General features: G+C 40.4%; 1 protein-coding gene and 1 long non-coding RNA gene across 5 annotated transcripts; both read right to left on the bottom strand.

Annotated features, from left to right (window-relative positions):
- Positions 1 to 23,643: 23,643 nt before the first annotated feature.
- Positions 23,644 to 75,376, bottom strand: LOC131227548 (probable RNA methyltransferase At5g51130). 3 transcript variants are annotated; one of them, XM_058223350.1, is made up of 10 exons: positions 75,194 to 75,324; positions 75,011 to 75,105; positions 74,735 to 74,849; positions 58,911 to 58,958; positions 49,272 to 49,545; positions 47,616 to 47,703; positions 47,083 to 47,148; positions 24,621 to 24,689; positions 23,920 to 24,001; positions 23,688 to 23,828 (listed from the first exon to the last, which is right to left on the bottom strand). In XM_058223350.1, exons 3-10 carry the CDS (start codon positions 74,811 to 74,813, stop codon positions 23,818 to 23,820), a joined length of 717 nt encoding a protein of 238 aa, XP_058079333.1. In that variant the 5' UTR covers positions 74,814 to 74,849; positions 75,011 to 75,105; positions 75,194 to 75,324; the 3' UTR covers positions 23,688 to 23,817. The 3 variants fall into 3 exon arrangements, with proteins under 3 accessions (XP_058079332.1, XP_058079333.1, XP_058079330.1); XM_058223347.1 differs by lacking the exon at positions 75,011 to 75,105 and having other exon boundaries at positions 75,194 to 75,376; XM_058223349.1 differs by lacking the exons at positions 23,920 to 24,001; positions 75,011 to 75,105 and having other exon boundaries at positions 23,644 to 23,828; positions 75,194 to 75,372.
- Positions 75,377 to 78,459: 3,083 nt separating this feature from the next.
- On the bottom strand, positions 78,460 to 101,196 carry LOC131227195 (uncharacterized). 2 transcript variants are annotated; one of them, XR_009162095.1, is made up of 4 exons: positions 100,907 to 101,196; positions 99,785 to 99,842; positions 98,578 to 98,723; positions 78,460 to 78,472 (listed from the first exon to the last, which is right to left on the bottom strand). It is a non-coding gene; the product is annotated as an uncharacterized LOC131227195 (long non-coding RNA). The 2 variants fall into 2 exon arrangements; XR_009162094.1 differs by lacking the exon at positions 78,460 to 78,472 and having other exon boundaries at positions 98,484 to 98,723.
- Positions 101,197 to 117,787: the final 16,591 nt, after the last annotated feature.

The raw sequence follows: 117,787 nt of genomic DNA, 5'->3' as shown, positions 1-117,787 counted from the left end.
ATAACAAATCATGAGAGTGATGTAGCATTTTTTTGAAGAATTCAAAAGGGTCAGCCTGACTCTACATACATCTATCATGAGGACTATTGGTCAGCTAAAGCATTTGGCCAACAACCCTAATGCCTAAAAAAATCACTAGAATTAAATGCTTCTATTCTAGCATTGAAACAAGAGTTCTAGAATGCAAAAATCCGAAGATAGAAGAAGAATCGGTTCTCTCTGAATTTGATTATCGAGAAATCCCAAATCCCTTCATCTCCATAAAAATGCTATAAAAAATAATTATAAAATCAACAGATTTTCAGCAAAAAAGGAGGGAAAAGTGAAGATCGAAGGGATCTGACTGTCTCCATCCTTCTTAAACATGCCAAATGCCTCCTTGAACTCAGAGATCTGATCATCCTCAAACTCACCCCTATCAGCATCGATGTTGGCGTGGACGGCAAACCGACTATCTTCAACGAAAGAGATCGAGACAGAGAGAGAGAGAAAGAGAGAGAGAGAGAGAGAGGAAATTGAGACCGAGAGCAAGAGAGAGGAAAAGTCAATTGAGGAGAAGACGATGGAGAGATAAAGGTATTTTGTGGAGAAGACGAGAGATTGGGATTTTTTTTTTAGGGAGATGGTTAGTTAGTGGGTTTTTTAGGGAGGAGACGAGAGAAAGAGGTGAGGCGATCTCGAGTTCCAGGACTTTTACAACATATTTGTGACCGTAGGTCATTCACGGAAAATATCCGTCAGCCACTTGTAAAAAAGCGCCGGTTATTCCAGCATTTCTTGTAGTGGCTAGGGGTGCACATGGGTCGGTTCGGTCCGGTTTTGGGGTGAAACTGAAACCGAACCGTTAGGAATGGTTCTGCAACTATTGAAACCGGACCCAGACCGTTAACACCCTAGAATCGGACCGGAACAGGACCGTGAAGAACAGTTCGGTCCCAGATCAGATCCACAGTTCTTGATAATAGCCATACAAATGTGGTTTGACATTTTCTAGGAAGATACGAGCTCTTTATCTTGCTGATCTTATGATGTGGAAGGGCCATATTATTTTACAATGCAAGTATATGGAATTTGGTCAACCACTACTTAATCAGCCTTGAAGACTACAGTTCTATATTGTATTAAACCTGTGCTAAAATACTGGCTGATGCATCGACTGATATGCTTATGTAATGGTGGGCCACTGATAGTTGTCCAAAGTATAATGAATCTAGATATTTTCTTTGACAAAATTTCCAAAATATCTTACCAGAGGAGACACATCATGACAAACAATCATTCCCTTGCACCATCAGTGCAGCATTTCAAAGTTTGCTTGGCCACATTTGTATGGCTATTATCGGATCCACGGTTCCTGTCACGGATCGGTTCTATGGTTCGGATATACGGTTCGGATCAATTGTTCGGTTCGGTTCTACAGGACCCTAAACCGAAACCGATCCGTAATTAATGGTTCAGAAAATTTGGGAACCGGAACCGGACAGTTAGCACCCTGGAACCGGACCAAACTGGACCGATCCAACGGTTCCGGTCCGGTTACACGGTTCCAACGGTTAAATGTGCACCCCTAGTTGGCGCTGGCTTTACAGATGAGAGCAGATTCCTTGCCTCGATAGGCACGGGATTTTTGGGAGCGGATTAGGTGAGACCCTGGACACAACCTATACGGTGCGGCGCTTACGGTGTGGTCTAACTTGATATACATATTTTGTATCCATACAGTCCATCCGATTTTTTAGATTATTCTAGGGCAGTATCAAAAAAATGAAGTAGATCTAATTATCAGGAGGACCACATCATTGGAAATAATATTGATTTACCATTAATGGGTCACAGATGTTTTTTTTATCAAGATGATATTTTCTTTTTCCCTTCATCCAAGCTCATGACATTATCAACTGATTGGATGGAAAATAAATACTATGGAAACATTAAGGTGCGCCCTAAAAAAATTTTAATGGTAGGCTTTCAATCACCACTGTTACTTATGGTATGGTCTAATTGATAATTGGATCTGCTTCATTTTTTGGGATAATATCCTAAAATTACCAGATGAAATGGATGGACAGTGTGGATTTATAATACATACATCAAGTGGGGGCCATGGTTAGGGTTGCACCGTCTTGGGGAGGCCTGGGGTCGTACTTAATCTGTTTCCCAGAATTTTTTGAGCGCAACGAGCAATCTGAGGGACGGATTGGAAGGGATTACGAGGGATAGATCGGTAAAATCCCGGGAGTACGAAGGCACATGTGTTTAGGCAGGTATATATCCAACAAACGTGCTGGATTTTGGTGGGATTTGGCTGCAAAGGGAAGGATTGTGAAATCCCTTTTGGAGATGATGCCTGGGACACTGCCTACATCAAGCCCATCCCACGGCTCTCCTTCTATCCAGTCGTACAATTTACGGGATGGAAGCTTTCAGCTCGACATAGGTGCTTAAGTTGGCAGGAGTGGAAATGTTGGCGCGAACAGGTATGTCTACAAATAGGATTGTTTGGAACGATGGTGGTTGTCTTCGTCCCTGTCACGGTCAATTTTAGGTGAGCAACGACATTTGATTCAAACCCATTTCGGCCGAGGTACATCTTCCTCTTTGATGATTGAAGCAACATAGATTGATACTTTGATTTCATCGAATCGAAATATTATGTTGATTTCTGGTGCGATGCTTTCCTAAAATCATAATTTTGTTGGTCCTACTTTGAATTTGAGATAGAAATTGGGGGTTTTGCTTCCTACATGTTCTGATTCATTGTTCTTTTGATTATCATGTCGAATGGATTTTTTTCCTGCACGAATTTTAGGGGTTTGTTGTCTATAATTGTGCATGGTACTTGAGATGGTTTCCATGACTTCATATAAATTTTCTTAAAATTTGAGGGTTTGCTGTAGATGAAGTGTATGGTACTTAAGATGATTTTCATGACTTTATATAATTTTTCTGATAATTTATGTGTTTGTGGTTGAGAATTTTTGCATGGGACCCTAATCTACATTATCTGGATTCTATCATTTATGTCTGAAATATTAGGGGTTTTTAATCTACATGTGTAGAAAAACAGAGATCTACCTTTGTGCATGAGAATCAAACTATTGTTCAAGTTCCTTTCATCATGTGATCTCACTGTGGCCAGACATACAGAGATTGTTTCATCCCCTTCAAATTCATGACTCAATGTATGTGATTGGTGATGCCTTATTTGTAAAATGGGTCTGGCCATTATAATCCAATTTAAATTGTTTCATTGTATTTTTTTTTTCTTTTCTTTTTCAAACCATAGAAGTGACTTAGTTATTGTTACACTTCCTATGTGCTGAGTAAAACAAGTATTAGATCCATGTCTCAAGTTGGTAGAACATATATTAGATAGTGCTTTTTTATTTCTTTTTATTTTTTTTGTGGCCCATATGTAATTTACATCAGTAAGTCACCATTATTTCTTATGGTATGGTCCACTTAAGATCTTCATGTTCATTCTTTAAGTATGAAGTATTGGTGATGTATTTGGACTGGTTGCATTTCCTATGATTTTAGTTACTCTGAAACTGTTACATTTCCTGTATTTTGAGTTTCATGGACACTGAACTGTTATAGAGTATGTTATGTTAATGGAGACCCTAATTTACTTCATGGATTTTCATGATATCTATAAATTGTGTTCAGTCTATTATGTAAACTAACCTTTGCAAATGGTTCATTTCCAAGTCCATGTCTTTCATTCTTCCTGGGACAAAAACTAGTTGGCTTGGAATGACATTGCCTTCATGAAAGCTACAAGAAACGCATGCCAGTAATGGCATTGCCCTCATGTAAGGCAAATCAACAAGTTATGGCCTCCTTGATGTATATTCTTTATCTATGAGGTATTGGTGATGTATTTTGCTGTAAAGTATGTCCATGCCATTTTAAAACAAATGTCTCTTCTCACATACATTCGTCAAGTGATTTCATTATAGCTAGACATACAGAGATTGTTTCATCTCCTTCATATTCATGACTCAATGTATGTGATTTGTGATGTCTTTTTTGTAAAATGGGTCTGGCCATCATAATCCAATTTGAATTGTAATTTGCGCCTTTTTTTTCTAAAACCATAGAAGTGACTCTGTTACTGTTATACTTCCTATGTGCTGGGCAAAACAAGTATTACATCCATGTCTCAGGTGGGCAGAACATATATTAGATACTGTTTTTTTTTTTTTTTGTGGCCCATATGTAATTTACATCAGAAAGTCAACATTGTTTCTTATGGTATGGTCCACTTAAGATGTCGATGAGTTTTAGTCCACTTAAGATCTTCATGTACATTCTTTAAGTATGAGTTATTGGTGATGTATTTGGACTGGTTGTGTTTCCTATGATTTTGGTGACTCTGAAACTATTACATTTCCTGTATTTTAAGTTTCATGGACACTGGATTGTTATAGAGTATGTTATGTTAATGGAGATCCTAATCTACTTCATGGATTTTCATGATATGTGTAAATTGTGCTCAGTCTATACTGTAAACTAGCCCTTGTAAATGGTTACATTTCCAACTCCATGTCTTTCATTCTTCCTGGGACATGAACTGGTTGGCGTGGAATGGCATTGCCCTCATGAAAGCTACAAGAAACCCATGCTGGTAATGGCATTGCCCTCATGAAAGCTACAAGAAACCCATGCTGGTAATGGCATTGCCTTTGTGATTTGTGATGCCTTTTTTGTAAAATAGGTCTAGCTATCATAATGCTAGATTGGAAGGTTTCATTGTGTTTTTTTTTTTAAGTAATTTCTTTTTTAGAAGTGACTCTTTTACTGCTACACTTCTTATGTGCTGGGCTAGACAAATATTAGCTCCATGTCTATGATGGGCAGAACATATATTAGATACTGAATTGTTTTTGCAAGCCATATTAGATACTAAATTGTTCTTGAATCTGAAACTGTTACATTTCCTATATTTTGAGTATCATGTTCACTTCTCACAGAAGCCTTTACATTTTAATTAACGAGAATTTTTTGCTTTTTTCTACCTGTATGAATAAAGAATTTTTAATTTTATAGGATCTCATATTTGATTTTAGGCTTACACTTCTTCATGCAAACCACCTGATTGTGTTATATGACCTTATATGGCACCAAATTAAAAGACAGAAATTTGAGAGTTTTAGCTGCATACAAGGAAACCAGTGTAACTTCTTTTATCTACATTATGGTCCTAAGCTCTCATTGTTATCCTAAGTAATCATTGCTTTAGCTGCATTTGGAAAGTGTAACTTCTTTTAAATATCCTTCCTTGTTGCCTACTTGGTAATTGTATAATCTTTTGTTGTTGGGTGGGCATTTGCATTTGGAATAGACTTGTTTGCCCTGGCTTTACAGGTCGGGACTTCTCTACATATCACCCTCTTCCTTTGATTACCTGCATATGGAAAGTGTAGCATGGGTATACTTTTGTTGTCCATTTGCAGGTGAGTGATCATATGGACTTGCTGTTGATGGATAGTGGATTGCAAGTTCTTCTGTTGAACAATCATGGACATCATATTACATACAGACCATTGGCTATACTTTTTTTGTCCATTTGCAGGTGAGTGATCATATGGTTGAGATTGTTTAAAGGGAGTTTGTTTTTTCTACATGAAGCATCCACATCCGATGAATGCTCTAGGTCAGTTTTTCAAGATTGAACGGGACCTGAGCTATTTTTAGCAAGGTCCAACTGGCAGGACCTGTTCTAGCGGGGTCCAATGATTTTACTTGGTGCCTTATACATGTGCAAAAGACATTTATCTTCATATAATTTTTTTATTACTTCTCTTTGCTGCTGTTTACATATCATCTGTGAATCGGTTTCATTCCTAATAAACTTACGTCATTCCTCAAGTTCAGGTTCCTGGGTTTATTACTTTGGTTCTCAGGAATTTATTCCACATAGGCCATTTTCAGCGGAATTTTGGGTGTGTAGATTGTTACTACATTTCTACTAATATTTGAATTCTTATTTTTTTCCATTCAAAACTATCACTTTCCCAAACAACCGTAATTCAATATATGTTTTAGTGAAAGGTCTGGATATATGTTGCATATATACCATTTTCATTTATTAAAAGTATTTGGGGCTCTGATGTTTATATACTTATTGGAATTAAACTCTGACGTAGCTATATATAAATCACACCTTTAAATTATTTTTATCAGATAATCCCCATGGTAAGATATTCAAATTGGGAACTAGATTAAGCTATCGATTTAGGATTTATATTAAAAACACAATCGTACATACACATGTAGGTGCAAGTTGGTGATGGATAATGATGAGGACAAAGAGATGGAACGGGCTGTTGTCATTCAAGTGATGACAGCTTGTGTAGTAGCTATTGGGGAATACTATCGCATATACATGTTCAAACAACCTGCTCGACAAAGAAATGATGAGCGGGCGAGGTTCATCAACTCTATCATTTAGGCAACAGACGGGGATTATGTAACTCAACTTAGGATGACTCGAGATACTTTTTTCGAATTATGTACTAAACTACGCATGAAGACACATCTACGTGATACTCGTAATGTGAGTCTAGAAGAATAGTTAGATATTTTTCTCCACACTGTGGGTCATAATGTTCGCAATCGGGTAACAGGACATAAATTTATTTGATTAGGTGAAACCGTTAGCTGCCACTTTCATCGTATATTAGATGTCATTGTATCATTGTATCCTGACTTCGTTAAACGGTCAGGATCAGAAACACCCTTTGAGATCCAAACAAATATGAATTGGGCTTCATACATTTAAGTATCATTTTGATTTATAGTCATTGTATATCTACATTTTTATTCACAAACCCCTATTAACAAGTCCATCCCTAAATGAAATTTGATGAAATACATCTAGGATTGTATTAGTGCAATTGACGGGACACACATACCTGCTCATGTCCAAGCAGCGGATCATGCAAGCTTCCACAATCGGAAAGGGTTCCTTTCTCAAAATATACTTGCGGCATGTTCATTTGATATGAGTTTTATATATGTATCGGCTGGTTAGGAAGGTTCTACTTTGGATGTGAGGGTGCTACACAACGCTTTGACCCGATCAGATGATCTCTTACTTGTCCCAAATGGTACTGGTTATTTGTTCGAAGATTACCCATCTAATTAATACTTAAGAAATCTTCAATTGTCCACTTAATTGAACATTCATTCAAATGTGTAGAAAAATATTATGTTGTCGACTCTGGATACGCTCATTAACCCAGTTTTATGGCTCCATACCGAGGCGTTCGATACCACTTATAAGAGTATCAAACTGGGATAACGCCTACAAATATAAAGGAGATGTTTAATTACCAACATGCACAATTGCGCAATGTAATTGAGTGTTGTTTTAGTGTTATGAAAGGCATATTTTCCATATTGAAGACGGTCATGCAGTATGAATTACACACATAAGTGAAAATTATGATAGCCTGTTGTGTGTTACACAATTTCATACGAATCGGACATGAGTCTCGTCAGGACCTACGAGAAGCTGACATATCTTTTGTTGAAGGGAAAAGTAACCCAACACCACATGAGGTATCAACGAATGATAAGAGGCAATGGTTGCTGCGAGTTACTCAGTGAGAGAATGATGCTTAGATTCGAGTGTGCGATGATATTGCAACTCGAATATGGGCAGATGCGCATCAGAACAGTAGGAGTAAATAGTAGAATTATTTTTAGTTCTTTTTTGCAATCTTCCATATGAACTAGACACTATTTAATTGCTCGTGATATTAAGTATTTGTCAATGGAATTATGGTCTTCCAAAAGTTTGAAATATAATTCTAAATAAGTATGTTCAATTTATGATCAATCTTGCTTTTGTCATGTGGTTCTCATGAAATTGGTTGACATTAGCTAAATTTCATCTATACTTAACACGTGATGCATGCGTAGGTGGAATGACAGACTTCTGGTCCAAGGATACATCGACACCAACGCAACCACGGTTAAAACACCAGTGGTACCAACTCGATGTTCTCTAAATGGGAAGACAGTGAAATCCCTCGTCGAGCCTCTGTCTCAAGCACTTAAAATCAAATGGACTAGAGCTATGGATCAAGTTCTTTTCTACATGTTGCTCGAACAGGTTGCACTGGGACGTAAAGCTGATAATTGTTTCAAGTGGGAAGCCTACCAAGCAGTTGCTGAAGTGGTGACGAAGCATACAGACATACCTGTCAACTGGCAGAACGTACAAAACCGGCTGAGGTATTGCAAAAGAGAATATAATGATGTGAAGGACATACTGGCGACCAGTGGATTTGGATGGGATAATGAACGAATAGTGGTTACGGCCCCTGATGAAGTCTGAGAGGAATACCTTAGGGTAAGATTTGCAAAAGTATAGTTTACAGAACAATTTCACCCATTATTAATGATTTAACAACCCTTAAAATAATATCTACTTTTTGCTTACTTACAACTGTCTTTTATGGCTACAGTCTCACCCACGCGCTGAAAGACTCATAAAAAAAATCGATAGAACGGATGACCTTACGGTTATCATCGGATCTGATCAAGCCACGGGACGTTATGTGCAAAGAAGTAGGAGTATTCTCGTATCATCCTCTCAGATTCAACGAGATCTCAATGAGGCCCGGAGAGACTTCGAAGATGATCTTGACGATACCATTGACCTCTCAGAGGATAACGTAGCAGATTCGACAGGGACCAATCAATTTTCATCGGACACTCCTTCAATGGAAAATCACATATCCCGTGGCACTCCTATCGAACTTTCGATTCTGATGGTAGCCGAGGTGGGACCGGATCAAAGAAACGTATGCAGTCTCCTCGTTCCTGTGATGTACTCAGCATCTCTCTTAAGGCTATTGCAAAGGTTATGCGTGATTTTGGCCTAAGCAAAGAGGTGAATTGTACTAGCAAAGTACTTGATGTTTTGGAAGAGGTGCAAGGGTTGGCTAACTTAGAGTTTATCAAAGTTGGTCAGCTGTTGAGTAGGGACGAGAAGCTAACATCGTTCTTTGTCAGTCTTCAACCTGAGCACCACGTCGAGTGGTTGAAGAAAACAGTCCGCGATAACTTTGGTGATGCATATGTTGGGTCCGTCTGACAGGGACTGGTCCCTAATTCTATTGATCTGTTTCTTTGTGGTGTAATAACTTTTTTACACTGATGGTGGTTTTTTATTGATATATTCGGTATATAGTATTTACCAAAGTGAATGATGTGGCAATGATTACTTTTTGTTATTTAATATCTTTCATAGATGTAATCACATGCTTGATGTATGCACATTAAGATAGATAGGACCATGCACTTCGTTTGAAGAAAGGGTATGTACTCACAACTTTTTTAATACATTACATTTCATTGTATTTTTTTCTCAGTTTGACAATACTGCATATTTTTTAAACGCGATCCTATTGAAATACATGAATCTCATGCCAATAATGGACATGTCATTACAGATGGCAAAAGAAAAGTATTACATTGTACTAGTGGGGCATCGGTCGAGCATCTATCTGTCATAGGACAATGCTAGATTGGAGGTCGAGGGATACAGCGAAGGAAGACATCAAGCTTTCAAGAATTGGAAGGAAGCTGCTGCATGTTGGGACAGTTACTTCGGTAATACCAATGCACAGTCGGGACTTGGACGAGGATCTCATGTGGGATATGTTGCCACATATTCTGACGAGGTTGACATCCATCATTCATCAACTTTGTCTATCCAACAGACGACTGATGATCCTGCCCCGTCATTTGGAGAGAGTTTCTGTGCACTTCTAATTGTCATCCTGGTTCTTTTCTTTACGTTATTTATTATTTTCAAATTTTAGGTATTAGTGGTTGTGTACCTGATTGAAGATTACATATTTTGAACTGTCATTGTATAGTGGTTGATTTGATCACATGGGTAACAGTTGGCGTGGTCACCTATATATCTAGGACTGCTTCACCTTGTCGATAATTTTATCTCCAACCACCGTCATTTAGTGTGTCCACTGGATATGTGGACCTGCTACACGTGAAAGTGTTTTTAATAGGGGCCCGAATCATTTGGTGTGGTCCACTGGATATTTGGACAACACCCATTTTTTGCCTAACTTCTCATAAATGAACTGGGCAGTTACATTGGACGGTCCAAATTAGGCGATCTTCACGTGGTGCGCCACTTCATTAATGGACCTGTTACACGTGCATATGATTATAATGCCCCATAATGAGAATGGTGTGGTCCACTGGATATCTAGACCACATTCTTTTTTAAGTAAGATGACAAGTCTTCCTTGCATCAGTTGTATTGGACGGCTTGGATGACACTGTTTCAGTTTGTGCGGTCCATTGCAGCCCTTTTTCATTCGCAAGACTGTGTATAGTGTACCGTGCATATGGATGGAGTTATATCTAATAGAATATCAATCCTAGGATTTTGAAACTATTATCCAAACAGGCAGTAAGTTTTTGCCCAATGGATTCATACCATTCTATGCCACATCCAAACAACCTCACTTCCATAATCACGGGATATGCCAAACTAACCAAACAAACCCAGTGAACTTGTCCAGGGATATAGCAATACCATGGATCTTAAACCAATCCACTGAAATCACCATCATTACCTTAAAATTGATCCCATCCCTCCTAATCCCGTTTAATCTAGCCGGCCAAACAGGCCCTAAGGGGCCACCTTAACTATTAATTGTTAGGGATGTACACGAGTCAAGCTAGCTCGACAAACTCGCTTTTTCTTCTTCTTCTTCTTTTTTTTCTTTTTTTTGCTGGTTAGTACACACCCATGTCAGTATACACACTCCATGTTAGCCACCCCCGCTAGGGATCGATACCAAGACCTCAAGTGTTAAAGCTTGACAAACTCGCTTGACTCGACTCAAGTCAGCTCGAATTGACTCGGCTTAAATGGCCGATTCGGGTCGAGTCAAGCTATTTTTGTGAAGCTTGAGTTGAGTTCGAGCATGGGGCATTTTAACTCTACTCGACTCGAAGCTCAAACTCGAGCTTGACTCGACTCGATTAATAAATATAAATTTTTTAATATTATGTGTGTGTGTGTATTAAATATATTAACTATATTTAATATACATTCTTAAGTTTAAGTTTTAAAACTAAAAAAAAACCCTAGATATACTCGACCGGCCTTACATTTCCCCTTTTGCTTTCCCTTTCTTCTCTCTCTCTACTACCCTACCCCACCCAGCCGCTGCCCGCACGCCCGCTCGGCCAGCAATCCATGACTCTCCACCGGACCTCTAGGCTTCCAGCACGATGCCCACACACCCGCATGGCCAGCACTCCACCAGACATCTCTTTCTCTCACTCTCCTAGTCTCTCCGAGCGAACCTGTGCCCAATCCCTACTCGACCCGATCTCTCTCTCCCAATCTCTCCAAGGTAGGTATTTATCTTTTTTTTATTATTTATTTAACTTGTAGATTTATATAAATGTAGATTTATTGTAGATTGGGGGTTAGGTTGGGTCGGGTTAGGGTTTGGGACGGGTTAGGGGGGCTGGGTTGGGGTTTGGGACGAGTTGGGGTGGCTGGGTTGGGGTTTGGGACGTGTTGGGGTGGTTAGGTTAGGTCGAGTTAGGTGCGGGGTCGGGTTGAGGGGGCTAGGTTGGGTCGGGTTGGAGTTTGGGATGGGTTGGGGGGGCTAGGTTGGATCGGGTTGGGTGCTGGGTCGGGTTGGGGTGGCTGGGTTAGGTCGGGTTGGGTACTGGGTCAGCTTGTGTTTTGGATGGTCTATAAAGAATTAAAGATTTATTATGGAATAAAGCTCCATGCAACAATTTGAACCATCTTTTTGTTGGGGCCACATCATGGGTAACTTATGGTTTTGGATGGATGGACAGTCCACATTTTGATTGATTGCACTATCTATTTATGTTTAAGAAACTAGGGACTATTATGCACTCTAACTTATAGTGCTCTGGGAACTCTAGTCATTTCCTTAAAGAAGCCTTAGAGAATTGGAAGCTAAATATGTTTTGTTTCTAAATGTGTGCAGTAATGTCTTCAGATGATCCATCCACCGATATTTGGGATTATGGATCCCAAGTGTACTCCCTAACTTCTGGAAGAATGAAAATCCAATGTAAATTGTGTGGGGCCAGATTTGTTAACAAAACAAATCGGCTTATACTACACTTATCAGATCGGGGGGGGGGGGGGGGAAGCATTAGAGGAGATACGATTTTTATACCAGGCTCTTGTAGACTCCAACAAGAAACCTTTTACCCCTTCCCCCACATCGAATACAACTATCCATATGATATACAATAACAAACCCGTTCTAATCAACGAAGATTCTGAAATAGAGAGGGTTAGGGAAGAGGAAGAGGAGAATGAAGCTAAATTAAGAAGACCCGAAGAAGAGCAATTACAATTAGCCTTGAAGTTAAGCAAGGAAGACGCAGATGCATCAAGATATCAACGATGTGCCCCTCGACAACATGACACAAAAGCGGGACCGAGGTCGACAAGCAAGAAACCATCAAAGTTTATTTCCGAACTTGCCTCATTCTACAAGAACTTGGGTATTCCGTATAGATCAACTCATAAAAATAGTTTGAAAAAATTAACTAAATCTATACAAGAGCATGGTGAAACAATCTCCTCACCTTCTGATTCAGAGGAGGTTAATGATAATATTGGAGAGGATACTACCACCAGCCCGAGCTTGGATGATGAAAATTATGGATCTAATCTAGAGTAGGATATGGATCTGATCTAGAGTAGGATAAGGAGAATATTAAAAATTAACTTTGATGTATTAAGTTTTTTAGTTGTAATCTTGTAAACTTGTAGTTGTAGTTGTACTTGTATGGACTCAACTTTCTTACTAAAATGTTGTAACTTAACTTGTCTACCATAATATGCATTATCTTCTTATTTGTTCTTTAAAAAAAATTTCCTATAGACTTGTAATTGTATGGATAAACTGTTTCTTATATATTTTGATAATTGTTCTTTAAATATTGATGCTTATGATTATTTGTCATCTGATATTGTTAATTAATATTTAGGCCACCTAGTGGTTTAGCAATATACCCCCTGTTTAGAAATTTATATTGAACAAGTACAATCATTCCATTGAAAATACTTGTTCTTTATGGATTCATAAATTGTCCCATTTTGGACAGTTCGGTACCATACTATGTACTTAGGTTGTCATCATTCAATTTACATGTAGTTGAAATTTCGGTAGTCTTTCCCTATATTTTCTCCGGATATGTGATTTTTTACCAGTTAGTTTTCACTACATGTGTAATAGATTACATGTGGGTGTGGCAACTAATTAGTATTGAATTTTACATATATTTAGAGAATATAGGGAGGTGCTGCCGAAATTTCGGCTCGTATGCAAATTGTATTGGGACAGTATGTGGTATGTTACCGAATGAGATAGAGATAATTAGCACCTCTAGATAGAGACAAGTAAGAATAAGATATTTAGAGACAATTAGTAAACAAAATTTGAAACAATTATGAACAATTTATATTTATGTATATGTATGTATCCTGGTAGATTTATTTATTAGGGGACTATTTGAAACACTTGTGTCTTACAATTTATGAAGGGGCTCTATATTGTTTATATTATATATTTATATATACGTATAAATGTGATTGACTAATTACTTCAACCTATAAAAGCCTTGATCTTACCCTACCCTTGTTATATCTTTTGATTTTTAGATGACTATTGAAGAAAATCCAAGTGTTCCTGGCCCTGGTGCGTCAATCACATCTCATTTTGTTGTGGATGAAGAAAAATTAGAAAACAAGGTTGAAACGGCTTCAGGTTTTGTAAAAGGGAAAAAAAGATCGGCGATATAGGAATCTTTTAATGAGATCACGTAACCAGATGGTATAGTCAAGATTAGGTGCAAGTTTTATAAAACTCTTTACAGTAAGCATTTTAGTTCTTCTACAACTCACTATCAGATGCATCTTGATAAATGTGTGAAGAGACGAAAAACTTTGAAGGTAGAGCCCAGCAACTGCTTTCGTTTACCATTTCTAAAAATGACGACTCTTAAGTTGCACTCTCAACATATAAGTATGATCCGGATAAACTGAAAGAGTGGCTTGCGAGGTTGGTGATAGTCAATGAGAAGTCATTTAGCATGGTAGAAAGAAAAGTTTTTATGGAATTTTACAAATTTCTAAATCCTAGATGTGAGAAGGTTTCTCGTATTACTATAAAAAGAGAGTGCATGAAGATGTATGCTGTTAAGAAAGCTAACTTAAAAGCTCTCCTGGCATCCGTATCCAGAATATGTTTAACTTCAGATATGTGGACGGCCTTAAATCAAAGAAAGGGATATATGTTATTGACCTCATACTTCGTTGATGCGGATTAGAAGCTAAAAAAGAGGATTTTAAACTTCCACCACGTTCCTCCTCCCCATACCGGTGTGGTACTTATTGTCCAACTGCATTTACAACTGTCTTGTTGAGTGGGGCTTTGAAAAGAAAATTTCTTCAATTACTTTAGATAATGTCTTATCCAATGATACTTTGGTTTCTTTCTTACGTACTCAATTTAAGGTTGCTGAAAATTTATTCTTCGAAGGTAAAATATTGCAAGTTAGATGTTATGCTCACATATTCAACTTAATTGTGTAAAAAGGGCTGAAAGCAATTGATTCAATGATTGCTAACATTCAAGATAGCGTTAAATATATAAGAAGGTCACTTTCAAGACTGAGTACATAGAATGATATAATTTAACATTTGGATTTAAAATCTAAACAGCAGTTGAAGTTGGATGTCTGTACTCGCTGGAATTCCACTTATGAAATGTTGAATACGACTTTAGAATTTAAAGTTGCATTCCCTGAACTTGCGGCGCACGATAAAATGTACGCATACATGCCAAGTGATGAAGACTGGAAGAAAGCTGAAGATGTTCATCAGTTTCTCAAAATTTTTTACGATTGCACGAAAATTTTTTTCAGGAAATAAGTATCCCACGGCAAATCAATTTCTTCTTGAAATTATTTTCATTATGGACGTGTTAAAAAAGTGTGTCGCTGATGGTACGAAATTTTTTAAAAGCGACGGCTGTAGGAATGCAGTTGAAATTTGATAAGTATCGGGCTGAATGCCACTTGTTATTGGCCATTACAGTTGTCTTGGATCCACGATACAAGATAGCAATAGTTAGATTTGTTTTTGAATCACTTTATCACAATTATGAAAGAGTTTCAGTGGAGACAGTCATTATTAATTCTGCAACTGATGAGCTGTTCACTTCATATGTTGATAATTCGGCCGAAACATCAAGTGTAATAGGTACTTCTCAAACTGCGGGTAGTTCTTCTACTGCGGGCAAGTGATTTCATGACTTTATATCTTTTTTGGACGAAGAAGAAATGGAGACGTAAAAAACTGAATCCGAAGTGGAGAAGTATCTAAAGGAGCTGGTCATAAGGCAACAAGAAGATTCCGATGTTTTGCAGTGGTAGAAGTCTCGAGCTCGTGAATACCCTGGACTATCGATGATGGCATGAGACATTTTATCAATTCCAATTTCGACCGAAGCATTAGAATCAGCTTTTAGCACTGGGAGTAGGGTAGTTAGCAAGTGTCGAAACTTACTCGCCTCGAATACAGTTGAAGCACTGATATGTACGCAAGATTGGTTACATCCAGTTTGGAGCGGTAGCTATTTTACTGTTGAAGAGTATGAAAAGGACAATAGAATTAAAGACGTGGACCAGAATGCTTGAAGGAAGGTAAGCTTTAAAATTTTTCATTAACAGTTTTATAATTTTTGATATATTTTAACTCTTTGGAATTGATGTTGATTGTTAAGGACAAAATGTGGTTTTGTGGTATGATACTGATAGTATCTAGAGATTTATGTCTTAGTAATGTGGCATATGAGACATTTTAGACTTAACATGATTGACATTTAATTTGTATTTTTTAGCCAAAAATATAATAAGTTAACATATGAACAAGCACAAGCTCGACTCGAGGTAAACTTGACTTGACTTGAGCCACTAGCTCGACTCGAACTCGACTCGACAGCTTTGGTAAACAAGCCAAGCTTCAATGTTGAGCTCGATTAGCATGGACGAGTCGAGCCGAGCTTGGCCCACCTCGACTTGACTCAGCTCAATGCACAACCCTATTAATTGTATATCTACACCGTTCATATGCTATTCTAGCTTATTTTAGCCCATAGTCCCAAAACTGAAGTACATAGAAATTTCATATGGACCACACCACAGGAAACATAGGTCAATGAATGCTCACCATTAAAAGGTTCCTAGCATCTACGTAAAGTTTATTTAACATTCAACCTGATGATAGGTTCACACGGACATGTATAAAAGGAAAAAACAAATATCAATTTGATACAAAACTTTTGTAGCATAAAAAGGTTTTTTAATAGCCAATAACCATGGTCTCCTGTGGTCTTATCCATCTAGATTTTTTTTTTCTACCCAAGTTATTGGATCATGGGCTAAAATAAGCTGAAAAACATATTAATGGCGTGGATATACAATTCATACATCAAGGTGGATCCTACATCGGGGTCTCACCCACATTGCTGGTTCTGAGGTAACAACCAAGTCGCTCTTAGATTTTTTCGACTTCCAATGCATTTTGAATACGGATGGGCCAATGTCTAAGAATCACAATGTTTAGACAGTTTCAGCACTTTATTTGGTGACGCACAAAATTAACACTATTAATTAAATAAACACTATAAAATATCATAAATTAGCTGTAATGTCCCGAAATTTGAGTAGATAGTGTGCACCCTCGAACCCAAGTTTCGGTTTGTAACTCGTACACAAAGTGCGCTAGCTTCATCTGTTAATCAATTTAATCAGATGTGAGAATTATGTTTATTCTCAGTTTTACCCAAGTTCGTCGAATTCCAATCACGCATACATTACACTTAGCATCAATCAATCATGCATATATAAATCTTCATAACCATTCAAAAAAAATAAATCTTAAACACCATTCATTTGTTATAATATTTTAATATAAATATGTTTATTACAGGCTCACAATATCTCAAATAAATCTAAATAGTTGCTTAAAATCTCATAATCAATACCAATATGCATTACACGCTAATTAAACTATCTTAACAAATAAATCAGATATTTGTTAATGGTCTAATGCTGTCAATTCATCTCCAGATAAATATGGCCAAGTTTCACATGGGTCATGTTCAGATTTAGTTATTCCTTCCAGTTCATACGCCACATCATTAGCTAATAACTCATCTGTATGATTTTTTCATCAATAAAAAGGAAAATTAGACAGGCTTAGTGAAATAACTCAGCATGTTTCATAAACATAGTAATTAAAATAATACAAAGTACTAAATGCAAAAATGTATGCACATAATGTATAAATGCACCATATGGGTTGATCGTCCATTTGCTTAGGTTGGATATTGTCAACTCGCATTCACCCGTTGGATAGGCTTCCACCTTTCGGTAGGCATGGGCATAGCTTGCATCTGATAACGCTCTATCAGGATTGACATTTCTTCCATGTAGGGCCCTTAAGATCAATCACATATTATGTGAATGCAATGAATGGTATATAAATTTATCATTTTCATAGTTATTCATATGCACTTGTTTAAATCAAAATGTAAGTATGTGGTTTCATATCATATTTACAGAATTTAAATATGAAAATATAAATTAACATGTAATAGAGTTTCATACATATCAACATTAGTCAAAATAATACTTAAATCTAGTAAATACATCACTCAAACCACACATAAATAAATCAAGTCATCAACTAATCTCATTTTAATTTTTATGAACATGAGACATGTTGGATTACTTATCTGAGTCTAGTAGTGAAAAATTCACAAGATGATCCGATGGATTTGAATTTAGAAATCATAACAATCACACAACCATATTATTGTTTAATCCAATTACATCACATAGTGGGTCTTACTTTTGATTCAACACCCTAAGTGGTTAACCACATCTTCAACAATCACTTAATTAAAGTTTACGTGCATGATATATTCATTTGATTTGATTATCAAAGCTTAGATTTTGTCCAGAGTCAATCGATATGGTCGATCAATTAACATTGATCTAGAATGCCGCAATCAATCGAACTTCGAATCAACGTAATTCAATTTAAGTCGTATACATCGCTAAACAAAATTCGACACATTCAATCAATTGATTGATCGATGATACGTAGATAAGCCCAAAATTTTGGAAATTTTATGGTCAATTTAACCACAATGGACATATCCACCCTCATTTTTAACCCTCATTGGTTAATAATCAGAGAGGCTTATAGATTATTAATCTGAATCATTTGTATGCTTATTTACATTTAGATTTTGAAATTGAATAGCAAATGATTAATCGGGGTGGCTCACCGAATGATTGGATTATCCATCTTTTTGAGATCTTCTTATATTTTGTCTCTACACATTAGATGAATGGTGTGGATTTAACCATACATATACCAATAGCCCTATCTCGACCTTCTATACCAAGTAATATTAACATTTGCGTAAAAAATCTGAGCTTTTCTTATTAAATACCTTCGTATCTAACAGCACAATAATCGTATAGTCGGTCTGGCCCATTCATTGCGTTGTCTAAATAATTAAATTCTAAATTTATCAAAATTGTTAATAAATAATTTATCTTTAAAATATAAATCTATTATTATTCTTAAAGACCAATTCCTTGTCCTGAAACTAGACTATTTGCATAAATAATTGATCATCTCCATTCAAGTGCATATGATGGCCGAAGGATTAATCCAAACCATTCATTGTACTCGTTTGGCCACATATTACATTAATATTATTAAAATTGTAAAAGTACCCACGTGAAATTACTTTCCCATTAACCATCTCTTTCTCGCTTGCAGCGTATGGTGCCCTTTGTTAATATTTGAATTAGAATAGAATTTTCTTCCGATACCCACCTTCTTTAAAATAAAAGGATTGTTGAAATTTTGAGAGATACAAAGAGAGAATTAAAGAAATAAAATAAATATGAATTAGGAACAGATAGAAATGAGGTTACGATTAGATTTGAATAAGATAGAGAAATGTGATCTGAAATCTCAAATTAAATATAAAAAAATTAAAGAGTTTATTTTTTTGTTAGCTTGCTAGTACACCCACCCACTGTCAGTTCACACTTCACTATTAAAGAGTTACAACAGCAACTGTTATTATTAATTAATAAAAGGCCCATTTATTAGATGGTTGGCATATTATAATCACATAAAATTTTGGTTGACGTCAATCAACACTTGATTCCACATAATTTATGGTTCAGATCATCGTACACATGTGCCGCCACGTGTGTGTTTTTATCTGAAACTCGAACTGAGGGTATGATCAGAATACTCGGGTTGCAACTGCATTTAAGTGATGCCCATCGTTCAGTGATCCAGATTATCTATATGTTCCACCACAGATGGACCATGCCATCAGAACATCCTTGATCATAGCCTTTTGAATCTGTGTCCTGAAAATAGATGGCGAAGCATAGAAATACTCCAATGGTCCAGATTCAATGGTGGGATCTTCGGACTTGAAGATATCCTGGGAAAAGTCCACTCACGGTCTCGATCAATGAATCAAAAACCCAGGTGCGTATCCTCCGGTCTAGAAAAATACACAACGGTTCGCGTCCGCTGTCCGTAGCAGGTCAAGTCCAAACTTATAACCCTTCTTCCATGAGATTGCATCTGAACCGTCCATTTTAGCCAAAAGTCCGCCTCGAGAAAATCTGTGGAAGCGTACTGTAGGGGACGCGGATTGCGTACTACCCCGGCCCGTTCCTAGCTCCGAACGGGCAGTTCTGTGGGCGGGCCCACCGTGATGTATCTGTACATCCAAGCCGTGGAATAAACATTCCGGTGGAATACATTATGTTTTTATTGGTGAGGATTCAACAATGACCGACTGTTTCGTGTGCTGTGGTCCAACTAAGATTTGAGTCAGCTTCATTTTTTGGATCATGCCCTAAAATGAGCTGTAAAAATGGTTGGAGGGTGTGGATTTAAGGCACATTCATCACCGTCAGCCCCACAGGTGTCCCACCTATGCGCAGCGTCCACAATGGTTGGACGATATCAACCATCACCAACAGAGACAAATCTGGAGATCTGACGGCTAGGACGTTCTGTAATAACGGGGCCTACCGCTGGGATCCAGCTCTGTATATTATTCTGGGGGATGCGGCGATCCACCGAGGTTGGTGGAACCCTGTTTGTGGGGCCTACCTTGATGCATATGACTTACATCCACACCGTCCATCCGTTTAGAAAGCTCATTTCAGGGCATAGTCCCAAAAATGAAGCAGATCCAAATCTCAGGCAGAATACACCACATATCATAGTGGTAATTAACCATTAAAAACTTTTTTAGGCTACAAAAGTTTCTGGGTCAAGCTGATATTCGTATAGTCCCTTCATCCATGTCTACGTTACCTTATGAATAGATTGGACGGCAAATAAAATTCGAGTGGCCCCAAGAAGTTTTTAATGGTAAGTATTCAATCACCGTGGTTTCCTATGGTGTGGTCAAGGCACATACATCACGGTGGACTCCACAGTCAGTGATCTACCTCGTCCGTCCATAGCTATGAACGGAAAAGGGCCATGAGGTGACACCTTGATGTATGAGCTTTATACACACGGTCCATCTACTTTTCCATATTATCTTAGGCTATAATCCTAATAATCGGCAGATCCAATGTGCAAGTGGACCAGACAGTAGGAAGCACCACTAATAATGACGGCCACCGTTGAAAACTTCCTAGGGCCCACCGAGATGGTTAATTTCCATCCAACTTGTTCACCATAAGGTCACATAGGCCCTTCATCTGGATGAAGGGAAGAAACGAATATCAACATGATCCAAAAACTTCTGTGGGGCCCAAAAGGTTTTCAATGGGCGATGCTTAATCCCCAAAAAGTGGTCCGCTTGGGCCTTCGAAGTACCTCATTTTTGGACTTGTACCATAAGAATGATACGTGTAAAAAAAAAAATTCTAATACTCTTGGCAAAGTGAGAAGATGATGCGCAGGCACAGGCACGTAGAAATTGCCCACATGACGCACAAATAGCGGTGTACATCGAGCCGATCCAAGCCGAGCTGGCCTCAGCTTGGCTCGGCTCAGTCACAGGCACACTCAGCTCGGCTCGGTGACTGAACCAACATCTTCAGCTTGAGATCGGCTCGGTCAGCAATCAGACCAGTTGGAGCTTCGAGCTTTTCTTTTCTTTCTTTTTTTTTTTTCCCCATTTTGCGACGCAGTCAAACCCTTACTAAGCTTCTTTCAGATGAAACTTGCAATTCCAGCGCACGCATTCTCAAAGCCATAAAAGAAGAAGACATTTTCTAAAGAGAATAAATGCAAAACTTCATTTCCCAATAAATCAATCGATGCTTTCTGTTTTTAAAAAAATATGGGGCTTGAGGAACTAATCGAGTCTTGATGACGATGGAAAAAAGGCTCTATAAAACCCATTTCAAATACTACCGAAACCAGAGAAACCCGAATAAAGCTCCATTGAGAGAGATTTCTTCTCTTTTGCAGAATTCAGATCTCACTGTGATTTCATGGTGTCTCCGCATCTCCCTTGTTAGAACAGAAGGGATTGCCCTGCCGTTCTGAAATGGAGATGCTTCGAACGGCACACATATGATGGATATACCAAGTCGAGCCAAGTATCAATCCAAGCCGAGTCGAGTCGAGCTGGGGTCAGCTCGAACTCATTTTCAAGCTGTAAAAAATGAGTGCGAGCTACGTACAAATAATCAAATTAAACCGTCCAAATTACGGTACCCAGTGCAGATGTACCGTGAACCGAAACTTAAGCTTATTTAATTATCTGAGTACTGGATTGGAGGACATTCGAATGGTAAAAAGATGAAAATTATCCAAGGGTCCCATTTCCACGAATAAGAAGAGGTTACCCACGTAAATCCCTTCCGCCTGCATCCGGATTTGCAGAAATATCAACAAAATCTGACGCCTTTGCAAGGAAAATTGAATCCCAGCTCTCCAATCACTGATTTTGAATATGGTAACTAGGGTGAGTGAAATGTCTGACAGCACCTCCCCTCAACAGGAGAGGATTTAAAAAATGGCCTCATGGAAAATTGGGTTGATCTAGTCTTTCATTAAAAAAAAGGGATAGTTGCAACTTCCATCAAACAATTTATTAGCAGTCTAATAATAGATCACATCACAATAAAGTGATAGATGAATCTTCCACCAAACAATTTATTAGCAGAATAATAGATCACATCAAAAACATTCATTTCCTTAAGGATTGATGCTTACCTTCTTAAGGGATGGCTAGTCCAGGTTATTTGATTATAGAAAAGCACCACCATGTTGGGATTGTACTTGCAACCCCATTACCACAACTGTAGATATAATTATTTTGATAACATGCCTCAACAACTGATTGTTAATGATGGCTCTGATAACCGGTTTCTCTAGAATAGACTAATGAAATTATTATTTCACTGAACAATGCAGAGAAGGATTTTGGCATTGACCACAACCTCAACCAACTCTTTAAATAGCTGAAGGAAGGCAAAAGGCAAGCAATTGAGGTAAATTCAGCCCTCAGACGAACAAGGACACTGAGTAGAGGCTAACAAGCAATGTTATTTCATAACAGTTCGTTGCTTCAAAATAATCAGAAATTCTGTTTAGCAGGTCCCTTTCTCTCTGGGCAAAGATACTCCAGTGGGCAAACTAACTGCATTCAACACATGGAGAGTCCATCTATTACGACCATCCATCAGACTAACCACTGTTCATGGCCCACCGAGCTGAAATCACAATGATCAGATGCACATGACCGTTTAACTGATGGGTTGCAACATGGATACTCCAAATAAGTAAAATCATTTTAAGCCTTATCCCAACAAATTGATGTTGGCTATATAAATCCTTTTAGGCCATATGACTTTGTCAATGGCCATAACTTCAGCTCACTACACCTGGGTTCCAATGCAGTGCATACCTCACAGGGACAGCCCTAGCACGGGTTTGGAATTTCATCTTATGTGAATGCATGTTCGAAGTTATGGCATAAGTTGGACGCCAGCTGCCAACCTGACACAACCCTCCTTCACCCAGGCTGGGAGCACCAATGAGCACATAAAACTCCCAAAGGCCAAAAAAAAAAAAAAAAAGGTCGAATCAGCACATCTTGGATTGCTTATGACTCAAAGAATCACTTTGATCAGGACATCGTAACCATGTGATCAGTGTGCTGTGAAAAATGGATGATGATAACAAAAGGGCCACTGATTATGGTATTGAACATCATCCTATTAGTGTGATTTTCACAGGTCCTTACTCTTACTCCAATGGTAGACTCTCAGGAGTTTCAAAACCTGGTTGAGGGTTCGAGTACTACCCATAGGTGGTGAAATCCCACCATGGCGTGAGTGTGTGGTGGTGTGTGTGCGTGTGAAAAAAAAAATCCAGACCAATTTTTTTCCATTTCTATGGGTCGAATACAACTCATTTGCAACTTGACGCAGGCTAGCTGGATAGATGAATCTTTTCTTCTTCTTTTTTTACATGAATGTATTCACAAATATTTCTACTTTGTGTATTTCTCTTGTTAGTATCCACTTACACAAGCAGAAGTAGAAAATAAAGACGTGCAGTTGTAAATAGAAACTCTCTTTGAGCATTATCATTTGTGGAAGACGAAAATGGGCCGATCAAATCCCACAACACTTCCCGGTGTATTGTTGGTAATGGTCTCTACCGTCCTAAACCCAATCTGCAAATATCACGCCCACATTTACAATCCAAAGAAAAGGAAAATGAGTAATGATCTCATGGTAATGGTAGGTGACCACATGGTAATTTACCATGCTGGTGACTCATGTAGGGCCCACCATAGTACGTATGGCATCCAATCAGTCCAACAGATATATCCCGCATGAAGAACGCCTGGTGCAAAAGTCGGACATATCCAATCATCGGGTGGGCCACACCATGGGAAAAAATGGAGAACCACCAAAACACCTCCAAATTCATGGAGGGACCCACCATGGTGTATGGAATTCAACAGTCCAATAGGGTCCCCACCATGAAAATGGGACACCCCAGAAAATCAAACCAATCCAACATCATCAGGTGGGCCATTGTGTGTTTTCCATTGTTTTTATGGTGGAGCTAACCTGATGATTGGATTGACCTAATTTATAATGAGTCCCATGGCAAAGTACCATTCAATTGCCGACGTGTAATTATTTCTCAAGAAAAACCTGAAGCCGGTGAGGAGAATCAACTAGGGGCCTGTTCAGTAGACACCTAAAAATGAGTTCATCTCATTTTTGTTAATCGTAATTATGTATTAGATATCATCTTTTTTTAGGGAAAGGATTGAATATAATCTTAATAAGCAAAAAATCATTACCTCTAATACATAGTGAGTTCACGTCAACAGTAATTAAGTTTAGAGATCAAGGTCTCTAATACATAATGATGGACTCATTTTTAGGCATCCAAACAGGACATAAATGTTCCTTCAAATTTCACCACTTGAAAAGAGGTAAAGCTGTATTACCTTATCCAATAGTAATTCCTGAAACATCTCTGGCTTGAACAATATACAATTGAAGTTATATTTCGCTGTCTGCAAATAACCAAACAGTGATGCTTAAGTCAAAACTATTATCCAATGGAGGTGGGACAAATTATGGAGGCTCAACATAAAAGAGAAGGAATGGCATATAAAGAAGGCTGGGAATGGACATCGTCAGAGGATATAAATCTACTATTAAGCCAAGCTAATTTACCATTTTACCCCGTGTCAAAGGCAATGTCCTCAACTAGCAGCTCACCTATGGCCAGTGGAAAAAGGCTTAACTGACATGTTTTTTAACAACCTGGCCTATCCATTGTTTGGAAGTTTTCTATTGCCTATCTACGTCGATGTTTGGATCAGTGTTTTAAATGGCGGTAGCATGTTGCGTAGCGTTCAGCCCTCTGTAGCGTGTAGCGTAAATAGCATAGCGTATAGTGTGAACCACACAATAATTCTATTTTTAATTTAAAAATAAGAAAAAACATGATAAATAGTAAGGGGAAAAAAAAAAGCCTAAAAGATTATTCATTTTTGAAGTATAAGCATATTCAAAAAAGTTATTAATTATCACTTATCAAAAGCCTATTCAGATATATAAAGTTATAAACCAAATCAAATAATTATCAAATTAACAACTTTCTAAGCAAACTGCTTTAATTAATAGTCTAATTGAAACTACAAGTCACAACTCACAGGTATGAAAAAGAAATAAAAATCCCATAGGTTAAAAGTATCAAGCACAATATAGATGTCACCAATAAAAAGAGGGGTTTTCAAAAACCCTTTCTCTTTCAAGTTTAGTTTTAAAGGATTTTAATGTGTAAGTTTCGCACCAACTTTAACAAATGATCACCACCATTTTAAGTGAAAGTAAAACAAAAAGTTCTGATTTTACCTTTATATAAGTTTTTCATGTTGTGAGTTTTATACCATTTTTAACAAACAAAGATTAAAAAAAAAAAAACAAATAACAAATAAATAAATTTAGTGTGCACTACGTATTTGTAGCGTACAATATGTCCCTTGTAGTATACGCTTATAGGGGATTTATGCTATTTAGCTACGCTACATAGCGTATGCTACGAACACTATTTGAAACACAGGTTTGGATACAAGGAATCCACAGGAAAACAATCAGTTTTCCCATGATGTGATGTTCTCTGCTACTTGTTTTGCAAGGAAAACCATCGATTCCACAAACTAATCATTAGCCTCATCCACAATTGTAGTTCTCTGGCACAAGATACGAGGCGGCAAAGGTCTAATAAGCTAGGATTTCCACTTGCTATTTAAACCGCACCTTTTTTTAAGAACCCGTTGAGCTATGGTGTTAGAAAAGAGAATCATCACAATTATCCATGTCCATAGTATGGATTCTTCGTATTCAAACAGGCCCTACAATAGAATCATAAGAATTCTTCGTATTCAAACAGGCCCTACAATAGAATCGTAATTCTTACGGAGGACCTTTGTCATCATCATCACCATAGCCTTATCCCATGGTTTGGGATATCGGCCTACAAAGCCTTCTTTCTAAGGTCCTTATCCTTGGTTAGGGGATAAGCCTTCATATCCCTACCAGCAATTCATTACGAAATGTAGCATTCCTTGCAATGACAGCATTCGAAATACATTGTGGAAGCAGTTTGCACTTATCTGATCAGAATCTTTTGACCACACAATAAAACCTACTTCGACCATACGTGACCAATGAGAAGATCATATGTTCAAGTACCGGAGTTGGTATTTGACACACTCAACTTCTAATTGGATTCGAGTTCATGGACCTAAGTCAATCTTATTATTAATTCGGCCAGAAATCTAGATCCAAATACAATCAAATTGGGTCAGATACTTAGGGCATCTATCAATTTGGGTGCCCATTGACAGTTGTATGCACACCAAGGTGTTCCGTATCCATTACGATACGGCCCTAAAGGCCGATATGTATAGGTAACGGCGATGACCATTACTCGATACAGGGGTGAAACGGGGTAGTTGATTTTTTTGGACCATATCGGCCGTTACGGGAGATGTAATGACTGTTACAGGGCATAACGACTATTACCCCTGTAATGGTAAAAAAAATGACAACTTTTTTCTATTTAAATCCATGTCTCTTCTTTTTTCATCTTTTTCATTTCAAAAACTTACCTAAATTATTCTATAGCAGATTTCAACTACTCTTATTATAGTTTTTAGGATTAAAACAGTAGATTGAAGCGATTTGGGCGAATAGAAACTTCAAGAGCCATTCTTTCAAAAAATCGAAAAAGGTCGTATTTATGTCTTTTTTTTATTAAAAAAAATTCTAGCTCTAATGCTTAGTTGTGATGGATAAATATTAGAGACACATAACCATGTTCATAAATTCACCAAATAAGTAAGATATAAAACTCTCACCAACAAGTGGACCGTTACGCTATTTAAAAAAATGAATACATATTTGGAATATTTAAATTTCTAAATTTTTAAAATATTTTCTCAGAATTTTTTGGGTTAAAAAAATTCAACCGTTACGGGGGTCATAATAGTCGTTACACCCCCGTATTGGCCATTACAGCCAATACTCGTATCAGTAACAGTGGTGACCATTACGACCACTGTTACCGATACCGAATACCTTGCTGCACACCCTTTATGAAGGATTCACTCCTTTATCTATTTTTGCAATACATTTGTAGAAAGGTGTACTACTATATTGCAAAAAGGTACAAGGAGTATCTATGAAAATGGGCAGGTGTAAATAACAATTCCAGATTTTTCTACATGGTTTATACAAATGCATGTAAATTATATGTCACAGGAAATTCTATAACAGTTTCTTTCATTGACAACACAATTGTTATAAGATCAAGCAATCGTATGGTTACAATGTTTATACGCACTCCTATAAATGTGTTCACTTGTATTGCATAAGTTCCTAAAACTCAGTTGAGTGGAGCAAAAGCAGATGGTTCTAGTATAAATGTGTGAGGAACAGTTTCCAAAAGGTTGAGAGAAGGGAGTGCCCAAGAATGTTTGTATATGGAAATAATAGAATCAGTAGTAGCAAGATGAGGCCCCAAAATAGGAGTGAGAGTCAAGTTAATTAAAGAACACCTGAGGCAGCTTCACCAGAAGAATCTAGCTAAAAAAGCGAATACGCATTTACAAATTGTGCCAGATTACTAATATTGGCCCAAACACTGTGGTAACCATGGCATGGAATATCAACAACACTTCTTCGAAGATTCCAATAAACTGATCACATCTTTTGCTAATAATTGTCACGCCCAGACTCGGTAACCAGACTCACAAGGGACCCGATAGCCGGTTCTGGCCGCAACAGCCTCCGTAGTATCCCATTCTCGGCTCCCGAGGTAGGTTCCGATCCTGGGATCCCATAAGGAGAATTTCCATAACCGTTTAACCATTTCCAATACGAGCATACCCAAGATTACAGCAAGTAAATTTCAGAAATAACAAAAGGACACATTACAAAATCCACTATAAATTTGAACTTTTACAAGTACATCGCTGAAAAAAAAATACATCTGATAACGAAGGAAGTAGGAAGAAGATCTGCAACACTGGGGGTCCTCGGCACAACTCTAATCCAAGTTCAGCTGCTACGACGCCGACCTAGGATCCCCTGGACGCATCAATCATGCATAAGCTTATAGAAGCTTAGAGGGTGGTGGAAATGTATAACAATTGTGCTCAGAAGAAGATGGAGAATACAGGAGAGAGTCATAATCAATACCAATACCACTAGCCTTACCAAGGCTGTCATGAACGCAAGGAGCTATACCAAGGCAGTACAATCATGCAGGAAGCCATACCAAGGCTATATAACACAATGAGTATCGTAATGCAATGAGTACTAGGCGCCATGCCAAGGTGATGCAATATAAGGTTTATACAGCTAATGCAAATGCAATGCGAAGTAATGCCGGTGCTCATATCCAACCAGCATATCAAGTACATTTCCATCATAAGGAAATCACCGGGGTCCAGTACACTGCTGAATGACTGCCGCTCTACAGACCCGCACAGTCAAACGAGCGTAAGAGACCTCACTACCCGCCTGTGGACAACCAATCACCAGCAAAGCCTGACGATAGCGGACCCATTCATGAGTTGGTCAGACTCAACCTACCTATTGTCCTCTTTCTCTCAGGCGAGTAAGGTCACACCCCAATCTAACCGACTACACGACAGTGAGAGTCGCGGCCTCAAGGTATAATTCCTCGTGCGCTCATGTTTCCACCCGGTCACAGCGCTGGAGCAGATCCTTGGTACCATAGAAGTTTTGGAAATTTCACCCATAAGCATCCTATGCACCCTATATGCTCAAGTAACATTTCTAGTGTCCAAACATGGCCATCCACGATGTATCTGTGAAGGCTACAGCCCTGATGAAGCAAGGGCGATAATGTTCATATGTTATGCAATGTCAGATGCATGAATCACACAATCAACCATGCATCAACTCCAAGCATCCAACGTGCTCAAGAGGGGATACTACGTCCCTCGGGGAAGGTATCATGCAATGCCCAATGACACAATCATAACCACACACACAGTGTCATTCAAGCATACAATGATGCACATGGGCCATGAAGATGAATCTAGACGCGTTATGCGGCGATATACAATGTGGTACATTCCTCCTATCCAAGAAGGGACCAAGACTAAGTATTTAGACAATATCCATAAGGAACCAACCTCCCATGGAGGCCCATTTACCAGGGGCAGTCCACTAGACTAAGCATATAAGCTACAGGATTAAATAACGCAGAAAGGGCCCTAACAAGAGTCTAAGATGGGCATTCAATCACACTTAGATACTACCGGGCCTAGGGGGGTCCATAATGGGGACGTTTAACCACCATTCCCCAAAAGGCATATCAACCATGAACTATATGAATAGAAGGCCCAGGGCCCACAATTAAGATAAAAATAGGTGGTCACATACATATATCCCTCATAATTGGCCATGAGAAAAGGATATAATACGCCATTTAACAACATGGGCCCCAAGAGGGAAATTAAGGCCCAAGGCTTAATTTTTTAATGGCCACAAAATCCATGCATTAAGTTGAACTTAGTAGACGGCCCGCGTACACAAAGTTCGGCCCAAAAACAAGTTTAAGTTGGATGAAATGAGCCCCACTACATCAGCCCAATAACTAGCAATTTATGCGGGCAACCAAGGGCCCAATACCATCCTTACTCCAGCCCACAAGTCCATCAAAATGGTGGAAGTTAGCCCAATATATGGTTGGGCCAAGCTGGGACGTCCCAACCCACACTAGGCCTACTGGATGTTCCAAAAATCTGAACTAAGATGGGGTCCTCATGTGATCACTAAAGGTAACCCAAAAGGATGCACTGATTAAGCCCAAAGATTATAAGAAAATATAAGCATGCAACACGTACACAAGTTCTTAATATGGTGGCCCCGACAGCCAAATAAAGTCTTAACCATAAAGAAATACATTTAAGGCCCTTTGATAAACTTTTGGTCCGATTGACTTCCTGGACGTGCTAAAGTCCAGGAATTAATCAACTATGTGGAAACAATCTCATGAAAGCCAACAATATTCACAGGGAGCCCCAGCAGATAGAGGGTGTGTATATATCATGAAAAGATCAAGTGGGCCTGCTACTGGACTGAAAGTCTAGCAGTAATCCAAGGCAAAGAGTGCCTCCAATATCGGGCGATCCAAGGCTTGGATGGCCTGGACCAAACATGTGTTAAGGTAGGCTCCACATACATTCATATTGTTGCCTCAAATAAATGTCTTATGGTCTATGGTGGGCCTTAAACCACCCATAGAGAAACCCATAGCCCTACCTTAGGATCACCCAGGAGGACATCCAACCTTAACTGATTCCCAAGAGGTAGCCCGTCTCTAACCAAATACAAATCAAGGCCCAAGGCCTAACCCAATCATGGGCCTAGTGGGTAAACATACAAAGCCCATCTCATAAGCAATATGGTGGGCCCATAGGCAAGGTTTGGGCCCAACCATGAAGACCATAAAGCGACGTATTGTGGTGGGCCTAATGGGCAGCCCGATAATCCAACCATATGGGTTATTTTTATATTTAAAACAAGTAAGTTGGGCCTCACATCTAAGCCCAAGTATGGGTTTATTTTAATGGGCAAGCAAGGGCTCCACTACTTGAGTATTTTTGCCCATAAAACCCATCACAATAGTGTATTAAATATAGGCCTAAAGGTCAGGGGCCTACCAAGAAAGTTTCAAGTCAATAGGCCTAAGAAAACCCAACAAATAACTATGAAGACTAGTCCGATAAGATCCCAATTGGAATGGGCCTTAAATATGCACTAATTAAGCCCAAAATCTAATTAAAAATAAGGCAAGATATGTGTAATAATATCCCCAAATTTGGTGGACCATGCCGCCCCAAAACATTCATTTATGGGCAACAACTTTGGGCCTATTACCAAGGAAGCTACGGATCTCAGACGCGTTCGTGGGCTAGCCCCACTAACTCACTGCATCAACCTTCGAGTGTTTCTCCTGTATTGCAGCACCGCTGACCCGGTTGACGCGGAAGGGCGTTGACTTCGTCTGGAGTGATGCCTGCGAGGAGGCATTTACAAAGTTAAAAGACCGCCTCACGTCCGCTCTTGTTCTCACTCTTCCTGATGGGAGTGAGGGTTTTGTTGTTTTCACTGATGCCTCTGGAGTTGTCTTGGGTGTTGTACTAATGCAACATGGGAAGTCAGTGGCGTATACCTCGCGCCAGCTCAAGGTCCATGAGCTGAACTACCCCACCCATGATTTGGAGCTTGCAGCGGTCGTCTTTCCACTGAAGGTGTGGAGGCATTATCTATATGAGGTCAGGTTCGAGCTCTTCTCAGATCATAAGAGCTTGAAGTATCTATTTTTGCAGTCCAAGTTGAACCTACGTCAGAGGCGATGGATGGAGCTATTAAAGGACTATGATTTCGACCTTCCGTACGACCCGAGCAAGGCAAACATGGTGGCAGGTGCGCTTAGCCGTCAACCACGAGGCCTGGTGGCACAGATAATGGTGCGTGAGTGACAGATGCTCAAGGATGTTTCAGAGTTTGACTTTGAGTTCGGTCTGCAGTCTTCCATTGTTCAGCTTTCGAGCTTGTCGATTCAACCCTCTTTGGTGGCTAGGGTGATCAAGGCTCAGCAGACGGACGAGTCACTTTAAAAGCACCGAGTAGAGGCCGCATCCGTGGAGTAGTCAGACTAGCATATTGGTTTCGATGGTGGATTACACTTCAGAGGCCAATTGTGTGTCCCGGATGTGCCAGAGTTGCATCCTGATTTGACGATTCAACCCTCTTTGGTGGCTAGGGTGATCAAGGCTCAGCAGACGAACGAGTCACTTTAAAAGCAACGAGTAGAGGCCGCATCCGTGGAGTAGTCAGACTAGCATATTAGTTTCAATGGTGGATTACACTTCAGAGGCCAATTGTGTGTCCCAGATGTGCCAGAGTTGCATCCTGATTTGATGACCAAGGCACACCGATCGAGACTTATTATTCACCCAGGCTCCACGAAGATGTATCGTGATATGAGGTGGCAGTATTTTTGGCAGGGGATAAAGCGCCAGATTGCTAGTTTTGTGGCCGAGTGTGACACATGCCAGCGTGTCAAGGCCAATCACCAGAGACCCCCTAGTCCCTTACAGCCGTTGAGCGTTCTAGTGTGGAAGTGGGAGCATGTATCGACAGATTTCATCATTGGTTTGCCAATGACTCAGCGCGGTCACAATACCATTTGGGTTATCGTCGATCGTCTGACGAAGTCGGCTCATTTCATTCCGGTGCATGCTTCCTGGTCGATGGACCGGCTTGCAAAGGTGTTCATTGAGGAGATAGTGAGACTGCACGGCATCCCAGTTTCGATCGTTTCAGACCGAGACTCCAGATTCACGTCTCAGTTTTGGAGGAGTTTCCAGCAGGCGATGGGGGTCACTTTGCGTCTCAGCACCGCTTATCATCTGCAGACGGATGGGCAGACCAAAAGGGTCAACCAGATCCTTGAGGACATGCTCAGAGCTTGCGTGATTGACTTTGCGGGCAGTTGGGATGAGCATTTGCGCCTCGTCGAGTTCGCATACAACAACAGCTATCAGGCGACTATCGGCATGGCTCCTTTTGAGGCACTTTATGGTAAACCGTACAGATCTCCTAATTATTGGACCGAGGTTGGAGAGCGCCGTCTATTAGGTCCCGAGCTTGTGCAGCAGACGTCGAAGGCTATTGATGTTATCAGGCAGAAGATGCACACAGCTCGGAGCCGGCAAAAGAGTTTTGCTGATCGTCGGCGTCGACTCCTCGAGTTTCCAGTCGGGGACATGGTATATCTCAAGGTCTCACCTATGAAAGACGTGGTTCCCTTTGGTGTGAAGGGCAAGCTCGCCCCGAGATTTATTGGACCTTTTGAGATTACCAAGCGCATGAGCGCTATGGCCTATAGGCTTGCCTTACCTTCTGAGTTGTCCGCGATCCACGATATATTCCATATTTCTATGTTGCGAAAATGTGGGTCGGACACTATCCCTATGATTGATTGGCAGCAACTTGAGGTCCGTAGGGATGCTTCCTACATTGAGCAACTGATTCGTATTCTAGATCGGAAGGAGCAGGTCTTCAGGACCAAGATCATTCCCTTGGTGAAGGTACAATGGGGTCATCATTCGGAGGCTTAGGCGTCCTAGGAGCGCGAGGCCGAGATTAGAAAGCGTTATCCCCATTTGTTCGATGAGTGATTGCTTGCATTGCTTGTATTGCCTTCTCTTGTAATTGATGATTGATATATAGATATGATGATGTTTATGCATTTTCGTTGTTCTGGTTTTGTCAATTTCGAGGACAATTTTTTTGTTGATGGGGAGGATTGTAAGACCCAACCCGACTTTCTGCATGTGCCTGTGTGTGTGAGTATGCATTTCATTTCTTGTAGTCCCGCGGTCCTACTGGTCGAATTTCGACGACCAGCAACCCTTGGATTGTGTTAGCGGTCATTCTTGAGTCCAGTCATGTAGACCCAACTCAGATCGACCCGAGACCTATGTCATCTTGTTCGCATCGTCGCTGCAGTTCTAACGACGTGTCTTGTGCGTCCATCCGACTTATGGATCAAAAGTTATAAGCATTACATAGTATGGCCCTTGATCATGTGGCCCACTTTTGTGCAAATGCATGTGGACCACCTCCATGGCACAATTCCCCATGCACACCACACACACACTACACAATTCTATGGAATAACACCACCCACTCAACTCACTACCCAAGCCTAGTCTAAAACCTACAACATAGTAATCTCCTCCCATAGGCATCATTACTTTCTTACAAACTCATGATGGCTTTTCTCTCTCTCCTTATCTTTCCTTCCCTCTCATTTTTTCCCATAGCTAACAACTCCTCCATCTCCAACGTCCATTTTTTTCTCTCTTCTCCAGCCCCCTAACCCCCATCATACTCCCAATCCCTCCATTAAAACTAGATCTCCACCATTGAAATCCATTCCTTGCTCCAAGAGCTTCATGGAGTAGAAGTTTAGTAGTGAGATCGCAAGTGGGTAATTATGATCTTGCTGATTTGATTTTCTACCTTTAAATCTTCTTATTTCTTGTGTGGATCATATGGGACCCACCAATCCATGGTGGGGATCCCATTTGACCCTATGGATGTGGCCCTTTGGCCCATCCTACATGCATATCATGATACATGATGGGGTCATTCTCCATGGACCCCATCATGATGTATTGTATCATCCACTTCATTTCAAGGGCATCTAGACCCTAGAAGTCATGTTGGGATGGCATCCCAACCACCCATTCTAGTCATAGATCATGCATGCATTAGTTTAATGTTGCATGTTCAATTAACATAGTTGTATGGTTAAGATTGATTCTTCGGAGGGCCTATTAGTGGCGTAGCCCTACCCCATGGCTGGATTGCCTTTTTCTTCTTCTCTTTTCTCTGATGTGTGGATGATGATGTGTGTGTGGCCCACTTGGTGGGCCTAGGATGTCCCAAAAAAATCCAGCAAGGTGGGACGCCCCTACCACCCAACTCCATGATCCTTAGACACCTTAATCAGTGCATGCAAGTGTCCTAGTCTTACTCCATGATCTGGACATGTGGGGCCCACTAAGGAAGGCCACACACCCATTTTATTGCTGAGATTATTGAGATATAGGCTGATATGTCCAGCCATGTATTGCTGTCCAAAAATCTGGACTGTTGCATGGACTGTCATGTTCAATGTTTGGCATGGATTTTGGATCATGATTTCCACTATTTTCTTTATGATTATGGGGTGTAATGAGAAGGTGTGGACCCCACCTTGAGGTGTGGTGGGTCACACCTCAGATGGCCCATGAAATGGTACCCAAAAAGGGAGGCCCATAGGGGTGGGCGGTCCACCTTGTTGGGCTGTCCAGCCCACATGTATGGAGGGAAAACACAAACTTCAGCTTGGTTTCTCTGAGGGGTGGGCCACTTTTGTGGACCCCACCTTACTGTATTTTATGAAAAAAATACTAAACATCCATTTTCCCCCTCCTAGATGAAGTTTGGGCCCACCTTATTGGATAAACAATGCATGGACAACAACATTTCACCCTGGACAGATTGTAATTCTGAATTTAATTAAAATACTTATGAGTATCCAAAAATCATGAAAATTTACAGGGAGGTGGTCCACCCATGGTAGGACCCACCTACCAAATTTTAGGGTCAATGGACCCCTGTGCACACGGTGGCAAGGGCTGGACCGGCCCGCCACATTGGGACGTCCAGATTAACCAGATTTTCTGGATAGTCTGTTTTATTTAAATTAATTAAAATACTTCTGACGGTCCAAAAATCGTAAAATTTTGCAGAGGTGTGGCCCACCCATGGAAGGACCATCTTACAAATTTTCAGGGCCATCGGGCCCTTACACCGACCGTGGTGCGGCCCAACAGGCTGGGGCGTCCAGCCTTGGCTGACCTTCCAGGCCACTTTGTGGGCCCACCTTAATGTATTTTATATCCCACCATTCATCCATATGGGGTCCACAGGGGCAGTGATCATCCTCCCTCTGTAATTTTTTATTTTTGGGGCCCATTGGATGAGTTTTTGGACCAAATACCCAGTCCCGTAGGACTGCCCACCATGGGACGCTCAGCCCGTTGGGCTGCTGCTGGACGTCCAGTCCAGTAGCATGGCCCATCTGATTTGTGTGTTCAATCTACTCCCTTCATCTGGTGGACCCCCCTGTGACATGTATGGGTCACCGGGAATTAAAATAAACATATAAATTAATTAATTTCTGAAATTCCAACCCACCCGGAATTTGGCATTACTGGAAATTCAGAAATTAATTAATTTATATGTTTATTTTAATTCCCGGTGACCCATACATGTTACAGGGGGGGTCCACCAGATGAAGGGAGTAGATTGAACACAAATCAAATGGGCCGTGCTGCTGGACTGGACGTCCAGCAGCAGCCCAATGGGCTGGGCGTCCCATGGTGGGCAGTCCTACGGGCCTGGGTATTTGGTCCAAAAAACTCATCCAATGGGACCCAAAAATAGAAATTACAGAGGGATGATGATCACTGCCCCTATGGATGAATGGTGGAATATAAAATACATTAAAGTGGGCCCACAAAGTGGCCTGGACGGCCAGCCAAGGCTGGACGCCCCAGCTTGTGCATCCCAACCTGGTGGGCCACTTCATGCCGCACCATGGTTGGTTCAGGGGCCCGATGGCCCTAGAAATTTACAGGATGGTCCTTCCATGGGTGGGCCACACCTCCAAAAAATTTCATAATTTTTAGACAGTCTTTAATTAATTTAAATAAAACAGACTATCCAGAAAATGTGGTTAATCTGGGCGTCCCAATGTGGTGGGATGGTCAAGCCCTTTCCACGGTGTGCACAGGGGTTCGTTGACCCTAAAATTTGGTAGGTGGGTCCTACCATGGGTGGACCACCTCCCTGTAAATTTTCATGATTTTTGGATACTTAGAAATATTTTAATGAAATTCGGAATTACAATCTGTCCAAGGTGAAATGTTGTTGTCCATGCATTGTTTATCCAATAAGGTGGGCCCAAACTTCATCCAGGAGGGGGAAAATGGATGTTTAGTATTTTTTCATAAAATACAGTAAGGTGGGGTCCACAAAAGTGGCTCACCCCTTAGAGAAACCAAGCTGAAGTTTGTGTTTTTCCCTCCATACATGTGGGCTGGACTGCCCACCTCTATGGGCCTCCCTTTTTGGGTACCATTTCATAAGCCATCTAAGGTGTGACCCACCACACCTCAAGGTGGGGTCCACACATTCTCATTACACCTCATAATCATAAAGAAAATAGTGGAAATCATTATCCAAAATCCATGCCAAACATTGAACATGACAGTCCATGCAACAGTCCAGATTTTTGGACAGCAATACATGGCTGGACATATCAGCCTATATCTCAATAATCTCATCAATAAAATGGGTGTGGCCTTCCTTAGTGGGCCCCACATATGTCCAAATCATGGACTAAGACTAGGACACTTGCATGCACTGATTAAGGTGTCCAAGGATCATGGAGTTGGGTTGTAGGGGCGTCCCACCTTGCTGGATTTTTTTGGGATATCCTAGGCCCACCAAGTGGGCCACACACACATCATCATCCACACATCAGAAAAAAGAGAAGAAGAAAGAGGCAATCCGGCCATAGGGTAGGGCCCTGCCACTAATGGGCCCTCCCAAGAATCAATCTCAACCATACAACTATGTTAATTGAACATGCAACATTAAACTAATGCATGCATGATCTATGACTAGAATGGATTGTTGGGATGTCATCCCAACATGACTTCTAGGGTCTAGAGGCCCTTGAAATGAAGTGGATGATACAATACATCATGATGGGGTCCATGGAGAATGGCCACATCATATATCATGATATGCATGTAGGATGGCCACATCCATAGGGTCAAATGGGATCCCCACCATGGATTGGTGGGTCCCATATGATCCACACAAGAAAAAATAAAAAGATTTAAAGGTAGAAAATCAAATCAGCAAGATCATAGTTACCCACTTGCGATCTCACTCCCAAACTTCTACTCCATGAAGCTCTTGGAGCAAGAAATGGATTTCAATGGTGGAGATCTAGTTCTAATGGAGGGATTGGGAGTATGATGGGGGTTAGGGGGCTAGAGAAGAGAAAAAAGAAATGGACATTGGAGAGGGAGGAGTTGCTAGCTATGGGAAGAAAATAAGAGGGAAGGAAAGATAAGGAGAGAGAGAAAAGTCATCATGAGTTTGTAAGAAAGTAATGATGCCTATGGCAGGAGATTACTATGTTGTAAGTTTTACACTAGGCTTGGATAGTGAGTTGAGTGGGTGGTGTTATTCCATAGAATTGTGTAGTGTGTGTGGTGTGCATGGGGAATTGTGTCATGGAGGTGGTCCACATGCATTTGCACACATGATCAACGGTCATACTATGTAATGTTCATAACTTTTGATCCATAAGTCGGATGGAAGCACAAGACACGTTGGAACCGCAGCGACGATGCGAACAAAATGACATAGGTCTCGGGTCGATCCAAGTTGGGTCTACGTGACCAAACTCAAGGATGACCGTAAACATAATCCGAGAGTTGCAGGTCGTCGAAATTCGACCAGTAGGACCGCGGGACTACAAGAAATGAAATGCATACTCACACACACACAGGCACATGCAGAAACTCGGGTCGGGTCTTACAATAATGCCACAGATTGGTAGTGGTCAAGGTATTAAAAAACGGTTAGGTAATGGCCATTATGTAACGATAACGGTCTGGTTCTTTATGTGTTATGGGGTCGTAATGGCCCATTCCAAAAATACGGGACCGTAACCGTCCCATAACAGCTGTAATGGTTCATTGTCATAGTTGTAATGGCCCATTCCAAAAAATAAACCAATCTATTGTCCACAATCCAACATTTTGCTCAAAGCCTCAACCACCACCACAAAGAGGATAGGGGATAGGGGATCACCCTACCTCAGCCCCCTCGACCTTTGGAAGAAGCCTTTAGGTAACCCATTCACTAAAACTGAAAACCTGGAGGATCTTGTGCACTCCTTCATCCACCCTCTCCATTTATTTCCACAACCAATACTTCCTATCATGTAAACTAAAAAAATCCAATCAACATGATCATATGCCCTTTCAAGATCCAACTTGTATGTCATACACCCCAATTTCTGCTTATATCTAGCATCTAGGCACTCATGGGCAATGAGCACACTATCAATAATCTGTCTTCCTTTTATGAAAGCCCCTTGATTTTGTGAAATGATCCATTGAAGCACCCCTTTAAATCTGTGGCTAACACCTTGGCAAGAATTTTATAAATACTTCCAATTAGACTGATGGGCCCATAGCCTTTGAGGTTTTTCGTGCCCAAGATCTTTGGAATAAGAGCTATAAAAGATGCCCCTAGGACTTTGGACAACCTTCCCTTGGAGTAGAATTCACCCATAAAATCCAAAACATCCCTCTTAACTATATCCCGAAAGTTTTGGAAGAAAGATAAAGGGAACCCGTCTGGACCCAGCGCTTTCTCACCACCCAATTCATCCACAACTTTCTTGACTTCTACTTCAGAAAAAGGCTTCTCAAGAGAAACCTCCATCTCATGGGACAGATTTGAATTGTAAGTTATCCAAAGAAGATCTAATCCAGCCTTTGTCTACAAGCAAGTTTTCATAAAAACCGACGATCACATTACAAATTTCTTCTTTTTCATCAAACCTTTTGACCCCCATTATTTTTGTTTTTCTCTTGCAGTAAATTTATTTATTCAACCCTATATTACTAAAATCGACTAAATCCTGCTTATATTTGTGTTCAATTTGGCCATGTTTGTATAATTTTTCATCTTTTTTAATTTTTACTGATTTTTATATATCTTTTACCAATTTTCACTTTTTTTTTATAAAAAAATTTTAGTGTCGATTGTTCAAATACTTGTAAGTTTAGATCTACACATGCATGCACTAATTCAGCATTTTCCATTTCTTTTACCTCTCTCTCTTTGTTTTTTTAAAATGTAATTTCAGGTCATCTTTTAATGAATAGTGCTAGATTTATTTTTTTTTATTTTTTTTTCTTCAAATTTCTTAAGGGGAATGATGTCAAATGCTTAGGTATATGCATTAGTCGGATAAATCCCACAGATTGCATGAATTTCAGCCCATTTTAGAGGCATACAAGTAGTCCTTAACTAACCCGATACCATCCCAAATAAATGTACTTTTTTTCCTCAAATTTTTTAACAGAAATAGTGTCAAATGGCTAGGGATAGTGAGATGAATTCTACAGATTTCATGAATTTTGAGTTGTTTTAGGGGCATTTGATTTATTCTAAGCTCAACACTAGTCATTTGAATTTAATTTTAATTTTTTCCGTAAATTTGTTGAGAGAGAAATAGTGTCAAATGGTTAGGGACATGCATTAGTGGATGAGTTCCACAAGTAGCATGAATTTTAGACCATTTGAGGCATTCTAGTGGTCCTAAATCAACCCGGCACTATTCATATGAATTTATTATTTTTTTTTTCTCAAATATCTTTAGGGAAATAGTGCTAAATGGTTTAAGGATATGTATTAGTGGGATGAATTCCATAAACTACGTCAAGATTTCAAGCCATTCTGGGGGCATTCAAGTGATCCTAAATCAGATATACTATGGTTATCTATGCTAAAATGGTTATATAATTACCTCATCATTAAATTCATGCTCATATAATCTTATTTATGTTAAATCATTGATATTAGATATTTAAAAAATTAAATATAGAAATTTTGAAGTCAGATTGAGCCCTTAGGTCAACAAAATCATCAGGCAACTCAAGACAGCATTCTTACCAAAGAATGATCATTACACCTTCATAAAGATGTTCAAAACTAGAAAAGAATATATATTTGGAACCCTCTCATATTTTGGAATTTTTCAATATTTTTTCAGATTTTTTTATTTAAAAAAAAACGACCATTATAGCTCGCAATGTAGCGGCCGAACGGCCAACCATTACCATTATTGAATACCATGGTAGTGGTGGATCAATAGTATACTAAAGGCATGGCAGTTATTCTGAAGGGTGTTCTATGTACAACTACAAGATGGCTTTCATATACTTCCGGTAAATAACAATCAACCGCCTCAGTGATTCTTGAAGACAACATTTATTTTTTTACTTTTGTGAAACTATAAATAATCTAATATGCATACGTAACCTTCGAATGTTTTATGCATCAGTATGATGGTTTTATTCATTTCTTCGGTTTTGGGGAATAAAAGGATCAAGAAAATTCTCTAACAGCACGATTTTTGGCATATGTTTGAGTATAACTATTCGAAAAGCAGATATGGATATTCTGAATATTATGTTGGAGAAATGCACAAGTTCTCTCAGAGCACTGTTATAGAGCTCCTAATTGCCTTAGGACACTTAGAAAGTCCAATCCATTAATCTGGACTGTTCATCAGCTCCAACACGCATTTCATGGGCTTCCAAGGAAATATCGCACTCATGTGACAAGTATTAAATATTTGATGAATGGCCTTAAACATGGACAGTCAAGATCATTTACACAAATAGGTCCGATCAACAATTTGATCCACCATTTGTTAGGGACCATGACGTATTGCCCATGTTTCTAAAGAATCACTTTTGTGAGACAATCGTAACCATCCCATCCATGTGGCTTGGAAAAGCTTATAGAAACTAAGGTGTTGTTTGGTAAACTGAAACATAAGGTTTGAAAATTAATTTAGCTGCTGAAAGCTTAAACTACTGAATTTACGTACTTATTAAGTATTGAAAAATCCATTTGGTAATTTGTCTGAAAAAAGTTCTGATATCTGAAAATAAGTATTTTTTTTTTTTTCACAAAAACCTGTTTGGTAAAAACAACCCACAAATGTCTGAAAATTGGCAATTTGTCATATTTGCCCCTATCTCAATTTCTATCTTTTGGAAAATATGAAACAAAACATGCTATTGGCTTGCCACCGAATTTGGCACACCTATGCCCCCATCCACATACATATCTAAAACATGATCTCTCAATTAATTGACTATGTGCTATACTCTTCTTGATAGAATAATGGTAACCCTTGGATGATATTAAGCATCAGGTACTATTGAATTAAATAAACATATGAAAGTGTTGAATGCAAAGTTCTTAGGCATATTGGTGGATGTCCCATCAGAACAATGCTTCTCATCATTAGATCATGGGTCCCACTTGTACAAATGACACTGTTATCTCGGCCCAATATTATACTGTAACCTCTTAATGCATGTAGGCCACCATAGGAAACAATGGTCATTGACTGTTAAAAACTTTTTGTGCACCACAAAAGTTTTGGATCATGCTAAATGTTTAGTGGCATGAACCTAAGAAGGCAGATTGAAGGCTCAAATGGACCACACCACAGGAAGTAGTGGAGATTGAATTCCTACGGTTGAAAACTTCCTGAGGCCTACCGTGATGTTTATTTGCCATCCAACTTATCCATATGGTCACATAGACGTGTATGAAGGGGAAAAAAAATATCAGCTTGATCCAAAACTTTAGAGCCCCCAAGAAGTTTTCAATGGTAAGCTTTCAATCACCACCAGTGTTCGCAATATCGATACTATCGGCCGATATTATCGATATCGCAGTCCAACGATACGAAACTCGTCGGAAGAAACTAAGAAATTTTTTATTGTGCATAAATGTTCCGAAAAATTCGGAAAAAATTTTTTTAAAAAAAATAGGGAAACTTTCAACGGGGTGGATTTCCGTACCTGTAGAAGAGATTTCCCTGATTGGAAGCTGCATGTGGTGGGCCATTCAAATCGAAGCTCGCCATTCGTAGGTTAGGGTAAAGAAAATCTCCGATTCCCTTTTTATTCTTTCTTCGAATAGATTTTTACTTGAAAATGGAAGTGATTTTGGAAGAAAATCTGAAAAAAAAAAAAAAATCAGAGAAATCTGGAGATTTGGGGAGAGAATTCCAGGGTTTTAGGGTTCCTGAAGGCCGGAACCCTCTCTACAATAAAAAATGGCTTCCAAGCCCTTTTTTATTGGGCTAAATGCGCGCGCATGAAGTATCTGTGTTGGGATGATAGGTGGGGCCCACCGTGTTGTTTGTGAGAAATCCACCATGTCCATCTGTTCTGCGAGCTCGTTTTAAGACATGTGACCAAAAATGAGGTTGATCAAAAGCTCAGGCGGGCCGCACGAGAGGAAACAATAGGGATTTGGTGACTACCGTTGAAACATTTTTATGGCCACAACAGTTTCATATCAGGATAATTTTTTCATTTTTTCACTTCATCCCAATGGGAATGACCTTATAAACGGTTTGGATGGCATATAAACATCAAGGTGGAGCCCATGAAAGTTTCAACAGTAGGAAACTCTTTCCCCAGTTTCCCTCTCGCATGGCCCACTTGATTTTTGGATCCACCTCATTTTCGGTCGAATATCCTAAAATGAGCTTGTAGAATGGATGGACGGGGTGGATTTCTGAAAAACTTCACAATGGCCCCATCTAGTATCCCAGAGGAGGAACTTCTTGCAAAAGCCTTTCGCAGGAAGACGCATCCTCACCTACGCATCTATGCACGTGCACACCTTTGCACACATGTCATGGGCCTCCAATATGAACAGTCCATGTGATGCGGCATCTCATGAAACTCACAAGAACCAATTTTCACCTTGATATAAAACTCTAGTGAGCCATAGCAAAGAAAGAAGCAAATCAAGGGAGTAAATTGTTTTCTTTTTCCATGGCCAACCAAAGTTTTTGATCAAAGTAAAAGTTGGGACAGAAGGGTTTCATGGGGTGCTGAATCACGTGGACCGTTCAGATTTTGGAATAATATCACGTATGATGAATTATCAAAAAGTTCTCATGATTACTCGTGCGCAACTGAGCATTTGGGTTGGCAGGAAATCCACGTCCGGCACAGATTGGGAGCCGGAGACAGATGGCGGTCCTGTCAGGGGCTCTATGTGGCCCACCATGATATATGTGTTTTATCTACACCGTCCATCCATTTTTATAGGTCATTTTAGGGCATGATCCCAAAATGTAGCCAGATATGAGGCTCAAATGGACCACAACAAAGAAAACAATGGTTTCAATGGTGGTGTCATTATTCCCACTATTTTGCCATGATGTGGTCCACTTGATCTCTAGATCTGCCCCATTTTTTGGCTCATGCTTTAAAATTATCCAAAAAAATGAATGGACGGCATGGATACAATGGATGGAGCCCACACAATCTGCCTCTTTTTTTGAGCTAAGACCAATAAAAAAGTAAAGACGTGCTGGTGAGATCCGGACTCACCCAAGACGGTGCAGCCTTTAATGCGGGCCACCTTAATGCATACATTCTCTATCCCTGTCATTCATCCGTTTTTTCCAATCATTTTAGTGTATTATCAAAAAAAAAAAAAAAAAAAAATGAAGTACATCCAATTATCAAGTGAACCATACTAAAGGAAAAAGTTGAGTGGTGATTGACTATTAATGGGCTACAAAAGTTTTGGATCGATCATATATTTGTTTTTTCCTTTCATCCAGGCTTATGTGAACTTATCAACATATTGGATGGTAAATAATACTACAAAAACATTAAGGTGAGCCGTACGAAGGTTTTAATGATAGGGACTTTAATCAATACTCTTTCTTATGGCATAGTCCACTAGATAATTGGATCTGCTTCATTTTTGGGATGGTACCGTAAATTAAGGTGGCAAAATAGATGGACGGTGTGGATATACATGTCTTAATACATTTATAAATGTTATGCATTATATTTGAATATAATTGTCTTAGTTCAATCAGGCAACGCAAACTTGAGATCCTATACAAAGGAAACATATTGTGTGCACTTGTTTTTAAGATGTTATGATTTAAAAGTGTGTATTAATATCTTTTTTAAGAATACCTGAAGTTTCATTGAAAAATTGAATCATTTTTCCAATGTTTCTCCATGTTTCCCAAAAACCGCAATAAATTATGCGATACAAACGATATATCCCGTGCGATAACCGATATGTATTTGTATCCCAAGGGTGCGATACATTGCACGATACCAATATTTCGAACACTGATCACCACCACTTCTTGGTGTGATCCACTTGAGCCTTCAATCTGCCTCATTTTTTCACTCATGCCGTAAAATTATTTGTCAAAATGGATGGACGTCGTGGATAAAACATATACATCATGGTGGGCCCCACAGATCCCTTGACAAATACCATCCGTCTTTAGCTAACCAATCCACGGATTGCCTATGACTCTGTCACATAGATATTCTGGTGCTCGGGGCTGTGTGGAGCCCACAGAGATGTACATGACAAATCGACTTTGTCCATCTAATTTGCAAGTCCACAATAGGACAGGAGTTTAAAATTCAGGAAGATCCAAAACTTGTGTGAGCCATACCACACAAAACAATGGGGATTGAATGCCTAGGGTGACAACACTATGATATTTGATCTATATTGTTTTTGGGTTTGTATCCTATAATGATCTAAAAACATGGATGGAAGGTGTGGATCTAAGTAATACATCAACGTGGGGCCCACGTAAATTTCATACTTCAAGAAATTTTGTCGCTTGTTGCGTGGTGTAGGGGAGTGGATTAAGTGAGACCCCGGCCTCACCCAAGACAGTGCAACCCGTACTGTGGGGCTCACCTTGATGTGTGTATTCTGTATCTACTCCATCCATCTGTTTTTTGATATCACTTTATAGCATGATACCAAAAATTAAGAAGATCCAATTATCAAGTGGACCATACTCCAAGAAACAATGGTGATTGAGCACCCTACCATTAAAAACTCTGAAGGCTCACCATACTCCAACAAACAATGGTGATTGAACACCCTACCCTTAAAAACTCTTAGGGCTCACCTTAATGTTTCAGTAGTTTTTATTGGTCATCCAATCTGTTGATAAGTTCACATAAGCCTGGATGAAGAGTAAAGACAAATATAAGCTTGATCCAAAACTTATGTGGCCCATTAATGGTCAATCGCCACAGTTTCCCATGGTATGGTCCACCTAATAGTTGGATCTGCTTCAACTTTTGGATAATGCCCTAAAGTGATCTAGAAAATATGATGGACAGAGTGGATACAGAATACACATGTCAAGTTGAGCACCACAGTAAGGGCCACACTATCATGGGTGATGCCGGGGTCTCACCTAATCCGCTCCCATGGTGCAGCACATTCTAGGTCGAGAGAAGAAAATCGGAAGTATTGACATGTGGAACTTCCGTGGGACCCATCATGACGTATGTATCAGATCCACATTGTCCATCCATTTTTTTCATAAAATGGAATGAGACAAAAAACGAGGAAGATCCAAGGCTCGAATGGGCCACACTACAGAAATACTAAGAATTAGACGCCTACTATTGAAAACTTCTTGGGGCCACAGATGGCTCCGATCAAGTTGATGTGTGTTTTCCCTTCATCTAGGTCCGTGTGACCTTATGAAGAGATTAGATGAAAATAAACCTCACAGTGGACCCTAGGAAGGTTTCAATGGTAGTCATTCAATCCCCACTGCTTTATATGGTGTGGTCCAATTGAGCTTTGGATGTGCCTTATTTTTTGGGATCATGCCCTATAATGATCTGTAAAAATTGATGGACGGTGTGGATCTAAAACATAAATCATTGTGGGGCCCAAAGTTCCACACGTTAAAAGTCATGTGTAGCACGTAAATGATTTGGGAGAGAGAAATCTGGTGTATCTAGTTAGCTTGAGTCATCGGCCATGACATGGACCAATGAGAAGTGACCCCACTCTATCTTAAGGGTAATATTGTCATTTTTAAAAGTTGACAGGGATATTTTGGTCAAAATTCAACAAAAAAATAAATAAATTAGGGAAATGACTTACCGCATTCCGCAAGTTTCTAAGCCAACTTGTGGTGGCTGAAAAAAAATTCCTTAAATTATAAGTGATTTTTCCAATTAAGCACCAAATGTCTTTTGGTTACCAAATGGTTTGAATTACCAAAATCACTGAAAATAGCATTTTTCAGTGATAAGTTACGAAATTAAGTTTTACCAAATGCACCCTAAGGCCAAATCAAGTATGGAGTAAGATCTGAACAGATGCAACTAGAAGCAGTATAACTCAAAGCACCGGAGCATTTCTCATTGTGTTGTTCTATGAATAAAAGATGATGTTTCTTTTCATTTTCTGACAGGAAGCAATCATGGTCTCCAACAGTGCAGTTCATGATATGGAACATTAACCAAGATTTTGCAGCTATAATTCACCTCAGCTGAAAAATCCAATTAGAAGGGAAAAAGAAGAAGAAGAAGAAGAAGAAGAACAACAACAACAACAACAAGAAATAGTTCATACCTCGGATACCAGGCGGTTATTTTTATATGACTTCCAAGGTTGAGGTTCCAATATAAGAATGCCTCCCTAGTCATTCAAAAAATAATGTTTTAACATGCTTCATTTTAAACCATAGAAAAGAGAAAGTAATCCATACAGGTGGGTTGAACTTGACTGGGCTGGCCCAAGCGCTCACAAGTCCAGCACATTGGATTATGCCAGGGCATAGGTAGAACCTGGGCCTGAGTTTTAGGCAAGACAACTAATTGGGGAACACTTGGGCTTGCATCTGCCTAAAGGCCCAACAAGGCTAGCTTGACCAGATTTATTTAACATTAGTGGGCTGAGCTTTTGGCTCGTGGACCTGACCCAAGCCCAATTACTTAGCTCACAGGCTCAGCCGGCCAGGGCATGGACTCAAATTCTCGCTTCATGATCTGGACCTGGACATGCTTTTGGCCTGGCCCATCCTGTTACAGAAACACCTCAACAGTATCCCATTTTCATAATGAATACAACCATGAGATCCCATTTTCATAAACTCTAGGAAGTACCGGTCGAAGAAGTCTCCAAATCTTCACAAATAAAGTAATCAATCCATCATCGCCCCAGTTCAGATGGATCCACTTTGTTACGCTCAAACTGCAAAAAAGAGGAAATCCATTTTAGCAACCTGGCACACAAGTAAAGGCAAGAATAAGGCATCAATAAGAACAGCTCCTGTATTTAATTTCCATTTTAACTAATTGAACCTACATAATCATTTGGACCATCCTCTAGACCTTCCAAAAAAAAAATTTGTAATGTGGGGCTAACCTTTTTGTTATCCGCATCATCTATATGGCCAGCCATCTTGGATGGGAATACCCAATGTCTTACCCACCCAACGATCTTACCTATCCAATTGGGCCCCTTTAAAATGTGATCCATTATTTCTAATCGTCCAATTTAATCACATGGCTAGAATCACCTAATAGGCAAGACATTGACATGTGATGACCTAATCCTAGATGTATGTATAATCAGGTTAAAGAATGTTCAAATAAATATACAAATCAACTAACCATTTCCAATCAAAGGGATAAGGTAAATCTCAACACAAATATGAGGTCATTCTGTCAGGATCATGCCCCTTACATAAAATTGCGTAAACAGTAAAAAAGGGAGGACCTTGGGATATGAGGATATCCCAAATCTAGTATAAGTCAGCCCACGGTCAAGTTTGAATCTGATTCCACTGACTAACCATCCCTCTTTTCCGTTCAAACTAGAATGGGGATATCCGGAGAAGAACGAAAGGGGTGAAGAATGAAGAGTTCGAAATGAAGAAAGTACAAGTCCTTTTGTCGTCAAAAGAAAAGGAGAATGATTCATAGCTTTTCTTGCACCTCGAAAATCTAGAAAGAATGAAATCTTAAATCGGGGTGGAATCCTCAACACCCAAGAGCTAATCCTGAAATCATAATCTCTTGAATAAAGAGGAAGAAAAGATACGAATTTCTATTCATTCAATAATAATGAAAATGGGGTTTCTCACAAAGTATATATAAGTTATAGAAAAAATAAAAGTGCACTAAAGCCCCTGAAAACAACCAAAATAACAAAAAGACGCAAAAAATAAAGAAAGTGTAATAAAGCCCCTGAAACAAGAAAAAAAGAACAAAAACGCCTAAAACTAAAACACCCGTGTGGTAGGGTGTGAAATCCGACCCATGGATGGTCAAGGTGCGGCCATGCCGCTCCTGCACTCGTAGCGCGTCAGAAAATAAGTCCTATGGACTCAATGTCCATCCACATCAACTCCTCCGCTCTGGTACTCTGTCGGCAATGCCTCCTTCTTTGGTACACTCTAAAGGGTACACCACTGATGTCCGCATCACATTGGAGCATGACTCTACTCATGATAGGGCCCACCAGATCAGCAACTTAGGTTACTGAAAGGTGGGCCCTATCTATATCATGGTCAGGTTGAACAAAAAACGCCATTTCTAAGAACAAGCTGAGAGAATACCTCAACAAAGAAATACCAAGAATAGTTCAAAAGGCAAGCGAGGAATTGAAAACCTTGGAAAATCATTGTCGAGTTGAACAAATAACACCATTTCTAAGAACAAACTGAGAAAATACCTCTCAACAAAGAAATACTCAGAATAACAGTTCAAAAGGCAAGCAACGAATTCAAAACCTAGGATCTAAGCCAACAAACTTACCAAAGAATTGTGTTATACTTCTCCCAGCACGCATTCATGCTCTTGATGATATTCTCCGTTTGAAATGAAACTCTTTCAAGTAGAGTGTGCTCCTTCAACGGACTAGGTTCTTTTGGAAGATCCACTGCTACCTCACCTAAAGATGCACAAGTATTTTGGTCCAAGCCATTTACTCTCTCCAAAAGATCTGGTGTGCTGGCATTGACAGATTTGCCACTGGCATTTTCCATTCTAGCTATCCTTCTAAGGTTCCAATTCGCATTCTCAACTAAACCTGCAAAACGAAATATAACCATCTCAGGCATTTTTAGCCGCAAAACAGAGAATTGCTGGCACTGAATTAGAAATAAATGTCTTTAGCGGAAACCACCTTTCTTTCATCTCAATAAACAGAAGACTCAATGCCCAAAACACATTGCCTGGCAGACCAACCTGCTAGAACTGTAAGCTCATGTTAATTTTATGCCACAGATTGCTTAAAGCATATGAGGTCTGAACAACACAAGCCATCTTCTTGGACTCAACAGTTATGAATAGTATGAATAAATGTTTAAGAAGTAGGTTTGGTCTCATAGCTTTTCCATGGATCTGGACAATTCTACTCAAGCAAGCTGAATGGGTTGATGAATTTAATGTAGAGGTCAACCAAAATAATATGAAAAATATGTAACAAATCAGTTAAAAATGAAATTGTAGGAGCCTATAGGCTAAAAAAAGTTATATTAGTAGGCATGGAAATTGACAAGCCTAATTTTAGGCCCATATTTTAAACTGATTGGCTGTACCTATTCAAAATTTGGGTTTCCTCGACCAAGGCTCTGCCCATTGCCAGACCTGCATATAAGGTTCAGACCAACACAGATCTTGTTCGAAGTGAACTTTGTAGGTTTGACTTGACAAGAGCCATGTAGAGAAGAGTAGAGGAGAAAGGATGTGGATAACTGAGGAGAACATAATGCAAAGAGAAAATGATGCTTTCTAGAGTTCATGTGAAGAGAGAATAGGATTGAAAATCTCTGAACAAAAATGAACAAAATGGCACAAAAAGATTGGAAAAGGAACCTGGAACCTCAGCTAACTGTAACAATACAAGAAGTTTCGGCCTTTCAGCTCAACTGAAACAAATGATAACTGCAAGTTTTAGGATATTAGCATTCAGTTGACTCCATGAGTTGGAGATCTTTCAGTTTGTGAACACTGATATGCAAATCTTGAAGAATTGTTAAGGTAAAAGACGAAAACAATTTCTTCAGTTCAAAAAGTTACAGTTGATTATGTTTTAGTGAACAACTGTAGCAAAGATACATTTATAGACCAAAACATTAAAGAAAACTGTTATGGCTATTCTCTGCCAGTGTATTAGGTGCATTGATCCTTCATATCTACACAGTATGATTATCTACCAACAAATTCCTCAATGTAAGTATGAGCACAATTCATAAGGCCCTCACTAGCTAATCAAAAGAAGACACATCAACTGCATGATGTATGTAATGTATCACTAGAAGTGTAATTGGGATAAGGCTTAGATGATGATGATGAGTGTTGGAACCCTGCTCCAACTATGAACTGCATCCATATTTACTGCACAGAGAGAGAGAGAGAGAGAGAGAGAGAGAGAGAGAGAGAGAGAGAGAGAGTTTTTGAAATCCATTGAGATTATGGAGACTGGCAATCCAGGAATTTTTTTTTAAGGGTATGATCCAGGGTTTTTTATGCATGGAAAGTTATGGTAGAGTGGGTAGAAAACAAAATGAATAGGCACCACAATTCATGAACAAGAAGCACAAAACAAGAATGAACATTTTCAAACAGATTCCTTTCATCTCATCATCGCAACCCTGCCTCGGCTATTTGAGGTCGTCTTCTTTTCTCATGATTGCTTGGCAAAAGTTTTACAACGGCTACCTCCTTGACATCAACCCTTATCCTTTAGCCAGGCATGGGACTGGATGGAGCATCACTATAAGGCGGAGTCAATATGCAAAATAATTCTTTTTAGTTGTTTAAAGTAATCATTTAATGGTGCTTATCATTACCCTTAATATTGACCCAAGCAGAAAGACATTTCAACATCATGAACCATAAGTTAAAACTAGTAAAACCCCTGAAGATAAGAGCAGCTTCCCACGTGTGTGATAAGATTTGTGCTGCTAGCGTCTGCGTATTGTGTTTGTGAGCCTGCTGGCCTGGTCTGTTTTGATGTTCTAGTGTTGCTCTCAATTCCCAGTTTTCGAGGTTTTGTTTAATCCCCATAAGGTAGTTCTCCCCTCCAAACTGCGAGTCTCAAAGACTTGGCAGAATCCTACACCCTCACTTCCATCCCATCCAATTATGCCTACTCTTCACCCGAAGCCATCCATCTCACCGATCCCGTTCTCTCACAAGAAATCCCCACCATCGATCTCTCTTTGCTAACGAAAGGAACTCCAGATCAACGGTCCCAGATCGTCCGAGATCTTGGTCAAGCATGCAGGGAGTGGGGCTTCTTCATGGTAAAAATTAAATGCAAGTAGATGAAAACGTTGCCTTTTTTCATCCTATTTTTTTAATATATATATTTTTTAAAGGTGATAAATCATGGGGTGGAGGAGAGCCTGAGGGCGCGGATGCTCGACTCGTGTTAGGCTTTCTTTGATTTATCAGAATCAGAGAAGAGGGAGTATGCAGGGAAACATGTGTTGGATCCCATACGGTGCGGGACGAGCTTCAATCCAACAGTGGATACGGTGTTGTACTGGAGGGATTATCTTATGGTGTTTGTGCATCCCGCCTTTCATTCGCCCGACAAGCCGGCTGGTTTCAGGTGCGTTACGATACGTCAGACGAAATATCGGGACGTGGTCTCATCATCAAAACTGAAATAGCTGGGCTTCTTTGGAATTGAGGAATGAGAAGCTTTGGTCATGGTTCATCACCATTTACCATCGTAGTGCACACCTCGCCCTATCCGGTGTGCCACATCGACTGTCTGGCGTGCCACCTCGCCCTGTCCGGCATGCTCGAACTCGGCCTAGCCAAGCACGAGCTGCTGTTCCGAGCTCGAAGGCCGAGCCAAGCCGAGCACGAGTTGGGACTCGAGCAGTCTGAGTCGAGCACGAGCTGGGCAAAGCTCGACTCGGCTCGACTATTGTACACCTCTAGTAGCCAGTGTTCGAGTTGTCGGTATCGCTACAAGTTTCGCTGACTGGAGATAAAGATATAATATTATTATCGCCAATAACCGGAAATGCGAAGAAAAATGGCGAATAATGGGGAAAATGATGGAATTTTTCAGTAAAACTTCAGGGCATGCCTAAATACACATATTTGCATATTTAGGAATAAAAGAATTACAAAACAATGCATTAAACAATAAGTTTTCATTTAATCGGGCCTAAAAAGCATGGGACGTCGTAAGAAATCACTCCAATTGTAATCAAAATGAGTTCATATAATACAAATGCAGCTAGCATATAATACTTAAGACATGTAAAAGTTAATGAACTAAAAAAGTATACCTTTCTTGGGACATGGAATCTATATATTGGTATACTTGGTGATTGATGGCTTACATATGGCACTTGTCTGACATATTAACACATCCATCCAGTTTTCCAGATCATTTTATGGTATAAGCCCAAAAAATAGATAGATCGAAATCTCAAGTGGACCACATCACAGGAAACAATGTTGATTGAATGCACACCATTAAAAACTTCTCAAGGGCCACAAGTTTTGTATCAAACTAGTTTGTATAACCTAATCAACAGGTTGGATGTCAAATAAACATTACACTGAACCATGGGAGGTTTTTAATGGTGGACATTCAATCGCTACCATTTCTTGTGGGGTGGTCCACCTGAGATTTATCTATGCCTCATGTTTTGTATCAAGATCTAAAATGATATGAAAAAATGGATGGACAGCGTGGATCAAATAAATACATCATGATTAGGCCCACAAAGCACCAACCACTAGCCATGTAGCTAGTGGCAACGTCACTAGCCAAATCACGTCCTGGTGGTGTAAGGACTTTGTGGTACCCACCGCATGGCATGTGTTTTATCATGTTGTGAATCAACCCCATTCATCCATTTTAGCATATCATTTTATTACATGGTCCCAAAAATGTAGTTCCAAATCTCAAGTGGACCACACCAAAGGAAACAGTAGTGATTAAATCCTACCATTAAAAACTTCTTGGGTGTCACAAAAAGTTTTCGATCAAGCTAATAATTGTGTTTTCGATTCATCCAAGTCTGTGTGGCCTAATCAAGAGGTTGGATGGCAAAAAACATTACAATGGCCTTTAGGAGATTTTTAATGGTGGGTGTTTAATCACCACTGCTTCCTTTGGTGTGGTCCACTTGAGATGCGGATCTGCCACATTTTTGGGCTCATGCCCTAAAATTATCTGGCAAAATAAATGAATGGCATTGATAAAATATATCACATCATAATGACCCCACATAGCATCGAGCCACCCACCCTTAAGACCCAAAGAAGTTGGAAGTGGAAAGTGGATTGCGCTAAATTAGTACGCTGAGTGGACCGAGTCAACTCTATGGGGCCCATTGATTTATATACTTTTATCCACTCCATCCATCCACTTTACCATATAATTATAGGGCTTGATTCCAAAGATGAAGCATATCCAATGATCAAGTGGACCACACTGCAGTAAATAGTGTGAATTTGAATGTCTATCGTTGAAAATTTCTTAGGGGCCATAGAAGTTTTGGATCCGTGTAATTTTTGTTTTTTACCTTCATTGATGACTATGAGATCTTATGGACAACTTGGATGACAAATAAACATCATTGTGGGCCCTAGCAAGTTTTCAACGATAGGAATCATTGTCCCCACTGCTTTCTATGGTATGGTCCACCCAAGCTTTGGATCTGTCTAATTTTTGAGTACATGACCTCAAATGATCTCGCCAAATGGATGGACCGTGCGGATATAACACATACATCATGGTGGGGTCCACAGAACTTGGTGACATCCAAGCCACCGAGGTTGGCACGCCCACACATAGCACCTAATCCGCTTTCACTCCCTATAAAGGGACACGGATTGCATCCTACCCCCGCCCGGACGGATTACCATCCAGGCAAGGATCTGTGGGGCCCACCATGATGTAAGTGTTTTATCCATGTCGTTCATCATTTTTCTCAGATCATTTTAACGTATGAGCCAAAAACTGAGGCAAGTATAGGGCTTAAGTGGACCACAAACTAGGGATTGAACGTCCACCATTAAAAACTTCTTGGAAGCTGGAGAAGTTTTAGATCAAGCTGATATTTGTTTTTTCACTTCATCAACGTCTACATGACCTTATGAATAGGTTGGATGGTAAAAAAGCATCACGATGGCCCTTAGGAAGGTTTCAACGGTGGGTGTCATTATCACTGTATCTTCCTTTGGTGCGGTCCATTGGAGCTGTGGACCTGCTTCATTTTTATGATTAGATCTTAAAACGATCTTAGAAAAGCGATGAACGGTGTGGATAAAATACTTACATCATGGTGGGCCCCACAGAGCCCTGCCCGGACGGATTACTGTCTGAAAGGGGGTAGGACGCAATTCACATCCCTGTAAAAGGGGGACGCGGATTGCGTACTGAGTAACTCAACACGCTAAGTGTACTGAGTAAAGTCTGTGGGGTCCACCATGATTTACATATTTTATCCACTTCGTCCATCCTATTTAACAGATAAATTTAGGGCTCTAACCCAAAAACTAAGTACATCTAAATCTCAAGTGGACCTCACCACGGGAAAGTGTGAATTGAAATTCTACCGTCCAAAATTTCTTGGGGCCACGGAACTTTTGGATCAATCTTTTATTTGTGTTTTCCCTTCATCCATGTCTGTGTGATCTTATGAACAGGTTGGATGACAAATAAACATCACTGTGGGCCTTAACAAGGTTTCAACAATGGAAGTCATTATTCCCACCGTTTCTTGTGGTGTGGTCCACTTGAGTTTTGGGAATTCTTCAATTTTTGGCTCAACCACTGAAATGAGCTGGAAAAACGTATGGACGGTGTGGATAACCCACACACATTCACATTAGGCCCAACTGAGTTTACTCAGCACGATAAAAGCGTACTGAGTAACTTAGTACGCAATCCGATTCAATAAAAGGGTTTCAAAACCCGAAACCCCTCACTAGAAAAAGCCGATAGAAGAGGTTCTAGAAGGGAACCTTAAAATCTCGAAAAATCTCTCAAAATTTCTTAAGATTTCGCATATTCTTCGCCGAGATTTGCCCATTACTTCCGATCAACGATCCTATTCTACAGGTACATACTTCCAAAAGTTTCTTTTTTCCCGATTTTTTTTGGTATTTACATGGCCCCCGATATTATCGTCCCTTTTATTGTCGAAAAGGAGTTGTCGGCTACAGCTATCCCTTGACAAGGCCGCGATTTTTGGTCAACAACTGTATTTTACATTAAAAATCGATAAAATCGCCGAATATTCGCTGATATTAGGAAGAGAAACGAAAAAAGTGAGTTTCGGTGTCGCAACTCCAGCAACACCAATAATATTGGCGATATTATCAATTTTTCGCCGATAATATGAACACTGGGCGTAGCTAATGCCTCACACTTCAGAGGGGTGAATGCTATGCTACACGCTATTCGTTATTTAAAACACTGGCCATAGCCTAAAAATCAGGCTGGTACATATGGACCACAAATGCACATTGAAGCATTGTTCAATTCTCTAATGAGTGGATAGCATGATCTTTGGGCTAGGGCATGGCATGTCTAGTGAGCATCTTAGCTTGCACATGTGATGCATGACCGATGCATAAACCAAATAACATGTGAGATCAAGTAGTAGAATTAAGACAATTAATAATAAAATACAAGCATTGCCATAATCATCACGAATCCCATGAAAACCAAAAGAACATCATGCATAATTCTAGCCTAAGTTACCAACATCATCATACAAAATCATTAAATAAAAAGAAACTAAGATCTAATGAATGTAGGGATATCCAATTAGCATAGGGTATAGTCTATTTCAAAGTAGAAAACCTAATATAATATAGGATAAAAATTAAGGTTTGGGTAATTTGGGAAAGTAGGAAAGAGTTTTTAAGGTTTAGGTTTCAGGAATGGAAGAAAAGGGTTTTGATATAAGGATGATGGAAAACCAAAAGAAGCAAGGCATGGCTGTACAGCCAACCCGAAGGATCCACATGTGTGGCCGTACGGTCACATGTGTGGCGTGCGATGGATGAGTTTAGGTCGGTTAGGTTTGTGATGCAGGACATGGAAAATTAAATATGATATACGAGATCTCAGGCTTTAGATCATACTAATTGAAAACAATCCATAGTAATTCCACATCCTACACAAAAGCTCAAACATTCAAGTAAAGGGGAATCTGCACGGGTCGAGGCCTACACAGGTTAGGGCTAGATCTGTTAAAATTATAAATCAAACGATGCTCAAAGATAAGTAGTAATCATCCACACATGCACAGCAATCAGTCCCTAATCTAAGGGATTCACCAATTTCAATTCAAGGAACCCTAGGGGTGAGAAAATGGGCAAATAATTAAAGGATAATGCAATCTAGGGTTAGGATTTATGAAAAACTGGTATGAGAGGGTAAAATAAGAAAAGAAGAAAGCCTGAACCGGAAGACAGTTCCCGCGCGCAGACAGCAACAATGGCCCAGACGCATGTGCATGTGATCACGGCCGCACATGTGTGGGGCCCACTATTCAGAAAAAGGCCACCTTGGCCCTAGTCGGCCAGGGATGGACTCCAAAACTCCCAAATCTCAGCTCAATCCGATGCACAATTTGTGCGTGGTGATCCACCGAAGTTTCAGCCCTCCTGCAGGGCCAGATTCTGAAAATCTGCTGTACAGAGAAAAACGGCTGCAACTATTGATGGATTTGCAGATGGAATGCTTGTAAGAGGAGAAATATGGATGGAAGAAGGTGGGGGCAAATCAGGATAGATGTGGCTCCGCACCACGATAGTTAGCCCTTCGAAGAAGGGAGGGCTTCGCACCCAATTAAGTTTTCATAACTCGGAAAGGAATAAGAAAACGCAACAATTTTTATTCATCTTCATTGAATCAAAAGAACTACAAGGGGTGCTTATTTATAATAAAACCCTATACCCCAAAACTCGCGCCATGTGGGCAACCTATTACTTGGCGATGAAGTAAACTAAAATAAAAACCAATCAAAGAAATGTAAAGCATTTATGATGTTCTAAATAATATAAATAAGCAAAACCTAAAGTATGAACTTAATCCGACTAGTGGGCCATGATAATAAGATCCCATGATCAGCTTTACTTGACTATCGGGCCCACTCTCTTGAACCAAAACTTCGTCTTCTAACCAGGAGGCCCTCGTTGGACGTCGTCATCAAGCCAAATCGACAGTGGGGCCCTCCTTTTCCTTGCATACATGCGTAGGGGGCGGCGTACGTCCGCGTGATGTCCTCATCAGTTTGGGATTGTAAATAGCCAAAGGAAAGATGGGTTTAGGAGAATATGAGGGCTTATGATGGAAAAATCGAAGAACTTGAAGAAAATACCTGGATGGAGGGGAAATGATATGGTGTAGGGAGACCTCGCGCCTTCGTTGAGACCTCGCGCCTTCATTGATGAAGATTAACCTCACACCAATCTCCCTTCCAAATCGCATGAAAGTATCTTCAAATCGCATAAAGATGGAAAAAGAAAGCAAGAACTTTTTCTCTTTTTCTATCACAAAATCCAATAAGGAGTGTCACACGCTCACCCTATTTTATAACTCCAAGAAAGTTCAAAAATTATAATATACACCATATTTTGTGAATTTTAACAAAAATAGCCCTAGTCTAACTAAAAACACTCATAATGGTGTCCAAACATAACATAAACAAAACTAAATCATATAAGCTAATAAAATCTAAGAAAAACTAGCGTGGACAATCCACGATCAATGGCCCAATAATGTAATCCAACGGCTCGATCATCACGTCCCTCCGATCCAACGGTCTGGATCACTCCATAAAGCAGCCCATGTGCATCTTCCCAATGTGGGGTCTTGTAGATGCTCGCACATGCATATGAGGTCTTCAACACGATCACGGATACTTCCCTAGCCACAGGGAAATCGGTGTAGCCCGCCTTCTCCTCTGATATGTATGTAAGGTTTTACGTGAAGTGATGTTCTCATCAACATGCATGCCACCTCAGCTAGTTGAACCACAAGTCCAATGAAAATTCACTCACACAAGTCCATTAGAAGGCTCTGAACACTAAGTGGAAACTTCTTGATTCCAAGATACCTCAAATGTCATGTACAACTTTATAAGTGTTCTTGACTATTCTAAAATGTTTATCCACTTAAAATTTTCCTATATTAACATCATATGCACCATACAAGTTTTGGCAAGGGACTGGTTATCATTCTCAAGTATGTGCTTAGAACATGAGAAACACTCCTCCCATGAGCAATATGAAATAGCAACCAAATCTGGCATCACTAGTATTCTCACCTTAAAAGGATTGAATTATCATATCTAACTTCAAACCAAATTAAACCAGTGAAAAAAAAAATGAAAATGAAATTGTCTAGTATATATAAGAAAGTCACCAACAAAAGAGGGTTAAATTTCAGAAACTTACTAGCATCAATATCTACTCCGAGAATGCTTCGACAAGAGAACTTTTTTGCTACAAATAAGAAAAAACAATAACATAATATGTAAGTAGAATGTATTGGTAAGAAGATCCAAAGTAACAGATCGAAACAAAAAGATTTTCCAAACCTAAATCCACAGAGACTATTCGAGTAAACCATATTTTATTAGTAGCATCAAGCCATAGAGGGAAGACGTTAATCCATAGAAACGTAAAAGATGGGGTTGAATAAGATCAAGAATGTATTCACAAAGCAAACATTTAGGGCCCGTTTGGCCACCTGCATTAAGTGGGATTCGATGGGATTGCATTCGTCGTCCCATCTAATCCACCATACAGTCATGTTTGGAGACAAATTTTCAAACCGGGATAATGTTCTTTGGGTCTCTGATGGGGACATCACGCGCACACGCGCACTCACGCCGCCACCCCTACGCACGTACGTACGCAGAAGGAGGACCCCACCATCGATCTGGCTCGATGACGACGTCCAGGGAGGGCCTCCTAGCTAGAAGACAAGTTTTGGTTCAGAAAAGTGGCCCGATAGTCAAGAAAAGCCCACCATGGGATCTCATGATCGTGGCCCACTCGTCGGATTGGTTTTATATTTTAGGTTTTGCTTATTGTTGTTATTTAGAACATCATGAACGCTTTAGATTTCCTCGTTTGGTTTTTATTTTAGTTTACTTCATCGCCAAGTAATAGGTGTCGCACATGGTGCGAGTTTTTGGGTATAGGGTTCTCCCTATAAATAGGTACCCCTTGTAGTTCTTTTCATTCATTGAAGTTAATAAAAAATTCCTGCTTTATTTTTCTGCTCTCTTCGTGAGTTGTGAAAGAATTCAAAAGTGGGTGCGAAGCCCTCCCTTTTCGAAGGGCTAACTACCGTGGTGCGAAGCCACATCGATCCCCATTCACCCCCATCTTCCACCATCTTTTTTTTCCATCTTCCCCCACCATCCGTACTTCGAATTTGTCCTTTTGTTGCATTAGATTTCTTCATTGAAGCAGGTTTCCAGATTTCGGCCCGCAGGCGAGCTGAAACTTCGGCGGAGCACCACGCACAAACCGTACATCGGATCGATCTGAAATTTGGAGGTTTCGGAGTCCATCCCTGGCCGACCAGGGTCAAGGTGGCCTTTTTCTGAATAGTGGGCCCCACACACGTGCGGTCGGGATCACGCGCACGTCCGTTTTGGCCATTGTTGCTGTCCACACGCGGGATCATCTTTTGGCTCAGGTTTTTATCCTCTTTTATCCTCTCATAGCCGTTTTTCATGAATCATAACCCTAGATTACATGATCCCTAATTGATTTGCCCCTTTCTATCACCTTAAGGTTCCTTGAATTGAAATTAGGGAATCCCTTGGATTAGAGACTGATTTTTTTATGCATGAGTAGTTGATTTTATTTCCCTTTGACATCGTTTGGTTTCTAATTTTTATTGGTCCAGTCCTAGCCTGTGTCGACTTGGACCCGCATAGATTCCCCTTTAATTGAATGTTTGGATTTTCATGTGAGATGTGGAATTTGCGTGATTGTTTCTGAATTGGTGTGATCTAAGCCTGAAATCTTGCATATCATATTTAATTTTCCATGTCCTGCATCAAATTTGGTATCAAAGCCTAGGGTTCTTATAGGGGAATTCACCACATATTTAGGGTTTAGTTTGTTTGAGTCCTTCATGCATTCAGTCCATCATATATAGCTGAATTTTAGTAACAGTGTGTAGTCTCCTTCATATAGAGTTTCGTAGGGTCATTTAGTTTTTAGACGCATATAGTTGTCATAGCAGGTCCTTAGGTTGAGCAAGTCAGTGTATGCCCACACGTACGGGTCGCGGTTTCGGTTTGCACCCTACACTAAACATGGAACAATTGCAAGAGTCACTAAACAAGATATCTCAGACGTTGGAGTCTATGATTAAGCGCTTGGAAATGGACCAATGCTGTGAACAGCTTGATGTACGCATTACCCGACTAAAGACCATCGCTAGGACAAACCCCACCATTGGGGTAGATGTCCAATCTCAAGCAGGTGGCCTGGAGGATACACCAATGAATGGAGTTGGTCAAGGAATCAATTATGGGTGTACACCCAGACACCCACCCCATGAGAGATATAAAGACCACTATTTTGAGGGGTACAACATGTGTGGCCTTGTGGCTGGAGAGAGTGCACCGGCGGCTAGTGTAGAGTTACCCACTGAGGCCATTCCGGTAATGGATGAGTTACGTGATATCTTTCCTGATGATCTACCGGATGAGTCCCCTAGGAAGGATATAGAGCACACCAGAATATGGGACATCGTAATACCTACAACCGAGTTCACGTTGAATAAGTTTGTCGATAGGTCCACAGGTCTAAGTCCTTGTGAAGTCGTTACTGATTATAAACCTAGGAAACTTATTGATCTTGTCCCTATGTCACTGTCCCATAGGCCGTCAGAGTCTGCAGAGTCTTTTGCGCATCACATTCATTCATGGCATCAAGAAATCAGGCAGAAGATCATGACTAATAATGAACATTGCACATTTTATACAGACCAGCATAAATGTTTCAAAGGATTCAATATTGGGGACTCTGTGATGGTCTGCATCAGGCCCGAGCGGTATCCTTCGAGGGCCGTTCGTAAGTTACACGCGTGTAGCGCTGGACCCGTCAAAACTATAAAACGAAACGGTCTCAATGTGTATGAGATAGATCTTTCACCTTTCATGGGAATTAGTTTCACATCCGATGTGGAGGATTTAGTTACTTTTCAGAGAACCACTGATACTTTGTCCGGCCCTTCGCCCACCCATCCTGATTCCTCATATTTATCCCTTGAACCATGGCCCCTTCCCAACCCATTTTCCCAACCTCTACCTCCCATATCTACTTTTCCTAACTTTTTTTCTCAGCCTCTACCTCCCATACCTACCCTTCTCGACCCATTTTTCCAGCCTCTACATCCCATACCTACCCGTCCCAACCCATTTTCCCAGCCTCTACCTCCCATATCTATCCTTCCCAACCCATTTTTTCAGCCTCTACGTCCCATACCTACCCGTCCCAACCCATGTTCCCAGCCTCTACCTCCCATACTTACCCATCCCGACCCATCTTCCCCGCCTCTACCTCTCATACCTATCATTCCCGACTCATTTTCCCAGCCTCTATCTCCCATACCTAACCTTCACACACCCAAAAAGGAAATAGAGGATATCCAGGACCATCAGATAGTTTCAACGTCGGACGGCGGGTTTCAGAAGTACGTGGTTAAATGGAAGTCACGCCCAGCTTCAGACAGCACTGAGGAGGAGCTTCAGAGACTTGATCCTGACATCCTGAAGCGGTTCAGGAGTTTTATTTCGCCAGTGGCGAAATCTTTGCAGCCGGGGAGAATTGATGGGGACATCACGCGCACACGCGCACTCACGCCGCCCCCCCTACGCACGTACGTACGTAGAAGGAGGACCCCACCATCGATCTGGCTCGATGACGACGTCCAGGGAGGGCCTCCTAGCTAGAAGTCAAGTTTTGGTTCAGAAAAGTGGCCCGATAGTCAAGAAAAGCCCACCATGGGATCTCATGATCGTGGCCCACTCGTCGGATTGGTTTTATATTTTAGGTTTTGCTTATTGTTATTATTTAGAACATCGTGAACGCTTTAGATTTCCTTGTTTGGTTTTTATTTTAGTTTACTTCATCGCCAAGTAATAGGTGTCGCACATGGTGCGAGTTTTTGGGTATAGGGTTCTCCCTATAAATAGGCACCCCTTGTAGTTCTTTTCATTCATTGAAGTTAATAAAAAATTCCTGCTTTATTTTTCTGCTCTCTTCGTGAGTTGTGGAAGAATTCAAAAGTGGGTGCGAAGCCCTCCCTTTTCGAAGGGCTAACTACCGTGGTGCGAAGCCACATCGATCCCCATTCACCCCCATCTTCCACCATCTTTTTTTTCCATCTTCCCCCACCATCCGTACTTCGAATTTGTCCTTTTGTTGCATTAGATTTCTTCATTGAAGCAGGTTTCCAGATTTCGGCCCGCAGGCGAGTTAAAACTTCGGCGGAGCACTACGCACAAACCGTACATCGGATCGAGCTGAAATTTGGAGGTTTTGGAGTCCATCCCTGGCCGACCAGGGTCAAGGTGGCCTTTTTCTGAATAGTGGGCCCCACACACGTGCGGTCGGGATCACGCGCACGTCCGTCTGGGCCATTGTTGCTGTCCACACGCGGGATCATCTTTTGGCTCAGGTTTTTATCTTCTTTTATCCTCTCATAGCCGTTTTTCATGAATCATAACCCTAGATTACATGATCCCTAATTGATTTGCCCCTTTCTATCACCTTAAGGTTCCTTGAATTGAAATTAGGGAATCCCTTGAATTAGAGACTGATTTTTTTATGCATGAGTAGTTGATTTTATTTCCCTTTGACATCGTTTGGTTTCTAATTTTTATTGGTCCAGTCCTAGCCTGTGTCGACTTGGACCCGCATAGATTCCCCTTTAATTGAATGTTTGGATTTTCATGTGAGATGTGGAATTTGCGTGATTGTTTCTGAATTGGTGTGATCTAAGCCTGAAATCTTGCATATCATATTTAATTTTCCATGTCCTGCATCAGTCTCCCGCCCATACCGCGGGTCAAGGGGAAGGATTTGGCAATCCTTCATGGATTGAGAGAGTCCTGCAATTATTCATCCAAAGGCATGGGTGGTTTGCATCCTACGGTGGTGAGTGAAAAGGCCCGGCTCCGTGGGTCCTACCATGATGATAATGGTGGAATCCATGCCGTCCAAAATGATGTTCGGGTCATTTCAGGGCATCTACCGGAAAAAGAAGTCGAGTAGGAAATGGAATGGACCACTATCGGGAATGAACTGCTGCATCCTCTAGTGTGGTCCAATGGATCTGTGACTTGCCTCATTTTTTGGGATCATACCGTAAAAAAACAAACTGGAAATGGATGAACGGCGTGGATATTTTTTATTTAATCACAAGGGGCCGCACCAACATGAATCTACGTCCGATATTATCTTCTCACATGAATTCGACGTAACCCGCTTCCACTTCCCCAACTAAGTGACATCCACATGAATCAAGCGACTTGGGTATGACGCTTGACTGTGGGCACCCTGTGCTGTATGTGATTACATCTACTCTGTCCATACATTTTAAAAGAAGTTTAGATCGTTAGCCTAAAACTGAAACATTTCCCAAGCTCAAATGGACCACACCACCGGAAACAGTGTGAATTGAACATCTACCATTGAAAATTTCTTGGGGACCACAGAAGTTTTGTATCAATCTGATATTTGTGTTTTCACTTAATCCATGTCTTTGTGATATTATGAACAGGTTTGATGAAAAATAAACATAATTGTAGGCCATAGAAAGGTTTCAACGGTGGAAATCATTATTCTCATATCTTCCTATGGTATGGTCCACTTGAGATTTATATATACCTCATTTTTTGTCTCAAACACTAAAATGATCTGAAAAAAAGGATGGACGGAGTGGATAAGACAATACACTCACAATGGGCCCAACTGAGTGTACTCAGTACGATAAGAGTGTACTGAGTAACTCAGTACGCAATCCGATTTCATGTGGGTTTCCTGTGAAAGCCTTTCGCAGGATCATCGTGCGAAGGAGAGCTAGCTGGCGCCCACTGTGATGTTTATGGGAAATCCACCACGTTCATCAGTTTTTGAATAATATGTTATGACATGGAACCATTATGGGCCACACGACAGATGATTGAATGTCCACCATTGAGACATACGTGGGGCCACACAAGATTTGAAACATGATAACTTATAAGTTTTCACCAATATGTGTATAGAATTTACTTTGTGAATGGTATAGATGGTATATAAAAAACATGGTGGACCTAGGAAGGTTTCAACGGTAGGAATTTACCTACACACGTTTATCTGATGCACGGCTCACATGAGTTTTGGATTTAGATCATTTTCGAGCACATCACCTAAAATGATATTGCAAACCTGTTGGGCGTGGTGGATTTCCTATATTCATCATGGTGGGTCCCACTAAACTTCACGTCACATGAAGTTCATGCGAAAGTGGTTCGTGGGAAATCCGCATCCATATCCGAAGGAGATTCAAAACCATTCAGTAGGACAGCTGAATACAAAAAGAACTGTTTCTCTCTTCTCATGGACAGAGAGGAGCAGAGCTACCTTCGGGTTCCAGATGCCCTATAGGACGCACGGCTCGATACGTCTTACAACCATACCGTCAATGGGAGTTGATGTTGACGATACAGCTCGCTCCCTCCATTGTCGTCAAGTATGGAAGGAGTTAGACGTGTATAAAGGGGCCTTGGGCATGGAGGCAAACGTGCATTTTGGGCCCATACCAGGCTAAGGTATATGTTGTACCAGGCTAAGGTATGTGTTGTATGTCTTTCGTAATGGTTTTCTCTTTCCTTCCTCCCGCCACAGTATCTCTCCCACCCAACGGTAATGGCGAGATGGTATCTGTAAACCACAGTGGGCGTTCACGTGTTTGGACTTCATTTGGGGAAGACTCAATCGAATGTGCACAAACCAAGTTCCATTTTCAATGTCTTGCCAATGATCCTAACCGCGTGCAGGGTCATATGTAATCCACGGTGGCCAACCATCCACTTGATTATTCAACAAATGGATGGTATGGATGAACAAAATCAGTTATATGTTTTGTAATACTCCATCCCTACTGTTTCCCACCACGTAAGAAAATATTTTCATTTATATTTTCAGTTTGGAATACACTTTGAAGATCCTTCTTGTTGTCATCAGAATTACGAGTATGTTGTGATCACCCCTTATCGGATTGCTTTTTTCCATATTTGTGATTACTATTTTTCCATATCACTTCATTCTATATGGATCTATTTTATGATTGTATTATCATATAGGGTGTGTGTACATGAGTGTCTTATTAAAATATTGGAGATTAAATCTCATATATGGGTGTGTATATGGACACGTAATAAGGATTAAATCTCATACATGCAGCCGGCCCTTTGGTCAGGGTGGGACCTTCCTGGGCATGCTTTAGCCATGTGTGTTTACCCGAATATGCGTTTCTAGTTGTTTCTGAAATGGTGTCCTATCCACTGTGCATGTTGCATGCATGTTTGTCAATCCAGACGGTCCAATTATTAGACCAAAATGCAGAAAGAGTAAATAAATGGACGGCTTGGAAGATCTTGACCTTCAAATGTCAGTTTTTGAATTTGGAGTGTTCTGAATCGTTATGTTAACGATCCAAGTTGTGTCATAAAATGCATGATGTGGGCATTACTTCTGGATGATTGTCCATCAAAAGTAGGCCCCATGACCTTTTTAATGGGTTGGATTTGAGGTAGATGGACCCAGCATGTATGGTGGGTGAGTAACCAACTCGTTGAACTAACCTAAAACGCAGAGAGAGTGTCGAACCGAAAATAAAATTGGAAATAAAGTGGAAGAAGGGTGTTAGATATTATACATGGGACAGTCAATCGTGGATCAGGACCGTCCATTCATTCTATGCCACTATTTTCAACCTACCTGTCCATTACATGAGTGGAAATGAGTCGTTCTGTCCATGGATTATAACAAGATGATAAACACCCAAAGCAGCAAAATCATCCTAACAGTGAATTTTTACTATTTAGCCTTCCAACTGTGGTGTGGAATGAATGAACAGTCCAGATTGACGATGGATAGTTTCACGCGTTGCATTCCCTCTAGACGTTGTTATGAAAAGATGCAATTGCTTGTGTGTAAAATATGAATAATCATATGCAGTCGACAGAGCATGTGTTCGAATACATGAAATCCGAGGAATGATCAAATATCTGTCATCCATGGATTTTGAAGGGCTATTGATGGCTTCACCCACATAATGAATGGACACATTGCTTTTCAACCCATGAGTGTGTGATCAGCTCAGACCTCTCACAGAATGGCAACTTTTAAACTTTTACAAAGGCTATTTACCATTGTAAAAAGGCAATGCCACGTCTCTTATTAGGTTAATAAGAATCCTTTTTAAACCTTGGTTAGTACAAAAGTTATTTTGCATTAGTGGTTTTTCGATTTAGCAGCGTTTGTTACAAGTGGGCCCTACTGTAACATGAATCACATGATTCCAAGGCTCTCAACAGTAGATGTGGGTTTTCAATTCTCACAACCTTGGCCCATGTTTCTGTAATCCGGACCATTAGTCTGTTGCCTTCCACAATGTCTCAATCTGTGGCCCACAAACATAAGCTTAAAAATTGAGATACAGCAGCAGTCAACATTCATCAAAAGAAAATCTAAGATTGGATGGCTAGGATCTTCCAATCTGAGTGGGAGATTTAGTTCAGGGACCATCCATGTTGGGATGTAACAGGACAATGGTTTCGAATATTAAAGAGTGGGCCCCACTTGTGAGAAGTGAAAATCTGGTTGAGTTGAGTGTGTCATTCGCCATGTGGGACTCACGTGCGGAGATAGTTAAATGATTGGAACCGTCCAATCTTCTCGATGCTAGCTTTAATAATCTACGCTGCAATAATCAATGATCATGACCTTTGATCTGTGGAGCTAGAATGTGGACCGTTGAAAGTGCTCTTTTCAATACTTTTTTAGATCCATCTAAACATAGGGATGATAAGAATCACCCTATCAGTATAAGTTTCTCATCAGACCATCTCGGCACATAGGCCCCAGTGGCTCAAAACGTGCAGGAGAGTTGCGGCACATGCAAAACGAACTCAACCCGCCCACACGCTGCAAGGGGAGTTATTTGATACTCTCGCAGAGCACGACCCTTAATAGTCAGTCACTCAGAGAATGCAGACGTGGCCTCCATCAATACAAATTAAAAAGACTAACTCGTGGAACTCACCGTTGCTGCTGAGTCACAGTCCGTCACAGTCCCAAAACAGCGTGAGGATTGGACCATGAGTTAGCGTTCTTCCTATTGTGCCCAACCAGCCTTGTCATGAATATAATGTTAGAAGTTAAAATAATTATGAATGTTCTTGCATGATGGATTTTAATGGTGTGATCTTTTTCCACCATCACACCACTTGAATGATAGTTTTACACACATGAAAGTGATAAATAAGTTATGGAATTTAATGGTGTAATCCTTTACATGTACATTGAAGGCCAACCGTCAGTCAATTTGGGTGGACCATTATCCTTGAGGCGTAGGTGATAAACAAGTAATGGATGACTTGGATGAAGTAGAAGTGGCTGCATGCATATTTATTCTTGCCGCGGGAGCATGTGTCTCTACAATTGGTGAATACTCTCGTACGTACATGTTTAGACAACCATCTAGACAAGGCAACGAAGAACGATCTAGATTCATCAACTCCATTGTGCGTACTAATGACACAGACTGTCTAACTCAACTTAGGATGAGTCGAAGAAGTTTTTTCCGCCTTGCTCAACAGTTACGAGGTAAGACACATTTATGTGATAGTAGGAATGTATGCCTTGAGGAGCAACTAATACTCTTCCTGCACACTATTGGACAGTGTACGTAATCGGGTGTTAGGACACTGATTCATATGTTCTGGTGAAACGGTGAGTCGCCACTTCCATCGTGTACTTGATGCAATCCTCTCCCTCTACCCCGATTACGTTAACCAAGCTGGACCAGAAACACCTCATGAGATAGCTTCGAATCCCAATTGGGCAACATACTTTCAGGTAACACTTGTACTTTTGAATTTTCAAAACAATAATGCCTACTTAAACTTTAACACCTTAATAATGACAATGTTAATCTCTATTTAGGACTGCGTTGGTGCAATCGATGGAACCCACATTCTTACCCATGTACCAGCCCTTGACACTACGAGCTTCCGGAACAGGAAAGGGTTTCTATCCCAAAATGTACTCGCGGCTTGCTCATTTAAAATGCAAATTTTATATGTTCTGGCTGGTTGGGAAGGTTCGGCTTCAAATGCTAGGGTTCTTCATAATGCCCTCACCCGTATAGATGATCCGTCAATGGTCCCACACGGTAACATTCACGAATGAAAACCAATAACTATCTCTGTGTAAATTTTACTTCTAAGCCTGCACCTAAGCACGTTCATCCAATGATAATTGTAGGAAAATATTATGTTGTTGACGCTAGATATGCACATTCGCCGGGTTTTATGGCTCCTTATCATGGTGCTTGTTATCATCTACAAGAGTATCGAACCGGAAAAGCTCCTGCGAACAAAGAGTTATTTAACTATCGTCACGCACAACTCCGGAATGCAATTAAACACTGTTTTGGTGTTGTAAAAGCTCGTTTTCCTATATTGAAGACGGTTGTTCCGTATTCGTACAAAACGCAAGTTAAAATTGTAGTGGCGTGCTTTGTGTTACATAATTTCATACGTTTGGAGGACGAGTCTACTGAAAGCCTTCCTGCTGCTGGGATATCTGAAGGAGATTTAGAAACTAACCCGACGCCGAATGAGGTTTCATTGAACGATGAGAGACAATGGTTGGTTCAAGTAACCCAGCAGCAAAAAGATGCATGGATTACCGTGCGCGACGAAATTGCCGATCGGATGTAGGCGGACTCCCAAACCACCAGTAGGAATTTATAAGACCTTTTCAAAATGTTATTAATAACGGTTAATGATAAGAATATGTAGTATAGCTTTAGAATCTCCTTTGTTAGAATATGAACTTTTTGTGGTTTTTCTGGAATGTATAACATCCGCATGCACATTTTCACGGCGCAATGTTCTAATTGCTAAGTATTTTGCCATAGTTAGTAATGACAATATTAACTATATCTTATTTTCATAGGTGAGATGGCTGAGTCGTGGAGATCTCCTCAGAAGACACCTTCACCATCCCCTGCTAGAGATTCACCTAGACCAACTCGTTGCTCACCATTGAGTAGGACTCAAAAGTCCTTAGTTGAGCCTTTAAGTAGAGCAGCGAAAGTGAAATGGACGTCTGAAATGGATGAAGTGTTATTCTCTACTTTACGTGAGCAAATTGCACTTGGTCGTAAGTCTGATAATGGGTTCAAAAAGTCAACGTATGAAGTTGCAGCAACTGAAATTACAAAACACACAAATTTGAGTGTCACATGGACGAATGTCTAAGATCGGATGAGGTATCACAAGCGTGAATACAGTGATGTGAAAGAAATGCTTTCTGTAAGCGGGTTTGGATGGGACTGCGAGCAAATGGTTATGACGGCCCCAGACGATGTTTGGAAAGGATGGCTAAGGGTAACATCTCAGTCACCACACATTGCATTATTTGAATTCTACATATTATGATATTATATAATAGTCATTTGTTTCCTGATCCTTAATCCATTTTTTCCGTAGTCTCATCCACGTGCAAATCGACTGCGGAGCAAGATGATAAATCGCTTGGATGATTTAGCTGTCATCGTCAAGGATAATCAAGCCACTGGAAGATATGTGAAAGGAAGTAGGAATTTGGGTGCCTCGTCATCTTGAGTACAACAGGATTTAAACGAGGCTTAGTCGGACACTAATGACATGATGAATGATAATGTTGATCTATCTTCGAATAATTTGGGTGATTCCGGACCGTATTTACGCTACTCAACTGACAGTCACCATTTTACTACTAACTGATCATTTCACAATAGTCCAACCCCACCTTTATCTTCTGAGACTACTCGTAGCGGTAGCTCTTCTAAGAAAAAGATGCGACCCGTTCGTCCCTATGAGGTACTCGGTACATCTATAGATAATGTTGCCAATGCAATGCGTGAATTTGGCATTCGCATGGGTGACGGTAAGGAAGCCAATTGAATGGCTAGAGTGTTAAGTGTCTTAGAAGAGGTAGAATGACTGACACAAACCGACCTATTCAATGTCAGTGAATTACTCTCCAGGGATGAGCAGCTTGCTGCCATGTTCGTTAACCTACGAGGACGAGATCGCTATGATTGGCTGAAAAAAGCCCATCTGACGGAAATAATTCACCTTAAGTTCACACACCACTCATCTTAGGATTGAGACACTACATTCTCTATGTTGGTCAAGACAATTTGCATTTTCAAGTTTAGTTTCTGTGTGTTTGAGTAATGGACTTATCTAGAATTTGCTTAAATGATACGTTGGATATTTGGATATGGTATTAGCATAAGTGGACATGTAATATTTTAAATTATCGTTGTGGTGAATATGATGTTTAGACCTTTTGGACTCGTATGATTTTCTATATCATTTTACTGATTTTTTTTTTTTTTTTACTATCTACTTACTTAAACTAATTGAATGCCCTTTGGTATGATATATGCCTATATCCTTGTATTAGAAATATTGTATGTTTTAATTGTTAATACAGATGCCGAAGGAAAAGTATTACGTTGTATATGTTGGTCGTCGACCTAGCATATATACTTCGTGGGAGGAAGTACGGCTGTAGGTCGAAGGACTTCGCGGCAATAATCATCGCTTATTTACACATTTGGAGGATGCAACGGAGGAATGGGGGATTTTCTTGAGGTCCCATACATCAATTAGATTAGGCCAGAGATGAACGATGGAGACGTCTCCCCTTACTGACATAGATTCCTGTGTAAATATTCGGACTCCGAACTCAGACATCTCAACCCAACCTCAACGTCGGACGTCAACAACGGTTACACAAGGTACATCTACGGAAAACTTGAATATAACATTCGGGACGCCAACAACGGTTTCAAAGGGTACATCCACAGATGACTTAAATCCGACCGTTGGGACGACCTTTGTTTTCTTTTTCGTTTCGATCATAGTTCTTATTTTTGCATTGTATATTGTGATCAAACTGTAGGAACTTCATTGACACTGTCTGCATGGACATTGTTATGTTACTTATGTATTGCAACTTTTAAATTGGACAGCAGTAGTCTCTCTTATGTTATATGTTTGTGTCCAAGTTAAGTATGTCTGCAATCCATGATCTATCATGTGATGGGACACAATTTTTCTTCAATTATCCCACATGCATTGGGTGTTAATATAAAGTAATTGTCGAGGTGAGGCGATAGTATACCACATACGAACAATAAGCGTGGGTCGTGTACAATCCCATCCAATCCCGAGTTTATTTGCAAACATGTATAGGGAGAAATGGGATGTTAACTTTTGCAATCCCGAGTCCACTTCCAAACATGAGTTTAGCAATCCCGAGGGTATTTGCAAAATGACTTTTGCAATCCCATGGTATCTTTCCCAAACATGACTTTACTCCAATCCCGCAGGATAAAAGTTACTCCCATATCTTCCAAACATGGCATTAAAAAGCATGGGATACACCCAATCCAGAGACAATACCTTACACATGCATTAATTGCTACTTTTTCAATTCCATCCACTTTAATCCCACCTAATGCAGGTGGCCAAACGGGCCCTTAATTCTTATGAATAAAAAAGCCAAATCATTAACTTTCAACCCCAACTCCAACGACACAAGCCTAAGTAGAGGAGATCTCGCTAACATTCAAATTGAACCTGAAGATCTCCCCTCCGAATTTTCGTGGAGCCTTAGAGATTTTAAAAATCACATGAGACCAACAGAAAAATGTTCTTATAAAATAGATTGATTGTAGAGATTAAAGTGTCAGTTGTGACTGATCTAAAGAAAAAGGGCACCATATAATTGCGACAGAAATCATACTTGTTAAATTTAACCCTTCCATTTCATCAAATCTTAAAAAATAAATAAATAAATAATCCTAGAAAATATGACTGAATGTTATAAAGTGCCAAAAAAGTGACCAAAACAAGAGATGCAGGAGCCTCCACCTGCGAGTGGCCAGCCTCAGTCGAGTGGATTTGGGTCACACGGGGCCACCAACCTTCCCAAGACAGACCACAACACTATTTGATAAAGACTGAAGTCGAGGCTGGCCATTAAGTATGGCAAGGTAGCATCACTTGGAACTGAATGAATAATACAACAGTGCCTGGGCTGGTAGGATGCATTGTCAAGGACCTATAACAATTGATGGATTTTTTTTTACGACTGAAGGGGCACTCCCAGACTCTAGTCACTAGGAAAAGGCTGATTCATAGGATTTGACTGTACAGGGATATTGGCGGCCATTTATGGCTCAGACATCGGTCCAGCAGCGCATTTATGAACTGACGATCCAGCAAGAGAAGTTCGAAAAATTCAAGTGGTGGAGAACTAATGAGAGAAACACGGAAAGTGATGCATGGACCGACGACCCACCATTAGGTGATGTTGGACTATAAATACAGAGATCCCCCTTCTTAGAAGAGAGGCAAGGCAAAGGCCACAGAGGAATTTTTTATCCTCTTGAACCTTCTCTAGAGGAGGTTTGATTTTTTACTGAGAGCCCCTAGAGGAATCTTTGGGAACCTCAAAGGGAGTCCGGTTTCAGGGCCCCTAAGAAGGATCTGACACCCGGACATACATGATGTCTATCAGACCTCTCCGACTTGAAGGCATTGCTAGCCATTTATATCCTTGTGATTATGCTTGTAATAGGAAATTTTGGCCAAAGCTCCGCCCTTGTGGCCTCTATGAATTTTAGCTTGGACAGCAGTATTTGCGTCCATTATAAAATCATGAGTGTTTTCAGTCCATCTGTGTTGGGCATGTGAATCCTTAATTGCATTAGTGACATTAATGATAGGTCACTGAGGACCATCGGACAAATCCATTTGGGCATGGGCACCATGCCTAACCCCCTGACCATCAAAGCAGAGCATTTGCAACCGGTAATGATTTTCTTATCATGGAGATTTCTCTGGCATGGTCCATTCATAGCGAGGCCCAACAGATCAATGGTCTGGATAAATATGCATATTCTTGTGAGGAAGATCATAAAATTCCTCTTAGATGTGCGTCTAAAGTAGTTTCTTTAATGTGAGCAGTTCCCTACTCCCTAGTGAGGAATTTTAATTTTTATTTTGGCGAATGACATTTTTCTCCCATGCCCATTCTTCATGCTTGCCAAGCAATTATGATTCTCACTTGGTGGTTTACCTAGCGGTTTACCACATGATTGTGCTTCGTGCCCCTACCAACTGACCATCCATGAGGAACATGACCTACTTGGCTCGCTCACCATTTGGGGACTGCATGTAATAGTTGGATTGGGGGTTAATGCCAAATGGGACTATGTTAGCATGTGAGTGGTATCAGCGTCAGTCTTTGCCATCACGGGTTCTGAGAGACAGATTAAAAGAGGAAGGTTGATGTCACATGGTAGAACTTATGCCAATCTGCCATTTAAAAACCAACCCCAAATTGCTAGGAGAAAGGCTCATCATCATCACCATTAATGTGATTATGGGATTTCATTCTCAATTTCAAAGTTATCATCAGTAATACTCACAAAGTAGCACAAAACTTTATATCACTCTAAATTTTAATCTTCAAACTACCCATCCGAACAAAAAACTAGAATAGAAAGAAATGTCTTCTGACAAAGTTTTTTGCAACAACAAAAAACTTGGAGCAAGACTTTATCACGCATTTACCACACCGAATTAATTGTGCCAGCTCATCCACAGTACACATGGCATATATGTACATCAATCCAGAGTGTCCAAACCGTGGGCCCCAATTATCCATGGACTGCGGCCCAACTCCGCGCTGACTGGACAATCCCAATGCTCTGATCTCACAGGTTGAATTTGGACTCTCAACCATTTTCTTTACAGCCATCCATTTTATGACCATTAATCGGACAATTAGGACTGATCAATGTGTCATTTTGAAGTCTGGAATGGTGCACACACATACCTCATATCTAACAAAGACATTGTATCAATTTGGGCGGGAAAAAAACTCAAAAATGACATAAAAATTACCAATGGCGATGGTAATAAGGCCTTGATTGCAGCCGATATCCAAGCAATCTTTGTCTTCAAACCATTCCTTGTTTAACATAGCGAGTCGTGGATCTTCGCTCTTGTCATGCCCAATCTGAATATGACAAATAAATAAATCAATAAAATTTAAATTTAAAAACAATTACAGAAACAGGAAAAAAAACATAAATAATGTTACAAAAAAGCACTAAATTCCCAAAACGAAAACACTCCAAAGCTGCAGTAGTTAATAAAAAGAGAATCTCGGAGTACGACTCGGAAATTGAAACGATTTCCAAGTTTCACTTGCTCGAGTCGACTCAGAACCCACCCAAGCCGACTCCCTCTACAGGAAGGCTGAAATCTTGAATCTGATTTCCTCGAAAATGAAAAGAGAAGGTAAGAGGAGAGAGAGAGAGAGAGAGAGAGAGAGAGAGAGAGAGAGGGTAGAGTTATTACACGGTAGCCATAGTAGCTTTTGTAATTTCCATAGATGAAGACGTCTTTCCTTTTTCTTTTCCTTGCATTCTGATTATTCTTCAGATTCTTCTCCTTCTCCTTCTCTTCTTCCGCCATTTGAGGCTTCTTACTGTTAAAGCGGCAAAAGAGTGAATAAGAGAGAGAGAGAGAGAGAGAGAGAGAGAGAGAGAGAGAGAGAGAGAGAGAGAGGTATTTCATAGTACAGAAGACAAAGGGTTTCACGGCATTTTTATACCCGCCAAATGCCGACTTGAAGTGGATCGGAATCGTCTACGACACATGTTTTACGTGCCGCAGACAACGCCCAAGCTGTTTGGGGCATTATGTTGTATGTGTGACATCCTGTCCGTTCATGGGGTGACGTCATTTAAAGTAAATCTTAAAAATCAACCCGATAAGAGACTAAGATTCGGTCGACAATTAGGAACAATTTAAAAGTCTAAACACTTCATGGGGTGTGGAACGCCTGAGTTTTGGATCAAGCCTGACTATTGTATTTTTTTCAAACATCCCGATGATTTGCATATGATGAATGAGCTTGATGAGGCCCAACACACAAGACCTATGGTTGGCTTACATACCCATGGAGTGGATTAGGTGGCGCCTATAAGAAGTTTTTAATGTGGGTCATTCAATCACCACTGTTTCTTTTGGTATGATCCACTAGAGATTTGGATCTATTTCATTTTTGGTCTCATGCCCAAAAATGATCCCGCTAAATGGATGCATGGTTTGGATAGAATACATGCATCAAAGTGGGCTCCACAGTAAGGGTTGCACAATCTTCGGTCAGACCGGGGCCACACCTAATCGGCTCCCCTCACCAAGACTCACATAGAGACATGGTCTTTGTGAGGCCCACCATGATGTATGCATTTTACTCACACCGACCATTCATTTTGACAGATCATTTTAGGTGTTGAGGCCAAAAAGAGTCAGATCAAAAGCTCAAGTAGACCACACTATAAGAATCAGTGACTCAAGTGGACCACATCATACCAATCAATGGGTGACGATGAAACCCACTGTTGAAACCTTCGTAAGGCCGTGGTGTTTATTTGCCATCCAACTTGTTGACAAGGTATTGCAGACCTGGATGGAGGGAAAAAAAAAATATCAGCTTGATCTAAAAAGTTGTGACCTCTAAGAAGTTTTTAATGGTAAGCGTACAATCCCTACTGTTTCCTTAGTTCACTTGTGCCTTCAATTTATCTTCTTTTGAGCTCATCGCTTAAAGGATGTACACCTTGGATATAATACATACATCACGGTGGGCACAGAGAACCCCTACCAGGACCATCCACCATGGCAACTAGAATCCTTGGTTTCACCACCCCACTTTCTGACATGGTCCGATGGCTATAGTCGTTTACATTTTCTTTAATTTCATAAAAATATTCTCTATAGTGGCCCATTTGTCGTAGATTTCACAATGGGAACAGTATGGATCATCAAACACTTAGCATGTGGGCCCGTGAAAGCAGCGACACAGGCTAAATTCTTCGTCACGACAAAGGCAAAACAAACAGGAGAGATTCAACAAGGGAATCGCATGCGCACGTGCTAGCGAATCAGGACTTAGATAGTTGGGTCATTCCTTCGACGGGCACACACGTGCACTTTAGACATAGGCCTGTTATTTTCAACCATCGTTTCTTTTTATAGAAGCAAGCATGTCAACCGCCAACACTAGGGCCAACAAGGTGCCTTAGAGAATACAAGCACTAACCCCAAGGTCTGGCTCTTGTGACCCCATAGACCAACGAGGTCAATCCACTCCTACAACAGTAGCAAAAGGCCAACCGGCCCAACCAGGCCCTAAGAGGTCGGAGCTTGGACCTCTAAACTAGGCTAGAGGGCCAAACCCGGGCTTAAAATCTAAGCCCAGTGTTCGGGCCATGCTAACCATAAAGTGGGCCATCATTATATAACAAGAATGAATGGTTTAAAGACAAATGTGAGCTATTCTCTTTCACAGTGCATATTCGTTGGTTACATTTTTTATTGGTCTAGTTCAAATGGTTCATCATTTAAATTACTTTCTATTAGATCTGTATAGCAAAATTGACGGATCATCCATGCATCAATAATGGAGATTTGCTTTAATCTTAAAGCGTACCTGATTGGGAAGACATTCTCGATTCCTCGACGTAGCCGACGGGAATCCTGGTCTTCCACACCTCACACCTTTAGGAAAACCTTCAATGGGACTAGGGTTTTCTCTCTTATGTTAGTGATGGGACCAAAACATCTATTTATAAGAAAGAGGGCTAGAAGCTTACCCATCACACTTCTAGCCTCTACGATCTCCTCACATCTTATGTTTTCATATCTGGCTTAATGACCGAGTATAAGGATTGCAGTTCAAGCGTCCCGCCCCAAACATATATACAATGACCACAACTGAAGTGGGGCCTACTGAATCGCTCAATCTGAATAATCTAACGGTCAGATCTAAACCGATGATCATGTGTGGCCCACCTGATAGGAGTCTTGCACTTTTCTCATCACTCTAGGCTATATAGCCAAGGCTTAGAGGACTAGGGTTGGGCTATGGTATGGTTGTCTTGGCCCATCAACACCCCTAAACTCCTGCCCAATTAATTATTGACCATAGACACTCCGAACCGACTTAATGAGAGGAGTATAATTCTAAACTAACTACTAACGAGCAGGCTCAATATTAGAGTTTTGAAAATATTATAGAAAATTTTAAATCTTCAAAGGTCCATATGGTTGGTGGATTAAACATTGCCAATATATATTTAGATATTATTAAGTTTTTAAAGAGAATTAAAATCAGATATTTAAGTTTAAATGTGACATTTGATCACCATCATTGAAACATTTATAGTAGAAACTTATGTCCAAAATCTATATTAAATGAGGAAAAGATGAAAGTCAACATGCTAGATCCTAAAGCGGAGCTAAGGTAGCTGATAGAGACATCCACAAAGGACCCCACATGTATAGACATGCAAATGTAAGGAAGAAGGAGAGAAGATTCTTTCTTCTCTCTCTTCTTAGTTTTGCGCTCTCTCTTTGAATGGCGATGTCGTAAGAGATTTAGGCGTTCGAGGCACTCTCTTTTTTTGTATCATTTCCCTTTAAGATAGAATTTTATTTATAAATAAGAGTAAAGGTTCTAAGGAAATACTAATATAATGCTCCATCATGTTATAGACTTTAGTATAATTTACTACATATAAAGTCTATAACCATGTTTAACCATGTATTTAAATTAACTCCATTCCTACACTAAATATGGTCATCTATCTTCAATCTAATTTTATTTTTTTAACACGCACACACACTCACGCTAGTGGAATTTCACCACCTATGGGCACTCAAACCCTTGACCAGGAGTTGAAACTCTTGGGAGTCTACCACCCGGGCAAGAGTAAGGACCCCTATCTTCAATCTAATTTTTACACAAATCGGTGATTAATCACAAGATTAAACCATCGAAATTACCATCAAGTGTGATGAAAATATTCAACAATTAAAATAAAACATCAATGGTTAAAAAACATTCGTAAAACCATTGAAAACCTTTAAGATATTGGTACCAATAAAATTATTTGATAGATGGTCTAATCTACCAGATCTTAAACATAACAATGTCCTTAAGAAACCAATAGATCCATATTACATCATATAGACACCAACTATGTCCTAATGCATGAACGTTGCACTTGTTCCTGTGCCTGGTAGATTCTCTGGAGTTTCAATAGAAGGTCACGGGTTTGTGCATCCCTTGTGGTCCGAATGCAGTGAGTATGTGAGTGTGTAGGGGCGAGCGTGAGTGTTTGTGTTTAATAATAATAATATAGTAGCACCCACATATAAATCACTGCAATTAGTTCCATGAAGTTGGCCAAAGCATATTGCAAACGGAACTTAAACTCTTTATACATTTTTAGTTTTAAAATTTAGTAAAATTAAGGGCCGTTTGGCCTCTCTACTAGTAATAGCTTAGTTATTCTAAAAAAAAATAAGTTAAACTATTCAGTAAAGCTCTAAGTTTATCATTTATTTTTTTTAAGAAACTAGTAAAACAATTCTTAAAAAATAAATAATGCATAGGTCACTTTTTCTTTAAGAGCTTACTCAGTTGAGCAGTAGGCATTGTTTTCTAATTTTTAGACAAATTTATCATTAAACTTTTTTAAGTAATTCCCATCTTGCCATCTTTTCATCTCTTCACAATCTCTTTAAGGTAAGCCCACATGAAGAATGAACCATATTAAAGGTGGGGTTCCATATGATGAATAGTCCACATCAAGGTAAGTCCACATAATGCATCCTTACAACAAGGTGGGCCCCACATGATGGATGATCCACGATAAATGGTCCACATCAAAGGTGGGACCCACATAATGGATGGTGGACAATGAAGGTGGGACCACATGATGGAAGGTTGACATCAAAGGTAGGCCCACATGATGAACAACCATAATGAAGGTTGGGCCCCACATAATGGATGGTCAACAGCCAAGGTTGGACCCACATGATGGATGTTAACATCAAAGGTGGATCCCACATGATGGATGGCCTACATCAAAATGTGGCCCCGCATGGACTATCCACATCAAGTAGGCCCTACATGATGGACGGTCCATAGCAAAGGTGGGATCCATGTGATGGATGATGGACACCAAAGGTGGGCCCACATGATGAAAGACTTATATTAAAGGTGCCCCCACATGATGAATAGTCCCCATCAAGGTGGACCCACAAAATGTAGGGTTCACATCAAAGGTGGGCCCCACTTGATGGATGACGCACATCAAAGTGTGGCCCAATATGATGGACCATCCACGCTAAGTGGGCCCCACTTGATGGACAGTCTGCATCAAAGGTGGGACCCATATGATGGATGATGGACATCAAAGGTGGGCCTGTGTGATGGACGTTTGACATTAAAGGTGGGCTCACATGATGATTGACTTGTATTGATGGTGGGGCCCACATGATGGATAGTGGACATCAAAAGTGGCCCCACATGATGGACAACCCACTTCGAAGGGGAGGGCCCACACAACGGATACACTAAATATGGATTCCATGTGATGGGTAGTGGACATTAATGGGCCCTGCATAAAGGGCAATTAGCATTGATGGTGGTCCCCACATTATGAATGACCTACATCAAGGTGGGCCCACATAATGGAGGGCCCCAATCAAAGGTCAACCCCTAACGATAAATGGTCCACATCGAAGATGGGCCTTGCATGATGGATGGCCTACTTTAAAGGCTTGGCTCACAAGATGGGCAATCCACACCAAAGGTGGGTACAATATGATAGATGATTCACATCCAATGTTTGATATAATGGACAGTCCAAATTGTAAGAACTCTATAAGGTGGGCCTTATTGATCAACGGTCTGGATTGTCCTAAGGGTTGGATAATGTGGTCGGGTGCACCAGCGGGCCCCACTAAGTTGTGATACATCCAGAAATTCGTGTAAGGGGTGGAGTGCTACAACTGTGATAAGCACACAGTGTTTTCGAGGAACTAGGATTACAAATTCGTGTGGAGCCTTGAGGAGAGGAGTTTTGATGGGTTTCAAACTCCTCATGGAGGATCAAACTAACTATCATGGATTCCAAATTCCCAATTTCAGATATCAGAAATTTTGATTTTCACAATTAGGGATTTTAATCCCCAATTACAACATATCAGGAAAATTAGGGATTTCAATCCCAGAGATCTGGGGATTTTCGAATCCCTAAATCCAGCAATTACGGATCTTGAATTACGATCCCCAAATCAGAGATATTAGGGTCTTTCGATCCCTAAAACCAGCAATGAGGAATTTCAGATGTCTAAAGAGGGGAAATGCATACCTTAATAACTGTCGGCATCAATGGCTAATAGCAGCGAAATCGCTGCCCATCTTCATCTTCCCAATCAGCACCGCCAACCACCTTTAATGGTGGCATCCAACCCATCGCTGCTATCACTACCTCTCTTCTTCCCCAATCAGATTTGTGCGACGGCTGGTCATTCGCTGCGTTGGTGGCGCCACTGTCGGAACTGTGGAAGGAAGAGGCGTTGTGACTGGGATTCTCGGACAATGTTTTTGGAATAGAGGTGGCTAAGTTTTCGGGTAACAACTTCTGGGACCTATGCTTGGCAGACACGGGATTTCAGTTCCCTTTAGCAGGAAACGGATTGGCTACTCCCCGTTAGCAGCCCGGTGGCTGATGGTCGGTGCTCTGTGGACCCCACCATGATGTATGTGTTTCATCCCTTCCGTTCATCCATTTTTACAGATCATTTTAAGTCTTGATCCGAAAAATGAGAATGATATTAATCTCAAGTGGACCACACCACAGGAAAACAATAGTGATTGGATATCCACCATTAAAATCCTCCTAAGGCCCACTGTAACGTTTATTTGACATCCAATTGTTTATTAGGTCATCCGGACCCAGATGAAGGGAAAAAACAAAGATCAGCTTGATCCAAAAAGTTTTTTATGGTCGGCGTTCATGGAGCACTGTTTCCAGTAACACGGTCCACTTGAGATTGGGATATATCTCATTTTGGATCTCATACTATAAAATGATCTAGAAAAATATATGGACGGCATGAATGAAACACATACATCGTGGTGGGCCCAAAGAGCACCGACCACCAGCCACTGGCTGGTGGCAGGGGGAGTAGCAAATCCGTGGTTGGTGGTCAGTGCTCTGTGGGCCCACTATGATTTATGTGTTTCATCCATTCCATTCATCCATTTTTACATATCATTTTATGGCTTGATCCCAAAAATGAGAGGGATATGAATCTCAGATGGGCCACACCACGTGAAATCAATAGTGATTTAATATCCACCATTAAAATCCTCCTAAGGCCCGTGTTTATTTGACATCCAATCTGTTGATTAGGTCATACAGGCCCAGATGAAGAGAAAAATCGAGATCATCTTGATCCAAAACTTTTATCACCCCAAAAAGTTTTTAATGGTCAAAATTCATTCAACACTGTTTCTTGTAATGTGGTCCACTTGAGCTTGGTATATACCTCATTTTTGTTCTCATACCATAAAATGATCTATAAAAATAAATGAACAGCATGAATGAAACACATACATCATGGTGGGGCCCACATAGCACTGACCACCAGCCAATTGTTGTTGTCAGGGGAAGTAGCCAATCTGTTTCCGTGTTTTGGGAGGGGGATTTCCTGCTAAATCCTTTGGGAGGAAGTTCCTGCGCTAGAATGCTAAGTAGGGTCAACCGTGATGTTTGTGATAAATCCATCTCGTCCATTCATTTTCCGAAAATCATTTTAGCACATTCGGCTGAAATTGACATGGATTCGAAACTCAATTAGGTGGCACGAGAGGAAACAGTTGTGATTCATTCACCATCGTTGAAATATTTTTAAGGCCACAAAAGTTTCTTATCATGCTAATGTTTTCGTATTTTCAATTCATCCAAGTGGGAATGACCTTATAAACTGTTTGGATGGCATATAAAAATCAATGTTGAGCCCAGAAAGGTTTCAACGATAGAAAAATATTTCCCAAGTTTTCCCTCTCTTATGGCCCACTTGAGCTTTGAATCCACATCATTTTCGGTCGAATGTCCTAAAATGATCTCAGAAAATGGATGGATGGGATGGATTTATAACAAACATCATAGTGGACCCCACTTAGCATCCCAGCGCGAGAACTTCCTGCTAAAGGCTTTATCCAGAAATCCACGTCCCTGTTTTGGGATGCTAATGGGTACAGGGACGCGGATTCCCACAAAAGCCTTTCGCTGCTGAAGGATGCAGGGTGGGGCCCACTGCGATGTATTTGAGATATCCACCTGTTTATCTTCTTTGAGAGCTCATTTAGGACCGACGACCAAAAATTATGTGTATCAAAAACTTAAACTGGTCACACGAGAGGAAACAGTGGGTTTTCAGTGTGAATCATTGAAACATTCTTTAGGCCATAAATTTTTTGCGTCAAGAATTTTTATTTATTTATTTTTTTGGGGTATTTTCACTTCATCCCAGTGGTAATGACCTTATAAAGGGTTTGGATGGCATATAAACATCAAGGTGGAGCCCAGGAAGGTTTCAACAGTAGAAATTTCTTTTCCTAATTTCTCCTCATGTGACACACTTGGTGTTGGATCCACCTTAATTTTTGTCTCATTTCCTAATATGAACTCTCAAAACGGATGTTTGAACTAGTCAACAGTTTGGATGGAACTTCATCCGGTCTGTTTGAACCAATCAACGGCCTGACAGTTTGGATGGAAAATAAACATTATGGTGGGCCCAAGGTATTTTATTTATGGTGGCAATTCAATCACCGTTGTTTCCTAAAATATGTTTTGGTCCAGATGGATAGCGTGGATATAAAATATATTCACCAAGGTGGGGCCCATACGGTTAGGGTAACACCCACTAACATGTTGCCCGGTTAAGGTCATCTTGGGCCATTTCGAGTAGGGCCATTGGGCCTATGCTTGATTCATCTTGTGCTTTGGGCATTGAGCGAGCTTAAGCTGAGTTGTTGTTTGAGTTTGGGCCTTTAAGACTGAAAGGTTTCGGTGATATCGACCTGGTGGATCTTACTTATGGATACATTCTTTTGCCCATCAACCTTGGGCTGATCGTGGGCCTAAGTGTGAATTACAGTGAACCCAATTGTAGGCCCATTTCACATGTTTGTAGGGCCAGACTTGGGTCATTTGTTAAACAAATTTTTTTGGGATTTTTTTTTTTTTTTTTTTGCCCATACTCTTATTCATCAAGACCCAATCTTTGGACTGCTTTATACCATGGGCCTTCTTCTCAGGAGGTCATTTATCTTAGATCTGAACTGTCTATTCAGTTTAAAATGAGTGAAAAATCTGGCTATTTGACGGGAGAAAACTTGAACATCTATACCTTTAATCATGTGGACACTTAAAGTATTAGATCCTTGCGGTCCACTTTATGGACCCTAACAAGGACTTGAATGTCCATCTGATTCAGGTAAACGTTCTATCTAGATTGTCATCTTATGAATGTTAAGACTAGATGTGCATCGCTAATTGATGATGATTAGATCATATGGAGTCTCAATTTGGCTTAATTGTAGGGCCCATTACCCATCTTTTAGAAGTTGACATGGACCTTTGATTTGAAAGGAAAGGGGAGAGAAAAACCTAACCGTTTGTTTCCTTTTAAGACCCCCAATGCCAGCTGCTTTCTGGGCCAAATCAGACTATTTAATTGATAATCCGTTGAGGGTAGGATTAAATCGCGATCCTAAGTCAAAATTTGTGGGATTGAATCTGATTGTATTAGCCACCACAGTGACCGCAATTGGTGAAAATTTTCGAGAATCAGGACTTATGATATTAGATATTCAGTTAAAGAACTGCATTCAATTGCGTTTATGTCCAATGCGAATGGTGACGAAAACACAGACAATTACCATTTAGCAGGGGCATGAAAGGGGTGGAGTAAATGGTACTAGTGATGTAATGCTCATCTTACTCGCAAGTGTTGAGTGTTTTAGATTTACATAACTGACATCACTTAGCTCCATGATGAGGAGAGTCACTTGCATGTTATGATTACCTCCCGCAGGAGGAGTGATGATGATGACCGATTCTCATTAGGATTGGATGTTTGGGCCCATCTTCATCCTAGGAAGTTTAATTGAAGGCCCTAGTCAATTGAACTTGCAATATATTTTGCCTGATATTCAATTTCATTCATGAATTGTTTTATGTAAACAATCTACTAATGTGAGTATATTTTGTAACCAATTACAATTCTAACTCAAATGCATCAATGGATAGAGGCCATATAGACATTCCTGGGATGTTTACATTGGGTCATTACTCTAGAAAAATTTGAGCCTTCAAAATCTTTTAAAAACCGTAAGAATATTGATCTTGTAACTTCAAGACATGTACCTGTACGTAATAGAAACAAAAAAGGAAACATGGTTTTAACGAGGGATCCTCAGGACCTCATGGTCCTCCAGTTGAAAACTGACCTGGGAATGGATTGAGCCGTAAGCGGGCTAAAGGTAATAATTGCTTCTTTTGTAAGAAGTCAGGCCATCAAAAGAAAGACTGCGTAAAGTATAAGCAATGGCTCATAAGGAAGGGCAATAATATAATTCTAGTCTGTTTTGAATCCAATCTAACTGATGTATCAGTAGATTCTTGGTGGATAAATTCGGGAACTACTATTCACATATGTACTTTTATGTGGGACTTACTACAGACCAGACCACCAACTGATGCAGAGTGCTCAATATACATAGGCAATGGTGTTAAAGTCGACGTAAAGGCAATTGGAGTCTATAGGCTTAGGTTAGAGTCCGGTTATTTATTGGATTTAGTAGATACATTTTGTGTGCCTTTTATAAGGCGCAATCTAATCTCTATTTCTTATTTGGATAAATTGAGATCTTCATTCCAATTTAAGAATAAATGATTCAATATTTACCTTAATTCGATTAAAGTTGGCACCGGCTCTATGGTAAACAACCTATACTAGCATACCAGCTAGGCTTGATTGCCTCACACATCTATAATGTTAATAGCTTGTATAGAAATAAAATAGGATCTAAACATAGACTAAACTATGAGAATTCCTCTATGCTGTGGCACAGGCGATTGTGTCATATATCTCGTAAGAGATTGGACAGGCTTGTGCGAGAAGGGATTCTTCATTCTCTAAACTTCTCCAACTATAAAGTGTGCATTGATTACATAAAAGGAAAACAGACAAGAACCAAAAAGAAATGTGCAATAAGGAGTGTAGGACTCTTAGAGGTGATATATACGGACATTTATGGACCATTCCCTACGACATCCTGTAATAGACACAAAATTTTATTGCCTTCATAGATGACTATTCTCGTTTTGAACACCTTTATCTCATCAGTAAAAAATCTGATGCCCTGGATGCTTTTAAAATTTATAAGGCTGAAGTTGAAAATCAACTTGATAAAAAGGATTAAAGTTGTCAGATCTGACCATGGTAGCGAATACTATGGTAGATATGACAAATCAGGTCGCAATCCAGGGCCATTCACTAGATACCTACAAGATTGTAGCATTGTCACCCAATACACTATGCCTGATACTCCAGCGCATAATGGTTTTGTTAAAAGGCGTAATTACACCCTTATAGATATGGTGCGAAGCATGGTTAGCAATTCGACATTACCAGAATCTCTCTGAGGTGATGCGATCAAAACTGCAGTTCAAATCCTTAACAGGGTCCCTAGCAAATCGGTAAGCAAAACCCCTTTTGAGCTGTGGAATGGGAGAAAACAAAGTCTCCGATATTTACATGTTTGGGAATGTCCTACTGAGGCTAAAATTTATAACCCGCAGGAAAGGAAGCTTAATCCCAGAATCATAAGTTATTTCTTTATTGGATATCTAAAAATGTCAAAAGGTTATCGATTCTATTGTCATTCCCACTCTATCAAGATTGTTGAGACTAGGAATGTCAGATTTATCGAGGACACTGAAAATAATGGGAGCACAAACATTAGAAACTTTGTATTTGAGAAAGAAATGACTGTGACTCTAGTCATAGTCACTCAAGATCACATGGATATAAATGTTACAGTCGACCTCGCAGTTACTGTAGAACTCCACGTTGAACCTCGTGTACAACCCACTGATGAGGAAAATCAAAATCACACACAACAAGCTAAACCATTGAGAATATCTGATAGAGAGAGAAGACTTGTAAATCGAGACGATTATATCATATACTTACAGGAGCACGAGTTTGACATTGGGATGGAAAATGATCCTGAATCCCATGCACAAGTCAAACAAAGTGTTGATCCTTCTCGTTGGTTTGATGTCATAAAAGATTAGTTGAAATCTATAAAGGACAATAAAGTATGAGATCTTATTGAGTTACCCTCTAGAATAAGGCCGATGGATTGTAAATGGATATTTAAAACCAAGCGGGACTCCAAGGGTAATGTTGAAATATATAAAGCCAAATTTGTTGCCAAGGGTTTTAAGAGTGTGAGGGCATTGACTCTAAGGAGACTCTCTCACCAACATCTAAGAAAGGCCCATTCAAGATCATAATGGCTCTTGTAGCTCATATGGATTTAGAGTTACATCAGATGGATGTAAAGATAACATTTCTCAATGGAGATCTACATGTGAATGTATATATGTTACAACCTGGAGGTTTTGTAGCCCATAGCTCAGAACATTTGGTTTATAAACTAAATAAATCCAATTATGGGTTGAAACAGGCCTTATGACAGTAGTACCTAAAGTTTCATGAAGTAAATTCCTCATATGAATTTGTAGAAAACATCGCAAATGAATGTATTTACATTAAAATCAGTGAGAGTAAGTTCATTATGATGATTTTATATATTGATGACACTCTGTTAGCTAGCAGTGACATCAGTATGTTGAGCGACACCAAGAAATTCTTTTCACAAATATTTGAAATGAAGGACCTTGGTGATGCCTCTTATGTCATTGGAATTGAGATTTGTCGTGATAGATCTCATGGACTGCTCAACTTGTCACAGAGGGCCTAAATTACTAGGATACTCGAAAGGTATGACATGCAAAATTGTGTTCGTGGACAATCACCCATTGTAGAGGGTGATAAATTCGGCCAATTCCAGTGTCCCAAGAATGATTTGGAAAAGAATCGAATGAAGGAACTGCCGTACACATCAGCAGTAGGGAGCATAATGTATGCTCAAGTATATATGTGACCGGACATTGCGTTTGTTGTTGGAATGTTGGACAGATACCTATCCAATCAAGGAATGCAATATTGGATAGCTGCAAAGAAAATGTGAGGTATCTACAGAGAATAAAGGACTTCGGACTCACATACAGAAGATCCGATCATTTGGAGTTAATTGGATACTTAGACACAAATTTTGCAGGCTGCATTGATGCTAAAGTCCGCCTCAGGTTATATATTCATGATGGTTGGAGGAGCTGTCTTGAAAAAGCGTGAAACAGTCTATCACAACCTTGTCCACTATGGAAGCTGAATTTATTGCATGTCATGAGGTATCTAATCAAGCATTATGGCTACAACGCTTCTTCTTCGGTTTGCGTGTACTGGAGCATATCCCGAAACCATTAAGAATATTTTGTGATAATTCAGCTGCGATTTCCTTCTCTACTAACAACAAGCACTCATCAAGGTCGAGGCATATCGACATCAAGTATCTTGTTGTAAAGGAAAGAGTTCAGAATCATCAAGTGTCTGTGGAGTTCATCGGCACTAAGCAGATGGTTGCGAATCCACTCACGCCATTTTAGGAGCATGTAACATCCATGAGAGTCATCAACCTCACAGATGTTTTCAGTTAGTGGGAGTTTTGAGCGTGTTTTATCCTTTAGACATTGAAGAGATCTCATTTAATAAAGTTATTTGATGAATCTGATATAAAGTTTATTTCTACTTCTCTCTAAGTATGCGCAATCTAATTTTGAGTAAGTAGAACTACAGTTGTGTCTCATTGGAGACATTTTAAAAGCTTCAGGACCTCTTAAGGATAGGCACACATCATCACACTACATGTGTAATCCTTATACCACACTTCTTGGTTCCATATCTACGTCATTAAGATTATTGGTAGGGTTTTACATGAGCAGAGTTAGCTTGGTAGCTCGCTTGACTCGACTCGAAAAAGCTCGATTCGACTCGATTTGAAACTGTGTTCGAGTCGAGTCGAGCTAATTTTTTTAGCTCGAAAAAATTTCGAACCGAGTTCGAGCTTGCCCGAGCTCGACTCGACTCGGATCGAACCTAACTCAAAACGAACTCGGATTGATTCAATTCGGTGACTCGGTTACTTTGATATTGTTATTGCCCACCAAGTGTTTAATGAAATGACTTAATGAAGTGTGGTTGGTGGCAAGGAAGGTACGTATATGAAATAAATACCCTTTTTTCCTTAATTTTTATTTGCTTACAAGGTGTTTGATAAAATACTTGTAAAAACCAATGTTGTTGTTTTATATACAATGGGATTCTGAAGGTGCAAACCATGTGTTTGTGAAAATACCGCACAGGCAAACTCGGCTTGATTTTGGCTCAAACTCGGCTCGAACTGGCCCGAGCTGCTGACCGAACTGAGCTGAGCTGGCCAATCAGGTTCGAGGACCGAGCCAAGCCGAGTTCGAGCTGGGGTCATCAAGTGGCCGAGCCGAGTTGAGTTGTGCCAAGCTCTACTTGGTTCAACTCTTGTACACCTCTAAATTTATTGGTATATGTGACCGTGCTTAGCCTCACTTCGCTTAGATTAAATGTTGTGATGACTACCGTGATTTGATACTGATAGTCTTAATGGACTAGATTGTCATAGCACTACCCATATAATTCAATAGTGTAATTGGTTAACCATTTGGTTGTTTCTTCAAATCAAAAGATGTTTTTCAAAAGATTAATAATTGACATTTATCAATGTGGCCCAAGTGGGAGAATGTAAGAACTCTATAAGGTGAGATTTATTGATCAACGGTTTGGATTGTCCTAAGGGTTGGATAATGTGGTCGGGTGCACCAGCCGGCCCCACTAAGTTGTGATACATTCAGAAATTCATGTAAGGGGTGGAGTGCTACAACTGTGATATACACACAATGTTTTAAAGGAACTAGGATTACAAATTCGTGTAGAGCCTTGGGGAGAGGAGTTTTGATGGGTTTCAAACTCCTCACCCCTCTAACCTATATTAACAGGGGTGGGTCCCCAATCTAACACCAACGACAGGAACTAGAGCCCCATCATATCTTCTCTAAAGGGTGTAAGGAGAGGAAGACTCTAGCATCAGACCTACACCAATGGCGTCCCAACAAGGTAAGTCATTGATCTCTTTCGATCTCCATATCCTATGCACAACAAGGTCCTTCTGCAATTCTGCATACAGAACATACACAAATGTCTCAAAACATGAAGATTGTAGCCATCTATTCATTTGCCATTTGGGGCATAGTCAATCTATGACGAGATCCACCAAAACAACCATCTCAGTTGCTCTTATAATGGAGTTATTGTAATCTTTAAAAATGATAAAAAAAAAAAAAAAAAAAAAAAAAAAAAAACTCTTATTTGAATATTTGACCAAATGTGCTTATTTTAAATAAGAGTTATATTATAAGTTTTCAAAAACATGATTTTAGTAAATGAACTCATTTAAAATAAGAGTTAGCAAAAAAAAGAAAAAGAAAAAAAAAAGGGCTTGTTGGAGTAGCTTTTATTAGAGCACAGTAGAAATGTCAGATGAGAAGTTAGTAAATACACAAGTCTATAGTCTAGCCACAATGGATCTCCTATCCTAAAGACTTAAATTGGTCATCAAATGCAAGTGTTCAATAAGTTCAATACTTTAAGCATATTCCCATAATACACCTATACTTATATGTAAGATAAAGTAAAGGCACACCAACTCACATACATGGCACATGTGAAGCACTTGACAATACATGTGCCACAAATATAGCCTAGCAAATGTGATAAATGCAGTACCTGAGGAGCATTATTGAACACTGAACCTAGCACATTTGCGGTGCTCAAAGGATAGACAATGATACATTGGCATATATAAGCCACAAATACTCTGCCATATATTACAACAGGAGCAGGTGTGTCTAAGCATCTTTTAAGAAATATAACGAAAGCATAAGACTTGGGTAATAGACAAAAATATTAATGAATTTTTGCTAGACTTGGGTAATAGACAAAAAATATTAATGAATTTTTGCTACCATAAACGGTCACTCAAATGTCTGGGTGTTCTTGTGTAACAAACTCTACCATGGATGGAGACAGGAGGAGTGGATGAAACAAAGTATGGTACAACCACATCACCACGTGCAAACATGGTAGGAAAAGCCATCAAGACCTTTGTAGGGGACTCACCATGGATGACTCATGTTTCGAAAGTTGAAATTGATCAAATAATGCCTATCCATTACTTCCTTCAATTTCCCTTGTAAGTTATTTATGAGTATGATTTAAAAACTTGAATTCCTTACCCTGAATTTCAAATTTGAGATTTTTAGTGGTGTTTGGGAGCATAGATTTTCAAAATTCTGAATTTCAAAAATTGTGTTTGGGAGTTGGATTTTGACCATTGGAATTTTGGAAATCATTTTCTATGCATTCACCAAATAATGAATGTGAAGAATTAAATACTCTAAAATATTCTAACATGACATACGTGTGTACGCATGTAAAATAATTATTGTACTAACCAACCATCAAAGAGCATTGGGAAAAAAAAATGGTAATTTCAAATATTAGGATGCTTATAAAGGTGGAATCATTAATTTCATAAGTCAAATAAAATCTCTCTCTCTCTCTCTCTCTCTCTCTCTTTGTTGTGGTTGGCATTTTTTTTTTATATAGCCTACATAATATTTGTATAGGCTTGGTTTTTATGGCCTCTCATCATCATAATGCTAATGTAAGAGAAAACATCCAATGATACATAATATTTGTATAGGCTTGGTTTTTGTGGCCTCTCATCATCATAATGCTAATGTAAGAGAAAATATCCAATGATGTGAATAAGTATAAATACGTTAAAGATAGGACAAAATGTTAATTATGCCAGTTTGATGATTGAAAATTATGAATTTTGCAGCCTATTTTTCTTCTAAGTTTTAAGAAGAGGCTGAAATCTAAGATTTAAAATTTGGTTGAAAATGAAATCCAAGACTTAGGAGTGCCAAACATTGACCTTATTTTAAAATCCTTGATTTCAATTCCCACACTCCTGGCTGCTCCGAAATCATGGGTTTACAAGGGTCAACCAATTAGATGGCTTGGATCATTCTATCCAAGAGTACTCTTTAGCATTTCCATCCAGGGAAACATATATGAGGCATTGCAGCAACTGATAAATTACCTAATGGATGATTCTACATGTCCATCCAGTGAGCCAGACCATGACGATGTGGTGTCCGAATTCAAGCCCATCCAATGACACTAAAGAAAACAATCAAGAACCACCCAAAAATCTCCAAATTCACTTGATAGCCCATATAATGATTGGACTTACCTGATTTTGTGTCTATTTTTCAAGGTGGGGCTACTACTGGATAGACAACATAGATGCATACACATAACACAAGGGGCCATGCACATCTCTTTTAAAATAAGCTTATTCTACAAGGACTTGCAGAGGAACCGGGCGTCTTATTTTATTATTTCAATTCATTTTTTGGAAACATTATCGATGTGTGTTTTATTGCACAATCCCTCACTTGCAGAGGAGTCGCGGATCTTCGCTCTTGTCATGCCTAATCTAAACATGACAAATAAATAAATCAATAAAACTAAAATTTAAAAACAATTACAGAAAAAAAAAACATAAATAACGTTACAAAAAAGCCGTAAATTCTCAGAACGAAAACACTCCAAAGCTGCAGTAGTTAATCAAAAGAGAATCTCGGAGTATGACTCAGAAATTGAAATAATTTCCGAGTTTCACTTGCTTGAGTTGACTCAGAACCCGCCCAAGCCGACTCCCTCTACAGAGAGGGCTGAAATCTTGAACCTAATTTCCTCGAAAATGAAAAGAGAAGGTAAGGATAGAGAGAGGGTAGAGTTATTACACGGTAGCCATAGTAGCTTTTATAATTTCCATAGATGAAGACGTCTTTCCTTTTTATTTTCCTTGCATTCTAATTATTCTTCAGATTCTTCTCCTTCTCCTTCTCTTCTTTCACCGTTTGAGGCTTCTTTTTTCAAAGGCGGTTAAAGCGGCAAAAGAGTGAATGAGAGGGAGAGAGAGGTATTTCACAGTACAAAAGACAAAGGGTTTCACGACATTTTTATACCCACCAAGCGCCAACTTGAAGTGGATCAGAATCATCTACGACACCTATTTTACGCGTCGCGAACAACGCCCAAGCTGTTTGGGGCCATTGTGTTGTATGTGTGACATCCTGTCCGTTTATCAGGTAACATCACTTAAAGTAAATCTTAAAAATCAGCCCAATATGAGACTAAGATTCAGTCGAAAACTAGGAACATTTTAAAAGCCGAAACACTTCATGGGGTGTGGACCACCTGAGTTTTGGATCAAGACTGATTATTGTATTTGTTCACCACTGTTTCCTTTGGTATGATCCACCAGAGTTTTGGATCTATTTCATTTTTGGTCTCGTGCCTAAAAATGATTCGGCTAAATGGATGCATGGTGTGGATAGAATACATGCATCAAAGTGGGCTTCACAACAAGGGTTGCACAGTCGGTGGGACCAAGGCCACACCTAATCGGCTCCCCTCACCAGGACTCACATAGAGACAACATCTTTCTAAGGCCCATCTTGATGTATGCATTTTATTACACCGAACATCCATTTTGGTAGATCGTTTTGGGTGTTGAAGCTAAAAAGAGGCAAAATCAAAAGCTTAAGTAGACCAGACTATAAGAATCGGTGACTCAAGTGGACCACTTCATAAGAATCGGTGGGTGACAATGAACCCAATTGTTGAAACCTTCTTCAGGCCTACCATGGTGTTTATTTGCCATCAACCTAGATGGAGGGAAAAAACAAATATCAGCTTGATCCAAAAAGTTGTGACCTTTAAGACGTTTTTAAGGCAGGCGTACAATCCCTACTATTTCCTGTGGTTGTTCACTTGTTCCTTCAATTTATCTTATTTTATGCTCATCACTTAAACTGATCTGTCAAAATGCATGTACACATTGGATATAATACATACATCACTGTGGGCATGGAGAACCCCTGCCAGGACCATCCGTTGTGGTAACCCAGAATCCTTGGTTTCACCATCCCACTTTCTGACATGGTCCGATGACTATAGTCATTTACATTTTCTTTAATTTCATAAAAATATTCTCTACAGTGGCCCATTTGTCATAGATTTCACAACGGGGACGGTACGGATCATCAAACACTCAGCATATGGGCTCATGAAAGTAGCGACATAGGCTGAATTCTTTGCCACAACAAAGGCAAAACAAATAGGAGAGATTCAACAAGGGAATTGCACTCGCATGTGCTAAAGAATCAGGACTTGGGACTGTTGGGTCATTCCTTCGACAGGCACGCACGTGCACTTTAGATATAGGCCTGTTATTTTCAACCATCATTTCTTCTTATAGAAGCAAGCATGTCAACCGCCTACGCCAGGGCCAGCAAGGTGCCTTAGAGAATACAAGCACTGACCCCAAGGTCTGGCTCCTGTGACCCCACAGGCCAGCAAGGTCAATCCACTCCTACAACGGTAGCAAAAGGCCAAGCAACCCAACTAGGCCCTAAGAGGCCGGAGCTTGGACCTCTAAACTAGGCTAAAGGGCCAAGCCTTGGCTTGAAATCTAAGCCCAGTGTTCGAGCCATGCTAACTATAAAGTGGGCCATCATTATACAACAAGAATGAATGGTTTAAAGACAAATGTGAGCTATTCTCTTTCACAGTGCATATTCGTTGGTTACATTTTTTATTGGTCTATTTCAAATCGTCCATCATTTAAATTGCTTTCCTCATAACTCTAGGCTATGGCCAAGGCTTAGAGGACTAGGGTTGGGCTATGGTCTGGTTGTCTTGTCCCATTAACACCCCTAAACTCCTGCCCAATTAATTATTAACCATAGACACTCTGAACCGACTTGATGAGAAGAGTATAATTCTAAACTAACTCCTAACCAGCAGGCTCAATATTAGAGTTTTGAAAATATTATAGTAAATTTTAAATCTTCAAAGGTCCATATGGTTGGTGGATTAAACATTGCCGATATATATTTAGATATTATTGAGTGTTTAAAGAAAATTAAAATCAGATATTTAAGTTTAAATGTGACATTTGATCACCATCATTGAAACATTTAAAGTAGAAACTTATGGCCAAAATCTATATTAAATGAGGAAAAGATGAAAGTCAACATGCTAGATCCTAAAGCAAAGCTAAGGTAGATCGTAGAGAGATCCACAATGGTCCCTACATGTGTAGACATGCAAAAATGTAAGGAAGAAGGAGAGAAGATTCTTTCTTCTCTCTTTTCTTAATTTTCGCTCTCTGTCTTTGAATGGCGATGGCGTAAGAGATTTGGGCGTTCAAGGAACTCTATTTTTTTGTGTCATGTCCCTTTAAGATAGAATTTTATTTATAAATAAGAGTAAAGATTTTAAGGAAATACTAATATAATGCTCCATCATGTTATAGACTTTAGTATAATTTACTACATATAAAGTCTATAATCATGTTTAACCATGTATTTAAATTAACTCCATTCCTTCACTAAATATGGTCATCTATCTTCAATCTAATTTTTACACAAATCGGTGATTAATCACAAAATTAAACCATCGAAATTACCATCAAGTGTGATGAAAATATTCAACAATTAAAATAAAATATCAATGGTTAAAAAACATTCGTAAAACCATTGAAAACCTTTAAGATACTGGTACCAATAAAATTATATGATAGATGGTCTAATCTACCAGATCTTAAACATTACAATTAGATCATATGGACACCAACTATATCCTAAAGCATGGACATTGCACTTGTTCCTATGCCTTAGTGGTAAACTCTCTGGAGTTTCAATAGAAGGTCACGGGTTCGTGCATCCCTTGTGGTCCGAATGTAGTATGTGAGTGTGTAGGGGCGAGCATGAGTGTTTGTGTAAGTTGGCCAAAGCACATTGCATATGGAACTTAAACTCTTTATACATTCTTTGTTTTAAAAATTAGAAAAATTAAGGGCCGGTTGGCCTCTCTACTAGTAATAACTTATTTATTCTAAAACAATAAGTTAAACTATCCAGTAAAGCTCTAAGTTTATCATTTTTTAAAAAAAGAAACTAATAAAACAATTCTTAAAAATTAAATAATGCATAGGTCACTTTTTCTTTAAGAGCTTACTCAAATGAGCTGTAGGCATTGTTTTCTAATTTTTGGACAAATTTGTCATTAAACTTTTTTAAGTAATTCCCATCTTGCCATCTTTTCATATCTTCACAATCTCTTTAAGGTGAGCCCACATGAAGAATGACCCATATTAAAGGTGGGGTTCCACATGATGAATAGTCGACATCAAGGTAAGCCCACATAATGCATCCTTACAACAAAGGTGGGCCCCACATGATGGATGCCCCACATCAGAGTGTGGCCTCACATGACGGATGATCCACGATAGATGGTCCACATCAAAGGTGGGACCCACATAATGGATGGTGGACAATGAAGGTGGGGCCACATGATGGAAGGTTGACATTAAAGGTCGGCCCACATGATGAACAACCATATTGAAGGTTGGGCCCCACATAATGGATGGTTAACAACAAAGGTTGGACCCACATGATGGATGTTAACATCAAAGGTGGATCCCACATGATGGATGGCCCACATCAAAATGTGGCCCCGCCTGATGGACCATCCACATCAAGTGGGCCCTACATGATGGACGGTCCATAGCAAAGGTGGGATCCATGTGATGGATGGTGGACACCAAAGGTGGGCCCGCATGATGAAAGACTTATATTAAAGGTGCCCCCCACATGATGAATAGTCCACATCAAGGTGGACCCATATAATGCAGGGTTCACATCAAAAGTGGGGCCCACTTGATGGATGACGCACATCAAAGTGTCGCCTAATATGATGGACCATCCACGTTAAGTGGGCCCCACTTAATGGCCAGTCTGCATCAAAGGTGGGACCCATATGATGGATGATGGACATCAAAGGTGGGCCCATGTGATGGACGGTTGACATTAAAGGTGGGCCCACATGATGATTGACTCATATTGAAGGTGGGGCCCCACATAATGAATGGCCCACATCAATGTGGCTCACATAATGGAGGGAGTGGGCCTCACATGATGGATGGCCCACATCAAAGTGTTGCTACTCATGATGGATAGTCCACATCAAGTGGGCTCCACCTAATGGATAGTCCACATCTAAGGTCTAACCTAGTGGATGATTCACAAAGAAGGTGCACCCACATGATGGATAGTGTACATAAAAAGTGGCCCCACATGATGGACAACCCACTTCAAAGGGGAGGGTCCACACGACGGATACACTAAATATGGATTCCATGTGATGGGTAGTGGACATTAAGGAACCCCCCATAAAGGACAATTGGCATTGGTATATGGTGGTCCCCACATTATGAATGACCTACATCAAGGTGGGCCCACATAATGGATGGCTCACATCAAAGGTCAACCCCTGATGATAAATGGGCCACATCGAAGATGGGCCTTGCATGATGGATGGCCTACTTTAAAGGTTTGGTTCACATGATGGACAATCCACACCAAAAGTGGGTTCCATATGATAGACGATTCACATCCAATGTTTGATATAATGGACAGTCCAAATGTCTTAAAACAAGAAGATTATAGCCATCTATTCATTTGCCATTTGGGGCACGGTCGTTCTATGACGAGATCCACCAAAACAACCATCTTAGTTGCTCTTATATTGGAGTTATTGTAATCTTTAAAAATGATAACAATTATCCCTTTAAAAAAACTCTTATTTGAATATTTGACCAAACGTGCTTATTTTAAATAAGAGTTATTTTTTAAGTTTTGAAAACATGATTTTAGTAAATGAACTCATTTAAAATAAGAGTTAGAACAAAAAAAAAAAAAGAAGGCTTATTAGAGTAGCTTTTATTAGAGCAGAGTAGAAATGTCAAATGAGAAATTAGTTTATATACAAGTCTATAGTATAGGCACAATGGATCTCCCAATTTAGAGACTTAAATTGGTCATCAAATGCAAGTATTCAATAAGTTCAATACTTTAAGCATATTCCCATAATACACCTATACTTATATGTAAGATAAAGTATAGGCACACCAACTCACATACATGGCACATGTGAAGCACTTGACAATACATGTGCCACAAATATAGCCTAGCAGATGTGACAAATGCAGTACCTGAGGAGCATTATTGAACACTGAACCTAGCACATTTGCGGTGCTCAAAGGATTAGACAATGATACATTGGCACATGTAAGCCACAAATACTCTGCCATATATTACAACAGGAGCAGGTGTGTCTAAGCATCTTTTAAGAAATATAACGAAAGCGTAAGACTTGGGTAATAGACAAAAATATTAATGAATTTTTGCTAGACTTGGGTAATTGTAACGCCCCGTGTTTTTAGGACCCGAGTACACGACCCGTTTCCCAAAAACCCGAGTGTTAACCTTAAAGGATGGTCAAAGTCGAGTATATATTTTTCTTTTATCTTTCATCAGAGTTAGTAGATAAGCGTAGAATAGACAAGTAAGCATAAAGGGAAGTTTCAATTTTCATTTAGAATATACAAGTGGTTACCCATAATGACTTATACAAACCAATGTCCCCATTCTTATGAATACAAAATGAATTAATATTACTTGTGAAACAAGGTAAACTGCAACAATCTTGAACTGTGAAATCCTGTAGCAACCCTTAACAAATAGAATCATGCACCCTTGTCAACCATAACCTGCTCCTCACCAATATACGGGGCCACCTGCACTACCTGTACGGTTATATATTTGATGGATGAGTTGCAAGCTCAGTATGAATTTTCCTCAAGATTACACACCGCCGCATTAGGTAAGCATAGTTATAAAACAACAAAGCAATCAAATCAATACATGATGCGGTCTTTTTAAATGCATGGATTCATGAATGCACATCGGCCTGGGGATGCACATCCAGTTGGACTTGGGCTTGTCACCCATGCAAATCATCGACCTGGGAAAATTATCCAGTCGAACAGGGGTCGATAGTTGGTAGTCTAGGAGCTAGCGAAACGATACTCCGAAGATCCTAAGGGCACGTGCTACAACATCCAGATTAGCCACCCGTCATCGCCAACATGCTATGGATGTATAATTAGCCAAACCGTTATTAGTCCAGTTACAATAAGCCAATTTAGGTAAGCTCAAGGTCACTACGGGGAGCTCAGAGCCCAGCGTAGGCCGACGGCTTGGGCATAGTTCCCATTACCACCATCCCTGGCCCATGAGATCTACCATCTTAAGATATTTAATGAAAACCCATCGACTAGTGGCCAATCATATTACAGTATATGGGGCTTACCATCGCATGATTGCACAGTATAAAACATCGAACCCATATAGGAAAAATATCAAAACAAAACAACGTAGGGTGAGTATCAAAATATGCCACATAGGGCGAATATCAAAACCATACGATAAGGACCATCCTAAAAAAACCATTAGACACAACAACCCTGGATGATAGGCCCACATCAATGATCCATCTAGACCACCACTCAATAACCACTAGATCGAAGGTCCATAGCAATCATTGTCAATCGAGTTACATCCCAAGTATGGGTGTACATTTATAAGTGCGGGTTACCCACTGATGTACCAGTTTAATTTTCATAAGCAATCCACAAATAATTCATGAACAAATACACAAGATGAACATTAAGCAGGCAATATAGCAATTCAATTTTCACCAGCTAACACATGTGATTATAAGAGAGAGATATCAAATATAAATTTAAATAAAAACTATAACTTAAGCTAATGAGAAGATGAAAAGCTCAAGGGGAAGAATCATCACTTTATACTTTGAATCGCCTTCTAGTGTCGCTAAGTGCTTGCACCCTTAGAGTTGTATCCTATCACAATTTACGAACTTGCACAATTAGATCCAGGTTCTGCACACTACTTAGGTTTAAGATCACAACCTAGGGTTTTAATTATCTATCTTAGGGTTTTAACATAGAATTAGGGTTTTCGTCCTAGAGTTTAGTTTTAGGCTTTACTTAGGGGTCGAAACCTAATTTATATAATTAATTTATATTAATATTGGAAGGGATAATAAGTAGTAACTGTTAGTTAATATTAACACACTATCTATGGTTAGGGTATTGACCTAGAGTTTAGACTGCTTAGGTCTAGGATTTCATCCTCAAGTTTAGGTCTAGGTTAGATTTTGTGAACTTAACGTTATTGTTAATTTAATAATTATAAGATATTTATTAACATTAGTGTTATGGTTGACATTAGTTAATAATTATTATGACGACACCAATTAGTATGATTTGATCCGAGTTCTACGTACCACCTAGGTTTGAGGCCATAGCCCAGTGTTTGAATCATTTATATTAGGGTTTTTAGTGTAAGATCGGGACTTCCATCCTAGGGTTTAGTCCTGAAGTTAGGTTTTAGGATTTTAAATTCTAAATTGTTATTAATATTATTATTATTGTTATTATTGTACAACAGATCGAATAGTATCCGTAATAGGAGTATTGATCCATCCATATTCATATTTGAATGTACCCACATCATCTAACTTTTTTTTTTACAGACTAATAATCTCTTAGGAAATACAAGTGACAGTAATGGAGTATTTACTAATGATAATACAACGAGGACTAATATTAATAATTATATCAATCAAGTATTATACTAATCCCATGTTAACTATTTTCTAATGCTAATAGTTACAACTATCAATAGTGAATCTAACCATGATGCTAGATACCATGATCTATCATTAAATAAATTACTACTATATGATAATTACAATTTTATTTACAATAACTAGGTTATATAGTGGACTTTGGCCCATATTTAACTTACAGTTAGGATTTTGAGAAATGTGAGTTTACCCACTATAACATTTGATCAGGTAGTCCAATCCAAATCATGATACAAGAGGGTAGAGAATTTGTACCTAGGCGGGAGAAATGCGGCCCAACTCAACATCCAGCGAGTCGACTCGGCCTAGCTGACTTGGTCCCAACCAAGTTGACTCGGCTCAAGCAACCACCCACCTACTGCCTCTCTCTTTCTCTCATTCCTTTCTCTCCTCTATCACTCTCTCCTTCCTGTTTTCTTTCTCTCCCTCACCTAATGAATCAACGGAGGCCTGACCCAGCAACTCGGCAGTTGCATCAGTGACTCGGTGGAACGAACTGAGTCGACTCAGCTGCAGCAGTAGTCCTGTAATAGCCCCACTCTCCCTTTCTTATTCTCCTTTTCTCCTGCTGCAACAGCTAGCAGCTCTGCTCGACAACCCCATCAGGTCGATCCGAGTGCGGCAGCGAGCCAACGACAAGAAGAAGGAAGGAGAAAAATGGCCCTCTCCTTCCCTCTCTCTTTTCTTTCTTTTCTTTTCTCTCCTTCTTCTCTCTCTTTTCTTCCTCTTCTTATCTCTCCTTCTTCTCTCCGTGTGTGTGCGTGAGTTGGAACTCCAGCAGCACCAAAATCGGCAAGGCCTGCAACCAGACCGAGCTCGGTTCGGTCCGGTTTGGGCTACACAGCAGCCACACTCTCTCCATACTTCTTTCTTTCTCTTTTCTCACTTCCTTTTCTTCTCCTTTCTTCGTGTTTGTTACATCAATTTACGATACTCTATAAAAAACGGAGTAGTTTAGTTAATTACGTAGACCGCACGGTCCCACCGAGTAGCGAGAATTCTCACTGTTAAAACTTCAGTTGTAACTCTCATCAGCGGCATGCATATGGTGTTACCATATTTACAATTCTACCCCTTTCCTTTTTTTAAAACTTCTGTCATCCGTAACTCATGAGTCTACCATCCAAATGTGATGAAATTTGACAGGTGATCTATATTTTTCATGCTTTTTTCGTCACCCAAATTTGAGCTCTGATCTCTTAAGGATGACTAAGATTCTCCTTTAATGGCTAATATATTTTAAAATTTTAAAATAATATTTATACTCCTCTGATTGACAAGTTACCGAGCGGTTTGGACCTAAACCCTAAGATCTTCATGATGATCAATTTTTCATGATGTTTACATGGCCCCTTTGGTGGATCCAAACATGATGGGTGGTCAGATGACTTGTTAATAATAAGGGGACTTGATGGTTAGCACTCTGGCCATGTATGTTAGTAGATGTACGGTCAGTTTCATAAATGGATGGTCATAAGGTGTGTTCCTGGAGTGATTAGGGGTATGACACATATACTATTAGATTCGAGTAACTTGTTCACATGTGTAAGCTCCTCAGATTGTAATTCTAATGGTCGATTAAGCATATTCATATGGTGTGAAAAAGATGAACGGGTCAGAATCTTAATCTGATAAGTGTACGAATGGATGTAGAGTTCAAATAGCTAATTTACTACGATCTAAGGGTTGAAATTTGACGTGTATGGTTAATTTATGATAATTAGGCCTGATATACAATTTCACATGAAACGGATTATGGGAATCATGTGATCAAGGATTCAGGGGTCTAGATTAATGGCATTTTCTTAATTGTTGCTGATATGTGAGTTTTGGAAAATCCAATGGCTCTACATGGTTATAGGCATGTTTCTAAGAAGTTCTTACAAAAGAATATATATCTAAATCATTACGGATAGGGATCTATTCGTCATGTCCTTCATGGGAAAGTACTTACGTTAAATCACGTGATGGATAGTCTCGTCTTGAAATCAACTGTCAGATGGTTGAATCTATTGAATGGAGGTAACTCTCAATAGTTAAGTTTGTGTCAGGGTAAGGATGTAAGGTCAGAATAGTTGGATTGGTATCGTACACATGTACGTACTAAGTAAATTACTTAGTAACGCTCGAGAACTTTCAATACTCGGGTATTGAAAAGTTCTGGGTGTTACTGTAATAGACAAAAAATATTATTGAATTTTTTTTACTATAAACGGCCACTCAAACGTCTAGGTCTTCTTGTGTACCAAACTCTACCATGGATGGAGACGGGAGCAGTGGATGAAATAAAGTATGGTATAGCCACATCTCCACGTGCAAACATGGTAGGAAAAGCCATCAAGACCTTTGTAGGGGACTCACCATGGATGACTCATGTTTCGAAATTTAAAATTGATCAGATAATGCCTATCCATTACTTCCTTCAATTTCCCTTGTAAGTTATTTATGAGTATGATTTAAAATTTTGAATTCCTAACCCTGAATTTCAAATTTGGGATTTTTATTTGTGTTTGGGAGCATAAATTTTCAAAATTTTGGATTTTAAAAATTGTGTTTGGGAGTTGGATTTTGACCATGGGAATTTTGGAAATCACTTTCTATGCATTCACCGAAAAATGAATGTGAACAATTAAATAGTCTAAATTATTCTAACATGACATATGCGTGTACACATGTATAATAATTATTATACAGACTAATCGTTTAACGTCCAAGAAAAATCCATACAGAAACCCGAGTTTGACCATGGGCAGAATTGCCCGAGGGCCATACCCAACTAGCTAATTATAATAAGATGTACGTAAATGCTAAGCATTAGGTAAATTAAGTTCGGGCCAACAAATGATGAGAGGCTAGGATCGCAAGTGCCATTGGCCCAACCCGGGAGAAATCCCGAGGGCTCGCTAGAAATGGGAGTACCTTGAAACTCCGTAAGGGACCTAGACCGCACATCGGGGGTCCACTAGCCTTGAAACTATAGAGCAATGTCCGTCTTATTGAGCTCGACATCCATTGCGGGAGTCAAGCTTGGATGGTATCCAGAATCGCTCAACTTGAGCAAAAGGACGGGTGCATGAAAAGTGTGAATACCCTAAAAGAAGAAGCTGAAACTTAAGTGAATTGGGTTGTCAACTCTTGCCTAAAGTTGAGAGTTTCAGACCGTCGGTTTATGACCAAACTTTACACGTAGGGTAAGGATAATTCCTCGCACACATCCGTATAACCGCGACCCGATTGAATATTACCAATCGTTGATCTGACACAGGCTTACCACGGCCGGTCTGCTTATTCGATCGTACCGAAACTGTGTCCTATCGTTGATCCATTGGTAGGGAACCTACCACATTGTATATGTAAGACTCGTATCCTAACCCGTACCATTTTGTAGGCTTCTGCGGTCCTCTCGGTTGAATTTCGGCGACCCGCGAACTTTTATCGGCAGTTGCGCACGACCCTGAGTCGTATCCTGTATTCCAAAGTTGGCTCGACCTGAAACTTGTACCAGTACGACGCGCCATCGCCGCGGTTCTGACGCCGTATCTCACGTGTCGAGGCGATACCCAGGCCAGGAGGTGTGAGCCGGCGTTCAGTTTGAGGAAACGCCACACGTTTACAATCCCAAGAGAATCTCTACAACATGTCAAATTAATCCCATCAATCAATCAAAATACAACCCATCACTCCATCCCATCCCCAAGTACACAAGCCATTCCCCAAGTCAACTCTCTCTTTCATGTCAAGTACATGCCCATCACCCATCACACACTCCCCATCACTCCATCACTCACACCCATCCCTCTCTCCCTTACAACATCTCTCTCTCTCTCTCATTCTCCAAGCAACTCCAACGTCTCAACCCCTCCATGAGAGAAAGCTTGGTGTGGCCCACCTCCCAGCTCCCATCTCCATCATCTAAAGATCATCTCAACCGTTAAAAATGCGCCCTTGGAGCTCTAGATCACATCGGTGGAAGGAAGAGTCTAAGATCCAACGGTGGGTATTCTTTTTTTTTGAGTTGATTTGTGGATTTAGGGCCCACATGGTGGGACCCATCTTGATGTATGTATTGTATAGAGGGGCCCATAGTGGCTGGGCCCCTCCTCCTTCCGTTTCTCTCTCTTTCTCGTGTGTGTGGCCCACCATGAAGTATATATTTTATCCATGCCATCCACCCTACATGGGACCCACCTATCTATTGAAAACGAATGGCCTGGATACCGGCTACCGCACACCAGCGTTATAGCTGGCGTTTGGAGCCACCAAACTTTGTGGGTCCCATGGCTATGATGTCAGCAACAGATGGGGCCCAGCTGCCTCCATCCACACCGTCCATCCGCTGATCCAACTGGACGTGGTCACATCCAAACTATTTATCACTGGTCCAGCTAATGCAGCTGCTGTTGCAGTAACGACAGTAAGTTCGGTGGGCCTGGACCACGAGATAGGATTTCTTTTTATCCACACCATTCATCACGTGTGGACCCTAGCGGCAGTGTATGGATCTTGAATCTTCACCGTCCGTTGTGGGCATCCATACCCTCTGGGCACTAGACCGTGTCTTGTAATGTATATGTATATAATATATATACATTATTATAATATATTTTATATCTATAGATGTGGTGGGCCCCATGTGGGACCCACCTGTGTTGTCAGCAAGGTCTATGTGGACCCCATCCACACCGTCCATCTCTATGATGTGGGGCCCCTTCTGATGAATATGGGTATTCCATGCCCAACGTCTAGCAGCCGACACTGCTGGACAACAGAGGGTTGACACCCACCGTTGAAACCTGCTGGGCCCACTGTGTTGTTTGTGGGAGGCCCAGCCGCCCGCCCATCCTTTTGGGTGGCCCACGTGCCATGCACGACTCCACCATGATGCACGTGTTACATCCAAACCGCCCATCCCTGGAATAGAAGTGGGTGGCCACCTTGATGATGTGTTGTAAGTCCATCGTCCACACAGGGGACGTGTGGACCCCACCATGATGTATAGATTTATCAGCACCGTCCATCCAGCCCTTGTAGCCCACTGATGTAAGTTTTGTCCATGTTGTCCACACGTGGACAGTGTGGCCCTCATGATGCATGTGTTGTATCCATACCATCCAACCTTCCGTAGAGACCATTTTATGGCTGTGCAAGAGAATGAGATAGATGTAAATTTCATGTTTGGCCCACCATGCACATGCTGCACGTGTGGTGGGACCCCATTGAAATGCATTTCATCCAGCCGTCCATTCAGTTTTCTAGATTATTTTAAGGGCTGGCCCACCTGGATTGTATGCATTTTACCCAACCGGTCCATCTGACTGGGGTGGATTGGTGGGCTGACCCATCTCCTGGGCAGCCCATGCCTTGGTGGGGCCCACTGTGATGTTGTATTTGGGCCCACACTGCCCTCGGGGCTGGCTTAAAAACCAGGCGGGCCCATCGTCAATTGGGCCAGCAGTCAGCAAATCTACTGTGTGCACCATGATGTATATGTTTCATCCTCGCTGTCCAACCATTTCGTGGCCCACCTGATCTACATATTTCATCTATACCGTCCATCTGTTAGACGCTGGGCTAGCAGCTCAGACGTCGAGCAACATCCAGATGTCGTATGTCGTCAGCAAGTTATGTGGGCCACTATGTTGTACGTGTTTCATCAATGTCGTCCACTTGTATGGCCCACCGCGATGTATGTTGTACCCCTCATCTTCATATGAATGAGGCCCATTGGTGCGGCCCACTTGATGTATATGAGGCCCATTGGTGCGGCCCGTTGATGCGGCCCACTTGTTGTATATTAAGGCCCATTGGTGCGGCCCATTAATATGACCCACTTGATGTATGTTGAGGCCCATGGGTCGTAGCCCATTGTGATGTATTTGGGGCCCAGGGGTTGTGGCCCATCGTGTTGTATATTAGGCCCGTATGAGCGGCCCGTTGTGATGTATTTCTAGCCCATTCGTTAAGGCCCATTGCAATGTATATTAGGCCTTTGTGTGAGGTCGTGGGCCCACTATATGTTTGGCCCTATTAGGACCACTCCTTGGGATCAATGTGGTTAAATGTCCACATTGATGGGCGATGATGGTTAAATGTCCATATTATGACATTCCCTTAGGCCTTGTTAGGCCCATTCTCATCATTCTCTTGTGGGTTAACCCAAATAAGTGGGACCCATTCGCTATAGACGGATGACTCCGTACTATCGGATTTGATATAAATACGACTGAGTGCCGATCTTTATAATAGGGTTAATCGGTTGATCATCTATGGACCCTGCCTTATCGGTGTCGATTATCGATTGATTCTGATTGTCGTGGCAGATTGACCGATTAGCAATCGAGGCCGATTATCGTGGCTGATTGCCGATTCTGATTGCATAGGCCGATTCCGATTTGTCGAGGCTGATTGTATAGGCCGATTCCGATTGTCGAGGCCGAGTATCGATTGCCGAGGCCGATTCTGATTGTCGAGGCCGAGTATCGAGTTCGATTCTGATTTGTCGAGGCCGATTGTATAGGCGATTTCGATTGTTGAGGCCGAATATTGAGGCCCATTCCGAGTGTCGATTTCGATTGCCGAGGATGATTTCGATTGCCGAGGCTGATTATCGAGACCTATGTGATGTATATGCGGTCTGTATTTGAGGCCCATTGTGATGTGTATTTAGCTTGTGTTTAAGGCCTGATGTGATGTATATGAGGCCTATGTGATGAGGCCCATTGTAATACATTTGAGGGCCAGGTGATGGAGCCCATTGTGATGTATGTTAGGCTCATGTAAAAGGCCCATCATGATGTGTATTGAGCTCTTGAGTGAGGTCTATGGTGTTATATATCAGGCCCTTTATGAGGCCATGGGTCCACTATATGTTAGGCTCTATGAGGGCCACCCCTTGGGGGCAATGTTGGTTAAATGTCCACATTGTCGAGGTCGATTGTCGATGCCGATTATTGAGGCCGGTTATTGATATCAATTATGAGTATGTGATAGCATAGCATCATGATACATGCCCATACGCATCATCTGCATGTTTGTTATGAGATGTGATTGACCATTGCATATGTCATAGGGCAGGTTGTTCATAGGGCTCTCTGATAGGCGGAGTTGCCCCACATGAGCGCATGGTATGTGTAGGATTGATGCATGATTGGACTGTGTGACTCATGCATCTCGCATTTGTGTGACATGACCACTGTACGCCTTAGCGACATCTAGGCCGTAGCCTCCACAGGAATTTCGTGGATGGCCAGATGAGACACCAAAAATCTATTCTACATGGAGTGCTATAGATATCCTTGGGTGAAAGTCCCTAAACCCTCTTGGTTCCAGAGGTTGCTCCAACGTCTAGACCAAGTGGATGCATGAGCGCATGAGGGTCGTATAACATTAGGCTGCGTCTCCCACTGTGTCGTGGTCAGTTAGAAGGGGGTACGGCCTTACTTGCCCAAGAGGAGGGGGCAATGCTAGGCTGAGTCAGACCAGCTTGAGGAATGGGTCCACTATCGACGAGCCGGGCCCGATATTGGCAAGCAGATAGTGAGGTCTCTTCCACTCACCTTGTTGCGCGCGATGGGGTGACAATCTGGTTTGGAGTGTGATAGACCCTGGTGATTTTCCAGAGAGGAACCGTACTGATATGTGGACTTATTGAGTAGGAATTGCAAACTCATTCATTCACTATCCACTTGGGTTGGTGGTGCGCAACTAATTATTGTGTACCTTCACATGGCCAGGATTTCGGTTGAGCGCGCGACTAACCAGAGATCAGGAGTCTACCACATTGAGTCTGATTATCCAAATTTATGTATGTGACTGGTTTGGATAGAAGTCCTTTGTGATAGACCCCATAGCTTGTGATACTACGTACTAGCATCTCGACTTTACTCCAACTTGGTCATTTCATTCTCACCGCATATTGCGTTGCATCATCAATATCTGATATTTGGCTTACTGTCCCCGCATTGCATAACTGATCTACATTGCTTCATCAGTATATGATATTATTTTTATTATATTTTTGCATGCATAGCCTGGATAAGGCTGATGCTATTTATGGGCCTATCAGCATATTTTCGCATTATTCTAATATCGTATGATTTATGATCTTATCAATATTTTTGATATTGTATGATTTATGGGCTTATCAGTATTTCTGCTTACTTTGATTACTCTGATATTGCTTGCTTGGCACTTACCTTGTGCACATACTTTCACCACCCACTAAGCTTTCTATAAGCTTATGCACGATAGATGTGTGCAGGTGGCGTTAGGTTGCAGTAGCGTCGAGCTTAGAGCACGTAGCGGACCTTTGGAGCTTTGATTTTGTCAGATGTATTTTCCTTTTAGCACTGTATTCAAATGTTTATATTAGTGGATATGCGATGATAATGTTGCCCTTGTGACTTGGGTAAACTTGTGGTTATGCTTATTACGAGTGGAATGTACAAAAAAAATCCTCGTTGTGGGATTCCAGGATTGGAATCTGGCATATGGACGCTGGGAGCCGAGAATGGGGTACTATGGAGGCTATCAGCACCGGATTCGGCGATCGAAAATTTTGTGAGCCCGGTTTTCGAGTTTGGGGCGTGACAGTATAGGTGAGCCCACGGGCCCTCCTGGGGGCCCCGTTAGTTAGAAATGACCGCCCATAAGGTATAAGTATCAAATAGAGTGGACCTAGGTGTAACGCCCCAAACGTTTCAATACCGGGTATTGAAAGTTCTCAAGCGTTACCGTGAAAAGTAACATAATATTTACATGCGTGCGACACCAATTTAGCCATCTTAACCATACATCCATTCCCTGACAAGAGTGTAACCATTGGGAATGATCCCCATTCATAGATCCAACAATCTGACCGTCGATTTTGAGACAAGACTACCCACCATGCGATTTGACATGTATGCCTTCCCTTAAAGGAAGTGGTGAATAACTCCTTATCCATAATGATTTAGATGTAAGTTCTTTTGTAAGAATTGTTGGGAAAGATGCATATAACTATCTAGAACCATTAGATTTCACAAAACTCTTAAATCAATAATAATTACGAAAATGCCATTAACCTAACCCTTGATCACTAGATCACGTGGTTCCCACGATCCATTTCATGTGAAATTTTATACCATGCTTAATTATCATAAATTAACCATACACATCGAATTTCAATCCTTAGATCACAGTAAACTAGCTACTTGACCACTACATCCGTCCGTACACTTATTAGATCAAGATTCTGATCCGTTCATCTTATTCCCCTCATATGAATATGCTTAACCCACCATTAGAATTACAATCTGAAAAACTTACACATGTGAACAAGACACTTGAATCTGACGATACACATGTTTTACCCCTAATCACCCCAAAAACCCATTTTATGTTCATTCGTCTACGAAAATGACCGTACACCCACCTACATACATGGTCAAAGTGCTAACCATCAAGTTCCCTTATTTTTAGCAAGTCATCTAACCACCCATCATGATAGGATCCACCAAATGGGCCATCCGAATACGAGGATAAACCGATCATCATGAATATCTTAGGGTATAAGTCCAAACTACCTGATAACTTGTCAATCAGAGGTGTACAAATACTATTGGGAATTACGGGGTGTGTTAACCACTAAAGGAGCATCTTAGTCATCCTTAAGAGATCCTGGCCTAAATTTAACCGGTTGAGAGATCTCGAGAAATAGTGATCGGTGGCGAAATTTCGCCTATATTTAATAGTGTAGTTAGAGGTTACGTACGATAGAAGTTACAACAATGGAAAAGGGCAAAATTGTAAATCATATATCAAAATTCATATACATAGCGATGTGAAATAGGATTTTTACCTGTGAGCGCTCACACGTTCTATGTGGCCCACCCATAGCTCGGATCTACTTCAAACTTGGGGTCATGGGCTCACACAGCGAGCTAAAGACGGTGAAATGAACAGATTGCCCACCAGACATAATGAATAGACCCCACCAAATGCCATTGTGAAACACGTATCTTGTTACGTGGTTAGCCAATCACGTAGATTATGTGACTCCAGCAACGTCCAAGCACGGGCTGCCTACGTTGGGAATCAGTGTGGCCCACCATCCCGAGCATTTAGAGCCATCCGAACTGTATAGAGTATTCGTAGGATGTAGCCGACCGAGCCCCAACAGTTTTCAATACCAACTTGACACGAAAAACCTAACGCATTCCCATCTGGAATCTATCCGCGAGCAACGCAAAGAGATGTCGGTGTTGTTTCAAACTCCTTGCGTAAGAGAATCGCACGGTGGGCATCTGAACAAATCTGGACCTTTGATCTAAGGCCCACTCAAGCGTCCCTCGATTAATCCAAACCAATGGAAAGAAACAACACGAGGGAAACTAAATCATAAGGAAATTTGCCGTTAAAATAAGGGTCATCTTCCCCGTTGGAAGATCTACCGTCCACTCCTCATTGACCATCCGTTCCATGATCCAAAACGATCATTCAACAGACCATTAGGAGCAATGTAAGATTAGGAAAAATGCAAACGGAGGAAGACAACTGCGAACTGCCTCATGCAGTCTGCCCGCAAAGTTTCTGCGCAGCTTGTTCGCACTGGACACTCCATGTACAAACCTCGCTGGAATAGTCTAGAAACCCCTTCCGCCTATAAAAGCCATGCATCAGATCGAAAAGGGAAAAAAAGAAAAAAGAGAGAGAAAAAGAAAACGGCAAGAGAGAGAGAAACAAGGAGAGAGAGTGGTCCGTCTGCAACGCTCGATCGGAGAGAAAGAATAGAGAAAGAGAGAGGGAGCTCTGCCCTTTCCAAGGAAGAAAGAAAGAAAGAAAAGGGAAAGTGAAGAAAGAAAGAGAGAGAGAAAGATGGTGCGATGAGTCGACTCACCGAGTCCTTTGACTGAGTCAGGGCCAGGTTCAGGTAAAGTGTGTAATATCTAATGTCTTGATTAGTTAAGCCCAATATCTAGGCCATAAACATAACTCTAGGTTTAATCCTAACCTTCTAAACCTTGTAGATCTTATGATATTGAATGTGAAGGAGTATGCAGGAACACCTAGCCTCGGATGAGGACAATTCGACTTTAACGGTGAGGGTTTTATCCTTTAAGGTTACACTAATTTAAGTTACTATATTTATCTTGTCTTTTCATGCCTTTTATGATATGAATTATCTTGCCTTTTCATACTTTTGATGATGAGAGTTATTATGCCTTTTCATACCTTTAATGATGTGATCCACCCTGCCTTCCATGTTTATATATTTCTGGGAATTATTCTATCAATTGATTTCATTATTATCATTACAATTATTAGCCCTTTGGGTTTACGACATGACGTCAATTATAAGGGATTTCTTTGAGTTTATGTGAGGCCATGGATACAAGCCTTGCCCCTGCCTCATCACTTTATTGAGTTGGCCCTGCCACTCGTCTCTTTATTTGAGTTGGCCATTGCCACTCTTCATATTATAGAGTTGACCATTGTCACTCTTTTCTTATTATGTTGGCCATTGCCACTTTTGTTGAGTTGACCATTGTTACTTTTCTCTTTATTATGTTGGCCTCGTGCCGTCTATCTTTATGGCTTGGGCATGTGTCTTGCTATTCCAAAACCTCCATAATTCAGTTGATATTCTTTATGATTCGGATTTAGTTATATTCATTATGATTCAGTTTATATTCTCTATAAGTGCAAGTGATGTGTAAGATGTATCACGACTAGTGATTCAAATATTTTATCATGGACGTAATGCGCTCTGGGTAGAGACCCTCTTGGGACACGTAAGTCCTTGAGCCTTCGGGTAGTGGTGCACAAATTCGATGTGGGTAATTCTCTAATGTAGTTCCACATCACCCCAGGATTGGATGGTTATAAATAGTCGCTCCTTGAACGAATCGTGTCACGTAAATCACCCAACCCATGTGTTGTGTGCTCTGAGGTGTTCTCGTAAATCCACAGTAGTGTTGGCTATGCCAGCGAATATCCGTATAGTGAGAGTGCGGGTCGAGCCGGTTATCTATAAATCATATTCCACATTGTGATGATCACTATGTATGATGAGAACCACATACTTTACTAGGCATGCATCTCATGTAGGTTGCTTATGTATGCTGATACCCTCGTGTTAGTGGAGCACGAGATGTAACAGACCCTTACTTTACCTGTTCTGTATCTCTTGAATTATTGTTAATCTTAAAGGATAACCTTCACTATGAGTAAGGCATTGACCCTCTCCCAACCGTACAGATTTTACAGGTAATGTACAGGTTTAAAGACTTAGAGGGCTGCTTCCCGTAGAAGACTACGCTCAAAGAATTCGAAGCTAGATTATTTAATTAGATGTATACTTCCGCTGTGAACTCTGATATTGTAATAAACCTCCCATTATGAGGCCTCGATTATTCCTTTTACTCTAATGATATATAATCATTATAGTTGATTTTATTCTTGTGAATGTTACCTTCATGAATGTATTTAGATGTAAACCAAAGGGAAAAAAAATAGGGTGCAATTTCAGAGCATCTAGTTGTACATTATTAACACTCGGTTTCCTCGGGCACGAGTATATACTCTGGCCGTGAAAATTCAAGCTGTTACACCAGGACCATTTGCACACCATTTGAAACTATAAATAGCTCTCAATTCACCCAATTTCCTCCCAATTTGAAATTGAGAGCCCTAAGGTGAGAAAGAGAAGAGGAATGAGAGAGATCGAAGGAGTGCTTGCTATGAAGGGTAACTCTCTTCTGTTTGACTCATAAGCCTAACTACCACCACTCCCGCTGTTGGAACTTCTTCGGTAACGATCTAGTGTAAAACTACAAACCTCCTTATGGATATAGGTCTCCAAATGGGTCTTTCCCAACGCTAATGAACCCATGTACTTGTATAGGTGACCGACAATTCTTCCTTGAAAATATATTCCTATGAGCGAGTTCGAGTTGGACGTCCTACCGAAAGGTGCAGATTATAAGTGCTTAGGTTGCGATTTATCAATGCTACCATTTCAGTTAATGATTTATGATTACTAATATAGTTTGTCCGTGATGATTTAAGAGTAGTTTGATTTTATCTAATAAATTATAAGTTATAGTATAACGATGCTTATGTGTTCGATGAAATGCCTAAATGAATAGTTTATCAAAACTTGATTATCAAATGTTAACCCCGGTGTTGTGAATGCCAGTTGACATGATTTAAATAGATATAGGATTGCAAGAGTAGTCCAAGTAACTAGTAAATTCTCGCATTTGGGTGACCGAATTAGGTTGGCCACCCTGGGTAAGTTCAAACAATGCGGGTCAGACATTGACTACCGACAACGGCTAGGCCATGTGGGACGCTTATGCGCTCCATGCCGATTATGTTAGTGTGTGCCAGTACCAACCGAAATTGCCTAAAGAATCAGCTGACCAATTGTATATTCACCATGTATGATCGTAACTGCTTATATATAGGGTACCCCCCTCACCATTGTCAAGATCCATTAATTAACCATTGTACCGCGATCCTCAAGACTCGTGAGTCGGGCATGGTAGTGTGGGACACCGTGTATGTGCTGTTGGCCTACATTAGGGTGACAACTCACCCCGTAGTGACTGCAAGCATCACTTTTACAACTTGCCTATCGTATGTATTTATCTAGGAGCGACAAACCTAGATGGATCAAGAATACAGGCGTAAGACTGCTGCGGCCGTCCTACGCCTAGTGATTCAGTTGAGATCGATGTTTAAAAGGAAGGTGTCCTAGCTTCCCCAAACTGCTGGATGAATAGGCATAATTAATCACTTGGCTAACATAATCATTCATCGTATTGCATTAGCTTAGAATGTGACGAAACAGGCGTTGGAGTCATGTGTTGAGGAAGTGTTATCATTTGCGAACTAGGTGGTCGGAGTCGCGTGTTGAGGGAGTGTTGTATGGCAAGGGCATGTATCATTTCATAAAATCCATTATTCGCATTAAGAAGAGTAATTAGGAAATGTTTATTTTACATTGCTTTATCTTTATTGTATTGATAGACTTGATAATATGTGATGTAGATGCAGAGATCGTCGATGCCGATGTGCTAGATCAAGCATTCATGGATGAGGAGGAGTTCTCCTACTTCTAGCTCTCAGATGGGCCAATGTAGGCCGTACACTTCTAGACAGGGAGCGTTGGGCATACGGGATTAGCTGGATGTTGCGTCCCTACATTTTATTTTTATTTTTTAAAAAATTGTATATATATACATTAAACCTAGCTGTCGACTCATACTCTGGAAGAAATCTCATAATATATGTTTGGACTTACACATTTGCTTTAATCACATTAAATCTAGAGTATGATACACTTCTTAGTATAATTCTATGCATGCTCAAATGGCCTATATAGAAGTAATCGAGAAATCGGCTTCTGTAAAGCATAAGTGATGTCCAGAATCTCGGGAGTCGAGCTTTACTCGACCCTCGAAATTCAGGATAGCCCGACCATTGTCCCAGCTCACTCGGAAGGACATTAAATTCGTTTGGAATGAGAAAGCAAGGTGGCCTTTCGGGAATTGAAGGACAAGCTGACATCCACACCCGTACTTGTGTTGTTAGTGCAAGGGGTCAAATTCACCATCTACACAGACGCCTCTCGAGTCAATTTAGGGTGTGTACTTATGCAGAAGGACAATGTGATCGCTATGCCTCTCAACAATTGAGAAAACACAGAGAATTACCCCACTCACGATCTAGAGTTGGCGGTGGTCATCTTTGCATTGAAGCTTTGGAGGCACTACCACTATGGAGAAGAGTTCGAGCTCTTTTGCAACCATAAGAGCCTTAAGTACTTCTTCACGCAGAGAGACTTGAACATGAGACAACGCCACTATATGGAAACATTGAAAGAATTCAAATTTGAGTCTCTTACCACCTTGACAAAGCTAATCTTCTAGCTGACGCCTTGAGCCGTAAGAAAGCCATAGAATTTGCAGCTCCACTGACGATAAGAGAGTGGAATATGGTGGAATTTGTGTAAGACTTCAAACAAAGACTAACAGTGGAAGAACCGTTCGATAGCATTGCTCACATTCATGTGCAACTATTACTTAATGATTGAATCATTGAGGCTCAGAAAGAAGATGAGCTACTGTTGAGGATGAAAGAATGAGCGGGTGACGGTGAGGAATCAGAATGGAGGATTGGCTTGGATGGAGGTTTGCGATATTGTGGACGCCTATGTGTCCCAAACCTTCACAATTTGAGGAGAGAGGTTCTAGACGTCGCTCACAGTTCCAAGTTAGTAATGCACCCGGGTAGTATGAAGATGTATCAGGATGTGAAGCGTTCATACCGGTGGGACAACATGAAGGCCCAAATAGCAGATTATGTGTCTCAATGCCTTGCATGCCATCGAGTCAAGGCCAAGCACCGCCAACCGTTGGGTCTACTTCAACCCATGCCCATAGCCGAGTGGAAGTGGGATTTCATATCCATGGATTTCATTTACGAATTGTCAAGGACAAGAAAGGGGCATGACTCCATTTGGGTGATCATGGATCGGTTAACGAAGTCGGCCCACTTCCTTCTGATTCAGGTTTCTAATTTCGTAGATGACATAACTAAGCCGTACATCAAAGAAGTAGTACGACTGCATGGGGTCCCTTTAGAGATTGTGGCGGACTGAGACACACAGTTCACGCCTATTTTCTGGACCTAAATCCATGAAGTGATGGGGGTTAAGCTGAAATTCAGTATTGCCTTCCACCCTCAGACCGATGGGCAGACGGAACAAGTGAATTAAATACTTGAGGACATGTTACGGGCGTGCGTGATTGACTTCAAGGACAACTAAGATGATTGCCTCCCCTATGCTGAATTTGCCTATAATAACAACTTCCAAGCAAGTATTGGCATGACTCCTTACGAAGCATTATATGGACGCCTATGTTGGGCTCCACATTGTTGGCTAGAAGTCGGCGAAAGGAGCTTAGTTGGCCCAGACTTGGTTTATGTAACCTTTAAAAAGATACATATTATCAGAAGTCGACTCCTAGCGGCCTAGAGTAAACAAAAGAGTTACGCCGATACGAGGCGGAGACATTTGGAATTCGAAGTTGGGGATCACGTATTTCTCAAAGTTTCTCCAATGAAGGGAGTGCTCCATTTTGGCAAGAAAGTGAAGCTCACGCCAAGATTTATTGGGTCGTTCTAGATTTTGGACTGAGTGGGTGTTGTGGCATACCATCTTGCCTTGCCCACGCCACTCACGGCGCGCACAACGTGTTCCACGTGTCGATGTTGAAGAAATACGTTCCCGACTCTACTCATATCATTAGGTGGGAGCAAGTGGAACTAAGGGAAGACGCTACCTATGTGCTGCGGCCCACACATGTTCTAGACAAAAGGGAATAAGTGTTGCATAATAAGGTCATCCCACTCGTGAAAGTATTATGGATACATCACACCGAGGAGAAAGTCACTTGGGAGATGGAAGCCGAGATTTGCAAGAATTATCCACAAATTCTCGAGGAATATGAGACGGTACAAATTTCGAGGATGAAATTTTCTTTTAAGGTGAGTAGATTGTAACATCCTAGAACAATATTTTCACCACAGGCAGAACTGCCCGAGGGCGATACCTGACTAGCTAATTACAACAAGATGTATGTACATGCTAAGCATTAAGTAGATTAAGTTCAGGCCACCATTTCCACAAATGATGAGAGGCTAGGATCGCAGGTGCCACTGACCAAACTTAAGGGAAATCCCAAGGGTCTGCCCCTCTTGGGAGTACCATGAAACTCCATAAGGGACTTAGACCGCACATTGGGGTTCTGCTAGCCTTGAAACTATAGAGCAATGGCCATCTTACTGGGCTCAACGCCCATCGCGGGAGTCAAGCCTAGATGGTGTCCAGAACCGCTCAACTTAAGCAGAAGGACAGGTACATGAGAAGTGTGAAAACCAAAGAAGAAGCTGAAACTTAAGTGAATACTTGCGCAAAGTTGAGAGTTTTGGACCGTCAGTTTATGACCAAACTTCACACGTAAGGTAAGGATAATTCCCCGCACACATCCGTATAACCGCGACTCCGATTGAATATTACCGATCATTGATCTGACACAGGCCTCCCACGACTGATCTGTTTATCCGATCGTACCGAAACTGTGTCCT

The sequence above is a fragment of the Magnolia sinica genome, chromosome 15, assembly GCF_029962835.1.
Source record: "Magnolia sinica isolate HGM2019 chromosome 15, MsV1, whole genome shotgun sequence".
Classification (NCBI taxonomy): domain Eukaryota; kingdom Viridiplantae; phylum Streptophyta; class Magnoliopsida; order Magnoliales; family Magnoliaceae; genus Magnolia; species Magnolia sinica.
Note: the sequence above shows the minus strand (reverse complement) of the source record. Positions and strands in the feature narration are given on the sequence as shown.

Excerpts from the sequence above, each read along its gene's own strand:
- LOC131227548 (XM_058223347.1), bottom strand. The coding sequence starts at position 75,310 with ATGGCGGAAGAAGAGAAGGAGAAGGAGAAGAATCTGAAGAATAATCAG. Across the intron at positions 74,850-75,193 it reads AAAGCTACTATGGCTACCGT|ATTGGGCATGACAAGAGCGA; the intron begins GTAATAACTCTA and ends TGTCATATTCAG. Across the intron at positions 47,149-47,615 it reads TTTGGAGACTTCTTCGACCG|GGAGGCATTCTTATATTGGA; the intron begins GTACTTCCTAGA and ends TTGAATGACTAG.